The sequence below is a fragment of the Chelonia mydas genome, chromosome 9 (assembly GCF_015237465.2).
Source record: "Chelonia mydas isolate rCheMyd1 chromosome 9, rCheMyd1.pri.v2, whole genome shotgun sequence".
NCBI lineage: Eukaryota > Metazoa > Chordata > Testudines > Cheloniidae > Chelonia > Chelonia mydas.
In genome coordinates this window covers 10,664,300-10,808,478 of record NC_057855.1, presented here as the reverse complement: position 1 = coordinate 10,808,478, position 144,179 = coordinate 10,664,300, and the positions used below count along the sequence as shown (strand labels likewise).

At 42.2% G+C, this 144,179-nt stretch overlaps 2 protein-coding genes and 1 long non-coding RNA gene across 6 annotated transcripts in view; 2 read left to right on the top strand and 1 right to left on the bottom strand.

Moving 5' to 3' along the window:
- Nucleotides 1–66,572: 66,572 nt before the first annotated feature.
- LOC119567057 lies at nucleotides 66,573–69,660 on the top strand. The gene is made up of 2 exons (XR_005226767.2): nucleotides 66,573–67,019; nucleotides 69,299–69,660. It is a non-coding gene; the product is annotated as an uncharacterized LOC119567057 (long non-coding RNA).
- A 2,418-nt stretch (nucleotides 69,661–72,078) lies between these two features.
- On the top strand, nucleotides 72,079–133,345 carry FXR1 (FMR1 autosomal homolog 1). 2 transcript variants are annotated; one of them, XM_037909122.2, is made up of 17 exons: nucleotides 72,079–72,708; nucleotides 84,293–84,345; nucleotides 93,333–93,426; nucleotides 104,666–104,737; nucleotides 108,590–108,738; nucleotides 109,425–109,518; nucleotides 110,617–110,733; nucleotides 111,403–111,573; nucleotides 114,995–115,073; nucleotides 118,937–119,046; nucleotides 120,283–120,369; nucleotides 121,692–121,899; nucleotides 125,701–125,904; nucleotides 126,956–127,156; nucleotides 128,153–128,233; nucleotides 131,010–131,101; nucleotides 132,323–133,345. In XM_037909122.2, the coding sequence occupies exons 1-17, from the start codon at nucleotides 72,658–72,660 to the stop codon at nucleotides 132,494–132,496; spliced, it is 2,037 nt and encodes a 678-aa protein (XP_037765050.1). In that variant the 5' UTR covers nucleotides 72,079–72,657; the 3' UTR covers nucleotides 132,497–133,345. The 2 variants fall into 2 exon arrangements, with proteins under 2 accessions (XP_037765050.1, XP_037765049.1); XM_037909121.2 differs by lacking the exon at nucleotides 128,153–128,233 and having other exon boundaries at nucleotides 72,185–72,708.
- Nucleotides 133,346–137,162: 3,817 nt separating this feature from the next.
- DNAJC19 (DnaJ heat shock protein family (Hsp40) member C19) overlaps nucleotides 137,163–144,179 on the bottom strand; it is a 7,638-nt gene continuing 621 nt past the window's right edge. For 2 of the 3 annotated variants that reach the window (XM_037909124.2, XM_037909125.2), the window contains exons 2-6: nucleotides 143,170–143,221; nucleotides 142,785–142,858; nucleotides 142,230–142,306; nucleotides 140,072–140,142; nucleotides 137,163–137,963 (exon numbers count right to left, since the gene is read on the bottom strand). In XM_037909124.2, the coding sequence (XP_037765052.1) occupies nucleotides 137,893–137,963; nucleotides 140,072–140,142; nucleotides 142,230–142,306; nucleotides 142,785–142,858; nucleotides 143,170–143,221 (345 nt within the window). In that variant the 3' untranslated portion in view covers nucleotides 137,163–137,892. The remainder of the gene's footprint in view (nucleotides 137,964–140,071; nucleotides 140,143–142,229; nucleotides 142,307–142,784; nucleotides 142,859–143,169; nucleotides 143,222–144,179) is intronic. The other variant, XM_037909126.2, reaches the window with a different exon arrangement.

Here is a 144,179-nt window from a genome sequence, read left to right as displayed (position 1 = left end):
GAATGGCCTTGGGGATTCTTACCGCTAGATGTCATGAGCGCCACAAAGGGGGCGTAGCCCTTTAGACCCGATGGTCCCCCATTGAGCCCTATTGACTTGAAACCTCTGATCACAAAGTCAGAAAAATGTAACATTTTATGAAAAACTCCCCCTTTTGTAAAACCATCAAATCTTCTGATACGCCTTTAATTATTCACACTAGTGAGACAGTATTTTGTTCAGTAGTTTCTGGGAAACTAGCAGTCTGGCATCTTCATCAGTTGTTCTGATCATCATAAACTTTTCCAACATCTTTCTTCTTATGTAAATTTAACTCCAAACACACCACTTCATGCCTTATTATCCCACAACAGCAATTGCATTTGGACTTTTGATTCGTCTGTGGAGAATGAATTATGAAGCAAATCATAAATATCATAAAATGATAGGTTCATGGAGCTTCTAATTTCAGGAACATCACAAAACATTAATTCATAGTCTTCATAGTAGCTCAAAAATGCATAAGGGCAAATTCCTGCTCCCACACTTCATTTAGGAACATGCTATAGTTTAAAGAAACTCAAAAATGCTCATAAAAACTTACAGCCAACTGGCTTTCAGGATTGTTTCTCTAGACTTTTGAATAAAAAGTATGTAAGGAGAAGTAGAGTCCTTGAAGTATCCTAGTGTGAGAACTAGCAGTAAAAGAGCAGGTTACTGCTACTTGCTTTTTTACCTGCATTCTATATTTTGATGATCAGTTACTTCCTGGTTTATTTGGTTAATCTCACCTTAGCACACGGCTGAATCCTCCAGGTACTTTGGTGGCCACAGAGGGCCCAAACCACAGCAGAATCACCATGTTTTTTCTATATGTGGGGCCCAGAAGCAGAGAGATCATGGAGGAGGAATCCTCAGCCATCTACGTTGTGGGGTCAATTTACTAAATTTCAGCTCCCTTTGAAGCCTCTTTTGTTTCTTTTCGTCTGTTTATTTGGCCATGCCTTTAAAAAAAAGGAAGAAGAAAGAAGACAAAGGAAGGACTTTGTTCTTTTGTCAACACCCAGTGGGGGAGAGGGGACCCCACTGGACAAGGTTATGCTGGCTCTTTGGGCTTCAAGAAGTGCTGCACTTGCAGCAAGGCAATGCCAATTGCGGACAAGCACTCTCAGTGCATCTACTGTCTCAGCGAGGGCCCCATCCAGCAGAAGTGCTCCCTCTGCCAGCAACTCCAGCCAAGATCCTGCAAGGACAGAAAACTTTGCCAAAAAATCATCTTTATGGAACCGTCCGGTGGACGTGAGTCTTCCCCTCAGTCTTTGACTTGAAAGGACAGTGGATCAAAGAAACAGACTGGGGACTCCTCTCACAAGTTAAAAAAGAGCGGGAAGTCTCCTCAGCAAGCCCAGGGATAACCAAAAGCAATCACCATCTCACTTTGTATCACTGACACCAGGACACTTGGTACTGGCGGAATTCCATCAGACCGATGACATAGGCATGACGGAGGCACTCGACTCTTCACCCCTTGATACTGAGATCATGGCACCGAGCCATTGCTGGCAATGGGATATCTCCCTGCTATCATGCCATGCCCCTCCACTATCAAGTGAGGGGTCAGATAGTAAGCAGGAATGTACCAGCAGATGGCACCATCAACATCTTGGTACGACCACCCCTGGGGCACCTCCGCCAGGCCCTATGTCACCACAGTGGCCATACTGTGACCTTTGGGTGGTACACCAACAGCCTGCCTCCCGGGCTTCAAGCATTGTCCAACAACCCTCCAGGCATGATCCCTCGGCCACAGCATCGAGGGCCTCAGAGCCTTAAGAAATGGAGGAGCGAGGAGATAACACCTAAGGCCATATCCTCCTCATCCCCATACAAAGTGGTCATTCTGTCACCACTGTCGATGGCAGATGACTTCTGCCTGTTTCAGGAACTGGCAAAAAGAGTAGCAGACCACCCTCCACATACCACTGGAGGAGGTCAAAGACATGCACCACCAGCTCATCAACATTTTCCACTCCTCGTCTTCCTCAAAAATCGCCCTCCCAATCAATAAGTCTATCCTAAACCTGGCTAAGATGGTGTGGCAAACCCTGGCATTGGTAACCCCGACATGCGAGAGGGCAGACAAGAAATATTATGTCCCCACAAAGGAATCAGAGTTCCTTTTCACTCACTCACCACCTGACTCCATCGTAGTGGACTCTGTAAACTCTTGTGGCTGACAACACCATTCCAGGGCATCACCCTGTGACACAGACTGGAAGCACCTTGATCTCTTTAGTAGGAAGGCATATTCTTTGACCACCTTACAATTTTGTATTGCCAACTACCAGGTGCTCTTGGCAAAATATGATTACACAAATTATAATAAGTTAAATGACAAGCTACCAGAGAGTTCTTGAGATTCCTTCAAGGCCATCATTCAGGAGGGGCAACTAGTGGCAAAAACAACATAGCTGCCAGATCCACCTCTGTGGCTTTGGTGATGAGACTGGCATCATGGCTCCGCCTCTTGGGATTCCCGAAGGAGGTGCAGACCATAATGGAGGACCTCCCCTTCGAGGATGTGAAGCTCTTCGCTGAGAAGACTAATGCCTCTCTCCACTCCTTGAAGGATTTCAGGGCCGCTCTCAGGTCACTGGGAATCTACACACCAGGGCAATAGAAACATTTTAGTCCCCAGTCCCAGCACAAGCCTTATTTTGTCTAAGTTTCCATCACGTCACTATGAGCCCTAAAGGAAAAACAGAACATTCATTAAACGGAAACCTTCTGGTTCTCAATCTTTGACCCAACCCCCTGCCTCTAAGCACCAGTTTCGATGGGCAGGTCGAGAGGTTACATGACCACTCCCCACTACTATCTGAGCCCATGGACCCATATTGCCACCATCTGGCAGCGTTCCGCAGTACCTGGGAGTGCATAACCTCGGACAGATAGATTCTAGAGATTGTGACCTGGTTATTCCCTCCACTTCACCTTCCTACCCCCTCCACAACACCCTTCCCCATCTCTCTTCAAGGACCCTTCTCATGAGAGTCTACTACGTCAGGAGATAGATTGACTCCTGAAATTAGGAGCTATAGACCCAGGATCTCAGCATCTAGGAGGCAAGAGTTTCTACTCTTGTTACTTCCTAATGCCTAAAAGGAAGGGAGGTTAAAGACCCATTCTGGGTCTTAGAGCTCTCAACAAGTTAGTCAAAGCTCAGAAGTTCAAGATGGTCATTTTATTGATGATCATTCCATCATTGGAACAGGGAGACTGGTTTTTGGCTTTTGACTTACGGGACTCCTACTTTCATATTTCAATACTACAGGCTCACGGATGATTTCTCAGGTTTACTCTGGGACACGACCATTACCAATACAGAGTCCTCCCGTTCGGACTTTCATTGGCTCCAAGAGACAGGCACCAGACTCACCGGCAGCTGTTCCCGGTCACGCTCTTCTGTTCAAGCGGCACACATGCCCCCAGACAGGAGAGACAGACAGCTGCGTGGAAAGGACGGGAGCAGGGCTGGGGGCGGTACAAGCCACGCTGGAGGAGCTGCCAGCGCAGAGCTCTGGCTCCTGGGAGCAGCAGCCCCAAGTTCTGCTCCTTTTGCTGCTGCAATTCCCGGGAGAGCCCTGCAGATATCTGCATCTGTATCCATGAAGGGCTCCACTGATCAGGCCCCCCTTCAAGCCTATGGCTACCTGTTCACTAACATACCTATAGATTAAAATGGCTTTTCTGATAGCAGTTACCACAGCTAGAAGGATAGGGGAGAGAGTAGCTCTGATGGCACATCCCCCCTGTAGTGGGTTGGAGGGGTCCCTCCCTGTCTGCATCAGAGGGATGCTATTTCGCCTCGCTATGCCACCTAGCAGCTGAAAGCCAATCAACAGGGAATTAGCACAATAAGGCTTACCGCCCCCCCCCCCCCGCCCCCGGGCAGGGCAGAGCAAAAACATCTGTGGCCCAGCTCCCTGGGCAGGGCAGAGCCAAAAGTTAGTGGCCCAGCTCCCTGGTTGGGGCAGAGCAAAGTGGTCTATGGTCCAGCTCCCTGGCTGGAGCAGACTGCAAACAAACGCAGGCCATCCAGACTATGGGTGGGTAAACTGCCACCCCAGGGGTTGGCAGCTGGGGTGGGGGGACCCAGGCCCACCCTACTCGACCAGGTCCCAGCCTAAGGCCCTAACAGTGGCGGGGAATCCTGCCACTGAGTCAGTGGGAATCCTGCTGAAACACGCTGACCGTGGCTTCAGCAAACACAACTGGACTAATGTCTGGTTTCCCTGGGCTACTTGCTACCTCTAGCTGGTTGTAGGGCTTTGTTGCTTCCAGGTCCTTGGGGTCCTCAGCAGCTGGCAGGTCCAGCAGCTCTTCAGGGTATTTGCTCTGGGGCATCTCCTCTGGATATTTGCCAGTTGGCAACTCCTCCACATGTTCCTCCAGAGACAGGGTTGATATAGCTCAGTCCCTGGTTCAGGGGCCAGCAGCAAGGCAGCAGCGTCTGACTCCTTCCCTGGCTCTCCCTCAGCTGAGCTGGAGTCCCCGCCTCTTATATTTCCTGTTCTGCCCCTCTGCTTGCAGCACAAGGGGCAGGCCTGGCCTGGCTCCACCCACCAGGACACAGGGAGTGGTTCCTCTCTGTCTATGTCAGAGGGAGGCCACTCTGCCTAGCATTCTTCCCATTTAAGGTAACACTGCGGCCACACCCAAAGTTCATCCATAAAGTAACCTCCTCTTTTCAAATGAATCAGTCAGTGCACCTTCCCATCTTCTATCTCAGGCATCACTGAGACAATAAGGAGGTCATCCTATATACCTTAGATGCTAGGAGATCCCTAGCATTCTATCTTGATAGAACAATAGCCTTTAGGAAGTCCCCCTAGACTGTTCTTCTCTATGGCGGAAAGATCTAAGGGCTCAGCAATAAGAGCCTAAAGACTCTCTAAGTGGATCTCAAATTGCATCAAACAGCACTACCAAATTCGTAACATGACCTCTCCAGACTCAATCTGAACACATTCCACAAAATCGTTCTTCTCATCTGTCACCTTCTTTAAGGATGTCCCTATCTCAGAGATCTTCACAGTGGCAATGTGGGCATCAGTCCACACCTTCGCAGAACACCAACGCAGGTCACTGGGGACTCTGCCTCTGATACCATCTTTGGTTCCACAGTACGGTCATCTGTGACTGCCCCGATTCCGAAGTCCCAGCCCTCTAACAGGGGAACTGCTCAGGAGCCACTTACAGTGGAGTATCCACAGGGATACTACCTGAAGAAGAAAAAGAAGTTACTCACCTCGTGTGGTAACAATGGTTCTTTGAGATGTGTGTCCCTGTGGGTGCTCCAATACTGCCTTCCTCTCCTCTACTTCAGAGTTCTTGCTTATGACTCTCTGATAGAGAAGGAACTGAGGACAGTTAACCCACGCGCACTGGCTAGCCTCTTGGCACAGTGTGAGGAGTGACGGCGTATGTGCGGACCCAACGGACACTGCTACCAAAGTTCTCCAATCAGCAGCGCAGGGATGCAGACACACCCACAGTGGAGCACCCACAGGGACACACATCTCGAAGAACCATCGGTCGTACACAAGGTGAGTATCTTCTTTTTTCCCCTTCAATAGATATATTGATTGTGCTGTTTACAAAGATACTACCATTCTATGTTAATGTTTGGGAGTCCTGGTATCCTTTCAGCAGTAATTTAAGGTTGAACAGGATCTTGTTTCTGAGATGAAAAAGAGCCCTACACTAAATCCAACAGACCTGGTGTAAACAAGAACACCTCCCAATGAAATCAAATGAGTTGTGCTCGGTCAAGGCTCAAGTTGGCTCAATAGCCATAATTAATTTAATAGCATTCATTTCTCTTCTCCATCAGCATGCTGTTTTTGCTGGAACTGAGATTGATGTAGCTTCAGCTTGGTGTACAGTAAGGTTCTACAAGATACCCTATTCTCAGCTCACCAATTTGAGGACTGGCGATGGCAACATCACAAGCACCAATCTACTACAATTTGTGCTGTTTCCTTAAAAAAGTTTCCTCTAAAAGGGAAACCCGTGGGATTACCCACCTGGCTGGTATTTCATTTGCAGACTCGGTATCTTTTTGTCAAGGCCAGCTGTTTGGTAATGACAATTTACCAGCAATAGAAAGGCCATTATTTTCTAACATTTGGCTCAAATTACCTGAAAAGTCATTGGGGCCATATCCTCAACTTGTGCAAATTTGGCCTAGCTCTCTTGAAGTCTATGGATCTACATTGATTTTCATTAGGTGAGGCTATTCCTGTGGGAATTCTGTGCCAAAAAATTAAAAATTCTGCAACAAAAATTAAAAATTCTGTGCACAATATTTTCAAATTCTTCAGAATTCTACATATTTTCTTTGTCATTATAACAATATAATCACACCGGTTTCAATTATTTTGGTCATTTATTTCAAAATACTTGTCAACAAGTATGTCTACAACAATACAGATAACAAAAAAGATTCAGGAAATGTTTTTTTGACAAATAGATTCCTTACTAGGCATATTAATACAGAACTCTGAGTAATAATTCATTTAAACTACAATACAGAACCATATTTCCTGCACCCCTCAGAAGCACTTCAAAGGCTTGGGGGAGTCAGGAGTAATGGAGGAGCTGTGGGAGAGGGAAGTAATTGCTGAGAAGGAGCCTGAGTGTGAACTTGGAGGGTTGCTGGGTGTGGGTGGGAAAAGTATGGAACAGGTTTTTTGGCGGGGTGGTGAGAGATTGTTAGGGAGCTTCCCCTCTTCAGACCCTGGATGGCTCCTAGCCTCTCCCATTCAGTCAGGCACATCTGCCCCGTCCCCATGTGTCCCTCCACCCCCATGTGTCCCTCCACCCCCATTCAGACACCCACTCTCCCCATCCCCATGTGTCCGTGCACCTCCTCCCTCTGTTCCCATGTGACTCTGTGCCCCACTTAGCCACCCCCTGTCCTTATGTGGCCCTGCACCTCCCTCCGTCCTGTGGTCCTGCACCTCCACTCCCATTCAGTCCCTTCCCCAGTCTGTCCTCCCCCACTAGCCCTTATGAGCCCCTGTCTGACCCGCCCCCCCCAGCAGCCCCACGATGTCTTTCTCCTCATATTCCTGGTCTTCTGACCTGGCCAGAATGGCACTGTGAAGAAGTCAGGCTCTTTCTCCTCCCTAGCTGGCCGTGAGCTGCTGCTCTGTTCTATTGCCACAGTGTCTTCTGGTGGGAAAAAAGGCAGAACTGCAGCAACTTTCCAGCAGAAGCTTTTTTCTGTGCAAAAAAATTAAAAATATGTGTGGCTCATTAATTATGCACATGCAGTGGCACAGCATTCCCCCAGGAGTTGGTGAGGCTCTGGCTCATGATCTCTGAAGGCCATTTACATGAGCAGGACTGTTGTATTGGTCCAACTGCATTCTGGTGAAACATCCACATCTGGAGCTACCCATTAGCCTTTGAGAGGATGTGAGGGCTATTGTTAAATGATGTAATTGAATAAGGGATTCAAATATGCACTAGTATTGGTACTTTCTAAGCGGGAAAATACCAATTACATCCATTTTTTATCATCAGAAAAGTGTTGATGTGGGATTCCCACAGTGGGAAGGCAGCAACAAGAGTGGGGAGGATGTGGCACCCCGTATATAGGGCAGGTGGTCTGTTTTTTAACTTACGGATCTCACTTCCTCAGGATCACAGCCTTCATTTGTAAAATGTTGTAACAATGTTTTTGGTACTGAATATCAAGAATACAGTGTACGATTTTATTATCCGTAACTCCTAATTCTTATTTATGACTAGATGAATAATTTAGATAAGTCATTTTCAAAGATCTGTGCTGAAATTGACCTTGTATCTCTAAAGCCAAGAGAGTTTGTACATTGTATTAGTCTGGAGTTTCTAAAATCAGGTCAGTTTGCTACAGATTATTGTATATACAAATAGAAAAGAGGAAGTATGTTTATATCTAGACAGTATTTAAATTTGTAAACCAGCAACTAAACTCTAATTTCCTTAATTTAATAATACAATATCAAGAAGAAAACAAACACTTGCTCACCTTATGTTTTTATATTTTCTTTAATTTTGGATTTGCAAATAATGTTGCCACAGATGGCCATAATAGCCCATGATTGCTTATATTGGGTAAAGCACAAATATAAAATATACTTGAAGCTCAACTCTAAGTAGATTATAAACATTTAATATAGAATGTTATCATAATATTCAGAGCACCAAATTGCAGACTTCTGTCACCCACTTTCAGGCATGCTTCTGAAGATCATAGTTAATTCTGCTGATTTATGGTAATGCTTTAGCACTATCATATGCAGCATCAGAAACCACTAACAAGCTTAGTATAAGCTTGGACTGAAATGGTTTGAGGTTTAAATTTCTGTAACGATTATAAACTAGAGGGAGTAAAATCCCACTTCAGCAAAAAAAAAAAAAAAAAGTGTCTTGTTACAATTCAGTACTGCAACCGCTCTCTCTAACTTGTCCAAGGAGCCATATTTGAGAAAAGTCATTTTAAATTGTGACTGTCATTTTTAAATTTAAAAGTAATCCTTTTTGTATGGTAATGTGCTTCATAATTAGGAGATACAATGTTAGCATTTATTGAAAGGGGGAAAAAGCTAGCCTGAGAAGTATTAAAATCAACTGGATTTTTTTTCCATTTCTTTCAGAATGATAGCTATTTATAAAACAAATCTGATGAGTTTGCCAGCCCCTTCCATAAACATTTTAATTAGGTATGTCACATTTGACCATTTCGAGGATACTGCGTAATTGTGATTACCCTAAAATTTATTCCAAAACTTACTCTGAACTTTTAGGGTTAGTATGAGTGCCTATGCGCATGGTGAAGAGGTTATGGACCAGAGTTTAACATGGTGTAAATTGGCATAGTTCCATTGATTTTAATACTGAAGTTAATGGAGCTCTGCTGATTTACATCAGCTGAGTATCTTGCCTTGTGTGTTTTCTCCTTATGTTTTTATGAGAACTATGCAGGAGTAGCCATTTTTGGCAAATGGTGAAATTCTGTCCTGCGGCAACCAAATAATTTTACCAAGCTGGCCACTGACCCATGCAAGACGCTACTATTTTCAAAGAGCAGTTCCACAGCTTTCACTAGCTAGAACTGTCTTCTCTTTCATGAAAAAACAGAAGCTTGGCCTAAATTTTTCAAAAGCAACCAGTGATTTTTGGTGCTCAACTTGAGAAAGTCAAAGAAACCTGATTTTAAGGAAGTGCTGAGCACCTACTCTTTGAAAATCAGGCCCCTTTAAGGTGTCTCAAGTTGAACAGACAAAAAATTATGCACCCAAAATGAGCTGTAACTTTTGAAAAGGGATGACTAACAAAACTAACTGAGGCAAAACTAATGTTCCCATTTTCACAAAACTGATGATAAAGCGATTATTCTACATTGATGCAACTTGGTTGCTTTTGCAGAACACTGATCTTTATTCCCATTCTTTAGAAAACAAATGAGGGCTGTGTTTATTTAAACCTTATTGTACTGGGCGAAATCCAATTTGGTCTTTCATGCAAGTGCTCCAGTTGACATCAATGGGACTATAAGGCTGAGTAAGGCAAGAAGAATTTGACCCAGTGATCAACCCTTTGTAAATCATTTTAGCTCAGCCACAGCCTCTTTACAGTCAGGATAATGTGGTCAATATACCATTTTACCTCTGCATAGCCCTTTTCATCTCAAAATGCTTTACAAATTAGGGGTCATAACTCAAGCAAAACTCCTACTGATATCAGTGACAGTTTTTCCCAAGTCATGGTTTCAGGATTTGGCTTTATATGAGTTATGGGATGGGAAGGCAGCAGGCCATTGTGCAACAGCAGCTTGGATTATGGAGAATGTTAACCAAGGCAGTGGGCCAAATCCCTGCTGTTACAAAAAGTGCAATGGGATCTTCAGTGTCCCCACAGAACCTCAGGTTTGAATGCTTCAACCAAATGAAACCCCACAGAATGAATTGTATGGAATGCAATGTATCTCCCTTGGTAGGATGAGGGGGTAACTCAGCTGGGCTAGGATTTGAAACTGTATCTCCAAAGAGTTCAGGTATTTCACATCTGATGCTTTGGTCTGAGTCAAAGCCTTTTAGATCTAAAAATGGGTCTAACTAATTTGGCTTCTCCCCTCCTCCCCCCAGCAGAGCTGAGCTTTGGAAAGGAAACCACCAGGTTCTGTAAGATTTGGGAGGGCTCGTCATCTGGTGTTGAAACACGGACTCCACACGCTACAGCTTTTTTTTCAGGATGTCACTCTCCCGCCTCCACACTCACCACCAAACAAACATAGAAATCTACCACTGTTCTCCCTGCACACTCCATTTTCTTCCAATCTGAGAGCCATTTGTGTGTATAATTGAAAATTAGCAGTGCAGCTGTTTGAAGAGAGTAATTTATCACAGCACATTGTTCGCTCCTGACACTTTAGACCTGGCTCTAACAAGGCAGTGGTTGCTGGGGGTTGAGCTGCAGAAAGTGATTCGGCTATAATGCTGCGTTTCCCCTGCTTTGTTGCTAATTGTAGCCTCTTTTTCTCCATTGAATTGGGAGTTGAGTAAAAGAGCTTGTTTGCTCTGTGCGATGAGGCTGCCAGGGCCGCTTGGGCTATTATCACAAGATACTCTTGATCTTTTGAAAAGCAGGAAATAGAATTTTTCTCCAACAGGGAAAGTAATTTGCGATGCGTCCATTAGTTCTTCATTAAAGCAAGATTAAATTGCACGGCAAATCACATCTGTGTTTGGATGATTAAAGGGTGGCATTTTAGAGGCCAAAACTAATTACTAGCCAAAATGAATGGGAGTGAAAAAACAGTCATGTTTTTACATTAGATAGTGTGGCTTGTAATTAGATTCAAGCTAATTCCACTATTTCTTCTCATTTAATGAGATGAGCCTGTCCTCATCTTTTTCTAGGCCACGCTAACAGCCCCAAATGTATAATTTTGATAATACTGAGAGTTTACTTTATTGAAATTTCTTTGCTACCTGCCACAAGTGACTGTTCTGTCTAGTGGTGCTTCATTATGCAGCAACACAAGCTACTGTGACATGGTCCTAGTGAGCACAAAGACCAATCTCCTCTCTTTTTTTTTCTTTTTCTTTTCTTTTTTTTGTTAAATGAATAAATTTCACTGCTTTAGAGAAAAGTGCACAACTAAGGTGCATCTTTGTGTGTCTGGGAAAGGACAGGTCTCCACAATAAACTCCTTTCATTGAGCAAACTTAGAGGAAGTTGCTCTCCAGACATGAGCAGGAGGAAATTCATAGTCGCAGCTGAGAGGTGAATGCTTGAAAGGAGGTGGCTAAGTTATTTATTGGATTTTTAAAAAATAAGTTCCTACCCACAGTTGTTATAACAGCAACTGCTCCTAGAGGCATGCAACTGACATCTGGTTCCACAGTATCCAGGAATTTGTTAACCTAAGGCCAGATTGTGCTCCCAAGCATAGGTGTAGTTTGACTTGTTTATTTGGGGGGGGCAGCTCCAGTCAGGCCAATGGAGCCACGCATGGGGGCAAATTCCATGGCTGCCCAAGGCTTGCAGTTTTGGGGGCAACGCTCCCCCCCCCAAACTATGCCCATACTCCCAAGATCTGTGGCTCTCAGTCCTCCCGCTACCACCTTTGTGGTACCATCTCCCCGCATTCTTAGGATCCCATGGAGTCAGGATCCACGTGGGGAAGGAGATGGGGATTACACATGAAGTGAATAGCCCCATGATGGCCCTGGGGACACATGGCATCCCTCACTCTGATTCTGTGGCGATTCCCCAGACAAGATAATACTGATTAGTTGCCTGTTCCATGAGACCTCTTCAAAGAGATTCTCTGGGACAGACGCGGCCAGGGGGCCTCGAGTAGCACATCTCCAATGGAGCCATGATGCCAGGAAGTGAGGTGGAGGGGAGCAGTGTGGAGACAGAGAGCCTCCACACAGATTATTCTGATACCCCAGCATCCACACAGATCCCTAGAGTTTGGGAATGGGCCAGCAGCTCATTCTGCAAGGTTGGGATACTCCCTTTCCCCCAACTCCTATCCGCAATAGAACAGTTGGGGAGAAGCTGTGTGAAGGCATCTGACCCTTATTTATATACATAGCACTAAAAATATGCCAGGAAGGTTGCAGACAAGGAGACAGACAAGGTCTTTACCTAGAAGAACTTACAAAGCAAAGGGTCCAACCCTGCAAACACATACTACTAGTGGGCATAGAGCTTACTACCATAGCAGTCCCACTGGATTCCAAATACCCGGACCTTGGGTATGGGTAATTAAGAGAAAGCAGGCATGGTGTGCCTACTACTCCCCTCCCCACAAGCAGGTGTATGAGGAATGGGGTCTGCCTCCCAGCCCCAGTGCTCCTGAGCCGAAGCAGAGACGGGAGTAATCTGCTGCTGGCGTACGCCCATAGCACATTACTTCCTCCTGAAACATCATGTGCTGCTCCCAGCATGCCATCCCATACACAGGGCTTGTGGGAATGCTACAGAATAACCCAAAATGATTGTCAACATTTTTCATTTTGAAAAAGGGCATTTTCACGCTCAAAGAAATTGTCATTTGAAAAATTTCAGTCAGCTCCTGCTACATGCCAAATCCCCATCATCTTCAATAATTTACCTTGGGGTTTCTCATTTGCAGTGACTCACCTCAGGCTCCCTTGATTTCCAGAATTTTGTGTTCTCCTAGTAATAGGGGGACTTGTCTGCCAATAAATAAAAGAAGAAATGTATCCATTTGTCACTGCCTGTAGCTAAGAGATACGTCGCCCTCAGCTGGGAAGCTGAAGCTCCTGCAGTTACTTTGGCAATCTGAAGTGTCTCTTATGAACCAATAGAAAAGGTAAGTATTCATTTGGGGAAAGTAGAATTATAGTTTACCATAAATATAGTGTTTACATTTTCTAAAACCTCAAACTACCAATGTCAGAACTTTCTTTAATTGACTGCTGTATGTAAGCGGGGGAATAGCCCCGCTCTTGTGGGGAACTTTCCTGGCTTCTGCACTACCCCGGTGAAGTGGGCTAGCGAAAGGATCTGGTCCTCACTCCCACTTCCTTTACCCAGTGGCCTCCCTGCCCTTGAGGACTCCCCTTCCACTCTCCTGTCTGGCAGAGTCCTCATAATCCCAACAAGGATGGGCCCAGGATTCCTGGGGGGCTCGACCCCCAACCCTGCTGTGGTCATCTAGGACAGAGGCTAGGGTGTCCCCACTCCGGGGTACTCTCTCTGCACTGGGCACTTCTCTGACCCACTGACCATTACATACAAGTTAAAGCAAATGCAAGTTATTTAATCAACAATTAAATTTAAAAAGAATAAGGAAAAATGGGAAAGGTTAAAGGAAACACATCAACCCGCTCTGTGGGAGGGAACATCACAAACAGTGTCTCTGGAATGTCCAGGCAGTTCAAAGTCTGTTCCTTGTAAGTCCCAGGCCGCCTTCTCAGGCCCTGGCTGTGCTGTAGGGATGCTGTGAGTTGGACACTTGCTCTGGTGGTGGCCACACGCTCTCAGGCTCTAAGTGGTAGGACCCTTCTTCCCAGTCTGTCGGGGTTACAATCCAAGCCTGGTCTGCAAAGCCTCTTGGCTGAGGCGTCTCCCTGTGCTGGGCCTGCTGCCCAGGGTCCCCCTTGGTCTCTGCAACTGCTCACCGCTCCCAGCTCTGGACTGCTCCAGCCCCAGCTCCACCACTCTGTCTCAGCACGGCTGCTGCTGCTCTGCCTCCAGCTCCCTGGGCTGCTTCTTTGGCCCCTCTGGCTCTGGTTGCTACAGCTCTGCTCCCAGAACAGGTCTGCTCTGCAGGCTGCTTCTGTGACTCTGCTCCCAGCACTGACCAGTTTCCTGGGCTGATTTGCTGGCCCCTCTGGCTCTGGTTGCTGCAGCTCTGCTCCCAGGACAGGTCTGCTCTCTCTGGGCTGTGCCTCTGGCTTTGGGGCTGCAGCTCTGCTCCCAGGACAGGGTCTGGTCCCTCTGGATCTGGCACAGCTCTGCTCCCCAGCTTAGCTTGGGCCCCTGTTTTCTCCTTAGCTCGGCCCCACTCTGTCTGACCCAGGCAAATCCAGCTCACACGGAGGACGGGACCTCCCTGACCTCCTGACTCCCTGATTAGCCTGCCCGCCCTGTCATTCAGGCTGACCTGGAGCATTAGCCTCTCCCCACTGTTCCTGGGGGCTGTCAGTCTCGTGGTCCTGATTCCCCATCGACCCTTCCCCATTTTTTAGTACTGGGAGCTAGCAACTAAAACACCCCCACTGAATGTTAGTAAGGGGGCAACAGTCCCCTTACATATATAATCAGGGCCCCATATATGCCGAGGCACAACAGAACCAAATTCCTTAAATTCTGCTGCAACAATCACTAAATTCTGCTGCAAAACCTCCTAAATTTTGTTGTAATATTAATTTATGCCCCTTGAAATACCCTTCATTCCCATGCTCCACACCACCCTTCTCTACAAAATTACACACAACTATAGCTATTATAATCTGCAAATATATATTAAAGTGAAAGAGGAGAGTTTGGAGCATAATTCTGTGGAGAGGGGCAAATTCCATACAAATACTGTGGCTGCAGGATCACGGAATATATAGGGCCTTCTGTACAGTGATTTGAAACTTATATGACTGATATAATGGAACCAAAATCCTTTGTCTGAAGTAGCCTGAAATTGTTGACTGTCAAGATACATTGCAAAGACCATCATCTATCTGTGAGGGCCTCTAAGGGAAACCTGAAGGCAGCGTATATCTTGCTGCTTTAAATTACTGGTTCGTTACATTAACTTGATTTATTTTGGCTGTTGTGCTGCTGAATAGTTATTTTTCTATGGAGTGCAAATCTAACTAATTTTTGGGGCACCAAGGGGGTGGATTGACATCTTTTTCTATTTAATTCTCACTGAGCCATTTTTTAGAAGATGGGAGATGTCCAGGCAGGGATCTCAGATGTATAATAACTTTTTAAGTGATAAGTATCAAGCATTGCCATATTTGCCTGTCCCTCTGTAAGTGAAGTAACTATACCTTTTGGGCTCAATCATGCAACTTCCTGAACTGGAGTAATCTTTATTAGAGCTGGTTGACATTTTTCAGATGAAACTTTTTCAGTCATTGAACCATATTTACACAGCTCTAGTCCTTATTCATATGAGTTGTCCCATTGACTTCACTGGCAATGGTCCAAAACTCTGCAAATGCAGGGTCTAGGTCATGATTTTGTCCATAGTTATGTGACTGAGGGCTTGTGTACATGGTGTGTTAGTTTGTACTAATGGGGTGTAAATTCTAGTCCACACCAGTATATTGCACACTAACTGGCCTATGTGGACCTTGCTGGTGTGCAGTAATGGTTCCCCAGCGCACATTAACGTAGTCCCATTTCAAACAGTACTACGTTAACGTGCCCTGGGGACCTTTTAGTGCATGATATGCTAGTGTCGACTAGAATTTACACCCCACTGGTGCAGAGTAACACACCACGTAGGCAAGCCCTGACAGGTTACATTTATTTGTGAGACCTAACAGAAATGGAAACACACCATTATGGACCCGTACGACTGGATTCTTAGACTAAATATCTTAAGGACGGTCGTCCCAAATTCTATTGGTTTCTCTGATTATGTTTCAACAGAATGTAGCATAAAGATATTATTTATATATATTAACATTTGTACATGGGGCGATAGGTGTGTATGGTGTTTTATAGAGGGAATCAGGACATGGTCCCTGTCCTGAGGAGCTTACAGTTTAGGTTGGATACAACCTGATATGACACAAAAACAGATGACATCAGGCAAGGGGGAGGAAGGAGACCTTCCACAAATTAAGGCTATTCAGTTACTTGTTTTTGCAGGTATTCGCTCCTATTTCTGGCCATATTCTGATGCCTTTTCTGACATTAAGTGGTACAGTTCTTCAGGAGTAGTCTCATTGACTTCAATAGGACTACTCATAGTGCAAGGTACTGCTCAGGTATGGGTATCAGAAATATGGCTTTTAGTTTGTATTAGGCTAGCTTGAGAGTTTGGTCATTGTTAGAAAGACTGTGGAAAGAACTGGGTTTTGAGGAGTGATATGTAGGAGGAGAGGGAGATTGTATGTTACGCAGGATAAATGAAAGCTTTTTAGGCAGAGGGGACATAATGGAAGAAGGCACAAAAGGTGCTTGCAAGAAAAAGATAAAATGAGATATGAAGGGAAGCGGAATTAGCAGAACAGTAGGGTGGGGGGAGATATGAGAAGAGGTGTAAGCAGAAGTGTGTGCAGAACCTCTTAGATGAGGACAAGATGACATTCCAAGTTAGCCTTAGAGCAGCAGTTTTCAAATTTTTTACATAGTGTATAGAGATTCATAGAGAGATTGTCTCATGTACCCCTTCCCTCCCATTCATGAATACATAAGCCACCTTCTCTCTCCTCCATGACTAAGTAGACCACCTCACCTCTGATTCGCAGTCACATAACATCCCTGTGGTAACTACAGTAATGGCCTATTTGGAGAATCACCATTAGGAAATTATTTGATGTCTTTTTAGCTTCTATTAATGTGATTTAGCTATTAGAAACAAGGACGAGCAGCCAGCACCATGTGACCAGCCAGCTCCCTACAGACTGCCAGCAAGTACTCTTTAGACCAGCAGTAGTCTGTGGCCACAGTTTATGAACTGCTGCCTTGGATGATGTGAGCAATAACATATTAACAATAAAATTCCATCTGGGAAAGAAATGTTTACATGAGTCATGACCTCAAAATCAGACTGAGACAATATAATTAGAAAAAGTTGATGAGATCTTCCAGTAACAAATTATGGACTATGGCAAGTAAAATTCAGGTCACACTTCTCCTTTGAAGTTTTAATGGCCACGCCAATTTTCTGATAGTCACTCACTTATGTTTGAAGTAAGTGTGCAAAGCCTTAGCTGTCTCCATTTGTCTCTAACTACTTCAGAAGGCACTGAGCTCATAAAGCTGCAAGCTTCAAAGGGCTTATTCAGACATTCCATTCTGCCGCTGCCATTTATCACAGGGGCTCTTTTAAATATATTTCTTTATAATAAAAAGTATTTTAAAAAACACAAACCTAACAATGGGCCTGTTGGGCTGGATGCATGATTGTAACAAAACTGGTAATGGTTTCAGTGGGAGCAAAACTGGGCTCTATAGTTTAGTATTTTTATACATTTTGCAAACAGTGTCTTAAAATATTCATATTTACCCACTTTGCATTTTTGCATTTCCCTCTGTATTTTATGATCAGTCCTTTCTTGTCCTGCAGAAAGGGATTGTCTTTTTTTTTGGCAACAGGTTCTCAGTGCTCCTGCCGTTGGGTCAGAACAAATCTGCAGGGCAGGTGGAATTTTAAGTCTGCTGGATTGTTACTAACATATAGGTATAATCCACCTAGGCCTCCAATACAGGGAAAGAACACCTTTATTATTAAGGGACAGGACTGGGGTTCAATAATTAGAATTCTTTCTACTCCTGGCTCTTTCGTAGACTTACTAGGTGACCTTGGGTGAGTCACATGACCAGTCAGTCACACTGCCTCATTTCCTCCCTCTGCCTAAGGAGGATAATAATACTTACTTATCTCACAGGGTGTTGTGATGCTCTAGGGCCTGATCTAATTCTCATTGGTGCCAATGAGAGTCTTTCCATTGACTCTAATGTATGCTGGTTCAGCCCTTTAATTTACAATCCTTAATTTTGTACAGCAGAGTCATGCTTTCAGGTAGAAGGTGGTAGTGGAGGTATTAGAAATACGTATATTAATTAATAATGTTACATATGTATATTTATGTATTGTAGGGCTTTTTCCCTCCAACATTTCAGGTGGTGGTGTTGTTTTGTTTGCTCCTGTAGTAGTCATCATAACATCACAATCTGTTTCCATGGGAAATACTGTGATGTGCAAATTCAACTTTATGCCTTCAGAGTAAGATCAGACAGAAAACAGAGGTGGATTATAGGGAGAAGACCTTGTTTAAGGATAAAGTACCAACTTCAGTGCCAGATTCAGGCCTCAAACCTGGAGTAACTTCACTGACTTGAGTGGAGTCACTCACAAAACACAAACCTTTGCCATTGCAATCTACTATTGTGTGTTAGTTTTGCTAGTTAGATTGTAAACTGTTTGGGGGTGGAATTTTCCTTTATATCTGTTTGAACAGCACCTAACATAATGCCTGATTTAGTCCTCTGGATGTTACCATAATATAGTAAAAGTAAATAAAGGTTCTTAATTTGCTCCTTCACTGTGATATTGCAGACGCAGCAAATGGCCTTTGAATATCTTAGAACATCCATACTTTGGGGATTTTTGCTGGCACTGTATAATACTTTCTGTGTTTTGTGCTTTTTCTGTGCTCTGGTGGACCCAGCAACGTACTTGTCTTTAAGCAAGCTGTGCCCCAATCCTTCAATCTGAGATCCTGTGTCTTGGACATGTTCTGTTGATTCATGGCTTGTCTACACAGGGAAATTAACCAGCATACCTATTCCAGAAAAAGTGTTCTCCTATAGCTATTCTGGAATAATTCCCCATATGGACACTGTATTCCAAAATAAAAGTGACTATATTCTGGAATAATTACTCTGTTTTGGAAGTAGAGTACTTATTCCATCATAAAATAATTTTTATTCTGGATGTGTAGATAAATCAATTCCTTGGAGATTATCTAAATTGATATAAACCAGATTTAAGGCTTGGTCTATGCAAAAGTTGCATCAGTTTCACTAAGGGTATTTCTTCACTGCAAAGTTAACTAAAGTTATCTACACTTCAGTTAACTCCTCTTGAGTTAACCTAGCTCCAGTGATCACAGCCACACTTTTAACATTTGAGCTAAAGAGATTGTGTGTTAGCAGCTAATGAGTTTTCCTAACTGGAGCTGGAGCCTATACTCCCAGATGGGCCAGCCAGTTCAGTTTAAAAGCATCATCGTATTTGAGCTAGGGGGGTTTGTGTGTGGACAGGACTTGAGTTAAAGAGAACATTTGAGTTAGCTCTGCAATGAAAACAAGTTAAAAGTTTGCCTTTAAACCAACTTAGTTAAACCTATGGGACTTGGGTATATCTACACTAGACATTTTTTACCTCAAGTTAATTGACTGGCAATTAACTTAAGGTGCTTAACGGAGGAGGCTCATGGAGACATTCATGTCAGGTCTTCCACTCTATAAAGGTTTGTCCTTTTCCCTGACCTGATTCCTAGGGTAGAAAACAAAGATTTGTAGCCTTGATTAAATGTGTGGGGAGAGTCCACATTATCCTTTACAAACGCATTAAGTACCTCGAGTTGCCAAAAGTGGTAATGTTTAGTAAAGACAAGCCCTTAATCATGGAAATGTTTATTTCAGTTTAAACCTGATTTATATCAGTTATTTATAAAGAATCTGTAAATTGTAGGTGCAGGCTAAACTGCTATAAGTCAAGTTTAAATAAGTGTAAGGGTATGTCTATTGGTGTGCTCACTCTGTGGAAAAAGGTAAGGACACATTGTATGGGTTTTAACCAGGCTGCCACTTCATTAGCCATATTACATCCAAGGTTCCTACTGGGGAACAGCCCAGTGCAGTCTCTTGCACCATATGGAGAGCCAGTCATAATACCAGAAGGGTCTCTGCGTGCCTCTACTCACCCGCTAGCATCCCTCCCTCTTTCAGGGGTTGAAACAAGAGGAGACCTCGATCCCCAACCATCACCACTGTCAAGTGCATTGGGGGGTGATCTCCCTGGGGTAGTGCTCTGGTCCCTGGTTTGCATTTGCTCCCCAGGGGTTAGACAGGATGCCCCCATCTTGGAAGGAGATGCTCACTATGTTATCTTTTTGGATGTGGAGCCTAAGTCAGCAAGTGCCTGCATCAGGCACTTGCCACAAGGAGGCACCAGCATCAGCTTGGCTGCCTCCCCCCTTCTCCCCGCCACACACACTGCATGGGCTACCTAGAAGTTTGGCCAACCCAATACCAAGATCATTCAGGAACAAGTCAGCACCTATAGCAGAGAGGTGCACTCCATCCTCTTAATAAAACTCAGTCACACTCTGGCCTGATAACCGAGCCACCTCGGGACTTCAGCCGTGTCGATGCTTTCCACTGGGCTTGCTCCACCTTTTTCATGGGTGGACTGCAATTTGCCAAACCCTGCAGGCTCGCATCATGCTATCTCATGCCAGGAAACATGTTTACCAGCAGTCCGGTATCCCACTTAGCCTCCTAAAGTAGTTGGAGCCGAGAGCACATTCCCAGGTCATTATCCCCAACGTGAACAACAGTGATGTCTGGTTTCTCCTTGTGAGTCACCAGCCCATGCAAAAGATGCATGAGCTGGTCCAAGCACATGTCCCATCTGCCGTGTCAAGACAAAATTGCATCTGGCCCAAGAACCAGCTGTGAGCCTCAAGATGAATTACACATTCTCTTGTAAGCCCAGTGCACAGTGCTGTGCCCATAAATCCATATCCCCAGCCATAGGCATACTCCAATGCATTCTAGATGATAGACATGTGGAAGGAAGCAGGCATGGTTAAAACCTGTGTTGGCCTCCCCTCAGGCAGCTGCACGTAGAACTTAGAGGCCTTCGATCATTCATGCCCTATATCTTGGACCTCTGACACCCTCAGACTCAACTGGTTAGCTGCTGTTACAGCTGCTATGTGGAATGAGTGGGAGCCTTGCTCTGTTGGTGGCAAGCCCAAGAATGACAGTCCCTTCCTAAACATGCCCACAAACTGGAATTTGTTGCATACAGGAACAGGGGACCCTCACCGGGTGGCCATTGAGCCACATATGTCTGCAGTGCCCAGTACAGGACACAGGTCCCCCCTCACCAGAGAGATGCAGAGCAACAGCCATGCCAACCCCAGTTTGACTGGTTTTTGATATTGAGCTGGAGAGAATCACCTTCCCACTGCATGTCCTGTAGTTTGAAAGCCTGCCCCAAAGAGTCTTCCTTGGCTGAAGAGAACAACTCACTGACCCGCAAGACCCCAAAGAAATCCAACAGAAAGGCTGCCTTGAAGAATATCGCCCCACCCACCCAAATGGTAGACCCCCAGGAAGAACCTCAACTACTTGCCTAAGGACCTGTAAGGTCAGTGGCTTCCTGACACTGCTCCACATCCTGGCAGCCAGGCGGATGCATGTGGATCATGAATACCCAATAGAGATTGGGCTAACCCTGAGACTAGAAGTAAAAGGCCACTCCATATAACCAGATAGCTATAGCAAGACCAAGAACTGCCAAAGTTGGAGTTCTGTTATATGCCAGGCCCTGCATAGTCCTTCAGCCCCCCTGAAACTCCTCAAACAGTGTAGTGTAAGATAAAAAGGTGTGGGGTGCAAGTGCTCCCTTGGCCACAGATACTGCTTTTAGCAACCAAGATTCCATAGGGCTGCTGCCATCTCCTGGATGAGAAATCAGTGTGACCTGGCTGGAGGGCTGAGTTATGAAGCAGCTGTAGTGAGACTCAGAAGAGTGCTACAACAGTGGAATAGAAAAAAGGGTTGCTGAACTGGGTGGAGCTAATCCCCAGAATTGCCAGAAGGAGGTGCCATCCAGGAGTGAGTAGAGCATCCCATGACAGTTGTTTCTAGGGTTAGGCTGCAGGCATGGCTAGTGCCCCACAGGCAACTAAGGAGAGACCACAAGCATAGGGAAATGCTCCGATAGAAAGGGTCTCTGTACCAGGAATAAGAACCACTCTAGGGAGCATCAGACCTCATCCCAGATCATGGAGATCAACCGAGCCACTATATTGCCCTGCTGGAGTAGTGATGGGCCCAGGGTAAGGACCAACTAGATTACCACAGCAAGGCAGACTTACCAGGGAAATTCTGCCCTGCAGGCCGGGGGGCAGACTGGGTGCACTCCTGGAGGAGCATTTGGCTGGGGTGAAGCCAGCTAAGTGCACATCCAACAGCTACTACTGCTGCCAATTCAAGTCCCACAGGGCAACAAGCAATTCCTCATGGGCATGGCCCACATCCTGAGGCAGCCAGGATTCCCTACTAACGCTCTGCCTGGACCATGGGGCTCAGGCCTGGCCTCATTGGGGATTCCTAACCTCCACCACCATAGAACCCCAAGTCCTGCATGGCCGATGGGGGAGGAAGCAGCTCCTGTCTTAGGCCAAAACCTGGCCCCTGAGCAGCTCCACCTGGGGCACCATGGAAGTGAATTGCTCTGAAGTTAAGCCATCCTGGTATGGATTGCACAGCTGCTGGCCTGCTTGCAGCAGCAGCAGAAGGCAGAGCTTAGGAAGACTGCCCTGCTGTGGCACCACCTGGGCAGGTAGAAGAGGGAAGAGGTTGCCTGCTGGAAACCAGAAAGCAGGAAGTAGCCCTCAGAGCAAGCCTACCCTGTGGGGGCTGAAAAATCTCATGGGACCTAGCCTGTGCTGTCCTTTTGCCTTGTCCCATCAGGGGAGTCACCAAAACACATCCCTTGCTAAGCTCGGGGACCTCAACTGGAGCTAGAAGGAATAATTTCCAGCTTGTGCAGACATACCCATACTAACTCTGATCAAAAACAGAAGTGTTGGCGAAGAGGTGCCAATGGCATGAGCGGCTAGCTACCCTGACTATGATCCCGTCCAAGACTCTATGTATGCACTTGAGTGGCTAGCCTGTATCAATGCTTACGCCACCACAGCTACTCTTTGTATTACACTCTTTCAGTCAATTACACTTCTAGCTCCAGTGCAGACATACCCTAAGAGTGGCCATAGAGGGGTTTGCAGTTGTTTGAAAATATCATATTGCCTGTATATAAATCCATGGTACGCCCACATCTTGAATACTGCATGCAGATGTGGTCGCCACTGTGATGGGTTTGGGCCCTTTGGGGTATCACCTGATGTGCTCAGGGCTGCCCAAAGGGGGGGCAAGTGGGGCAATTTGCCCCAGGCCCTGGGCCCCGCAGAGACCCCCACAAGAGTTTTCAGGGGCCCACACGAGAGTTTTTGGCGGCACTTCGATAGCGGGGAGTCCTTCAGTGCCGCCGAATACACCTGGAGTGAAGGACCCGTTGCCGCTTCTTCCGCTCCTGGTCTTCAGTGGCAATTCGGCGGTGTGGGGTCCTTCTGCTCCATGTCTTCGGCGAAGTTCCCCGAAGAACCTGAGTGGAAGGACCCCGCCTCTGAAGACCACAGGCCCCCTGAATCCCCTGGATGTGCTGTGGTGCCACTGAGTCAGCCTATTCTTCCAGCCTGCGTCCTCTTTACCTGGCCTTGCTGGGTTAGGCTCACAAACCTCTTCCAGCCAAGCACACAGGCAGGGCCACACCCAGCTGTACAGAGACAGACATCCACTCTGGAAAGATTCAGCCTTAGGGGCTTGCCCCAACACTCTGGTGCCCATTCCCTTTAAGGGGTACAAACCCAAATTTTTATGAAATTCACCCCCTCCTTCAATGTGGAGGGAGATATGCACAACTTCTTGCCCCCCCCTTTAGAAATTACATAAATTGGGTTATATTGTAAATAAGCAATAAGTTTATTAACTACAAAAGGTGAGTTTAAGTGAATATAAGAGATAACAGGCAGAATAAAGCAGATTACTGACCAGATAAGGAAAAATACGCAAGCTAAGCTCAATATACTTAAGAAACAGGTTACAAAATGTAATTTCTTACCCTAAATGTTATTTTAGGCAGGTTGCAAAGTTTCTGTGATTCAGAGTTCCAGTTATATTTCTTTTCAGACTGCACCCATCTCAGCCTGGACTCACCCTCTGTCTTCCCTTCAGGTAGCTTTAGTAGTCTTTCTTCTTGGGCAGACTGGCCATGGACAGGAGAAGTCCCATTTGCCTTCCTCACCACCTTTAAATAGGATTTACATGAGGCAGGAATCCTTTGTTTCCCAAACTTGACCCCGCCCTTCCCTTCCAGTGGAAAGTTACAAGAAGTCCCAGGTAATGTTTAGTATTAGGTGACAAGACCACCTGACTCTGTAGTATCACAGTGTCCATGAGTCAGTGACAGTATGGAGCATCCTCAGGAAGGCCAAGCCTTTTCACAGTCCATTTTCCTCACTTTTGGGTCATCAGTCCTGTCTGGCTTTTCCATTGTTGTACCTGAAGTGTTAGCAGTGGGCGTCACCCAAAGTAGTCAATATTCCTAACGTCAGATACAGAAATGATACAGGCATAGACAAATGCAATGGAATAGGTGCAGTGGGTCAGATTTCAGTTGTGATATAGACAACCACAATTCTAAAGGACTTCAATCAGAGCTACACTTGCTTTTGCCAGCTCTGAATTTGGTCCAGTGTTTTTTGAACTGGAAATTACAAAAGAGGTTGGGTATTCATTGTGGGAGCAGTTGAAAACAGCACTTAGGTTACACAGGCAACTCTGACAGAGGAATTTATCATAGAAAGAATGTGGCTCTCTAGAGCTGTATACAAGGAGCCAAGGACTGCACTGTGAAAACATAAACACAAATTTGAGAAGCAGAATGAAGTGGGATGCTAACCAGGACAATGTGATAGTTCTAGCAGACGTATTTTGTGATCTGTGACACAGAGGGATGGGCTACACCTGGGAGATCCCTTCTGAGATAAGGCCATTCCAACTAAGAAGAGAAAAGTGCTGTCTGAAAAAATTGAGGATGACAAAGAAGGAATTAAAGTAAATTGTGGATATCAGTTTGGGGAAAATAAGGCTCTGTGACGAGGCTGGCAGACAGTTTCTAGATCCCTGCACTGATATATGGGACTCTGTAAAGTCATCCTAAGCTTAAGAGCAAGAACTTTGCATAAAGATAGAGTACTTACTGCTGACTCATGCTAGCAGGTGTAGCATGTTAGCTTCAGGATATAAAGGGGATTGAAATGCCTCTGTGGTGTAGAAGGGGCTGGGATAGAAGGGTCCTTGGGAAAGTCCCTGTGGTAGGAACAGCCAAATCTGGGTAGAAAGCTTAGGCTGAAATTTGTGTTTGCTGTTATTTTAAGTTACCAAAAAAGCCAAACTATAGGAAGAGGTGCAGTTGTGTCTTGAAAGCATCTACTATGTTAGAGCAGTGAGAGCCACTGAAGTTAGTGGGTGTGTCGGCCCCTGTCTTGTGAGAGGGGTGCAGCTTCTTGAAACCTTGACCCATGTCCTCTGACTGTGTTGCACCTCTGTTAACTGTGTCAGAAGTAAAGTAAACTGTGGGAAAATGGAGCACATGAAGTGACATGACTCCTTCAGGCTGGAAGGAAATCTACCAGAGAACTAGAGAAGGTGGTTGCAGCACTTCCATGTTTTCTTGGCAGAAAGTGATACTGTAGAAAAACCAGAAAGTGAAATCCTCCATACCTTGCTACCCATGCCAGATCCAGAGGCACTGGAAGATCTACAGTATATTTCAGTGCAAGCATAAAAAGGACTGCAAGATGCTATACAAGTCATTCACAATAATCCACATAAGAATGTCACTTAGGAAAGTCAGATTTTCTTTACAAGAAATTGACTGCCAGGTGAGACCCCTCACCATTATGTTACAGATCTACCTAATAAAGCTAAATCATGTGAACTTCAACAGTGAGGCTGAATTATCTATGGTATAACTGATAACCTTGCGTTGGCTTGGTTGTCAAAGAAAATGTAAATGACATTGGATATTTGCAGAACTAGTGAAAAACTGTTCTTCCCAAATGAAAGTGTTAGCAAGCAGTGAAAAACCTGAATCACTTCTAATTGAAAATCCATACTATGGCATAAAGGCTGAATAAAAAGTAAACAAATGGCAGAAGCCAGATTTGTTTTATATAAGTGTGGAGGCAAATGCAACATGATTCAAAATTATCCCCACACAAAGTGTATGTGTGTGGGATGTGGGGGGAAGGGGATGTATGCAATAAAAGCAAATATTTTGCAAAAGGTGAGACAATCTCAGGAAAAATTGCAAAGAAATACAAAAGCAAAACATTTATAAACATACAGCTTAAGGACAAAGCTCTGATGATACAAAAGCAGTGTTCTTTCGGAGCCTCTTGATAAATTTACAAGGCAAGATTTTACAATTGATTTATGATATTGGAAATAAACAGAAAGTGAATCTCAAAATTGATATTGGCACTGAGTGCAACTTAATTACTGTAAGTATATACAAAAAGATGAATGATCATCTAATGTTAAAAAGCAAAAACTATGCTTGTTTAATATAGCAGGCGCAAAATGAGCCACTCTGGCATGTCTGTCAAGAAGAGATACCGCTCAGTAGAGTGTGAAACAGTACAACAGGAACATGTGGTTTGGGTGAAGAGCAGTTTGAAAATGCAGATGATCAACTGGATCAACTGAGTATATAACTTGTCAACTGAACAAGATGCAAAAGATACTCTTCAGGAATTTAATGGAATGTTTAACAGAATAGTATGCTTTAAGGATAATGTATTAAATTAATATAGATCCTAGTGTGCTGACACAATACATGAACCATACAAAGTTCCATTAGCACCAGTAGAGAATTACAGTTGGACTTGCCTCAATGGTTAAATTAATTTTTATTGAGTGAGTTCTGACGTGTACTGAATTAACAGCAAGGTCACTGTAACAAAACCAAGTAAGATAAGGCTGCAAGTTATAGATCCAAAAAATAGTGGAAGAGATCATGTCTGAACTTGGAAATGCACAAGGATTTCCATTTTGCGTGCAAGCCAGGAGTTCTGGTAGGTCCAACTTGATAAAGGAAGTGAAAAACTCTGTACCATCCTCCTTTGCAGTTGGCAAGTACCCTTTAAAAGTTTTCTCTTCAGAACTGACTCAGTAACTAAGTTGCATGAAAGCATCAGGCTTCAATCTTTGAGGTTCTGGAAGAGGTATAAGTGATTGTTTCTGATTTGTAATGAAAATGATCGGTGATGCATTAAGAGATTGAATAATGTTTTGTAGCATGCAAAGAAACAGAACTTTAAACTTAACAGGAACCAAACACCAGATCAGGCCAAATGAGGCTAGTTATACAGGACAGGATATATATTCAGTGACAAAGAAGTTCAGTTCCACCCAAAAAGGTGAAGACAATTGTACAAAATGAAGAGACCCTGTAACAGGTAAGCCTTAGAGAAATACATGGGCATGTTAACATATTTAAGCAAATTCATCCCTAATTTGTCACACTTAAATGTTCCACTCAGAATACATCTTGATGACAGTATGGCATGACACTGGGAAGGCTGGCAAAATAGTAATTTTTAGAAATTGAAGAAAAAATTGAGACAGAAACATCTCCCCTGAAATATTTTGAGATTAATAAAGAACAAAATAATAGATGATGCAAGCTCATGTGGGATGCATACTGTTTTTGGCTACAGGTTTCAGAGTGGTAGCTGTGTTAGTCTGTAACAGCAAAAAGAACGAGGAGTACTTGTGGCACCTTGGAGACTAACACATTTATTTTTTGTACTCCTCATTCTTTTTGTTTTTGGCTAGATGATCACCCAGTGGCATGTGCTTCCAAAGCACTGACTAAAACACAACAGAACTATGCTGAGATTGAAACAGAAATGCTTCCTGTTGGTGTGTTTGTGATCAGTTTTATTGTGTTTATGGACAGGAATACATAAACCCATGGAACGCTTGGTACAGAAACAATTGTGCAAGGCACTACATCAAATTTAAAAAAATCATGAAACTTTAAAAGTACTCATTACTTGTGAAAAAACAGAACTGGTAAGGAACATTTTATAGCAGATATACCTTGTAGAGTACCTATACATTCTGAAAGGAAAGAGCTGGAGAAAGAAGGACATGAAGTAAATAGGATTCAAATACTATCCATTTCTGAGACAAAATTTGACAAATTCAGATACTAAATGACCCAACCTCTCCAGAAATGTCTTGAGAGAGTAATTCTTAATAGATGATCTGCTGAAAAAAAACCCAGGTATCTCAAATCATAAAACTTATGTTGACTCCAGGGATAAGATTGTTACATATGTTGGGATTCTGTGCAAACAACATTGTCAGAATAGAACACAGCAAGAGTCAGAGATACTAAGCGTAATACACAGCATACATATGAGTAATGAAAACTGTAAGAAGAGAGCCCCAGATGTTCTATTCTGGCCAGCCCTTACGTTGCCATTTGGAGAGGGGTGGGGCGGAAGGTATCTAAGTGTTAAATCATTAAAATCAGAAAACAATGTAAAAGAACCACTGAAACCAACTAAGATTCATGATTGAGCTAAGTCCCGGATTGATGCAAATATATTTAAATAACCTGACAGATTACTTACCTCTTGTCATTGGATTACTGATCGAACTTGTCTGGAAAACATAGATTTCTTTTTAGACAAAAATTCTATAAGAAAAATCTACTTTAGAAATTTTCCTGTTAGGAAATGTTCCTTTGGGAAATGTTAAGTGTGGGAATGTGGCTTTCTTCCTGTCTTTTCACAATTTGTTACTGTTTCGCAAACTGGAAAACATTGGGAAACAGTAAGAAAGAGTGTGTGTGTGTCTGAGAGAGAGAGAGAGAGAGATTAGAATTGGAAAAGGTACAGAGAAGGGCAACAAAAATGATTAGGGGTCTGGAACAGCTTGCATATGAAGAGAGACTAAAAAGACTGGGACTTTTCAGCTTGGGAAAGAGACAACTATGATATGATATAGAGGTCTGCAAAATCGTGAATGGCATGGAGACAGTGAATAAGGAAGTGTTATTTACTCTTTCTCATAGCACAAGAACAAGGGGTCACCCAATAAAATTGATAGGCAGCAGATTTAAAACAAACAAAAGGAAGTACTTCTTCACACAACACTCATCAACCTTTGGAATTTGTTGCCAGGGGATGTTGTGAAGGTCAAAACTATAATGGGATTCAAAAAAAGAATCAGATAAGTTAATGGAGGATAGGTCCATCAATGGATATTAGCCAAGATGCTCAGTGATGCAACCTCATTCTCTGGGTGGCCCTAGCCTCTTTCTTCCAAAGCTGGAAGTGGATGACAAGGGATGGATCACTTGATTATTGATTTCCTATTCTGTTCATTCCCTCTGAATCACCTGGCATTGGCCACTGTCAGAAGACAGGATACTGGGCTAGATGGACCATTAGTTTGACCCAGTATGCCTGTTCTTATGAGAGAGAGAGAGAGAGATTTCATTTATAAGTGGCAGTGTTGTTCTCACTCTGAGAACTAACACTCTACACTTTGTTCCTGTTTTCCAACTGTAAAGATCAGGGATAGTGGGTTTTTCCTCATGGTGTTCTAACCTTTAATAGTTGGAAAACAGGCTAAGCAGAGACAACATGCGCAATTTCAAAATGAAAAATGTGAATCAATTGAGCATTTTCCCCCTTAAATTTTGTTTTGAAAATATTATAGAAAACAAAATTTCACCAAAAATGATTTTTATGCAAAATCCTTCTTTTTCAATAACCCTTATTTTTGATGAAAAACATCTTTTTAATCACAAAAATTTTGTCCAGTGTTAATGAGTACTGTGTGTTTAAAACCTGAGCTGTTACACAATATATCGAATCACAGTTTGCCCATGGTGAGAGATTCCAGATCAGATTCCAATAATGGCTCACCAGTCACAACTGCCTCATTTTTTTAATTCTCTTTGAAATATCAATTCAAGCATGGCATAACAAGCCCTTAGTCTCATAGTCAAAAGGATTAGTTTAAAAAAAAAAAAAAGCTATTCTGTCTTCACCAAAGTCATTCAACGGTTGTACAGGAAGGACAGATGACACATAAATAAAACTTACAAAGATATCCAAGATGCTACTGACAGTACAAGGGAAGATGTTACAGTAAGTCTTCGAGTAAGTGGATACTAACCCCTTTCAAGTGAGTGGGGTACAACCTTTTTAGCCCTACCCATGTGTGACAGGGACTGGGATTTGAGCAACAGTCTGTTACTAAAATTTCTGTGTGTCAAACCTTTATTACCATGCTTGTTTATAGACTTCTAAATCAAACAGGAGTGGGTTTTCCCATATAGTCTCTTAGAACAAAATCATTGTCTTCCTTATACTAAATGCTGCCCACAATAGTCTTCCTACTGTGAAGTATTTGGAAACGATAGGAAGACGCATTTTATTGTCCAATTAATGTTATTCATCCAAGGCCATTGTGATAACAGCTATGTCTGAGTATGGAGAAGCTGGAGAGGAGTTTTGAAAATAACGTTACTTTGCAGATAGGTCAGTCTTATTTTATAGGAAGGTGGTGGGTAGGTACATCAGATTATGTGATACTAACAACAGAGACCTGTGGGTGGATTCTTGTTGATTTCCAGAAGCCAGTGATAGTCTCCTTGAGAACATCCTGTGGTCAAAATTCAGGTAAAGGGTTGGGTTTGTTTGTTTTTTGAATCAAACCTACCATTAGAGAAAGGAATCAAGAAGATCCTTGCATGAAATTCCTGAGATGTGAGGCATTGCAACAGAATTGTCAGGCAAGGGTATGGAATGTGCTAACCTTCACAGTGGACATGACAAGATGAGGAATCCCAGTAAAGCTGCAGAGGGTCACAAGAAAAGTGATTATTATAGTGATTAAGTCAGCAAAAGGCACTGGCTCCAAAGGAAGAAGGAACAATGCAGGTAGTAAACTGGTGACTGCTCTTTGCTATTTGAGGCCTTCTAGCTCAGTCATTCAAAGTTTCTTAGAAATCAAATACGCCAAAAGAACAAGGATAGCTAAAATTACTTCTCATGGTCACCCAGCTATCCTCAAGGCATCAAAGGGGAACTCCTTCACACTTTCAAATACAGCAGTAAGTCACATACATTAGTTGTTGAAGATTCTTTTAATTATCACTCTCATTTAATACTGATGTACTTCTTTTCTTGTTCTAATTGTATTCATTAATCTCTTTACAGTCCCTTAGGCATACATACAATTGTGTGTGCCATAAAAGCATTTTGCAAAGTCATGTTTTTCTATAAGTCTAGTCTTATTTTTTAAATAAAAAAGGCAAATTAAATATTTGACTTAACTGATTTGTTACATTCTTTTAAAGTCAAATTTTGCTCTTCTTACTCAGGTAAAACTGCTACTGAGGACAAAGAAACAGTGCCACGGGTAAAAACATTAGAAAGGTAAGCTATCACCCACAGTTAATACGAATAACCGTTAATTAAATATGTATAGTTGGATGAATACTGTACTACTTCTGTATCTCTAGGTGGCAGCAGTGGAACAAAATATTTAAAAAGTAATGAATATTATTATATGTGTTCACTCTTTAATACAAACAGGCATTAATTAAAAGTATTTGACAGTTTCTTGGTACTGTACTACTTTTATACTCTAGGTGGCAGCAGTGGAACAACATATAGAACAACTCCTGATGATATTTCTTCATCCATGCTCATGCTGTATTCACATTTCCAGCAAGTTTAAATTATAGAGAAGAATTGCAGAAATGTAAAGGCAGAGTTACTAAACAAACAATATTTGCTGGTTCTTATTTGCTGATACTGAGTGAACAGTGGAATTTGGTGCATCATAACATTCATTTGCTATAATGATGGAAATCCTAATGTCCATTAGCATTGGTATTGTTAGGAATTGGTCACTGTTTTTCCATTGTAAACTCTTCCTGCTTTCCCCCTCCCCAAAGATTTATAGCTCAGGATCTAGACCATCAGATGGATAAGAGTGAGATATTCATTTGGGGGCTGATCCAAAGCCCTTTGCTTTCAATGGCAAGACTCACATTGACATCAGTGGGCATTGGATCAGGCCCTCCTGGAAATGTAAAGGAAAAGGTGGTCTTGGCTGTTAGTTTATTTTTCACATACTTAATGCTGAAGATGCACAGAATTGGCTAGCTTGTCCTTTTAAGGCACAATCCCAAGAAGGGGAGCAAAGCTGCTTTGTCCTAGCTGAAGCTTGGGGAGGGGATTGTGCCCACCCCAGGCTTCCCCTGTACACAGCATGGTGCACTTGCCCCATCCCAGTGCATTCAACCTGATGTGTGGACTGCCGTGGTGGGGGAGAGACTCTGCCTCCTTCTCTTTCCTTTTGAGATGCCACATGCGTGGCACAGAAGGAGCAGTGCCTGTGTTCTTCTGAGTGAAGAGACTGCAGTTATGACTGGTTCTTGTATAAGATCAACAAAGAGGCTGGAAGCTCTTTGCTCCTACTCTCAAAAAACCCATGAAAGGACCAGTCCTAACCTTGTAAACAATGGATATTTACGGTAAACCTGAGGATTTTATGCATCAACTCACTTTTCAAAATCTTCAACTGCCAGTAAAACAGTAGGCAAAAGAGATTGAATTGTTAAATACCAATGTAAAATTAGAGGCAAGTCACTCCAGATAAATCTTAACGCTTACAGGGCTGCTCTTCATCAGAATATCTGAAAGCACTGGATGAAGATGATTAAGTATTATCCCTGTTTTATTGATAGGGAAACCGAGGCATGGCGAATATAAAGGCCCTACAGCTGGGAACAGGAGAGCTGTATCCTAGACACCCGTAATTGTGCCCTACCCATTATGGGCCATGCTGCTCCCTGTCTCAAAGATAAATTGAGATTGTACAAGTGACGGAAATAAGAGTAATTAGAGCATGTATTGATTTGTGAAAATAATGTATTTAAAAATTATTGCATGTTTCCCATCCAATAAGGGCTCTCGTGCTCTTTTCTTCTGGAATGAATAGTCCCGGGTCAATGAAGAGAAGATATTAGCTTTAGATTTAAAATAATTTTTAAAAAAAATCATGAATAAAAATCATTCCAGCTGCCACCTCAGTGACAAGGCTGCTGTGCTCTGAATTTGAGAGTTGGAGATAAAGGTCAAGTGATGTCAGCTCACGTGGTTTCCCTATAATGTTAGAGGATATGTACTGATTGGAGGACATAGGGTTGGCATTTTCAGAACACACCCTTCCAGTAAGTATAGACAGCACTTCCTGCCGGCTAAGGGCACAGTATCCCATATAGGGAATTTCACTGTCTGCACACAGTCCCAATCAACAGTGATTTAAGTGTATGCAAGCCGGCTGCGCATACCGTTGGTGATGTGTACTCAATATTTTTGCTTTATTGTTAGGCATCCAACAAGGATTTTCACATGAGGCAAAGCCAGATGTAGGCACTGAAGAGTTAGGCTTGTCCAGGGCATGCCCAGGTTCTCCTTGGTATGGGAAAAAAAAAAGATGGGGTTGACTATCAAGATGGAACACAGACATGAGGGGGATGGGATGTGCCCCCATTCTCTTCCTCAATTACTTGGCCTGTGGCCCTCAGCAGCTGAATACTTACATGTTTCACTACCTTGTGGAGATGAGTGGGGGCATTTGGCTGGTGCAGGACTGCTGGCAGTAAGAGCAATTCTTGTGAAATGACAGATCAGTGGGGCCTACTATATTGTTGATGTCCTGCCACCTCTGGTACGCATGGTGGACTCACAGGACTCTTGTAGGTGCCTTGTCACCATGGAAATTTGTGTGCTGACTGAGCAGCTGACTGACTGAGTCTATGTTCTTTGTGAAAATCAGTCTAAATAGGGGAGCTGTTCCAGATTTTAGACTCATAGACTGTAAGGTCAGAAGGGACCATCATGATTATCTAGTCTGATCTCCTGCATATCGCAGGCCACAGAACTTCACCACCCACTCCTGTAATAGACTCATAACCTCTGGCTGTGTTACTGAAGCCCTCAAATCATGATTTAAAGACTTCAAGTTATAGAGAATCCACCATTTACACTAGTTTAAACCTGTCAGTGACCTGTGCTGCAGAGGAAGGCGACCCCCCCCCACCCTAATACCCACCCAGGTTCCTGTGATGGGGTGTAAAAACCCCACACTGGGACAGAAGGAGTTAAAGAGCAGTTCTAGGATCAGATGACACTGCCCTACCACACCTGCAGAGCTGGTCCAGCTGGAGGAGAAGCTCAAAAGGGAGGCAGGCAGCTCAGAAGTGGAGCAGACAGGATAGCAAGACAGAGCTATTGTGGGAGCTCCTGAGTAACGGCACAGCAGAAGTCCTTACTGCAGAAGAGAAGTCTATAAGTGACAGCTATCAGCTATCCCAGCCCCTAGAGGAGGGATTAGGGAGGCGACCCAAGTGAGAGGTAATTGGGATCTTCCTCCCTTGGTCTGAGGACTGAGAGAAGCCTGAAGGCTGAGCGCTGCAATGGGAGCCTGGCTGGAGAGAGGGGCTTATCAAGGACTGCTGCCTGCCTAAAGTCCTGGGTGGAGGGAGTGTGTCCCAGGCAGTGGGAGTGAAATCCAGGAACTTGGGCCAGTTTGAAGATGGTTCTAGCCTGCAAGGAAAAGGGCTACCAGCTGGGCTGAAGATTCAGTTGTTTTGGACTATCTTCTGTTGGGCTTCAACATGAAGGACTTTAAGGCTGTGTGGGGAAGTGAATGGTAGGAAATCGCCCAGGAGGGCAGAGTTGAAGCACTCCAGGATGTTTGATATCACTACCTCTCACAGGGTCCTGGGCCAGAGCTCAGTGGAGAGGGAGGGCCCTGGTGCCCTTATCAACCTTCCTTGTTGCGGAGTGATGAAGGAACAAAATGAGGGCAGTGATGTCGCATCCTTCACCCAGATATCATATCCCTCCTCCTCCTCTGCCTTGAATACATCCCCTCCGGGGCTTGGCAGCTCTTGCCGCTAGAGATATTAGCTGGTGCCAGCCAATGCTACCTTGAGGGACTGCTGCTGGCTTGGTGGTCCTCTTGTTAAAGGTTTTATTCTCCCAAACCATCTAACTACTCCGATGAACAGTAGCTGTATGCTGCAAGAGTATCACTAACAGTGCTCATTATCTGACTGTCTCCCCTCACATTCCAGTGAATTTGGATTCTGGTGAGCTCATGTATAGCTCCATGGGGGCAGAACTCAAGACATGATCTGGAAAGAGGAAATACAGTGTGGGGAGGTGGGGTGCAGGAGGAAAAGCAGTGGGAAGAAGTTACGCAGTTTACATTTTGCCTGGGTTATAAATATGCGTTAAGGCACAAATGTTTCCTGCGCACACCCTTGAGGTCTGCAAGCTCGTGAGAGTAGTGTTCATCTTTCTAATGCAATGGATTGCCTTCCATAGGGTAGACTAGAGAACCACAATACTCATAATGCAACAGGACATGTGTCCCCTCTCCCAGCTCTGACCAAAACTCCTCTTTCCTGCCGCTGCCTAGTTGGTGCCACCCTCTTGACGTCTTTGCAGTGCCTTCTGCTTTTTTTTTTTTTTTTTTTTTAAGACTTTCAGATCTCTCCTGTAGCCTCCCACAGCATTGGGCACTCCTATTCATAGTCTGTCCTTCTGGCAACCCCCATACCAGATTGCCAGACTTGCCCCTGAAGAAGGCAGTTCACCAGCACCTTGAAGTCCTCCTCTGTGAAGTTGGTCATTGACTGGCCCCAAAACCATCACTACGAGCAAGTGAAGTCACTTTGACAGGAGCAGATACCCATGTAAAAGCATTAAGAAACTGATTACAGGTAATATCTCACCCTCAAAGATGTTCCAATAAGCTTCTTTCACAGACTAGACTCCTTCTTAGTCTGGGCCCAATCCTTTCCCCTGGTACAGTCCTTGTTAGTTCCAGGAGACATCTCAGGCGGTAAGCAGGGGTTTTCTCATGGCTGGCCACCCTTTTTATCCTGCTTCTCCCCCTTTTATAGCTTTGACACAAGGAGGGACGCTTTTGTCTCTCTGGGTCCCCACCCTTCCTTCTAAATGGAAAAGTACCAGATTTAAGATGGATTTTATTATCAGGAGACATGGTCATATGTCACTGTAAGACCCCTAGTCTCCATTCTTCCTGGGTTGGCCCACACATACACAGGAAGGCTTGCAGGTGTATAAACCATTTACAACCAATTGCCCTAGTCAATGGGAGTCATCAAGATTCTAAACCATCATTAATGGCCCATACTTTGCATAATTACAATAGGACCTCAGAGTTATACTTCATATTTCTAGCTTCAGATACAAGAATGGTACATGCATACTAATAGGAGGAATATATTCAGTAGGTTATAACCTTTGTTATGATACCTTACAAGAGACCTTTTGCATAAAGCATATTCCAGTTACATCGTATTCACACTCATAAGCATATTTCCATAAAACATCTGGAGTGCAACGTCACACTATGCTAGAGCAAAATTTCTGGTATAGCATCTATGCTCCATCAGAGTAAAGATTTGCTCTAGTGAAGGTTAATATCTCTGCCAGCTTGACATCTTAATCTGATGGCGCCTGTGATCATGTAATTTAAAAACTGAGTGTAATGCAGCCTCTCAAGGGAGCGAAGGTAAATGCCTTTTCCAGCTGCAGAGCTCCTATAGCATTCAGGGGCAGGCACCGAGGTAAGGGCTACTACCACCTTTACCTGGGGCATCATGTCTGCGACAGTGATCTTTCTGACCTAAGAAGGTGATCTTTCTGGAGTCCTTGTTTTACCCACAGGGCAGCTTATAGACTCAGCTATAATCAGTCTCATGGAATTTAGTGCACATCTTACTTAGCTTAATTTTAAGCTGAGTATTTTATTTACCTTTGGATACTCCCTAGACACTTGCTTCCCCCAAGATAAGTCTTGTGGCTTTAGTTTTTGTGAAGGAGAGAGCCCCTCTTCTGCAAGGCTCTGCACACTGCATCACTGATCCTATTTCCTACCGCTTCCCACATTGCCAATTACTCTTACCTCTCCCTTCATCTCCTTTCATTCTCATGCCTTCTTCCACCCTGCTTCCTATGACTGGAACATCCTCTCCATCCCAAATTCCTCTTCTTTCAAATTCTGTGAAACATACAAATGCTAAGCTGTGTCAGAAAAATGCTGTCACTTCTCCATTATCGCACACAAAACATAGCCCCTCTAAGAGTAACCCATCCAATGCTTTTCATGTCTGATTTGTGCTGTCTATTTAGATTGCAGGGACCACGGCCAATTTTTTCAGATTTCTGCTAATTTCAATCGGTACTGCAGGTGAAGGGCCCCTTCAAAAATTAGGTTGTTTATTTAGAAGGCTGCATTGAGCAATGTGAACTGAGCTGCCTAACTTTAGATGCCCAAGTTAGAAAAAGAAATAAATCAACGTTTTCTATGTCTTGTACTGAGGGCAACTTTTATCTTTGACTTGTTAATAGGCTGCATTCGTAACCCATCCTCAAACATTCAAAAAGCAACACAGTATAAACCTTAGCATAAGCTTCCTCCCCAGGCTTGGCTCTTTTAGGATTCTCCACAGTATCTCCTCTGTCCAAGCTCCCAAAACTGCATCTACCAGCATGATTCAGCAGTAATTACCTTGTACTATAACACAGGGTTTTAGCATCTGAGCCTAGTGTGACTCAGCAAAAGAACTGTACATTCCTACGCATGTTCTTAGGGTCAGCCACCCTGTTACAGAACGGATATTATCAGGTAGTTCTTTCCAAAATTGTTATTCATGGTAGTTTAATATTGTTATAAATCCAGTGGGGATGGGACTTTTCTAATAATTCTAAATGTGAATTATTTTTTTATCTACCAATTTGTTGCTTGTAAACTCAAACCAAACTAAAATAAAAACAACGAGGAGTCCTTGTGGCACCTTAGAGACTAACAGATTTATTTGGGCATAAGCTTTCGTGGGCTAAAACCCACTTCATCAGATGCATTCTGTATTTTTCACTCCATGCATCTGATGAAGTAGGTTTTAGCCCATGAAAGCTTATGCCCAAATAAATTTGTTAGTCCCTAAGGTGCCACAAGGACTCCTCATTGTTTTTGCTGTTACAGACTACCACTCTGAAACCAAACCAGAATAGACATTATTTTTGAAGCACCTTAAAACATTTATGCTTTGTTGTTGCAGCATCAGCTATTCAGCCATCAGAGGGGGCACAAGCTAGCTAATAAATCTTATTCATAGAGTTGGGTTGCCATCACTGATGGTGCTGATATATAAAAAAGAAAACGACGCTCATCCTCGGTGTCTTGTGTTCATAAGAAACCCTAGAGAAAATATCACAGTTAAACAAAATTGGCAAAAGAATTTTATTTTTAAGTTTCTAAAAGGTTATTTTTAAAACAATGCAGAATAATAAAATAATTCTTAGCATAGACCTTAAAATGCAGACTTGTTCTGAAAAGGGAAAAACAGCACCTTCTTCCTCAACAGCTCTGCGCTCCAGTGGTGCTGGAACAATTTTTATAGTGGGGGGTCCTGTAGGCAGAAACTACATATTTGGGTTGTTATTACTTCTTCAAGCCAGGGAGTGCTGAAGCACTCCCAGCACGCCTAGTTTGAGCACCTATGCTGCTCTCTGTGTGTTCAGAGTCTTACCTGCTGACTTTTATGACAAAAATATGTTTTTACTGCTTTTTCCACCAGTTAGCCTTGCAGGGGCCAATACAACTCAGAGGGAATGAGTTGGAGTCTATGCCTTTTTTTGCCTCATCATCAGAATTTTTCACTACTTTTTTTCAGTCAGTTACTCCTGCCCAAATGCACTGAGGGGAAAGGCCATTGCTTATGTAGTCCTGAAAGTGATATTTGAATAGGTGTTGCACAAATGGAACTGTGGGCCTAAAATGACATGCAGAATCTCTGTTGCTGGTGATGCTGCATCAGAAGGAAAGAACGCAGAAGGATATCTGAAGGAAAGAAGGAGTTGCAGATCTCAGGTTGAGTTTGCACAGCCATCAGTTAGAAAAAGAAATCTTTGTACCTGTCAACCAATCAGATTTTGTATAGAAAGCATTGAGACAATAAAAATGGAGCCATAGTGCCAGGTTTTACAGATCACTGTGCAGAGCAGAATCATTCTTCAATAGTTCATGTCAGGTGACTTTCAGTTTGTTAAAGAGAAGGCAAAGCTTTGATATCACTAGGCATCCTTGGAGGGACTTAGATGTAGAAATAATTTGTATATTGTTAATTATTTCTCCTCTGTTTTAGGTTTCATGAATTGGTTTATTTGTAAGTAGATGATAAAGAGATCAAACAGCTTCTAGGTTTCTTTTCTTACTGTACATTTATTTATTGTTTTGGAGGGGGGTTAATTACTAATAAAGGGTGAAATTCTTACCTATCAGAGGGACAGCGCAAGGGCCTACATATCTCTTAAGTGGTATTAGGCCTTGTGCTGGAACACTGCACAGCAGAGAACTTCACCAAAGTCCTTTTTTTTGTGCTAGTAGTAGTAGTAGTCTTGTGTCTTGGGACAGCCTGGGTAATGATCTAGGGTATAGCACTGTGTGTTACCAGACCAATTAAAAAGGGTATTGTTTCTGGCAAAATGGTATTTGGTTGTGTAAATTCTATTACCTGTGCTTGAAATTGGTAGCTGTTATCACCTCTATATACAAAAATGAGTGCTTTAGAAATCCACACACATGAGGGATGCCAAGTTTTGAAAATTCTTTCCTCTGCTATATATGTCTCTCCTCCGCACTCTTTCCTGAGAACCCCTTCCAGAATATGTTCCATTAAAGAACACATTGTTCTGACTAATTTGATGATGTTAACAATAAACTTAGTTCTTGTGCCCTTTACTCAGCACATCAGAATGAGTCTGTTTTCCCTCATCACTCAGAACAGGATGAGTTAGGAAGAACTGAAGCTCTACGGAAGTAAGCGGGGGTGGGAAAGACAGCATTATGTGAAGCTTAAAAACAGTAAAGCAAGAATGACAGGATTTTCGTACAACTAAAAGATTATCTTCTTTAAATTTCTGACTCTCATGTTTGCTCTTTATGGGTAGATTGTTAGAGCATATGTTCAGCTTTCTCAAGAGGCATTTAGGACTTCAAATGCAGTAATAAATTAATTTGCAAGATAGAGGCAATAATGAAGGATTCCATTTCAAATCACTGACGTGCAACTTTTGTGGAATTTTCAAACACTAAAAAATATAAGTGACAGCCTCATTTATTTATATAAATGAACCCACTGACGAGGGAAGGTACAAGATTGACAGCGTTAGAAAGGGAAGCTCTCTTTGTCTCTGTAGGAGAGATATAGCTTACATAGCAGTAGTACAAGCTTTCCTCCATGTCACTTTGCCACCACACTGTCCTAGCAGGCCCACCTCCGCAATGTGAAGGTAGTTCAGCCACCATGTGTATCCAATCCTTTGTTTCTCTTCTGAGATTACCAAAATTAGTTGCGGTGACATGGACACATGTCAGCGAAGAACTGAAACCACCCGTTTATTCACAGGGCCAACAATAGAGACAATTTTCTCTCAGTGTCCACTTAAGCTAGATCATAATTAATGAACTGCTCTGTATCCTGTCACATAGTGCCTGAGCTATCCAGTTTTCTGTGACATCAGTTTTATGCCAAGAGCACAGCAGTCCCACAACCACTAAAGAGCCATTTACTTGTAAAGACGTGTAAAAAACATCTCTCTGGGGCTAAAAGTGTTAAAGAAATGCTTAACAGTATATTGAGTTGGCAGATTCTTAGGCTCAGATTACAGAAAAACATTAGCCGTGAAAGTCCACAAGATTTATCCTAATTTATCAGATTACTTCCTCAGAAACTCTTCCTTTGAACTGCTCTTCAACTAAAGAACAAATGTACAGACTTCAATGCTTAATAAAGCTAAAAGCTTCTCCCTGGGGTAATTGAAATTTTTCCATCAAAGGGTGGATAGACCTGGTTGCAGCTGCAACAAAGAAGAAACATATAAAGCCAAGTGGAAAGCAGTTAGACAGCATTGGTGGTACAAGACCATTGAACATGGTCTTGCTAATTGGAATCTATAGCACAGGACATTCCACTACATGCTGGGCAAATGACCCTGAAAGTTTCAAGTCTATCTAGTATAAAAAAAAGTTCAGATGTAAAAATAATCATACGAATGATGGATTCTGTATCCTTGAATGAGCATAACCAACCAGAGATCTGGGTAACTGACAAATTTCTTTTTTAAATAAGGCCCTTTGAACCCCATATATGCATCTACTTTCACAAGCATTTCAAAACCTGTCTTCTAATAATTTCACACAGAGCTTTCAGAGAAGCAATGTTCAAAAGAATAAAAGTAATGAAACACAGCAAAGTTTTACATTTTTATTTCTGCACTTTGGGAAAATTCCTATTGAAGACACAAGGCAGTTCAAATTGGAATTTCTTTACTGCCAACAAAAATGAGTAACTCTTGATCTAACAAAAAAATTACAGAGATTGAAAAGCAGAGATGGACTTGGGAAATGTTTCATTTACAGCAGGATGCAGCCCTTATTGCACTTTTAATTCAAATTGTTATATCTGCAGAGACCTAAATTGCTTCTGTGTAGGGGTTTGGGGGGCTTTAGGACTTTTTGACCCCGAGGAATTCTTATAGGTAGCTAAAATTACAGACTTCATCATTGTGAAACTGGATACATTTTTTTCAGCAATGTCCTTATTTTAACTGGAAATAAAAGAACATTTAATGATAAAACTGCTTATTTCTTGTCTTTTGTCTTACTTAAGACTGTAAGGTTCTTGGGGCAGGGACCATCTTTTGTTCTATGTTTGTACAGTGCCTAACACAGTGCAGTCCTGGACCATGACTAGGGCTCCTAGGCACTACAGTAATACTACTACTAATAATTTTCAAAATATTTGGTATACAGTTTAAATGGTACCATCAAATGGGCATGTGCACATCCTTTTAAAGGCCCAGATACTTGCAATCTGATTCATGCAGGCACACCCTTATGTCCGGTGATGGGGTCTACAAACCATGCACTGGAAGGGAAGGGGTTAAAAAGATACTCTGGACCCAGGCATTCCCATCCCACTGCACCTGCAAAGCTTGCACAGGTTGGAGGAGGAGCTTAAAAAAGTAGCTCAGTGGCGGGCAGGCAGTGGAGATAAACTGACCTACTCTCAGAGCTCCGGAGAAGGAGCACCATAGGAGCTGCTGCTTGAGGCCTGGTGATAGGGACCTTACCAAGGCAACAAAGAAGGGGCCTGAGTTTCTTTGAAGGTTTGAGACTTTATCTTAGTGTTTAATTCTTTACTGTACCCACTACCGTTCCTAGGCTTCAGAGCCCATGCTTCAGCATGTGCCCCAACTTCTGAGCGCTGTGTACAAAGTATTTTCAGAGCACTAGTACTAGCCCCACTATCCAACTTTGTTGACCCAGGCTGGGAGGCTCACCCCTGTGGACTCCAATACGCTGTGTAGACATACCCTAAGTGTTTCCAGGAGCAGGCCCTACAATAGACAATGACAGAACAAAAATGTTGCTAGGTCATGGCCATCCACACAAATACCCATCTATTCCCAGAAGCTTCTCTCTTTGTCCCATTAGCAGTCTCTCACTTCCCCTTATCACCTCCATTTTCCCTGTCCTTTTTACTCTGGTCCCATCACTTGCTTTTCCTCCATTCACCATACATTACTTATCTGTGTCTTCTTTCCCTACCTGCCATCTATCTTTTTATCTTCCTGTCTTTCCCCCTTTCTCATTCTTTCCCACTCACATATTCCCTTCTTTCTTCATCAAAGTTTCCATTCCTTTCTCTGCTATTCTGTTTCCTCCCTTTCCACTTCTATTTTCATCTGCTGTTCCCCATCCTCTCTTTGTTCTCATCTTTGCCCCCTTTCATCTGCTATCTCCTCTCTGTCTTTCCATTTCTCTTCTCCCATGTTTCAGCTCTTCCCACTAATCCCTTCTAGTCTCACTTTTTGATAGTATCTTAATGTATTCGGTCTCTGACACTAGACTTTTCTCCCTCACTGTCTTAACTAACATTTCACATGCTGAGCACAGGAGCTCCTTTCAGAAGTACCCATTCAGCACAGCAGGGGAAATCCCAGTGCTAGAGGTATTATTCCGTTAAGATAGGCTAGAACCAGTAGGTATGGAAAATTATGGAGCATAGTGCAAATTTTAGTTTAGAGCATCAGCAATTTTTAGGGCTAAAATGATGAGTCTTGGAGCAATGAGGTGCTTGTGGAATCAGAAAATACAGTTTTTAACATGCCAGACAGATGACCTAGAGCAGTTGGTACCAGTACAAAAAAGTAGTAATAAAAGGAGTGGTTGTATTCTGAAGACATAAGGTTATTAGTACTTGTGTAATAATGTAAAAGGAAGCAAGAGACCAAGCAAAAAAATTAGGTCAATTTTGCAGTTTTCATCAGAATTGCCTTCTTATAACTGAAGTAGCTTGCTTCATTAATCCTCTTTTTAATCTTATCCAATAGATACACAGTGGAAAACACCATTCTGCTAATCTTACAATATGGTGAGGAAGACAGAGAAAAGACAAGAAAGTGGTCAAATTCTACCTCATCATCTTCAACTTGATTACAGTTAATCTGATACCTCTGCAATCCATGCACCCAAATGATTATTCAGAACAAGATTGTCTAAGCTAAGACAGCAAATACTAAAGCCACTGAAGCCATATTTTAACCTCTTGACTGCTAATTTCACTGAAGGATTATGTATACTATGCACTTTTGTATCTAGCAGTGGTACTGGGTGAGTTGCAGTGTATATCTGTGTCAAGGCAATTGCCCATAGTGTTTTTGAAACACCTTGAATATAAATGTGTTATCTGTAGCCTTTGACTATCAATGGTAACTCTTCTCCCCCAGATATCACTGAAAAAGTTCAGCAGGCAAAGTTAACATCAAATAGCGTCAATCCAACATCCATTAAAGTAATGAAAAGAGTCCTCCTGACTTTAATGGGAATTAAATAAGGCTAATATTGGCAGAACAACTGATACTGAAATTCTTCTTTGAATGATTGCATATGTCCATTACATTAGGACTATGTCTGTGTGTGTCTTGTGCACCAGTGCCAGAGAGGTTTCCATAGTAGTACTCATAGTGGTGACCACACCTGTGATCTGGTATCCCCCATGCTTTGAGCCAAGGGCATAAGGGCAGAGCCGCCCTGCCAAACCTTCAGTTTCTTCTTACCATTGGTGGTCAGTGTGTGCTGTTAGCTCATTCGTTCTGCAAACAAGCCATTATAGTTAATTCTTCTTGTTAGTTAGTGGCACTTATTTTGAGTCCTTGGACCTTCTTTCTTCCCCCACCCTCTCATTTAACATATTCTCCACTGTTAGTAGTTACTGGACTGTGGGCTCTGCCTGGTACCAGGAAAGCGTGTGCCAGGGTCCTCTGGCTTCAAGCCCTGCTCTCAGTGCCACAAATCAACACCCATGAGCAGCCCTCACTCTTGCTGTCTGAAGTGCTTGAATAAACGTTGTGTCAGGAGTAGGTGTGTGATTTACTGATGCTTCAAGACAAGAAGTAGGAAGCAGAGAGAACACCTCAGGTACATCCTTGTGAAAGCCACTCTTTGCCTGGCATCAGTACCACCTCGGTCAGCTAAAGGGAATTCCTTTCCATCCCTGAGGGCTCTCCTGGCCTTAGCGATGGATAGAGACAGGAGGAGATCCCCTTCACAGGAGCAGTCCTCAAAGAGGCACAAGCTCTTGGGGCACTCTTGGCCTCTGAAACCAAAGAAAAGGATGACTTCCACATAGTCAGAGTTCTCTGTGTGGGACTCCTCAACCATAGAGGCTGGTCACTCTTGTACCAAAGGTAGAGTGCACCCTTCGGCCCACCGCTCCCTGGTACCACATCCTGGTGGCTTCAACCAGGCCAGAGTTGTTGATTCTGGTTCCTGTGCTGGGACCATTGAGGCTGGTTGCTTCCTCAGCCCAGCCTCTACTCACAGAGGGGTAAAGGCCCTTTTGGTACTAACCACCCTGGAAACCTGTGCAGCTGCAAAGAATCTGCTGAGTTCTCAGGTCCGTCACACATAGTGCACACATTGGCTTCCATGCTGGGATCTGCTATGGTGTCTGTGACTTCAGGTCTGGTCCGCTTACAGCAATCTCGATGCCAGCTCTGAGACCACTGCCTCAGCACATGTACTGGCAGCCAGGAAGCCCCCAAAGTTGTTGCCGATACAAACCTGTCATAGATAATGATCACACTCTCCAGCAACAATGCCCGGTTCCTCTTCATCCCAGCCTCTGGAGTATTCACACTCCTCCTGAGAGCCTGAAGAGGGTTCCTATATCTCCCACTTGAGGGACTCCAGGACTTCCTCCAAGGATTGTCCCCATTCCCATAGGAGTCACCCTTACAAGAGCAGATTGAGAGAATGGAGTGCCTGATCTAGACAAAATTGGTCTTTGGTATCGTATCTGCCCATCACTGGACTGGGGGCTATAGGGAGTGTCTCCAGCATCTCGATCCTTATCTCCACTGCACTACAGAAACTGCTCCTGAAGAAGGGAAGTCCCGCTTCTTGGTACCAAAAGCCTGTCTGAAGTCAGTAGCGGGCAACCACTACATTAGGGAAACATATCCCTGATGGGAGGAAGTTTCTCTACATGGCACTGATCGACTTGCTCAATGTTAGTATCAAGCTTCTGCAGAGCACTGAGGATCAGCACCACTTGTTACGTGCTTCGGACAGGCCTCCTGCATCGATAGTGCAAGACAAGCCACATGGACTTATTTGCAGCTCATCAGAATAGGAAGTGTTCCCTTTTCTGTTCCAAGGCAAGTCACAGCTCTGCGTGCATCTCAGATGTGCTACTGATTCCCAAGATCATTTTGAAGCTGCAGCAAGAGCAAGGCAAAATGATACTTGCTGCACCAGCTGGGGCAAGGCAGCCATGTTTCTGGGATCTGCACAAGTTGTCCGTCAGGAAACCCTTACTCCTCCGTTTAGTCAAGGACTTGATATCCCGGATTCACGGGCAAGTGTTGCAGCCAGACTTTGAGTTGCTATGCCTCATGGCCTGGTTCCTCAGTGGCTTAAACCCAGAGTAGGACTTTTCAGAAGCAATCTTACTTAATAGTAGCAAACCATCTACAAGGGCTACTTACCTTAGTAAGTGGAAGCATTTCTGGGAGGCTAGCTATGGTGTATCTTCTACGCAATCTATGATTCAAAAAACTTTGGATTATTTGTTAAACTTAATAAAGTCAAGGTTGGTGGTCAGCTCCATCAAAGTGCACCTGGTGGCAATTTCAGCATTTCGCCCTGACACGGGGTGACCCTGGCCCTTTAAGAGTGAGCAGGGTCAATGCACCTGTGCCTTATCAGTACATTCCAAATTGGCCATTTAATTACACTTAAAACAGGGCACCTAGGCCTTAAGAGAAGAGAGACCTGGTAAGTCATGGCCTGGGTCATTCAGGAGCATGGCCAGACGTGAGAGCTGCCAAAGCAAGGAGACTGACTGTGGTTCCTGAGAGAAGGCTCAAGGCAGGAGAGGGGTTGCTGCCTGGCAACCACAAGGCAAAGAACCAGGATGAGAAAGGGCTAAAGGACAGGGTGCAGCAGAGGGAGTTGGAGCCAAGGGCTAGAGAGGGCTAAAGGCAGGGGAACAGTGGAGGAGCTTATCCACTGACATCTCCAGGGCCAGGGAGCTGGAGCCAGAGGAATTCTGAGAGCCATGGGGAGTGAGGGATGCTCCCTTGGCAAGGATGCTCCCAGAAGGGAGGCTGTGGGTGTTCCTGTTGGGAAGAGCAGGGTTTCACTCCAGTTGGAAGGGCTGGGGTGGCTGTCCAGCACGACAAAAGAGGACTGAGAGTCTGGGCATGGCCGAAGGCATCAGGATGTGGTATGTGGGGTCTTATGGGATGAGCTACACTACTTTAGGTGATCTTAATGGCTATTTACATGAGGGTGATGAATGGATGTTATGTTGAGACTTTTATTATGAACTATTTTGCATGAGATTGTAATAATAAATCAGCCCTAAGGAGAGAGATTATTGAGAGAGAAGTGCCTGAAGTGAAGTTAGTTGGTTATCTGATAGGGGAAACTGAGGCAGGGTGCATGTTGTACTGTAGCTTGCCCTAGGGAGCACCCCAAATAGGTCTTTTCTCTGACAAACCCCCATATTATGGGTAGGACTGTTCTTTAACCCTATGGCACTAGGTTTTTAATAGGCCTAGAAAGCTTGTTTCCCCCATCAGATACCCTATTCCACTGTGGGACTTGAACTTAGTGTTATCAACTCTCATGGGTCACCCTTTCAAACCGTTAGCCTACTGTTCATTGTTACATCTCTCAGTGAAAGTGGACTTTCTAATAGCCGTCACCTCAGCAAGGAGAGTAGGGGAGGTGTAGGCCCTGGTTACAGATCCTCCATACGCTGTTTTTTTAAAAGGAGAAGGTACAGCTTAAGCTACACCCTAATTTTCTCTCCAAAGTAATATCTGATTTCCTTCTCCACAATCAGTATATTTATCAGTCGTCTTTCCAAAGCCACATGCTCATAAAGATGAACAAAAACTCCACACTTTGATGTTTGCTGAGAAAACACTTAAAGACAAACAAGACCCACCAAGTTCAAGTTTAACATGAGTTAAGTGCTTTGCTTGAATCTAGGCCCTAGAGATGGAGAAGAGAGATGAGAGAGAAGAACGTATTCTGCTGAATTGGAGGCATAGTATTGAAAACATTCCTTTACCATAATAATTGTAGGAAAGATAGGTTATAAAACAAACCTTAGTTAAGCAACTGCTTAACTGATTACCCATACCATCTTTTTTGGGTTCTCTTAATTTTGATTGCTTACCTAAAGAAAAGGTTGATTTTAGTTTTAATAACTATCTTTAAAAAAGCAATTAATAGTATAGGATATAAGAAGGCAAAAACAGTATTGGGCTATGATTTGCTTAACAAACTAGAAAATTGGTCAATATAACTGTTCAAGTTTTCAGAATTAAATCACACAACTACAACAGAAAATAACACGTACTCAATCACAAGCTTGGGAAGTTGACTATTTAGATTGGTGATTAAGGGTCCCTCAGCACAGGGCTTCACTTGTGCCCGTTGGTTATCAATTCTGGTGTTGCTAATGCAAGAAAGGAAAACCAGTCCAACTTAGATCACAAGACAAGTTGGTCAATTACTTCTATGCCAGTTCACCAAGATCTCCTTCCCAATGGATCGAAAGTAGTCAACCATTTTTAAGCTAATTCTCCGCAAAATATATTAGCCCCAGGATCTGACACTATCTAAGAAACTCCTACATTTGACAGACTGTATATACCAGTGGTTCTCAAACTTTTGTATTGGTGACCCCTTTCACACAGCAAGCCTCTGAGCGCGACCCCCTCATAAATTAAAAACACATTTTTTAATATTGAATACTATTATAAATGCTGGAAGCGACGCAGGGCTTGGGGGTGGAGGCTGACAGTTCATGACCCCCCCATGTAATAACCTCATGACCCCCTGTTTGAGAACCTCAGTGCAGTTCAAGAGGCTTGTACAGTTGGTTTGGTTTAGTGCCGTATGATCCTAGAACTTGAACGGCACTATGAAGCCATTGGCACATGTGGTAGACACACATACAATGTTCTACAATCTTCGTTAACAACAGTAACTTGTTCAGTTTCAAAGCTACTTTACAACAATCTTGATTGGAGCTTGTTACAAAACAAGGACCCACACTGTAACCCTGTGTCAATCTTTAAAACACATATATAACCACGTACACGTTCTTACTCATTAGGTACTCAGTTTCAGGCATTGGTCAACTTCCTGATTTGGGTAGTCACCCAAGGGGAAGCCAGTGTGTTGCTTATCATCAGATTTTTGCTCAGCTATCAGTTACTATTCAAAGCAGGAGTTGACATTGCAAACACAGGTGGAGTGAAGCACTCACATGACTGTCACTTGACATGCTAGCAGGCAACCTGAATAGTTGGAAAATAGATACAGTTAAAGGTGCTTATCAGAGGTGGTCACGTGATATCACCAGGAGGACTCCCAGGTGGCTGGCCCAAGACCTCAGTCTTCTCTCTTCCAAGTGGTGTCAGCTTTTGGGAAGCAATGTGATGAAGGAGACACGGCCCAATTTCTGCTGGATGGTCCAACGTGGTTCCTCTTCTTGGAGGTGGTGACATGGACCAATCAGATTGTGACTGTTGTGACTATTGGGTCTACAAAATGTACCCCTATTGTAAGCTAAGATGTTAAAAGTATGTAAAAGTTCATAAAATGTTTCAATAACCAGGAGAAATAAGTCAAGTTGTTTACTACATTGAATGTTGTAAAAAGTGCAAACAAAAAAGCTAAATTAAACCCCAAAAGCTATGTTACTATAATCCAAGGACTATTAAAATTATGCTTAATAAAAACAAAAAATGTAGAACTAAAAGTTAATAGACTAAAATTAGTGTAACAGCCTAATTAGTAAATAAAAATAATGAGGAGAATATACTTTGCTGCCCACTTTTTCGCTCTCTTGGTTTCTTAAAAACAAAAAATTCAAACCTTTTTTCAAAAACACATTATTAGTTCAGCTCTCTGTCTCATCACCATCCCAGCACCTTCCATCCCAGCTTGTCTTACCACATCTTCATCTCCTCCATCCTAGCTCATTCCCTGACTGATTCATCTAAAGGGCTTTCTTTCTGAGAGGAAGACCAGCTGGCCTTGTTCTTGTTTTAGAAACTGTTTTCACTGGTGAGTGCTAAAAATTCTCACATTATCATGACATCCAGGCCTCAGCCCACAAGTGAAGATATTTAACTGCCAGCACTACAAAGGCGCATAAAATCCTATATTGTATATGGTATTCCCTTCTCATGTGTTATTTTCTGCCCCACAATTTCTTTCTTTCTTCCTATCCTATTCCTATCTCATTCTCTTGACGTTTCATCAGATCCTGAAATCAATCATATTGCATCCATCCAAACCTGCCTTGTCTTAAAAAAATCCAAAAAAAATAACTGCCCTAACCAAGTCACAACTACCCAAAGTCCAATCAGGAGGTTTTGTGGTTGACTTGCCAGCCAAAGCATCTACTCATAACTATCCAGTGTTCCAAAAACATCAACAAAAGCCGTATTTCATCCATCTTTTCTATCCTGTCTCTCCTCCACCTTGTGTCTGTTTGTTACAAACAGAATAAGTAAATGCATTTAACATCAAAACTAAAAGTAAAAGTAACTGTTTTTCATCAAAAAAGTTGCTCTAAAAATAAACACTAATATTTTAACTTAAAAAAATAAAATTGAACTGTTTGTTTTGCATAATCACTCAACCACAATTTCAGTATAAATGCTCATCTTAATTGTTCTTTCTTATGTTTAACCAATAAACTTTTAATTTAAATAAATGCTTTTAAGTATTCATCAAATAAAAGCAAAAGCTCTATTTAAAATTAACCTCAAACCTATCTATTTAATATTAAACAATTAAAAAATTATAAACACCCTTAACTCTTTATGTCTTTAAATCAATATCTGTACAACATGACCCATACTTCTATCAAAGATTTGAAATGTCCAACCAAAATTAGAGTTGTCCTCTTTCACCATCCAATCAAGGAACAAGACATCAGCTTTCCAGTTCTTGCAACTTGCACTGGAATTTTCCTGTCTCTTTACACAACACATTTTGTCACACCAGCCTGTGTAAGACAAATTAGGATGTAAATGTTGGTAGAGCCATCTTGGGGCATACTTTGAACACTGGCTGGTTTGCTCCAGTCAACAACTTACTTCTGCATCCGATGAAGTGAGCTGTAGCTCACAAAAGCTTATGCTCAAATAAATTTGTTAGTTTCTAAGATGCCACAAGTACTCCTTTTTGCGGAATACAGACTAACACGGCTGCTACTCTGAAATCTGTCATTACTTCTGCAAGTCACTTTCCACCCTTTTGTGGTGCATCCCATGGCTAACTTTGCAATTATGCTTGTTCAAGTTTCAGTTTCTCCATCAACCTTCGCCAGTTGCTGAAATGTCCAGTTTAAATTTCATACAATATCTCTATATTCTTTGATGGTCTTTAAACTTGTTTAATAGTCCATTATACAATGCAAAGACATTTCAAGCACTCTTGTTCTCCAGCAGATCAGAAAGCTGTATAAATCTTCCATTTCTGTTCTCTTTGTTTTAATAACATTGGTGGGACCTTGGTATGAATGGCTGAGTTGAATCTGTGAATTATTAACCAAACCGTTACATTTCTGATTCTTCCACTCTGAGACCAGGTGCCCTTATAAACACAATATTTGATTTCAGTTCTTTTTATTTACTGCTTCTTTCATCACAGGTACATTTCATTAACTTGATAGCATAAGCATGCTTGATTGCGAATATTAGCCTTACTTCTTCACTTTATTACTTAAACTAAATAAATCAATATGAACACAACCCCTTTCTTTCCCAAACAGGATTGCTTATGAGTTAAACCTTGTCATTAAAGTTTACAATATTTTGCCCTAAGCTGTATCACAAATAGTTGACACCCATTTTATACTTATAACTTTATTTAATTGCAATATTAGATTCCATCAAGTCCCCTGTTTTCACTACTGTATCTAGCACCTCATAGTATATCTTAATGTTTGATTTTTTAAATTCATTCATTCACAGACAGGGGAAAAAGGAGAAGTCTCTTTTAGCTGCACCAGCGGTACCTTCTTGCAAAAGACTGCAGCAACTGTGAATTTCTTCAGACTGTTGAAGAAATCTAGCCATTAGATCGTGGGTTTTTATTCTGTCAGCCCTCTGTTCTGTCTTTTCTAAAAGGCCTTGATGCCTGGGCAATTCTTAAATAATAAAAAGTTACAACTTTGGGGCCATACTTACTACACAATACACCAAGGGCCTGCTTTCTGCGGAAGATTTTCAACTGAAGATTGTGGCACAAAGAGGAAGTTAAAAAAAGAAGAATGGTGTGGTATACACTTGTTAGCAATTATTATTGCAGTATCCCTGAGGCTGGTTCTAATTAGATTTCAATGCTTGTATACTTTAGTTATTAATAATTATGATCTTTATTATTTTACTTTAAAATAACATAGTATTGGAAATGGAATCAGAGCTATTCCCGTTCACTGATACACATAGCTTCAAAAGGCTTAAGAATAGAACAATATATTGTAATAACATAAATGTTAAAATGTAATATACATGTTGCATGTTATAATAGATAGAAATTTCAAGAAAGCCAGCCTAAAGGATTAACAGAATAGTTGGAGCCTGCATCAGCATGCTCACTATGTTAGATTCGAAATTATGTTACATTGCTTTCTAAAGATCTTTTCGACAGAAGGGTGGGGAAAGCCTGTGGGGCACAAAAGGAATAAATTACATTTATCCCTAGCATAATTTAATATAATTATTGCTATCTTATTTTTAACCGTAAAAGGTTAAATTCCTGCCCCGCCAACACACACACACACACACACACACACACACTCTCTCTCTCTCTCTCTTAAGGTAAAGCCTTGTTAAGAGTGACAAACAAATTCAGAAAAACTAGAAAGTTCTCTGTTTAGTTAGCATCCACCTCTAAGCTATGCCTCAAGACATTACTGCTACCACTCCATCAAGGCCCTGCTCACAGGCTGGGAAATGACTTAAGGAACTGTGATTAAACTCTGTTTAAAGGTGATTCTAGCTAATCCAGTTCCTAACACATCTTGGGGATCACTATGGATAAGGACACACTGCAGTCATATTTAAAAAGACATGTCTAATCTACAGTATATTTTCAAGCGTAGTTCTAACATGATTTGTCCCATCACATTTACTGGCTAAACTTGTTAGAAACTGGTTTAGCCAGAATTGTGTTTAATCTGGGTTTAAATATGATTCCTAAACTCTGCTTAAAGCTCCATGTGGACAGAACCAAAAGTATACCAAGATTAAAGAGAGGCTTGCCCACATTCAAATTACAACATATGCACATCCCTGTGTATTTTTATTTATTCCTAATTCATTAAGGACTTTATCTTTAGTGGGGATGAGCACCCAGACCTCCCACTGGCAGTTCAACTAGGTGCTCCACACTGCTCAAGGAAACATATGTAAGGGAACATTAATGAGGATTATCTACATAAGAAAGGGCTGCAGGGTTTGCAACCTAAAAGTCTAGTGCAGACCTGATATTTTAATTTAAAAGTCAGTGATGTTCTATAGGTGTCATGTTTTCCATGCACAAAAAGCAAAACACTTTTTTTTTCAGTCTGTGTGTTTTTCTTTTAGGTTAAAGAAAGAAATAAACCAAGAAAGAACAAATATAAAGGGATAAATATAAAGGGAACAAATATAAAGGGATAAAATTTTAGGCAGTGCCTTATATTGGGGGATGCTGCAGAACTATGGGAAGCTGGGGGATTGAGCAAACTTCAGCGTTCCTTCGCTATCAGCCTACTCCTCAATATCCCAAGTCATCTTCATATGTTGGTACAAAGGGGGGCAGAGCTTTTGTAGTTATGATGAGTTAGATCCCTAGGGATGTACAGAGGTCCCAGCACTACCCTGGGAATGGAAATTTCCAAAACAACAAAGTTCCTTGCCAACTGTATGCAAGGCAGCTTCTGTGAATGGGTGAAATTCACTCCAGTGCACAGGGCCTACAAAAGGCTATCTATACCATTTAAAATAAAGCTGGATTTAAGTGGCAATGGAGGCATTTTACAGCCCCTCTATACTGGGTTAATTTCACCCAATAACAATAGCTTCTTGAAGCTTTCATAAATAGGATAAGGGTTTAAAGATAAGTGTTGTTTCCTGACTTTGTTATCTGGTATAGTATGAGTTTCTTGTACCAGGATTCTTGCCACCATAGCCAAGAGCAGCTTTTATATGATGGTTGCTTTTTGAATGACAGCTGCCAGTTCTGTTTTCACAGCATATGAGGTCCAGCTACACAGTGGCAAAGCTGAAGCTCACCCATGTGGCAAAAGCAGGCCAGAAGTTTGTTTCACTCATCATTAAAACTACTTTTCACACAACACCGAGTACTTTGTTGCCTGGAATAAGTCTCTTATTTTGGTGAGCACGCATGTCGCTGAGTGGCTCCTGAACAAATGGGTGAAAAGTTGAAACTCTTGAAATTCTTACACATCTGAGCTATTTCAGTGTAGATATGGAGCACAGTCAAGAAATATTTTCTTTTAATGTTGGTACTTCAGGCCTTCGTTATATGGTTGACGATGAATTGACTCAATCACTTTCTCTTTTTAGATTCCAGCAACAGCAGCCAGCATCTAATAATATGCCACCTATTGTATTTTGTGAGTTATTCATACCCTCTTCATTTTCTAAATAGAGTGAATTTGAACCCTATATCTGTGAAATATTTAATGGGGGTGAATTTATGTGTGTCCAGACACTAGGAAAATAAATGCCTTATTATATCTCTGACATTCTATACCTTGGGGGAGCATCCTGGAACCCCCATATTCCTCATTTTTATATAATTGTAATCTTATATATAAAGCATGCCTTGTAAGATATCACGGGAAAGGTTATGATTTGCTGAAAGTCATTTCTCTATCCATATACATATAGCATTATAGCATATGAAGTTATGAGAATTGTGTGGTATGGTTGTCACTAAACTATGCTGTAAGTTGGGGAATCAGCCAGAGGCAACACCAAGCAAAGTAACCAACAGCCAGGCGGGGTATCAATCCACCCATCAATAGCCATTGTCCAGCAAGGGAGCTACACTGCAGTGATTCACCTGCATGAGGCCACACCAGGAGAATTGTTCAACCTTGCTGGAAACTTAGCAATGCCCCCAGACATGCCTGGATTTGTGTTTTCCAAGTACATGGACTGAGGGTATAAAATAGACAGAGTGGACACATACTGGGCCCTTCTCCTGCCCCCACCTATGCTGCAAGAAACTAAGTCATTGAGGGTATGTCTACACTGGCAAGTTTCTGTGTCACAAGTTATAACACTTTTATTAAAACACTGGAATTAAACCTCTGTTGCGTGTCCACACTGTGCTCCTTGTGATACTGAAGCGCATCCACATGAGCAGCTCTTGCAACGGCAAAGACAGCAGTGCATTGTGGTAGCTATCCCATTGTGCAACTGGCCACAGGGTGCTTTAAGAAGGGTTTGCAATGCCTCATGGGGCAGGCACAGCGTCACATGATGCAAGTTTTCCAATCCCATTGTTCCATGGGCATCCTTATACATTGCCAGCTACTTTTCAACTGAAGTGAGGGTGGGGGAAGAGTGTGTGAAGGGAGTTTGTGTGCGTATGGATGGGGGGAGAGAGACAGTGTGTTTTGTGGAACAGAGAGTGTGTCAGCATGCTGTCTTGTAAGTTCAGACAGCAACAGGAAGCAACCAGTCCTGAGGCAGGGGGAGGGGGAAACCCCATCGGCCCCTCCCTCCCTGGGCTCTCTGCACAGCAATCTCTCTTTCTCTCTCTCTCACACACACAGATAGCTGCCTCTGTGTTCAGCAGCACGAGCATTCCACGTTAATGGTTTGCTTTGTGTCCCAGAGCAGATCAGCACAGCACACAACGGCTGTCAGAAATGGTGCTTTGAAAGGGGAGGGCCGCATGTCTCCAGGGCAGCCGAGTTCAAAATAATGAGGGGAGCCATCACTTGAGGCATTATGGGACAGCTCTGGAGGCCAATTCCAGTGCAGAAAGCAATCAAGTGTCTACACTGGCAATAGAGCGCTGGAGCCTCTGCGCAAATAGCCTTATGACTCTCGTCAAGATGGTTTTATTGCAGCGCTGCAACTGAGGAGTTTCTGCGCACCAAGAGGCTTGGCAGTGTGTACACATCTGCAGTTTGAGTGCAAAAGGCTGCTTGCCTGCACAGAAACTTGCCAGCGTAGACAAGTTTTGAGAAGAAGACAAGACTCTAACAGAGGAGATTAGCCCAGGTTTAAGAAACAAACCTGTATATTAAGGACTGCAATATCCAGTGGGGTGAGAAAAACTGCTTAATCCAGATGTTGTCCAGTCTAATAGGGTTGAGAGTTTAGACTGCATGCTTATATTTTATTTCTTTTGATAACTAACTCTGATTTTTTGCCTGTCACTTAATATCACTTAAAATCTATTTTTTATCGTCAATAAATTTGTTTAACTGTTTATCTTTACCAGTGAGTTTGTATGAAGTGTGTTGCAAATCTGCTCAGGTTTCACAAAGGGTAGTATACATCCACTTTCCATTGCTGAAGTGGTGAACCGATTAATAAATCTGCACTGCCCATCTTGAGCAGTGCAAGATGGTATATTCCTGAGGTACAGTGCTGGGAGCTGGGGGGATTTGGCTCTGGTGCCTTTCTCGGTGTGATTCATGAGTGGCTCTGGGAGCATTCATGCAATCTAGCTGGGAGTGGGGCTCCACATGCTGGTGTGCTGAGTGATGACAGCATCTGGAGGGGCTTGCTGCTGGTCACTAGCAAAGCATTGTGAGAGACAACCCAGGCTGGAGAGAGTTAAGGGGGGACAGTGGTCCCACAGTCCCAGGCTGCACCCCGGGGGGATCCCGTCACAATATCCCTATTAATACACACAAAAATAACTTAGCATTACAATCTCAATTTTTATATTGTCCATCCCAAGACAGATGCAAAGGATAATGGCTTGGCAATTATTATTACTTCCTTCACTTATTTCAGTAGCAGACAAGTACTTTTTCTTCAGTACATCAGTAAACAAAATGGTTTGAAACTGCATTCCATAAAAATTGTTTAGAAATACATCCATTAAATAGCTTAACAGCACCCTTTGTGAACTCTGATTTCAAAAGTGATCTTTGAAATTGCATATTTCAGAGTAGCAGCCATGTTAGTCTGTAGCCGCAAAAAGAAAAGGAGTACTTGTGGCACCTTAGAGACTAACCAATTTATTTGAACATAAGCTTTCGTGAGCTACAGCTCACTTGATCAGAGCTGTAGCTCACGAAAGCTTATGCTCAAATAAATTTGTTAGTCTCTAAGGTGCCACAAGTCCTCCTATTCTTTTTGAAATTGCATGTGGACCTTTTTGTGCACTGCAGGTGCATATTTGCATTGGCCACTTTTTCAAATATGGCCTCTGTCTGTAAAACTGTGCTCACAATATCTGCAATTGTATTTGAGGTTTGCTCACGCAAGATATGTCTGCACTGCAGCTGTAATTTCCAGCTTGGGTAGACATACTGGTGTTAGCTCTGATTGAGCTAGCATGGCAGAACAGGCTAGCCGCCCTGAGTATGAACTTAAAGTTTCAGATGTGATTGTACTTGCGGTGGCTAGCCCATCCCACAGCTCAAGCTGCCACATCTACCCTGCTGTGATTAATGCACTAGTCTGATCAGAGCTAGCACAGGTATGCCAGCCCGAGGAGAAAATTACATCTCCAGCTCCAGTGAATACAAATCTTTTGTTTATCCCATCTACAAACAGAAGCTTATTCACTTGCTAATGTAGAGTGCATTTGTGGATGGCTGCTCAAAATTTGGCTGTAAATATTTTCTTATTAGCTCATAATCAGGATAAATAGTGCAAAACCATAGGTGAGGATAAAATGGGAGCAAAACTCCACAAGGCTTTCCTCCTGGAGTTTTCTCCTAATTTTTTCTGTTAGGGAACAGGGCTTGCCCTCTGCAGGACAGGCCACAAGGCCTTCCCCCAAACTCTACAGATCCTGTAGGAATCAGTGTGAGGCCTGAACCATCCATATAGAGACTTTGTACTTCCACACTAGTTTTGTGCCTCAGTGATCATCCTGACAGCACAGTTCTAATGGAACTGCTTTGATGGGACTCCCACTGCTGACAGCTGCCTCCAGAACTCACCATGCAGGGGATGTATAAAGGTAATCATAGAAGATTAGGGTTGGAAGAGACGTCAGGAGGTCATGTAGTCCAACCCCATGCTCAAAGCAGGACCAACCCCAACTAAATCATCCCAGCCAGGGCTTTGTCAAGCCAGGTCTTAAAAACCTCTAAGGATGGCGATTCCACCACCTCCCTAGGTAAAGCATTCCAATGCTTCTCCACCCTCCTAGTGAAATAGTTTTCCCTAATATCTAACCTAGACCTCCCCCACTGCAACTTGAGACCATTGCTCCTTGTTCTGTCATCTGCCACCACTGAGAACAGCCTAGCTCCATCCTCTTTGGAACCTCCCTTCAGGTAGTTGAAGGCTGCTATCAAATCCCCCCTCACTCTTCTCTTCTGCAGACTAAATAAGCCCAGTTCCCTCAGCCTCTCCTCATAAGTCACGTGCCCCAGCCTCCTCATCATTTTCGTTGCCCTCCACTGGACTCTCTTCAATTTGTCCACATCCTTTCTGTAGTGGGGGGCCCAAAACTGGACACAGTACTCCAGATGTGGCCTCAACAGTGCCGAATAGAGGGGAATAATCACTTCCCTCAATCTGCTGGCAGTGCTCCTACTAATGCAGCCCAATATGCTGTTAGCCTTCTTGGCAAGAAGGGCACACTGTTGACTCATATCCAGCTTTTCATCCACTGTAATCCCCAGGTCCTTTTCTGCAGAACTGCCACTTAGCCAGTCCATCCCCAGCCTGTAGCAGTGCATGGGATTCTTCCGTCCTAAGTGCAGGACTCTGCACTTGTCCTTGTTGAACCTCATCAGATTTCTTTTGGCCCAATCCTCCAATTTGTTTAGGTCCCTCTGGACCCTATCCCTACCCTCCAGTATATCTACCTCTCCCCGCAGCTTAGTGTCATCCGCAAACTTGCTGAGGGTGCAATCAATCCCATCATCCAGATCATTAATGAAGATGTTGAACAAAACCGGCCCCAGGACTGACCCCTGGGTCACTCCGCTTGATACAGGCTGCCAGCTAGACATCGAGCTGTTGATCACTACCTGTTGAGCCTGACAATCTAGCCAGCTTTCTATCCACCTTATAGTCCATTCATCCAATCCATACTTTTTTAACTTGCTGGCAAGAATACTGTGGGAGAGCGTATCAAAAGCTTTGCTAAAGTCAAGATATATCACGTCCACCACTTTCCCCATATCCACAGAGCTAGTTATCTCATCATAGAAGGCAATCAGGTTGATCAGGCATGACTTGCCCTTGGTGAATCCATGTTGACTGTCCCTGATCACCTTCCTTTCCTCCAAGTGCTTCAAAATGGATTCCTTGAGGACCTGCTCCATGATTTTTCCAGGGACTGAGGTGAGGCTGGCCGGTCTGTAGTTCCTGGATTTTCCTTCTTCCCTTTTTTAAAGATGGGCACTATATTTGCCTTTTTCCAATTGTCTGGGACCTCCCCCGATTGCCACAAGTTTACCCTTCACATCCCTTGTTAGCTGCAACTCCAATTGTACTTTGGCCTTCCTGATTACACCCCTGCATGCTCAAGAAATATTTTTATACTTCTCCCTAGTCATCTGTCCAAGTTTCCACTTCTTGTAAGCTTCCTTTTTGTGTTTAAGCTTGTAGAAGATTTCTCTGTTAAGCCAAGCTGGTCGCCTGCCATATTTGCTATTCTTTCTGCACATCGGGATGGTTTGTTCCTGCACCCTCAATAAGGCTTCTTTAAAATACAGCCAGCTCTCCTGGACTCCTTTCCCCGTTATATTAGTCTCCTGGGGCATCCTGCCCATCAGTTCCCTGAGGGTGTCAAAGTCTGCTTTTCTGAAGTCCAGGGTCCATATTCTGCTGCTCTCCTTTCTTCCTTTTGTCAGGATCCTGAACTCGACCATCTCATGGTCACTGCTGCCCAGGTTGCCACCCACTTCTACTTCCCCTACCAATTCTTCCCTGTTTGTGAGCAGCAGGTCAAAAGGAGCATGGCCCCTAGTTGGTTCCTCTAGCACTTGCACCAGGAAGTTGTCCCCAACACACTCCAAAAACTTCCTGGATCGTCTGTGCATTGCTGTATTGCTCTCCCAGCAGATGTCAAGGTGATTGAAGTCCCCCATAAGAACCAGGGCTTGTGATCTGGAAACTTCTGTTAGTTGTCCAAAGAAAGCCTCATCTACCTCATCCTCCTGGTCTGGTGGTCTATAGCAGACACCCACCATGACATCACCCTTGTTGCTCTCACCTCTAAACTTAACCCAAAGACTTTCAACAGGCTTGTCTCCAGTTTCATACACCCAGGATTGTATTATCTTTCCATAGCAAACTCTGTGAGGCCATTGGTAGAACATAGTGAAGTAATGTACTATTGCCATCTACTAGCAGCTTAAGTGGCCTTTTCCTGAGAAATCCAAAACATCCTCAGCTGTTCACATTGATTAAACTGGGAGCTGAGTATGTTCAGCATGTTACAGAATCAGATTCTACTTGCTGCAGTTGTCCAAGCTCCTGCTGTGGATGGAAGGATCTGGAATTGAGAGTCTAGGGATATCAGCAGTCTGCCAAAGCAGCAGAGTAAGTAGGGTGACCAGGTGTCCAGTTTTTGACTGGAACAGCTGGTTGAAAAGGGATCCTGGCGGCTCCAGTCAGTGCTGTTGACTGGGCCATTGACTATCCAGTTGGCAGCGCCACACAGTAGGGCTGGCAGGCTCCCTGCTAGCCTCCACACCGCATGGCTTCCGGGAAGCAGCCGGCATGTCCCCCCTCTGGCTCCTATGCAAAGGGGCAGCCAGGGGTCTCTGCACACTGCCCCCGCCCCAAGCGCCGCCCCCGCAGCTCCCAGTGGCCGGGAATCCATGGAAGCTGTGGGGCGGTGCCTGCGGACAGGGCAGCGCAGAGAGCCACCTGGCTGTGCCTCTGCTTAGGAGTCGGAGTGGGGGGACATACCACTGCTTCCGGGAGCTGCTTGAGGTAACTGCCTCCCGGAGCCTGCGCCCCTGACTCTCCCCCCGCATCCCAACCCCTTGCCCTGGTATCCCTCCCACCCTCCAAGCCCCTCAATCCCCGTCTGGAGCACCCTCCTACACCCCAAACTCCTCATCCACAGCCCCACCCCAGAGTCTGCACCCCCAGCCAGAGCCCTCACCCCCTGACCCCAACCCCCTGCCCCAGTCCAGAGCCCCCTCCCGCACTCTGAACCCCTCAACCCTAGCCCAGAGCCCCCATCCCCACACCCAATCCCCTGCCCAACCCAGAGCCCCCTCCTGCACCCTGAACCCCTCATTTCTGGCCCCATCCCAGAACCCGCACCCCCACCCCAGAGCCTGTACCGCCTCCCACACCACAACCCCCTGCCTCAGCCCAGAGCCCCTCCCATACTCTGAACCCCTCAGCTCCAGCCCAGAGCCCCCTCCTGCACCCCAAACCCCTCATCTCTGGCCCCACCCCAGTGCCCGCAGCCCCAGCTGGAGTCCTCACCCCCTCCCACACCCGAGCCCCCTGAGCCAGCCCGGTGAAAATGAGTGAGTGAGTGAGGGCGGGAAGAGCGAGCGATGAGGGGCAGGGGATCGGAGAAGGGGCAGGGCATGGGCGGGGCCTCAGAGGAGGGGTGGGGGGCAGGGCAAGGGTGTTCAGTTTTGTGTGAGTAGCAAGTTGGCAACCCTAAGAACAAGCAAACAAGCCATAGACATTTAACCCACTTCAAATAGGAGTTAGCAGGGATGGTTTTCATTGCATCACAGAGGTTGCTAAGTGGTAGCTGTGGTGTATTGAAAACTGTGTTAAAATTACAAGCTATCGCTTTATGCTGCGTAGACTATAAGGGGAGAAGGGACGATTGTGATCATCTACTCTGACCTCCTGCACATCTGAGGCCACAGAACTTCACCCACTCACTCCCGTAATGGACCGATAACCTCTGGCTGAATTGCAAGCGGTTTCCTGGTCCTGCTTTCAGGCTAGGGGGCTTTGTACAGAAGTGTGTGAGATCTGTTTTTTTCAGCAGTCAGTTGGTGAGGAGCCAACCCAGAGCCAGGTGAGTTGAGTTGTTGTGCCTCTCTGCCTTATGGAGCAGCTTGCTTTGTCTCTCTCTGGTTTGGTGTTCTTGGGTGTTGGGGTTCTAGATTCTAAGAAATAAAGTAGTATTAAATTGCAACCTTCCAAAAAGAGTAATTTTTAAAATCTAATATCTTTGTGTGTGTACCATAAATGTAACAGTAGCCTTTTCATGTGCAAAAATGGAATGTAAAAACAAGATCATAACACTTCTGGTTAGTAAATGAAGAAACAAGTCTGAATTTGTCTGCACTCTCAATTTTGCCTAAATATTTCTGCAAAGAAAAATATGTTTAGACAGTTTGCTCTTGTTTTTAATAACAAATCTCTGGGACTATGCCCAGTAAGATGCAACAGCTCCCTTTCATTTTCCTGGAAAGGCTTGTAAGTCAATGAAGACACTAATATCTCTTGTAACAGAAAGAGTTGATTACCTTCTAATATATAACAATAATAAAAAGGTTATTTTTATTTACCTTCTTATTTCTGAGCCTTTAGGGTACATAAAAGTCAAATTTTCAAGTTTTTCTCTACAGCCATGAGGGTGGGGAGAATCTAGTGTGTCTTTAAAAAAAAAATCAGTTCAATCTTATTTGGGACCACAGACACTAAAATTCCTTAATCACACACATATGGTTATTGCATAAAGTCACTAGAGCAGAGTTAAGGTTATTTGGATGCCCTATCTGAGTATTTCTATACTTTTAATGTTTGGATTTCATTTAAGTTTAACTTAAATTCTGAATTTCCTGGGTTTATAAGGGTGATTTTTGAGGTAACCACAATATCCCTGTAATTATTTCAGCCATATAACTGGTATCTTAATTCAATTTTAACATAGTTTTTGTCTAAGTATATTTAAAAAACCCATTATGTAAATGACTAGTACTCCCAGGAGTAGTCTTATTGATTTATATGGACCTACTTTTGAGGAGTGAGATTACAGGATTACATGTAGTGTGAAAAAAATTCTTTGGGATCTCACATAATGAAAAATATTGTACAATAATTAGTATCTTACATTTAATCAGTTTTATGCCATTTCTAATTCCACAAATCAGAATCCTGACCCCTTTTCTGTAAGCACTTGCTCAAATGTGAAAAAGAAGTTACATGTTGGAGATCCAAAGCTGTGCTCCATGAAGGCGCCTATGTCCTAATACAGTGGGGGAGGTTTGTGGAATGAGGGAGGGAACGGGGCACGATGTGGTGAATCTATGACTGCACTAATCAACTACCACCCATTTGCCCAAATGTAGAGGGAGCACAATCATAGAACTGGAAAGGACCTCGAGAGGTCATCTAGTCCAGTCCCCTGCACTCAAGGCAGCACTAAGTATTATCTAGACCATCCCTGACAGGTGTTTGTCCAACCTGCTTTTAAAAATCCCCAATGATGGAGATTCCACAACCTCCCTAGGCAATTTATTCCAGTGCTTAACCACTCTGACAGTTAGGAAGTTTTTCCTAATGTCCAACCTAAACTGCCCTTGCTGCAATTTAACCACATTACTTCTTGTCCAATCCTCAGAGGTTAAGAAGAACATTTTTTCTCCCTCCTCCTTGTAACAACCTTTTATGTACTTGAAAACTGGTATCATGTCCCCTCTGTCTTGTCTTCTCCAGACTGAAAAAATTGGGTTTGTTTAATCTTCCCTCATAGGTCATGTTTTCTAGACCTTTAATCATTTTTGTTGCTCTTCGCTGGACTTTCTCCAATTTGTCCACATCTTTCCTGAAATGTGGCGCCCAGAACTGGACACAATACTCCAGCTGAGGCCTAATCAGCGTGGAGTAGAGCGGAAGAATTACTTCTCATGTCTTGCTTACAATACTCCTGCTAATACATCCTAGAATGATGTTTTCTTTTTTTGCAACAGCATTACACTGTTGACTCATATTTAGCTTGTGATCCACTATGACCCCCAGGTCCCTTTCTGCAGTGCTCCTTCCTAGGCAGTCATTTCCCATTTTGTATGTGTGCAACCTATTGGGCTTTGCATGGGGTTGCAAGATTTGGCTCACGGTGAACAACAGAACAGGAACTGATACTCTTGAGAATGCCGGGTTTCACAGTAGCAGCCGTGTTAGTCTGTATCCGCAAAAAGAAAAGGAGGACTTGTGGCACCTTAGAGACTAACCAATTTATTTGAGCATAAGCTTTCGTGAGTTACAGCTCACTTCATCGGGTGCATGCAGTGGAAAATACAGTGGGGAGATTTTATATACACAGAGAACATGAAACAGTGGGTGTTACCATACACACTGTAATGAGAGTGTTCGGGTAAGGTGAGCCATTACCAGCAGGAGAGAAAAAAAAACCTTTTGTAGTGATAATCAAGGTGGGCCATTTCCAGCAGTTGACAAGTACGTGTGACAAACAGTGCAGGGGGAATAAACATGGGCAAATAGTTTTACTTTGTGTAATGACACATCCACTCCCAGTCTTTATTCAAGCCTAAGTTAGTGGTGTCCAGTTTGCAAATTAATTCCAATTCAGCAGTCTCTCGTTGGAGTCTGTTTTTGAAGTTTTTTTGTTGAAGAATTGCCACTTTTAGGTCTGTAATCGAGTGACCAGAGAGTTTGAAGTGTTCTCCGACTGGTTTTTGAATGTTATAATTCTTGACGTCTGATTTGTGTCCATTTATTCTTTTATGTAGAGACTGTCCAGTTTGGCCAATGTACATGGCAGAGGGGCATTGCTGGCACATGATGGCATATATCACATTGGTAGATGTGCAGGTGAATGAGCCTCTGATAGTGTGGCTGATATGATTAGGCCCTATGATGGTGTCCCCTGAATAGATACGTGGACACAGTTGGCAACGGGCTTTGTTGCAAGGATAGATTCCTGGGTTAGTGTTTTTGTTGTGTGGTGTGAGGTTGCTGGTGAGTATTTGCTTCAGGTTGGCAGGCTGTCTGTAAGCAAGGACTGGCCTGTCTCCCAAGATCTGTGAGAGTGATGGGTTGTCCTTCAGGATAGGTTGTAGATCCTTGATGATGCGTTGGAGAGGTTTTAGTTCGGGGCTAAAAGTGATGGCTAGTGGCGTTCTGTTATTTTCTTTGTCGGGCCTGTCCTGTAGTAGGTAACTTCTGGCTCTGTCAATCTGTTTCTTCACTTCAGCAGGTGGGTATTGTAGTTGTAAGAATGCTTGATAGAGATCTTGTAGGTGTTTGTCTCTGTCTGAGGGGTTGGGGCAAATGTGGTTGTATCGTAGAGCTTGGCTGTAGACAATGGATCGTGTGGTGTGGTCTGGATGAAAGCTGGAGGCATGTAGGTAAGTATAGCGGTCAGTAGGTTTCCGGTATATGGTGGTGTTTATGTGACCATCGCTTATTAGCACTGTAGTGTCCAGGAAGTGGATCTCTTGTGTGGACTGGTCCAGGCTGAGGTTGATGGTGGGATGGAAATTGTTGAAATCATGGTGGAATTCCTCAAGGGTTTCTTTTCCATGGGTCCAGTTGATGAAGATGTCATCAATCTAGCGCAAGTAGAGTAGGGGCATTAGGAGATGAGAGCTGAGTAGCGTTGTTCTAAGTCAGCCATAAAAATGTTAGATGTTTATCTAGACCAGGGGTCTCAAACACGCGGTCTGTGGAGTTATTTCCTGCAGCCCACCATAGCTCTGCCACCCCCCCAAGCTCCCAGCTCCTCCCAGCTGTTTGGTGGTGCTTAGGACTTTCCAGGAGGGAAGGGGGAGGAGCAGGGATGCGGCATGCTAAGGGGAGGAGGTGGAGAAGAGGCGGGGCCAGGGCAGGGATTTGGGGAAGGGGTTGGAATAGGGGCAGGGAGGGGGTGGAGTTGGGGCGGGGACTTTGGGGAAGGGGTTGGAATAGGACGGGGAAGGGATGGGAAGAGGAGGGGCAGGGGCGGGGCCTCATAGAAGGGCTGGAGTGGGGGTGGGGGCAAAGGGGGGGCTTTTGTATCTTTGTATTGAAAGGTGTCAGTGATGTGGCCCTTGGCAGTGTACTAGTCCTCATGTGGCCCTTGTGGTGATTTGAGTTTGAGATCCCTGATCTAGACTTAACCAGTTAGTAAAAACTCTACATAAAACGCAGACTGCAGTTACTTAGGCCCTGATCAGGCAAAGCACTTCGAGATAGATTATTAAAGGTATTTAGACACATATAAGTGCTATTGAAATTAATGGGAATTAGGCATCTAGGCAATTTTGAAAATCCCACAAGGCACCTACTATCATTAGGCACTTAAATACCTTTACAAATCTGGCCTTTAAGTACTATTGTTGGATTAAATTATGCTACAGTACCTTAAAAGTTTAGCCCGTGATGGGCACTATTCATGCTAATCATTGCAAGCTGCGTGCTTGTTCTTAGCGAACACAAAAGAAGATTCACGAATGGTATTAAGTTTCTGTTCATATTTATACCAGTGCAAGTCTGGAGTAGCTAAATTGATTTCAGTAGTCACTCCTGATTTACAGTAATCTAAATAAAAGCGGAATTTGGTGCAGTCATCTTCCTCAGTCTGATTGCTTCCAAATGGCTGTCCAACCTCCTGAAAACAGCTGCCCTGTGCCCCATTTTTACCCAGCTGCAGCAACCTGCCGCACGAATAGTCTGTAAACAAGCTTGTCCTTTTAAACACCATCAAGTGCATATTTTCAGCAAAACTATTTTAATCAGTCAAAGTCACATGCAGATTACATTTGGTCAGACCAATTCTTGTTATCATTATTGACCAGAACTGTGCACAATAATCCAAATATGGTCATGGGGTGCTTCTTACAGTTCTAAAATAACTTCATTTGATACCTATTACGTACCTTTTTTAATACACAATGGAATTTTGTTTGCCATTTTTACTGCTGAGGATGATACCTAATATTTAAGGTTTCATTTTTAACCCATGACACAGTTTTTTCCAAATATTTAACATTGAAACAATGAATAGCTTCAGAAATATTTTTAGACTTACCACAGAAAGTCTTTAAGCAATTCAATTTTTTGTCATTGGCTTTTTGGTTGCATAACTGTTTGTTACATAATATTCCTTTTGAACCTCTCATAGCTTGATCCTCCAAGGTGCTGAGTGCCCTCAACTAATGGGAATGAAGGGCACTCAGCACCTTGCATAACTGGGCCCTTATTGCCTCTTTTTATGACACAAAATCATTTAACAACCAGCCGAGATTTGTCCTATAAAGATTTATCCAATATTTGTTGTAGTTAAAGGTTGAAATGAAATTAATGTAACTCAGTAAAGAGAAAATATTTATGCATGTGAGAGGACTAAGGAGATTGCAAATCAAACAGCCATTGTATCCCTAGTACTACCAGATCCCCAAACAAAAATGTGAAATATCTGAGTGGGAGAAAGAAAAGAAAACTTTTTTCCAACCTGCTGAAAAAAATGATGCTCACATGATAGCTAGATACATCAAGGGTAACAAGAAAACAATCTACAAATACATTAGAAGCACCAGGAAGACCAAGGACAAGGTAGACATATTACTCAATGAGGGCGGGGGGACAATAACAGAAAATGTGGAAATGGCAGAAGTGCTAACTGACTTTTTTTAGTTTTCACCAAAATGGTTAGTAGTGATTGGACGTCAAACATAGTGAATGCCAGTGAAAATTATGTAGGATCATAGGCTAAAATAGGGAAAGAAAAAGTGTAAAAGGTGTCTGCTGGTGGAATTTCTCAGAAAACAGGTGGGAGAGCTGCAGTGAGAGGTACCTAGGCTGAGGAGCATCCGTGCCCATGAGGAATTCATTGAGAGTATTCATATGGAGATATCCAAGGCTGAAGAAGCTATCTAGCTATCTAGCTAGAGAAGACTGTTGTCATGCCAGGGAAGAGGATATGGCTCTGTCACAGGGAGGACACTGGCTGCTGGCTACTTCTGGCAGCACCACAGTTGGCAGTGCTCCAGCCTTACTCCCAACCCATCCACCATAGTGCTGAAGAACTGTTATGTTGTGAATGCCAATGAAAATGACAAATAGGGAAGAACCGATTGAGAATTTGAAAATGGAAATCAGCTTGGGTGAAAGTGATCATGAAATGGTAGAGTTCATGACTCTAAGGAATGGTAGGTGGGAAAATAGCATAATAACAATAATGGATTTCAAGAAGACAGACTTTAGCAAACTTGGGGAGTTGGTAGGTAAGCAAGTCTAAGGGAAAAAACAGTTCAAGAGAGTTGGCAGTTTTTCAAAGAGACATTATTAAGGGCAAAAGAGCAAACTATCCCACAGTGTAGGAAAGATAGGAAGTATGGCAAAAGACCACGCTGGCTTAACCAGAAGATTTTCAATGATCTGACCCTAAAAAACAATCCTACAAAAAGTGAAAACTAGGTCAAATTATAAAGGATGAATATAAACAAATAACACAAGTATGTGGGGACAAAATTAGAAAGGCCAAGGCACAAAAGGAGATTAAACTAGGTAGAGACATAAAGGGTAGCAATAAAACTTTCTACAAATACATTACAAGCAAGAGGAAGACGTAGGACAGGGTAGGCCCATTACTTAATGGGGTGTGGGGGGGAACAATAACAGAAAATGTGGCAATGGCAGAAGTGCTAAATGATTTTTTGTTTCAGTTTTCACCAAAAAGGTTAGTAGCGATTGGACGTCTACCATAGTGAAATCCAGTGAAAATGAGGTAGGATAAGAGGCTAAAATAGGGAAAGAACAAGTTAAAAATTACTTAGACTAGTTAGATGTCTTCAAGTCACCAGGCCCTGATGAAATACATCCTAGAATACTCAAGGAGCTGACTGAGGAGATATCTGAGCCATTAAAGACATGGAAGACAGGAGAGATTCCAGAGGACTGGAAACGGGCAAATAGAGTGCCAATCTATAAAAAGGGAAATAAAGACAATCCAGGGAATTACAGACCAGTCAGTTTAACTTCAGTACTCAGAAAGATAATGGAGTAAATAATTAAGCAATCAATTTGCAAACACCTAGAAGATAATAAGGTGATAAGTAACAGCATGGATTTGTCAAGAACAAATCATGTCAAACCAACATAATAGCGTTCTTTAACAGAGTAACAAGCCTTGTGGATGGGGGAAGCTATAGATGTGGTATATCTTGACTTTAGTAAGGCTTTTGATACTGTCTTGCATGACCTCATAAATAAATTTTGGGAAATACCACCTAGATGGAGCTACTATTAGGTGGGTGCATAACTGGTTGGAAAACCGTTTGCAGAGAGGAGTTATCAGTAGTTCACAGTGAAGCTGGAAGGGATATCAAGTGGGATCCCAGAGGGATCAGTTCTGGGTCTGGTTCTGTTCAAAATCTTTATCGATGACTTCCATGGTGAAGGGTTAAAATCCATTGCTAATGTAATAACCTGGTATATGGATTTGTGTACAGGCCCAAAGTCCAGAGTTTGGTCAAGAGGTCAGAGGCCTAGCAATAGCTAAGAGAAAGCAGAATAACCAAAAATAATCTTGCTTTTGCTAAAAGATGCCTGGTCAGCAAAACGCCAGATGTTGGGGGCAATAATTGTGTCTTATTCAAAGTTGCAAATAGAACAAAGAAGCCCTGTTTCTGTTGTGTTAGTTTCTTCTGTAGTGAGATGTTCTTCCCACACATCCAACCTTGAGTTTATGAAAGGTTCAAGCATGTCAGTATAAGATATGGCCTCCTCCCACCTCCCTTGCCCAGGAAGCAATGCCTGTCTTAAAACATAAATAAGCAACTTGAAAGACAATCTTTACTGCCATATACTTTCACTGTTTCTTTTACCCCTAGATATGTATCTGTTGGACAATCAAAGGAGCTACTTCATTCCTATGGACCCCAAATTGAATCCAACATATATTCTATACTAGTACATTTATTAAAGTACTAATTAAATGCTAAATGTTAATTTGTTAACATTGAGACCATGGATGGAGACATTATGTAACCTTTTGACCATTGGCTACTGTGCTATCATGTCTTGCAGCTAGACTTATCCGGGGGTGTGGGACTGCCTACTCCGTCACTTTCCCCACCCATGGAAAATCCATATATTCCATTGTAATCAATTGATTGACAGTGTCTCTGAGCCTAATAAGTGAGGTGACACTCCGTCTGCGCTGTACGTAATAAACTCCTTTGCTTGACCTCTACACGGTGTGGATTTATGTCCTTCACACAGTCATCTTGGTCAACTCTGAACTGAATTTGAACCAACCATGGTAGATGCAGATATCTAATGTAGAAATGGAAAATAAAGAAGTCCCCAGTGTGCGAGTGTGGTTCCCCACGACAGACCATTGAACATATCACTACCTACTGCTCAATTTATAAATATGAAAGAGGCATTACTGCAATAAATTCTGCTACTCCTGATGTAGCCAATTGGCTCGATCAACTTCAGGTGAAATTGTAATTGCTGCTCTACACCAGCCAGATGAAAGAAGAAGAATAGAGAATACACTTATAAAGTTTGCAGATGATACCAAGCTGGGAGGGTTGCAAGTGCTTTGGAGGTTAGGTATAGAATTCAAAATGATCTGGACAACCTGGAGAAATGGTCTGAAGTAAATTGGATGAAATTCAACATGGACAAATGCAATGTACTCTACTTAGGAAGGAACAATCAGTTGTACACATACAATGTGGGAAATGAGTGCCTAGGAAGGAGTACTGCAGAAAGAGCTCTGTGGGTCAGAGTGGATCACAAGCTAAATAGGAGTCAACTATTTAACACTGGTGCAAAAAAAGCAAACATCATTCTGGGATGTATTAACAGCAGTGTTGTAAGCAAGACACAAGAAGTAATTCTTACGCTCTATTCCGTGCTGATTAGGCCTCAACTGGAGTGTTGTGTTCAGCTCTGGGCACCATATTTCAGGAAATGTGGACAAACTGGAGAAAGTCCAGAGAAGAGCAACAAAAATGATTAAAGGTCTAGAAAACATGACCAATGAGGGAAGATTGAAAAAATTGGGTTTGTTTAGTCTGGAGAAGAGAATACTGAGAGGGAAGATGATAACAGTTTTCAAGTACATAAAAGGTTGTTACAAGGAGGAGGGAGAAAAATTGTTCTCTTTAACCTCTGAATATAAGTCAAGAAGCAATGGGCTTAAATTGCAACAACGGCAGTTTAGGTTGGCCATTAGGAAAACCTTCCTGTCAGGATAGTTAAGCACTGGAATAAATTGCCTACAGAGATTGTGTATATTCCAATTAGTTTCCTAATATATGAATGAGAGAATATGATTAATATGAAGTGTTGTAACCATCAGTGGCTATGAAAAACTAATTTTTATATGTTTAACTAGGAGTTTAGATAGTTGTCAGATTAGCAGGCAGTTTCTAAAATTTTAACCTTTCATCTCACAGAATATGTTTACACATTTAAAAAAAGAAAGAATAACATCAAACCTTTCCCATTCATTTGACATTTTGTAATTGCAAGGAGTTTGTTTTGTTTTAGAGGTTCGGAGAAGTACTCATTTAGGCCCTGATTCCATATTGTGTAGTACACAGAGTCGTATGCATTATTTCCCAGACTAAGGATTTTCTGTGTGAATTTGGAGAGCCACCCCTTCAGCCCCTTATGTGACTATTTGGGAAAAGTCCGTGGCAGTTTGCGGAGGCCAGGGCCCCATTGTATGTATGGGAAAGTCCTGCCCCCTGTGTCTGTGTATATACAGGCAAGCCTTTTTTCTTGGGGAGTCAGGCCCTCCTGTGTGTTTAGAGATCCTCCCTCTCCTGCGGATTCTTGTTTATATTAGTGTCCACAACGTGCTAGGTACTTTCCGAACACCGAAGACACAGCCCTCACCCCAAAGTACATGTAATCCAAAAGGACAAAGACAGACAAATGGTTGAGAAAGAAGGGAATATAACATACACAGTGAATTGGCTGATAACAGGCGTAAGGCTTATCAAACTTTGAGTGATTTAAACATACTGAATTCCGCTCCGTACATCTTTCCTCCATCATTCACCACCCTCCTCTTTCCCTTCCAGCCACCCACAACTCTGCTTCCAGTATTATGCCTCCCCCTTCACAACATTTGATCCAACTCTTTGGCAGGGCACAAACAATCAGTGAGTAAACAATACAGGGTTGTGGGAGTGGTGGAAGAACTGTGTGTGGGATACAGTGACCAGATGTTCCGATTTTACAGGGACAGTCCTGATATTTGGGGCTTCTTCTTGTATAGAGGCTTATTACCTCCCACCCCCCTCCCGATTTTTCACACTTGCTGTCTGGTCACCCTAGTGTGGGAGGTGGTGAGGAAGGGATGAACAATGTAGCCTGCTGTCCTGTGCCTATGGAAGGCCCCCTCTCCAGGGTGGGGAAGGGAAACAGGTTTCCTGGGTCTGATCGTGAAGAGCCCCTCCTGGGGGTAAGGGGTAGTCACCAGACACTCAGTCCTGGGAGGTTTAGCGGCTGTAAATGGGGGAGGGGAGCGAGCCCCCATAGTGCCACAAGTCCTCCTTTTCTTTTTGCGGATACAGACGAACACGGCTGCTACTCTGAAACATCTCCTGGGGATGAGCCAGCTCCCGCCCAGGCTGTGTGAACGTGTGGGAAGGAAGAGACCCTTCTCCTGGGGACTAGCCACCCCGCTCCCGCGTCTGGCGCCCTGAGGGAGTTCGCCCCGGGAATGGGCTAGGCGGGGGGTTAGCGTTAGGCCTGGGTTGGCGGGGTAACGAGGCCGCTGCTGGGCACTAGCCAGCGCCGCGCTCTGTGGGGGGCGGCCCGCAGGGAGCGCTGGGGACAGGCGGCAGCCAGCCCTTTTGCGCGTTCGGAGTCAGCCCGCGCCCTGGGGGAGCCGGTTCTGCTCCGCCCCGGGGTGGGCGAGAGGGGCCCAGGGCGCGAGCGGGACGAGGGGGAGGCCGGAGGCGACCCGAGCAGGAAGAGGGAGCTCGAGGAGGGGACAGGCGCCCCGCCCGGCGTGAGAGGGAATTAGCCGCTGCAGTGTGTGGGGAGGGGCCGGGGAGCCGAGCGGGAACACCCCCGCTCCCCCGTGCGAGGGGAGAGGGAGCCGAGCCAGCGCCGCCCCGCGGCGTGTGAGGACTCGGAGAGGGAGCCCGGAGAGCGCCCCCTCCCCCCCCAGTGGTGACAGTTTCTAGAAGCCTGTCCCGGCGTCCTTTGCGGTCTCAACATGGAGGAGCTGACCGTGGAAGTGCGCGGCTCCAACGGGGCCTTCTACAAGGTATCGGTCCGCGGCGAGCAGCGGGAGCGGGGCGGGTAACGGTTTCCGTGTCCCGGGCTCAGCCTGTCCCTCTCACCCAAAGAAACCGTTAGGGTAGTTTCGGGCCCGGGGCGGGCAGGTGATAGCGAGGCGGGGCCTACGGGGCAAGGGTGTTCGCGGGCGCGGGGGGGAGGTTTGCCTGGGTGTAGTGGGGAAGGGTGGGCTGGAGGGAGTGCGAGTGCTTGGGGGCGCTGGGAGAAGGGGGTTGGGTTGTGGGGTGGGCTGGGGGAGGGGCTGCCTGGGGAAGGTGGCTGGGCTGGGAGGAGACATCTGTGTGCGTGGTAGGGTTTGAGCAGGAGTTTGGGGGCGCCTAGATGAGGTTTAGGCTCAAATGATGGGGCTAGTCCCATGTAAAGTGGAAGGGGGAGTCTGCTTTCATTGGCTCTGAGGCAGGTTGTCAGCTGACCAATGGAGAAAGATTTCTTCCTTTTTGGGGGTGAGGGTTTGGATTATTATTTGAAGACTAGAAGCGTTTTGTAGGAGCGTGGGGGGTGGATTAAATTGCTGAAAATAAAAGCCCATATAATATAATGCTTAGGGACTTGGAGTTTATTTATGTCATCAGAAAGCTTCCTTCACCACCACCCTCCCTGGTATGCCAGGATGTTACAGAATCAATACAAAATACTCTCAGCTGTTGCCTGTCAGTCTTTTTCCCTAAGCCAGGCCTGAGATGTTTGAGAATCCCAGCTCTTTTTATAGAGAGAGCCCTCTGTGTTCCTTCACAGGAGGGGTGATTGCAGCCATCATTGTGAGCACTCACTTTATGCTCTGCTCCCTGTGCACTTAATTTCAGGACTCCCTTAATCACTTACATCTAATCATAGATTTGTAATAGCCCACTATGTCAGACAGTGATTTATTTGCCCTTACCATGAGTTTCCTGTTGGTTCGGTCTGTGGATTTACATTGGATATCATATGGTAATTTTTATAGTATGTAAACCCAATTGGTGTTTTAAGGATCATAACCAGCTGATTTTACAAGTTTTTGTCTTTTAATAGGTAGCTGGTTGATAAACTATTAAAAACGACTCTGATGGAAAGAACTTACTAGGGAAAATTGTATTTCCACTCTTAATATGTAGTGTTGAATTTTTTATTCAGATCAAGAGTGATGTTTGACTTTGACAAAGAAATTTTAAAAGTCTTATTGAGATTTTGAAAGTCTCCTCAAAACACACATTAAAATCCTTCATCGTAAGAGAAAGATGCTTTTAAAAAAGAGAAGGGAGCCTTTTCTGCTGGTTAGAGTAGTCAGGAATTTTATCTAGATACTATTCCTGGCTCTGCCATTGCCTTGCTTTGTGACCTTGGACAGTTTACTTAACTATGCTACAGTTTTCTCATCTGTTGAAGAATACAAGGGTTTACAAGAGTGTTATGAAGTACTTTAGACTCTTTGGATGAAAGGATATGTGTACATTCAAAATTATCATCATAAAAAGCCTGCTTTATAATCTGGAATGATGAAGTGTCCCTCCAAGTAAGTGAGAATTGGAAGGGCTGGATCTGTACTATTGTGTATTTAGCACTATAAAGGGTGGTTAATGGAAGCCATGGGCCATAGGGAGATGACCCTAAGTGGGTTTTACTTAGAAATGACTAGTTTGGCGGTCAGCTCTATTAACTGAGGTCTGGAGTAAGGATGACATTTAATACTGAATGTAGTCCAGTTATTAAGGGTTAGGTTTATATTCCAATTTCTTTCTGGGGTTGAAATGTATTGAGTTAAGACTTTTGGTCACCTTGTGATCCATACCCACACACCCTTTCAGAAGATCCTGTTTTGTTTTGGTAGATAAATACGGTGAAATAACATCTGCTGATGGTCAGGTCTGGTTGACCTAAAAAGCTGTTGCATGTTAAGCAAATAAAGGTTGCATGTGTGTCTAGGATCTAAATTGCTTAATTTTTCTGTCTAGGGTTTAGAAGGGAGGGAGGGAGGAATCAGATTGATGCTTTCAGCATCCCCGGGTAGTGATAGAATAGCAAGACTTACAAGGGGATCGCTATCTCAGGTAAGATTTGTGTATTCTCAGGTTAGTGTATGGAAGGCATTACCTTGTTTTTCTGAAGGGGAAAAAAAACATATTAGCATGACAGGATGAAACCTGAGGGCTGCACTCAGTCCTGGATTCAGACTCACTATTGCAGTATACCTCAATCATGTCATGAGATGTGAAACTTACCCACCATGCCAACAGAGACAAAGCCAAGCTGCTAATTGTGTAAAATAATTCTTGTATAAATGACTTAACTGCAGCTAAGCTATAATCATGTGCTTACAAAAATCTTTAATATTAATTCAAGGTTGCCATATGTTTTACTGTATTTAGTTCTTTAGAGCTATGAACATGGCATCAATAATAGCTTCTCTTGTCCCTCACTAACTGCACTTCATTTGCTAGAGTTATAGAGTTTTTTATGTGTGTATTATAAATGACATAATTTAGTAAGGAAAATGGTTAATGTACTTTTCTAAAAATAGAAAAGATCAAAATCTATTTTTCCACAATATAAATCAATTTAATTAAAAGGGTAACTGGTTATGGTGTATGCTACAAGAGGGATTTCTTGATGGTTAGCTCTTGTAATATAATAATCTGATTTAACTCTAAACCAGTGGTTCTCAAACGAGGGCTGCTGCTAATTCAGGGAAAGCCCCTGGCGAGCCGGGCTGGTTTGTTTATGTGCCGCATCCGCAGGTCGGCCGATCGCTGCTCCCACTGGCTGCGGTTCGCTGCTCTAGGGCAATGGGGGCTGTGGGAAGCGGCGCAGGCCGAGGGATGTGCTGGCCGCCCTTTCTGCAGCCCCCATTGGACTGGAATGGCAAACCGCTGCCACTGGGAGCCGCGATCGCCCGAACCTGCGGACATGGCAGGTAAACAAACCGGCCAGGACCGCCAGGGGCTTTCCCTGAACAAGTGGCGGCCCTAGTTTGAGAACCACTGCTCTAAACCATTAACCTCCAAACCAATTTTAAATATTTTTTGAAATAAACATTATCTGACAAGGTTCTGTTAATCATTTTTACTTTATCCAATGGACAGAGAGTACTCTTCTCACCTTACTCCTCTTAGAAGGTTCACAAATTAAAGCCCTGGTCCCTCAAGTTGTTTCATGTGGGCTGAGATCTGCCTGCATGGAACAACTTGTAGGATTGGGGCCTAAGGTATGATGAGGCCAAGGCAGATAAGTTGAACACCAGGTAAATTAATCTTTGCAGGATCCTTCAGATGAGCATCTAAAAAAAACCCCAGGTTTTAATAGTGTGGTCAAAAATAAAGAAACTAAATGGTACAATACTGTTGCAATTGTATTTTGCTATATTGCTTGTGTGCATTTAATGGCATATACAGCAATGCAGAATACTACTTACGTACTAGGGCGCCACATTGTAGTTACTGCAGACACTATACCTTTGAATTTCCTGATTTATGTGCATTTGTATTCTCAGTTATTATTTAACCGTAAGGTCAAAGTACATTTTGTTGATAAAATAAAGTTAACATATTTTTGAAGGATTATTTTTTATCCAACACACATTTGTAATAACTAGATTTGCATGCTGAACAATAACACACAATAAACCAAAAATATCCCTAGCATAAGCAGGTGCAACTCCCTGTTTGTTACCAGTGGAAATAATATACACTTATGCCCAGGCTAAATTTGAGCCAGTATTGACTAATGCTTCAGGTAATCATAGGAAAGTTGTGTATGTACCAGATGTCATTCTGATTCCCCAGAAATTCTGTCTTCAGAAGTGACCATTAATAGTAAACTACCAAGTGGGGCCAGGGTAGGTTGATTTAAATACCAAGTAAAAGCCTTGATTTAAATATCCAGTTTTAATCAACTTTTCCATTTGTGCTTCAGTTATTTTCTAAAGAGAGATGTATTCGCATTGGTTGATATAACCATTAAAACATGCTGATTTTACAGTTAATTAGAATGTGTACGCTAGGTTTGGTACATCTTTTTTCTACATAGGAAGGTACACTATAACTATATACATTTGTTTAAGCAGTGATATAGCTTAATATTTTCAGATTCTTATTAATTGTACACTTTTAATATGTTAGAAAATGGTGAATGATTAACTTTTTGCTCATGATTTGTGTCAAGCTGCATTAGGATGGTAGCTGGAATTTAATTTGAGACATTACAGGACATAAAATATATTTTTATTAAACAAAACAAGGCCTTAAAACAGTACATGATCTATTGTGCCATATTTATAAAGCTTGACCTCAAAAGTTAGATTTTTCTCATTACTTTGTTTATATAGAAAAGCAGCTTTCAATTCAGAGTGTTTGATAGAGGCTCATAGATTCAGCATTATAATTTTTTTATTTAAATGTTTTAAGATATTATAATAAGGTTAGGCCTTAACATATTTTGTGTTAAGTTTGGATTTCAATTTAAACAGGTTTATTATTGAAGGGAAAAACTTAGAATTTAAATAACAATAAAAGTCTGATTTAAATAAAAAAATCTGATTTTTATATTAAAAAAAATCATCCATTTTTATCCACCTTGAGGAGGGTTTTTTTATTTATGTATTACATGAAATAATTCACATATGTGATCGTTATAAAAATACAGTGCTTAGGCATTAAAAGGCTTAAGGATTTGGTAATAGTATTCAGATCTTTTGACCTCAACATCAGAGCTTCAGACACAGCCCACAACTCTAGTTACCAAAACCTTTATGATGTGAGGTTCTTTCAATGAATAAGGTGCACGTAGTCAAGTTTGTAATGTGCCAGGTTTTCATGACACAGAAATTGCCACCGTTCCTTGTTAGCAATATCAGCAAACAGACAAATGACTGAATGAGACTGAACTCATTTCTAGAGTTTGTTCCTCCTACTTGTGGTTGAGATACATCTGGGAGGAAACTTGCACTACTGTCTGCTGTGCCTCTTTTGTGGATAAAGGCTCCCCTTCCTACCCTGGAATCATAGGAGGCTGGCACCTGTCCCCACCACTAAATTCACTTACATTTTTAAAAGCTGTAGAACTGCCATTCTGTATCAGAATACTGATGTCATTAATTACTCATGATTCGCTTCAGGTGGGCCTAATCCTAAACCCATAAGCAAAGCCTCAGGTAAGGGAACTTCTGTTTTTTGGTAACACTTAACATCAGTTTGGAAGTATCACCCATGGGGCCCCACACAACCGGGCTGAATCAAACCTGCTCTCGGATGTAGGGAAGATTGACAGATATACACTCCTTGCACTCCTCACTATGTGAGTTTGTGGCCACACCTGAGCTGTAGTAGAGCCTTTTCCTGCACCCCTTGATTTCCCCCAATACATCAGTAGCTCTTTTGTGGGGTTTGATACAGAGATCTCCATGGTGTGCGCAGAACCTTTATTTTGAAAAAAGAACAGGAGTACTCGTGGCACCTTAGAGACTAACAGATTTATTTGAGTATAAGCTTTCGTGGGCTTATGCTCAAATAAATTTGTTAGTCTCTAAGGTGCCACAAGTACTGCTGTTCTTTTTGCGGATACAGACTAATGTGGCTGCTACTCTGAAACCTTTATTTTGAGACTCTGGTTCCCAGTCTAGCACAGAAGAAACCTTGCTTGCGCACAAGCATCTCCTCTCTGTCCCTCCCTGTCCCCCCTCCCCCCCGATATGTTGTGAGTGCATAAGATACCTCTGGGTTTGCCCTATATTGGATAGTCCTCTTGCTGAAGTTACAGAATTATCACCATTCACTTATTTAAAGCTCACCTGTTCGCCTTTTTCACCATATTGTTTTATTTGCTCCATCCTACTGCTCCCTTTTTCTCTGACAGTTTCTTTTGTTTATTTCCAAAGTGGTGGTTTGGCATAATTATCTTCACAGTCACCAATGGTTAAATAAAAGTCATTGTGACAGAGTACTTTTCCCAGTTACTCTGAGAAAAAACATGTTAATTTTTTTCATTACCTATTAAGTTAGGGAAAACTCTCACTTTCTTTCAAAACATCCAAAGTGGCTACTGTAAATGCAAAGCGATGGCTCATAGTAACAAAACAAATCTATTCATATATTCCAAGGCCAGCAAGGATCACTGTGATCGTGTAGTCTGATCTCCTGTATAGCACAGACCATAGAACTTACCTGAAATAATTCCTGTTTGAACTAGAGCATAGCTTCTAGAAAACCATCCAGTTCTGATTTTAAAATTGCCAGTGCTGCAGACTCCATCACAACCCTTGGTAAGTTGTTCCAGTGTTGTTCTTTTACTTACTGTTAAAATTGTATACCTGATCTCCACTGTGAATTAGTCTGGCTTCAGTGTCCAACCATTGGACCTTGTTATAACTTTATCTGCTAGACTGAAGATCACATTGTCAAATATTTGTTTCCCATGTAGGTATTTATAGATTGTAATCAAGTTCACAAATTCTCCTTAAGGTGTGTTTTCCAGTCCTTTAATCGTTCTTATTTATTAAAGCATACATTACTACACTGGTGTAGAATTCCTCTGAAATCAAGGTTTAAGACCTGATTCTCCACTTCCTTGCGTTTTTAAAACTAAGGTTATAACGTTACAGGAATTAATATCTCACGTTTAACTAAACAAATATGATGTAGACTACTGTTCTCTATATTTGTTAGATTTATGAAATGTGTTAGTAATAATATTACCTCAGCACTTGGACAAATCTGTAAATTATATTTAAAAAATTACATATTGCCTCAGTGCCACCAAAAAACTTTCCATCTGCTCTAAAAATGTTACTTATTGAGGAACAGATGTGTCTTGCAGTGTTCTGTGAAGGTTATCAAATTAATGCTCTTGCAGACCAAGGAGCTCTTTAGGGCAGTGACTGACTTTTTGTTATGTTTGTGTCTAGTGCCTAGCACAATGGAACCTTGGTCTATGTCTGTGGCTCCTATATGTTACCACAATACAAATAATAAATGATAAAAGGGAGTTGTGGAGCTGAGGGCTCCTCAGTGAGAATGTCTTGCTGCTAACTTCATTTAAATCAGAAGACTGCTACTTTAGGTGCCTCAGACAATTGCATTTGCTGCAGATTCACACAAGGAAATAGGTGGTGTCAAAGATAGGTAAAGTACAAATTAGGACTTAATGGGTCAAAATGAGTCTTATATTTCATCTAAAAAAGAAAAGGAGTACATGTGGCACCTTAGAGACTAACCAATTTATTTGAGCATGAGCTTTCGTGAGCTACAGCTCACTTTAGATTTTGGAGCATAGCTGTATGAGAAGTTCCGCTTAACTTTGCAGCTTAACTATCTGCAGTTTCCCTGTGGTCTTAAGGCATAGATATATGTAGATTACAATGCAGTGTTCCAATTTAAGGTGACGCATCCATGGATAACTATGGCAGTATTGATATTCTAAAGAAAAGGCCCTCGCCTTTTTGCCAAGTTCAGAAGATACACAGTCTTTGCAAAGTGAGCATCTGAGACATCCGGATTTCAAGTCTGTGTAATGAATAGATTTAACCTGACAAATGGGCCCTCAGTGTAATCTCTGTTTCTTCTGGTTGCTCGCAGCCCGCTATAATCATCTGTCTTTATCAGTAATATAAAGATTGGTTGCTTTCAAGATGGTTTGAATCAGAGCACTTAGAAAACTCTCAGGACTGGTCAAAAACTGGTCTGAATTTCTTTGTCTTCAACTTTCAGCCATTGGATCATGTTATACCTTTCTTTGTTAGACTGAAGAGCCTATTATCAAATATTTGTTCCCCATGTAGATATTTATAAACTGTAATCAAATAATCCCTTAACCTTCTCTTTGTTAAGCTAAGTAGATTGAGCTCCTTGCATCTATCGCTATAAGGCAGGTTTTCTAATCATTTATTCATTCTCATGGCTCTTATCTGAACCCTTTACAATTTATCAATATCCTGTTTTAATTGTGGACACCAGCTCTGGATGTAGTATTCCAGCCGTGGTCACACAGTGCCGAATACAGAGGTAAAATATATCCTGTACTCTTACTCAGGATTCCCCTGTTTATGTATCTAGGGATCACATTAGCCCTTTTGGCCACAACGTCACACTCGGTGCTCTTGTGCAGTGATTAACCATGACCTCCAAATCTTTTTCAGAGTCACTGCTTCACAAAGGAGTCCCCCATCCTAAAAGTATGGCCTACTTTCTTTGTTACTAGATGTTCACATTTAGCTGTATTAAAACACATATTGTGTGCTTGCACCTAGCTTACCAGGTGATCCAGATAGCTCTATCAGCCTGTCCTGTTCATTGTCTACTACTCCCCTATTTTTTGTGTCATTTGCAAACTTTATCAGTGGTGATTTTATGTTCTCCTCTAAGTTATTGCTAAAAATGATCCTTGTGGAGCTCCACCTGCTCAGTGCTCACTTCCTGTTTATACTTACATTTTGAGACCCATTGGTTAGCCAGCTTTTAATCCATTTAATGTGTGCCATGTTAAGTTTATATTGTTGTTTTTTTTTTGTTTTTTTTTAAATTAAGATGTCATGTCATGTGGTACCAAGTCAAACACCTTACATAAATCAAAGTACATGCAATGGGGGTAGGGGAGAAACCTACATTCATACAGAGTTAAGGTTGCTTGGTGATGTGTTGTCTCCTTACAGAATGTTGAATTGAGCCAAGCTTATTCATACTTGTGAAAATCAGGAAATGCAGCAGTGCCTCAATAAACCCCATTAATATGCATACCTTTACTCTGCCAACCCCGGAGTTGCTGAAATGTACAAACCATTTCCCTCTGTTTACAGCCCATTCACTGTCACCCCCAGGCTTCCTTCTGACATGTTAAAACACAAAAAGGGCATGGGGGTGGGGGAGGTTGCCCAGAGCACTTTCCCTCTATTCTCTTTGACCAATACCCCAATATTGCACATACCATGATGGCCCTTGGCAGTATAAGATTCAAGTGGTTACAGAATGGCCCTGACCACTAAGCCGCTGTTTCTTGGGTACAGTGGCCTTGGGAGCAGGTGGTAGCTTGTCCTCAGCCATTGGGGTCTGCTCTTCGCCTCCTGTTGCCAGTACTGCATACTGGTTCTTTGACTTGAATGGGAGGGTGGAAACTCATCTCTGAAAAGCAGTGAGGTGTCAGAGCTTGTCGTGTTTCTATGCCTTACAGTACACATTTTTCGGTCAGTCGTGAACTCTGCAGTTTCCCAATTGATGTTTTTCGAATACTTATTAATAGTTTTTATATTGTCACTATAGCAATTCAGATGCTCTGCCAAAGCAGAGAAAACTGTAACAGCTCCTGGACACAAGTCTCTGATGACCAAATCTGGTCTCATAGATTGGATGAGGTGTACACCTGGAATAAGGCATAGGTCATTCTGACTGAGTGACTCACCACTAGAATTTTCACTAGATCACAACGTCTTAAATAACTGGTTAGACGTTGCAGAGTGTGCAAAATGTGATGCCATTGCAGGCCACTTCACTCCAGCCAAATCAGCCTGTAGTCAGCAATCCCCATGTCATGGTGTACTTGAGTGGTCAGCAACCTATGGCATGTGTGCCAAGGACGGCATGCTTGCCGATTTTTAATGGCACACTGCTGCCTGCCCGGTCCTAGCCGCCAGCCCCGCTCAGCTCGCTGCCGAACCCAGGCTGGCAGCAGCGTGCCATTAAAAATCCTGCCCGCCCCAGCCCACTCTTCTCTGCCTGCGGGGGCAGGGTGAAGAAGCTTGGTCCTGCTGGTGACTGCTGCAGGACAGGCAAGCTCCCCCCACCCCCGCCTCTTCCCCCAGCGTGCTGGGTTCCTGCCTCTCCTCTTCTCCATCCCTGCTGCCGATCAGCTGATGGCCCTTGTGCAGGAGGGGGAGAAGCGGAGCTGCAGCGCACTTGCTGCTCTGGGGAGGAGGTGGAGAAGCCGTGGGGACGGGGCCTTGGGGAAAGGGGGTGGAATCAGGGCATATCCCCTCCAGCTCCGTGCCATGAGCCGCTCTGGGCAGGGGGCTGGAAGCACCCCCATGACCCTAGCACACCCCCCCCAGCCCTCTGCCCTGTCCCCTGCATCCCCCCCACACCCTCTCGCCCACACCCCCACACCCTAGCCCACACCCTCAGCCTTGACCCCCACACCTCTCAGCCCCCTGCCGTGACCCCCGCACCCCCCCCCACACTCCCAGCCCTCTGCCCTGACCCCTGCACCCCCACATGACTCCAGCCCTGACTCCAGCACCCCCCACACATACCCAGCCCCCCCCACACCCCATGCCCTGACTCTTACACCCCCTTCACATGCCCCCAGCCCTCTGCCCTGACTCCTGCATACCGTTTACCAATTTTAAACATTGGCACAACTTTAGCTTTCTTCGTGTCTTCTGGAACGTCCCCTGTGTACCAAGACTTATTGAAAATCTACATTAACGATCCAGCAACCTCTTTTAAAACACTTAGAATCATAGAAATATAGGACTGGAAGGGACACTGAGAGATCATGAAGTCCAGCCCCCTGTACTATGGCAGGACTAAGTTAACCTAGACCATCCCTGACACGTGTTTGTCCATCCACTTCTTAAAAACCTCCAATAATGGGGATTCCACAAACTCTCTTGGAAGCCTATTCCAGAGCTTAACTATACTTATAGTTAGTTTTTCCTAGTATCTAACCTGAATCTATGTTACTGCAGATTAAGCCCTTTACTTCTTGTCCTACCTTCAGTGGATGTGGGAAAGGATTGATCACCATCCTTTTTGTAACAGCCCTTAACATATTTGAAGATTGTTGTCAGGTTCCCCCATAGTCTTCTTTTCTCGAGACTAAATATATATATAATTTTGTTTTTTTAAACCTGTCCTTGTAGGTCAGATTGTTGCTCTCCTCTGGACTCTTTTGAATTTGTTCACATCTTTCCTGAAGTGTGGTGCCCAGAACTGGACACAGTCCTCCAGCTGAGGCCTCCCCAGTGCTGAATACAGCAGGACAACTAGAGCCTATGTCTTACATACAATACTCCTGTTAATACACCGCAGAATGATATTAATCTTTTTTTGCAGCTACATCATATTGTTGACTCATATTCAGTTTGTGATCCACTGTAACTCCCAGAACCTTTTCAGCGGTACTACCACCTACACAGTTTTCTCCCATTTTATAGTTGTGCATTTGATTTTTCCTTCCTAAGTGAAGTACTTTTCACTTGTCTTTGTTGAATTTCATCTTGTTGAATTCAGACCAATTCTCCAGTTTGTTGGTGTTCTTTGAATTCTGATCCTCCCTTCCAAAGTGCTTGGTGTCGTCTGCAAATTTTATAAGCATACTCTCCAATCCATTATTTAAGTCATTAATGAAAATATTGAATTGTACCAGACCCAGGACAGACTCCTTTGGGATCCCACTAAATATGCCCTTCCAGTTTGACAGTGAACCATTAACTATTCTTTGAATGCGGTGGTTCAACCAGTTATGCACCCACCTTATAGTAGTTTCATCAGGAACACATTTCTCTAGTTTGCTTATGAGAATGTTGTGTAGAACTGTGTCAAAAGCCAAACTAAAATAAAGATATCACATCTACTGCTTTCTTCTTATTGCAGGGATTTATCAAAGATGTCCATGAGGATTCACTCACAGTTGTATTTGAAAACAAGTAAGTATTCTATAGGAAAACAACCCCATGGTTTAAAAAATTGTATTGATTTTATTCTTCCCTTCACCATTGAGATTGTGGGTAATTGGTTTATACTGGAAAGATCAATTTCTAGAATTTCCTGATATTTAAGGCTCCTTCCACAGTTACTAGCGAAGTCTCAGATTTTCCCCTTAGTTTAACTGCCTTCCCAACACTAGAAGATTTAGTATACCAAGTTCATTCTGATAATTAACTTTTACTTTCTTGGGACTCTTACCGGGGTTATCTTTAGGAAGGCTTCATTTTCCCTATATGACTTAGCTACTCCCTGACATTTTAGCAGTATTTTTGTCACCCAGAACCCATGTGTTCATCTTTCAGCTGGTTCAGCTACAGTTTCCGTGTACAGATTGGAGATTTTTGAATTGTATTAGTACCATATTGTACGTTCATATTGTAAATTTTGAAAGGATTTTATATATTACTGCTTCGAGTATTTGCCTGTGTGGATCCCTACTTCAGGTGCATCTGTGCCTCTTGCACGCAGGATTGGAATCTTTTTACAGCAGTGTCTGTTGGGACCATGCCTGTGCCTTGCATAGCCTTGTTCCTTCCTCATGCCACCTAAGGGCACAACCATCCCTCAATTTCGTCTTACCATCTGTGAAAGTAGGACAGAGCCAGTGATGGGATAAGAGGAAAGGTCATCTCATGGATCAGCAGCTGGTTAAAATACTTCTAACAAAGGGTAGGAATACACAGTCCGTTTTCCCAGTGAAGAGAGGTGAATAGCAGGGTCCCCAGGGATCTGTACTGGGACCGGTGCTGTTCAACTTATTTAAAATAGTCTGGAAAAAGTGTTAAATAGTGAGATGGCAAAATTTGCAGATGGTACAAAATTACTGAAGATAGTTAAAATCCAAAGGAGGCTGCAAAGAATTACAACGGGATCTCACAAAATTGGGTGGGCAACAAAATAGAATATGAAATTATGTTGATCAATGCAAAGTAATGCACATTGGAAAACATAATCCCAAGTACACATTCAAAATGATGGGGTGTGAATTCGCTGTTACCAGTCAAGAAGGAGATATTGGAGTCATTGTGGATAGTTTCCTGAAAACATCTGCTCAGTATGTAGCATCAGTCAAAAAAGCTAACAGAATGTTAGGCACCATTAGGAAAGGATTAGATAATAAGACAGAAAATATCATAATGCCATTATATAAAGCCATAGTATGCCCATACCTTGAATGTTGTGTGCAGTTCTGGTTGCCTCATCTCAAAAAAGATTTATTAGATTTGGAAAAGGTACAGAGAAGGGCAACAAAAATGATTAGGGGTATGTAACAGCTTCAATATGATGAGATATTAAAAATACAGGGACTGTTCAGCTTGGAAAAGAGATGATGAGGTGGGGGAAGGTATGATAGAAGTTTATAAAATCATGACTAGTGTGGAGAAAGTGAATAAGGAAATGTTGTTATCCTCTTTGCATTACACAAGGACCAGGGGTCACTAATAGTTTCATTGATGGACAACAGATTTAAAACCAACATAAGGAAGTAGTTCTTCAAACAATACACAGTCAATCTGTGGACCTTGTTGCCCGGGGATGTTGTGAAGGCTAAATGTACAACAGTGTTCAAAAAAGAAATAGATAAGTTCAGGGGGGATAGGTGCATCAATGGGTATTCGCTACGATGGTCAGGAATGCAGCCCCGTGCTCTGGGTGTCCATAAGCCTCTGACTGCCAGATACTGGGACTGGACAAAAGGATGGATCACTTGATAATTACCCTGTTCTTTTCATTCCCTCGGAAACATCTGATATTGATCATGTCAGAAGACAGGATACTAGGCTAGATGAACCATTTGTCTGACCCACTGTGGCCATTCTTATGTTCTTATGTCTCTCACTTTCTTGTAGAATTTCCTTAGTTTAGCTTAGGTCAGTCAGAATTGATTCCGTACTAAAATTTTCTCCTCTTCCTTCTTGTTTTATTTCCAAAAATCTGTTTCTTTATGAATTCTGTTTGGTGCCTCTTTCCACTGCTGCCTGTAATGACGGATTCAAAGCCATCAGGCTTTAAGCTCTGCCCATCTTATGACTGTCTGATTCCCCTCACAGATGGCCACAGCTGCTGTCTGTCCTGCCTTGTACTTGGTTGTTGCTCAGTCTGGTGATTGTTTTCCAAAAGGATAAGAAAATCTAGAGGTATCTGTCTGAAATCTTCTAGAGCTATCATTGAAGAGCACCTCAGATCCTGAAGATCAAAGTCGGAGCTCCAGGACAGGACTGTCCACAAAGACCCACCCAGTCTATCAGTGCTCCTTTCACCAGGGAAATGACATCCAAGATTGGTACCAGTAAGGGATTGGCAAGAGCCTCTGCTTCCAAAATCTACCTCTGCATCAACAGCATTCCTAGTTCTAACATCTTCCTAAAGATCAGCACCAATTGAGGAGATGTTTTCTTCCTCTTCCAAGCATACCATTTCTGCACCTTCCAGATGGAAACCTTCACCTCCTCTCTCCCCTGGATCTGAAGATGGTTCATCCCTCCAAGCCAGAGACACTAATTTCAGAGTGCTGACTTGCCCATTGTAAGCCTAATCAACTATGTACTACCTTGGTTGTGTTGGGCATACTAGGGCTTCTGTCTAGAATCTTTGGACCAGATGTCTCACATAAACACAGACTTTGTTTTTCTGCAACACTGACTTCAAGACCATTTATACAAGCCATACCTGCTGCCATCCTGGATGGAGATGAAGAACAAGAGGAAAAAATAGGTCTGGAACAACTGAACCAATGTTCTGCAGCCTCTCCCAAAGACCAGTCATCTATGTCCCCGATGAGAAGGTCTCCGTGCCAATTACAGCACCTGATGACCTTCAGGCCTTTCAGGAATTACTCTCAGCTAATATATAAGAAACTGAGGCATCAGTAATCAGAGAAGAGGCCTGTTAGATATTCAATATTTTGTACTCCTTTCTCTTGGCAGGATAGCATTGCCCATAAATGAGGGCCTCCTAGAGCCAGCTACAGTTCTATGGTAGGCCACTGCTACCATTTCCCTTACAGAAAATGGAGAAGCGAAAACAATACAAGGTGCCATAAAGAGGCTTCTAACAATTCTGTAGTCTTCGAATACCAGGGATACTAGTAGTCTCTGCAGCCTGAGAGAAAGCTTGGTAACTGAGCCCAGTGAGAGCGACTCTCAAGGATAAGGATTTCAAAAGGCTTGATTTCTTGGAGAGGAAAGCGTTTTCTCTTTTCTTCCTTCAGTTACATATAGTGAATTGCAGAGTGTCATTTGCAGAGTATGAATTCCTGACATGTTACAAGGTATCCTCCTTTCTTCGAGCGCTGTCCTTGTGGGTGCTCCACTTCAGGTGTCGATGCGTCCTGGAACCATCAATCGGCGATTTATGGTAGCAGTGGTTGCGCGTGTCGTGGTGTCTTGGTGTCGTGTGCGCAGGAGGTGTCTTGCGATGCCATTGGTGCCGCATCTAGTGCGCGCACGACCCGAGCGCTCCAGTTCCTTCTCAACCGTCCTCGGCTGAAGACGGAGCTCGGGGGCAGTGTTCGTTAGAAGATAGCAGTTTATATGGTTATTTAGTCTTTTGTAAGTTATAGTTAGTGTTAGTTAGTCTTAGTGATAGATTTAAGAGAAAAAAAAAGTTTACTTTCCCAACTTACCTCCCCGCACGGGGGTCGGTTAACCATCAGAGATGCCTGGCTCCCCAGGCTTTAAGTGATGCGGTCCTTGCCGCGTACCAGTGCCCATTTCAGATGGATACTCTTTGTGTGTCCAGTGTCTTGGGGAGATGCATGTCCTGCAAAAATTCGGCTGCTGCGGTAATCTGAAAGCGAGAGCTCGGCGTGACCGAGATGTCCCCTTAAAAATGATACTGATGGAGAAATCTCTCCAACCAGAGCCAGACCAACGGACCTCCTCTCTGGGCATCCTCCCTGCAGGGACAGGAGACGTGCCTTTCTCTAAAAGACGAAGGAAGAGGGCACAGACATCTCCGCCTATTTTTCTGCGTTGCTCTCTGTGGTCTCCTGCTAAGTCGGTAGCCCCAATGCCAACACATGCTTGGGTGACCTCCAGCACCGCCGAGTCCCCAGCGAAGGAGACTGGGTTGAGGGACAGACAGCAACATGCCTCCTCCATCGCACCAAATTCACCCGTAATGGACGTGGTGCCAAGTGTCTCCTCAGGCACCATGCCTCCACTCCTGGCTCTGACATTGCAGTCAACACTGGCTGAAAAAACCAAGTTGGCACTGACCGCACCAGCTAAATCAACACTACATCTGAGGGCACTGACGAGAGCGCCCCAATTGGCACTGATGGCACCAACATCAGAACTGCCACAGAATTTACTGCAACAAAGAGACTTGGCTATATCATCGGCACTGCAGTCCCCACTGCTCAGTACTGAGGGCTCTCCTGTAAGTAATGGAAGAGATCCCCATACTTCTCATGGCATGGTACACTCATCCAGTAATGACGATAACGTGCAGGAACCATGCACTTTCTTGCCGCACCACTCATCACCAAAAGACCCACGATCAGCCTGAAGCCAAATGGGTCCTAAATACCCTCATAACCAGCTTTTTTACGGGCCACCATGGATGTATCGACCCATGGCCTTCCCAAAGCAATGGGCACATTGGGAACCCTGGGCAACTTTCCAGGACCTCCAATCCAGGCCACCCACGGCTCAGAGAGGTGAGCTGAGGTCTAATCTCACGTCTCCCACCCTGCAACCAACGGAGGCTCAGAATGTTGGGGACAACACAGAAACAGCCACTGATCAGGAAGCGACATCTCCTGCTCACAGTTCTTTCTGCTCCCCAGATGAGGCAATCGTGCCACCACCACCTTCCTCAGTGGATGACTTCAAACAGTTCCAGGAACTGTTTAAGCGGGTTGCTCAAAGCCAGGACATCCCGTTGGAGGAAGTGCAGACAAACCAACACAAGCTGGTACAAATTTTACAACTTGCATCTACTTCCAGAATCGCTCTGCCCATCAATGATGTGATCTTAGAACGAGCAAAGACAGTCAGTCAGAGACCGGGCTCAATTCTGCTGATGAGCAAAAGGGCGGATAGAAAGTATTATGTCCCCGCCAAAGGGGTGGACTTCCTCTTCTTGCACCCGCCCTCTAACTCCTTGGTGGTTGATGCCACTAATCAGTGAACAACAACAGTTTAGATCAACCCCACAAGATAAAGAACACAAGAGGCTCGACCTCTTTGGATGAAAAATTTACTCCTCGGCAACATTACAATTCCGAGTCGCAAACTATTCAGCCTCGCTGGCTAAATATGATAATTATGGGAAACTCAGCTCGTTCACAGCAGAGCTCCCCGAGGAGAAACAATCACAATTCCAGGTCATTGTAAACAAGTCAGCTCACAGCTAAAGCAGCTCTCCAAGCGTCTTTGCACGTTGTGGACATGGCAACCAGAACCACGGCTATGGCCGTGGTTATGTGACAGGCATCCTGGTTACAATCCTGTGGCATACCTAGAGAGCTCCAAACCAAGTTCAAGGATCTACCTTTCGACCGAGAGAAGCTCTTTTAGAAGAAGAAAGCTGAAGTGCTCCACGCAATGAAGGTTTCTCAAGCCACCCTTCACACTTTGGGGAACTACACTCCATCTGCAAAGGAACAGGGATTTCTCTTCCAACTGAAAGCAATAACAGTGACAGTACGAGAACCAAAGACATCGCCAACGGTCACAGCGCACAGAGAGAGAGCACCTCAAGCTCAACCATTGACTTGTCAATCGGCTCTGCCCAAGCCACAATTTTGAAGTTTTTGTTGAGGGTCTGGATGACCTCCCTCACCAGGCAGCGCTTTCACCCGATCCGTCCTCATCCTTTGGGCATGGTCTTTGCCCATTCTACCGCATCTGGGTGCCAATAATAATGGACCAATTATTGTTAGAGATTGTACAATAGGGATGTACCCTCCCCTTTACCTCCCGACCACCTACCCTACCTCTATCCCTCTGCAGGGACCCTTCTCATTAGCATTTGTTATGACAAGAAGTCGATCATCTTCTACAACTAGGTGCCATGGAATGAGTATCTTTGCAATACACGGGGAAGGGTTCTACTTCTTGAGCCAGAAGAAGAATGGGGAATGGAGACCTATCTCGAATCTCCAGAAACTCAACAAATTTGTACACACTCAAAAGTTCAAAATGGTGACACTGGGCATGATACTTCCAGCGCTGCAAAAGGGGGACTGGTTTTCAGCCCTTGACCTCCAAGACGTTTATTTTCATGTTGTTATACATCCCGCTCACAGGAAATTCCTGCGTTTCACAGTAGGACACACACTTCCAGAACAGAGTACTAACTTTCGGCCTATCCACCACACCAAGAGTTTTCTCCAAAACCCTAGGTGTATTAGTGGCACATCTGCGCAAACAGGGAATAACGATTTTCTCGTATCTGGAAGATTGCCTTCTCGAAGGCCCAACTCAACAAGAAGCACTGGACTCAGTCCAGACGATGATCACACTATTCAGGGATCTTGGACTACAGATGAACGAACGAAAATCCATTCTAGTCTCTGTCCAACAACTGGACTTCATTGGGGCACATCTTGATACCATAGAAGCCAAAGCATCCCTGCCCCTGAACAGATTCACAAGTCTGACAAACCTTATCTCAGAGGTGAGATTCAGTCCCCAAATACTGGCTCGTACTGTCCTGCAACTGCTAGGACACATGGCAGTCACAACATTTGTGGTACGACATGCAAGATTACATATGCGCTGCATTCAGGGCTGGCTGAGCTCGGTATACATACTCAGCAAGCACAGCCTGCACAAACGACTTACAATACCACCCAGTGTCCTGGACTATCTACACTGGTGGACAAGACCAGAAAATGTATACATGGGCATCCCGTTCCAACAGGAGCCCCCTTCAGTAGTAATCATGACGCCTCGCTCATATGCACCTGCGCACAGTTCAAGGCAAATGGTCTCCTGTGGAGACTGTTACACATCAATCTACTAGAATTGCGCCTAGTCCACAGTGCCTGTATACTGCACAGTGCCTACTGCACATAAAGAATGAATCCATTTGCATCATGACTGACAACTTTGCCTGCGTGGTTTGCCGCAGGTCAATTGACAAGGGGCGCTCAACCTCACTTGCTGTGCACCGAAGTCATGAAACTGTGGAACTGGTACATACACCACAAAATAAACATTTCAGCCTCCTACCTTCCCAGCTGTCAGAATGCAACGGCAGACACGCTAAGCAGGTACTTTTCTCAAGACCATGAATGGGAAATGAATAGGAGAGTTTTGCTCTCCATTTTCCACCAGTGGGGCACTCCCCTCATTGACTTCTTCACATCCCCAATGAAGAGCAAATGCTCAATGTTCTGCTTGAGAGTGGGGATGGGACACTGGTCAAGGGGGGATGCCTTTCTCATCACATGATATGCACACCTCATGTATGCTTTCCCACCGATATCGCGCGTGATACGCAAGATATGAACAGACAAGGCCAAGGTTTTCCTCATAGTCCCAATATGGCCCAGACAAGCATGGTACAACCTTACCTGATGTGCATGGCGATATGCACCTCTCAAGCTCTCCATGGTTGTCTGGACATGCTGTCTCAGAACAACGGTCACACTCTTCACCCGAATCCGGAGAAACTCCACCTACAAGCGTGGCTCCTACATGGTTCCATCATGGCGAACTAGCCTGCTTGGAAGAAGTTAAACAGGTGTTACTAAACAGCAGGAAAGTGGCCACACACAACACTTACCTTCAAAAATGGAAGCTATTCTCCTCCTGGTATCAAGAAAAATACTCAACAGCCTCCACAGCAGTCCTACCATTCATGTTGGAATACCTACTGGAGCTGAAATGCTTAATCAAAGTCCATCTTGCGGCCATTACAGCATTCCATCATGAGATTGATGGGAATTTGATCTTCACGCTCCCAATTACTAAATGCTTCCTCACAGGACTCCAGAACGTTTACTCAGAAGTTCGCCAACCTACCCTGGCCTGGGACCCCAATCTGGTGTTAAAATGCTTCACCAGACTGCCATTTGAACCCTTAGCCACCTGTTCCCTGCTGCATTTATCCATGAAAGTGGCCTTTCTGGTCACCATTACTTCCGCCATACAGGTGAATGAGAGCGGGGCGCTCATGGCCGATCCTCCCTACACAGTATTCTTCAAAGATAAGGTCATGCTGTGCCCGCACCCAAAATTTCTACTGAAGGTAACATCATCCTTTCATATGAACCAGCCAATCCATCTTCTTGTGTTCTATCCCAAGCCTCATGAGACTCCAGCAGAGACCATCTTACACACATTGGACATCAGGCGTTTTACCTGGAAAGGACCGGTTCCTGGAACTGTTTGAGCAGCATCAGCTTTTGATGTAACAGCCTTTTAAATATAATATCCTGAATTTTAAAAAATCATAAGGCTTTTTCTGCTCCTCTGATGTTTGTATGAAGTTTTTCAGCAAGGGAAAAACTGACTTGACTACATGTGGGAAGAGTGATTATATGCAAAGTGATATAAAATGCACAAAAGTAAACAAAAAAAAATGAAGAAATATTTTTCTCTAATTCCTCCTGTGTTGTATTTACTATAGTTACATATAAAAGTTTCATACAGAACTATTCTTTTCCAAGTAGATTGTCAATTCAGATAGTAATTTTATTTCTAAAATTCTTAGAAATTAAACTTCCATGGATTGTTCCTGCTCCAAAGAGTTTATAATCTTTTGTTCTGTGTTTATACACTGCCTACCACAATGGAATCCTGGTTCATGGTGAGGGCTTGTAGGCACTGCCAATTAATAAGAAATACAGAACTGAATTTTAAACAGTGAACATATTTTAAGAATGAATTGTGTCAATGAATATTTTTAAGGCTTGCCAGACCAGAATTAGTTCTTGAAATAATCAATGAAATATCTATTCAACTTTCAGTTGGCAACCAGAGCGCCAGGTTCCTTTTAACGAAGTCAGATTACCACCTCCACCTGATATCAAGAAAGAAATAGGAGAAGGAGATGAAGTGGAGGTGAGTTGACTGTCATGTTTCCTTCCTAGCTTGCCCTCCTGTGGAAGTGACCGTTCAGACAGGATAATGTTAATACTGATTATAGTCACAAGAAAAAGTAGAGTTAAGCTTTAAAAGGGAACATCTAATATACGTAGTGTCTGTCACTAGTAATGGTTGTACTTTTTGAAAGCTAGAATGGTTGAATAGATGGAATACGGTTATTACGAACTAGAAGTTACAAGATAGAAGAAATTGGTTGAAAAATTATTTTCAGTTTAAAAAAATCATAGGAAATAAACCTTTTTCATTAAAAATTTTAATGGAGCTTTTCACATTTTCTCAAAAACTGCTGACAATCAAAAATGATGACCCCACCATCCCCATAAAAATTCAATAAAACAGAAATTTTCTACTGAAAATTTCCATTTAATTAAAAAGCCATTTTTGGTCAAAAAGAACCAGCTGTGTTAAGAACTTGATTTCTGATCCTTACTGTATCTCTGACTTACCCTTAGGTTTGAACCTGTGCCTATTCAGGTCGATAACAAAATTCCAATTGAATTCAGTGGTATAGGATCAGGTCCTTAACCCTCTGTTTCCTCACCTGTAAAATGTGCATACTGTTTACTGGTTCACTTAGGTAGTATTGAAGTTAGTGTGTGTGTTTTGAAAATCTGAAACTGTATATTAGTGCTTTATGTGACTATATTGTGCTTGGTTAGCTCGCATAGTTAAAAATTGAATTCCAGCTTCCATTCTAATTCTGCTTTTTCAGTTGGTTATGACCTCAAATAAATTATTTTGGAGCCGAATTTTTCCATGTTTTATCTCAGCCAAGGGGTGATTTTGTTTTTTGAAAGTTTGAACAACCCCAGCTCATCTGTGCTTGAGTTATGTAAATATGGGAGAAGAAAAAAGTTTCCCCATAAGTTTGAATCTGAAATTTTGCACTTGGATGACTGAACTCATTTATGGTAGATTCAAGGATAAAACCAAGTTTGAAGGAAGCTCGTGTTGAGTAAATTTAAAGTTAAGAACATTTGAAATTGGTTGATGACTTTTGTTTGTGTGTTTTGTAGTTTGATTTTTTTTTTAAAATGTTCATGGAGTCTGCGTGTTGTGAGGTGTGACAAAAAACCCACCACACACACACTCTCTCCCCCCTCTCCCCCCCCCCCCCCGGACTTTCACTCTGCTGTAGTAGTTTCCACACAGTGATCTAGTGCACAGCAAGCTTGTGTGCTGTAGATTCACACACTGTGTTGCTGCACAGTAATTCGCTGTGTAAACAAGCTTTGTGCATCCTAGAAAGTTGTGAAAATGTTTCAAATTCAAGTTAATTTTATAATGAATGTTTTATTTTGCTCTTTGAATAAATAATATGTAAAATATTTACGAGAGAAAATGTACTGTGAAACGTGATTTTGTTTGTCCAAGTTAGGGTTCCTTTTTTTAAAGTTGTCTTTGTATTAAACGTATTTGACTAAGGTTCTCTTCTTTGAGTAGATCCAGCCTTGTGTTCCTCTTAGGGAGGGGTGTGTGTGTATGTGCGCGCCCAGTGCACCGGAGCCAGAGTATTTTGCCTATCAGTACCCGTAGGAGGCAACACTTGTGCCTCCTGCTCATAGCCCCTACCCTGGCTAAATGAGGCAGCGCTGCCTTGACGACTCCCTCTCCTCCCCCTCCCCACACCCCAGTTCCTTCTTACTGCCAGTAGCTGGAGTTGGAGCTCTGTGTGGTTCTTAACCTCACAATCTCTATATTCCTTAGTGACTTTTCTAGTTGTATATAATTAATTAGTACTCTTAGTATAGTGTTAATTAGATTTAGTGTTAGTTAACTTTCATTTAAATATTCCCCTGGTGATATCCTCACCAGAGTTTAAACATTGCCCATTATGTGGGGGAACGATCCCCGGCAATTGATCCTCACACGTGGTGCTTTCTGTGCTTAGGCTAAGCCACACGAGTGGTGTTTGATTTGCAAATTGTTCACAAAATGGACTCGGGTGGATCTTTGTGTAAAGCAGCCTATTTGGACACGCCATGCGGCCTGCTTCAGCACCGAGGTTTAAATCGGATCGGAGGTTGCCCTCGGCTTCCAAGAGTGTTATCATTCCATGCTCTGGATTTAGCACCTCTCTGAAGAGACATAGGAGTCGCTCCCTGGTGAGTGCACTGACAAAAAGGTTATATAAGACTGATCGAGGCCTCTCTAGTTCGCGTGGGGACTCATCTGTCTCCTGCAGAAGGAGCGCAGACTACCACGGTGTGAATGCTGGTGCATGGGATGGAGTAGGTCCCATTAACCACTCTCCAGTACCACATAGGGAGGTCAGATATCTGTACTGTTGACTCCAGTTCCTCTCAGAGAGTTGCTCACCCTATTAATGATGTGCTCCTAGAGCCTGCTAGGGTTATCTGGAGCATGCCGGCTTCACAGCGTTAGGAGAAACGCTGTTTTGTCTCAGTGCAGGGATTTGAGGTTTTTATACCCACCTGGCCCCAAATTCCCTGGTTGTAAACACAGTGAATGATAGAGCCTGGCAAAGCAGATTTAAGTCCACTTCCAAGGTTAAGCATGTTAAACAGATGGACCTGATGGATAGGAATATTTACACCTCCTCTTCCTTGCATATGTGGATTGCTAACCAGTAGGCATTGCTGTTGAAATACGACTTTGTGAACTGGATGGCTATGTCTGAAGTTTGCAGACCAGCTGACCAAAGCGTCCAGGGAAGTATGCTGGGCATTTATCGCCAAAAGCTGCTGGGTGGCTAAGACTTAATTGCAGCCTGCACTGGACGTCATAGATAGTTGGGCCAGAGTGATGGCTTCGATAGTGACCATGAGAAGTGTGTCCTGGATGCAGAATATGGCCATTGGTCCTGATGTGCAGCGGACTATAGAGGATTTACACTTTGATGGCCGAGTGCTTTTTTTTGGACAAGATGTATGAACTCTTAACTCCTTCAAGGACCGTAGAACTATCTTAGGCTCTTGGGGGTGTACACATTGGCAGTGCAGAGACCACCACTGTGGTGGTCAACAGCAGTATCATAGGCAGTGCACATTTGGGCAGCTTTCCCTCCCCTGAGATAACAGGACTATCCCAGAAAGGAGCATAGTTTCCAGAGGAGGAGGCATTCAAGTCTGGGGTTGGCTAATAGACATGCTTTCCCCAGGTGCCCCCCAGCATCCATTTTGACTCCAGATCAGTGATCTAGTCATTGCACCTTTCCCCCCCGTCCCCTCTGTTTGGGGACAGGCTGGCTCACTTTCATAATGCTTGGGGCTCGATCATCACTGACGGCTGGGTCCTAAGCACCGTCAGATTGGGCTATGCCACACAGTTCATTTCAGTCCCTTTTCAGGGCCCCCTCTCACGAGATACTATTCCTTAAGCAGGTCCTCTTTCTCCTGGCTCTTTTGCTTGACTGTCTGGGTCTCATCCTAAGTACTGGGAAGTGAACTTTACTTCACACTCAGAAAATCAAGTTCATTGTGGCCCTAAAAGACTATGAGTTCAAGAGCATTTTTGCCCACCAACCGTTTTAAGGCAGTTCGCCACCTTTGCCTCAGTCTGCGGTCTCAGCTTCCAGGACAGTTCAGATGAACCTGGGGCTCTTGAACCATGTGTCTGTCTGCACGCAGGTGGTCCAGTTTGCAAGATTGTGTTTTTGCCCCCTTCAAATGTGGCTCAGGACAGTTTACTTCCTTAACTCTTCACCCCTTGTACAAATTGGTCCATCTCCCTCCACTGGTCCTGGACTCCTTGAGGATGACTTGTGGGATGATTGGTGGTGGACGTTTCTGGAGAATGTTTGTCATCCCTTCATTCAATCCTTAACAACCAGGTCTGTTGTCACTTATGCCTCCCTGATGGGCTGGGGAGCACATCTGGGGTTGCTGAAAGTTAAGTGTCTGTGGTCAGAGAAGGAAGCCTCACAGCGTATCAGAATGCTGGAGCTTCTTGCCATCTACAATGCCTGTCACTTTTCTGGACCATATCATGGGCTCAGTGATTCACATACTTACCAACAATACCACTGTGATTTATTATGTGAACAGGCAAGGGGGAGCACTCTCAAGGATACTCTGCCAAGAGACAATCGGGTTGTGGCAGTTTTGCATTCAGGAGAGTATCACTCTGATAGCCGACCACTTGCCCAGGGTCCAGAATCATCTTTCAGACCATCTCAGCAGGAAAGTTTTTCTGAGTCACAAGTGGTCCCTGAGGCTAGGTGTCCTCCGGGTCATCTTCGCAGCTTGGGGCATTTTGATGATTGATCTGTTTTCTATGAGAGACCATAGGAAATGTCTGTTCTGCTTTTGAGGGGACCTCATTCCGGGCTCCCTAACTGACACTTTTCACCTCAGCTGGCATTCGGCTCTCCTGTATGCTTTTCTTCTGATCTTAATCATCCCACAAGTCATCCTCAAGCTGAAGGCGGATTGGGCCAAGCTCGTTCTCATTGCCCCGGCATAGCTGAGGCAGTGCTGGTTCTCTGACCTTCTCACACTGTCAGTTCAGCCTCCCTTGCTCCTTCCTCTCATGGTATAGCTGTTTCATGGTTGAATGAGTGTTCAGCAGCTATTCAGAAGTTCCTACTCAACAGTAGAAAGCCTTCTACCAGAATGGCTTATTTGGTGAAATAGAAGCAGTTTTTGATGTGCCCATTGGCCCATGGAATTCAGCCTATGCAGGTTTCTATCCAGGACATCTTGGAGTACTTGCTGCACCTTCAGTCGTCGGACCTTGTGCTTAGCTTATTGAGAGTGCATCTGGCAGTTAATATCAGCATTTCATCCTCTCTCACTCAGGGACGATCAGTCTTCTCCAATGCCATGGGAACAAGATTCTTAAAAGGGCTTCTTTGTCTTCATCCTTCTCTGGTCTGGGAGCTGATTCCTCTGTGGGACCTTAACATGGTGCTAGTGGTTTGATGGGACCTCTGTTCAAGCCCCATGCATCTTGACCCTTTCTGCTTTTGTCAGGAGACTGGGTTCCTGATAACAATAACATCTGCAAGGAGAGTCTGAGTTGAAGGCTCTGATGGCAGAGGTCTCCTTATACACCATTCTCAAGGGACAAAGTGACTTTATAACCACACCCAAAAATTTTTTCGAAGGGGGTTTCTCAGTTTCATTTGAACCAGGTGGTATATTTACCTGTGTTCTTTTCAAAACCACATTCATCTACAGAGGAGTAGCGTCTCCATATATTAGATGTCAGGCCATGTCTAGCCTTGTACCTGGATAGTAGTAAACTGTTTCATGTTTTGCCTTGTCTGTTTGTGTCATATGTAAATCACATGAAGGGGCAAGCTATCTCTTTCCAGATGATCTCTAATTGGAAGACATCCCTTATCAGGACTGCATATGAAATAGCTTCAGCTACACCTCCTCAGTGGGTGAGAGCTTATTCTATGAGAGTGCAAGCAACATCAGTAGCTTTCCTCAGTGACGTCTTGATATGGGACATTGTCAAGGCTGCTACGTGGTCATTGATACATACATTCACAAACTATTATGCTATTACTACATCATCCAGAGCGGATGCAAGTTTTGGTAGGGCAGGACTGCAGTCTGCAAGCCCCATCTCCTGGGGTGGGTACTGCTCGTGAGTCATCTTAAGTGGACTACACAGCTGCATCTACTTGAAGAAGAAGAAGAAACAGTTACTGTAACTGTGGTTGTTCGGGGTGTGATGCAGATGTGTGTTCAACGACCTACCCTCCATCCCCTTTACAGCAGAGTCTGGTCTCTGGGCATTCAGTGCAAAGGAACTGACGGGGATCAAAGCTGTGCAGCCTCATATAGCCAGGGCAGGGGCTGTGAGTCTGAGGTGCAAGCGCCAGGTATTGCTAGGCAAAATTCTCCAGCTCTGGTGCCCTGGGTGTGCACACACGTAGGTGGAATACACGTCTGCATGACCTCTCAAAGAACCACAATTGCTGTAAGTAACCATTTCATTTTGCAATGAGATGTGGGTATTCAGAGACTTGTACCTGTATGGATCTTGGAGCTCCACATGGAGGAGAGGAGTCTATGTTAATGAAAAGTATTGTTCTTTGATAAGTGGTAACCTAGTAATATAGCATGGTATTATATGCTGTGTTTAAGAATAAGAAATTTTCATTTTTGTTATAAATTATAGTAACAGAGATATTTTAATGCCTATATATAAAATAATGTACAATAAGGGTTGAACTAGAGCATTCAAACTTTATGAAGTTTCATGATGTGCGAGTGCTTGATTTCTTAGGCTTTCCCTGCAGAAAGTCCAAGTGACTAATTTTTTTGTATGCATGGAATTGTGTAATTCAAAGATTTAAAGAAATGCATTTTTTATCAGTATTGCATGCAAGCACAGAGTGGCATTGGTCCTTTAAGAAGGAAGAGGCCCATGTACTTGTGATTCATCAGTGACCCTATCAGGGTCTTAAAAGAGGGTACCTGGGCTCTAAAGAGGGAGAGAGACCTGGTGAGTCAGCTGCCTAAGAGCTCTGCCTGAGCAAGTGAGGAAAGGGTAGGTGAGAGCAGAAAGCCGTAGATGGTTCCTGAGGGAAGGCTGAAGGGTGGAGAGCAGCAAGAGGGGTTTGGTATCTGACCTCCCCAAGCCAAAGAGTCGGGGCTGGAGAGGGCTGAAGGCAGGAGAACAGCATGCGGGGGCTTTCAATCTGGAGAGCCAAAGTCAAGAGCTGGAGCAAGCCGAAGGCAGGGAAGCAGCGGAGGGACTTACCCTCTGACTTCTCCACGGGCCAAGAGCTGGAGCCAGAGGGTTGAAAGACCCCCAGCAGAGAGGCTGGGGATGGGTTCCCACTGGGATGAGCATGGATGCACTCTAGCTGGAAGGGCTGGGGTGGTTGTCCTGGTAAAAGGACAGGAGAGGAGCGATGAAGTGCCTAGGTGGAAGACACTGGAGTATGCTATGGAAGGACTCTCAGCAGAGAGGAAGAATGGGGTTTTAAGCAGTGTATATGCTGGGTGTAAGAAGTTGGCTAGGTTTGGGACTTTTATTGGGGATTATTTGAACTATGTTTTGGTAATAACTGGCCCCAAGAAAGAGTATTATTTAAGCAAGATAACCTCTCATGGGGTTACTGGGGACTCTGAAAGGGAAACTGAGGCTGGTGCATCCGTTGTGCCACAGGATCACACCGAAGGCAGGAGTTGCCCTATAACATGCACTTCTTGTAGAGCAAACCTTTAATATGACTGTAGAATAGTTGGATAATCACATTTCTTTGTACACATGTAAAAACATATGGTAACAGCATAATAAACTCTACTATAGATAAAAAAATTAAAATATGACTTCCACTGTATCTGCTAATATTTTGGAATAGATTGTATAGTGCCAAGAGAGGACTTGGATTTAAGTTGCAATTACCTGGGGAACCACAGTTTTAAATTTTCTTAAACCATAATAAATTTATACTATTTGGGTTTTAATTTGCAGGAAAACCTGAGATGTTGACAGACCCCCTAATTATGTGGCTTACCTAGTGAGTTTTGCTGCAAATAAATAAAACTGTCTTTGTATATAGTAGGTAGGAAACTGAAGAGGTCATGTATAACAGTGTGGCATTCCATTTTGAGTTATGATATATCCTGTGTTCTCAGCACAGTACATTCAGACAGTTGTGACATTCTGTTTCTCTTTAATCTTTATTTTTTAAAAGAGCACTGCCAGTGTGTATTAAACCAAACCAAGATGAATGATTAAAAGGGCACGTAATAGTAAGATATGGAGTCGTTCATTTCTGACTTGCCAGTTCAAGTAAACCTTTTAAAACAAGAATGACTAAAAGCTGCAGTGGCCTATGGGAAATGAATTTGGCAAGATTCAGAGTTTATTTAATAATGAGTAAGAGTGACCATCAATAAAAATACCTGTTAAAACTAATTGGTGCCCTTAGCAACAGCCTCAGCTGAAGGCTAGTGGTTGACTGAACCATAAAAACTCACCTACCCTCATATTCCCAGTGATGGCAACTCCAGATCAGGGAGTAAGCATGTTGCTGGGATAGTGTAACTGCTGCTGCTTATTCTGCTTGTTCCATCTTTTCCAGAGCAATATATTCACACAAAAATTAAATTAATAGAAAAATGAAACACGTGCCACGTTTTTATCCTGATACACCAAAAGAGAGAGAAATCCCTCCCTCTCCTCCTGCACAGCTAATATAAAAGATTATGCTGGTGCATAAATGGAACTAAAAATTGCTTGCCATGTTGGCTGTAGTAGCAGTAAAAATAAAGCAAAACACCCACCGCAATCAGCCGTTCCGTGGTGTTCAGGAAACGGTGTGGGGGAGGAGCGGGGATGGAGGGTGCGAGTGGGAGGAACTGGGTGGGAAGAGGCAGGGCAGAATTGGGGGCAAGGCCTGGGGTGGGAAGAGGTGGGAGAGGCTTGGGGGAGGGGGTGGGTGGGGGCGGGGCCTGGGGCAGAGTTGGGTGTTGAACACTCACAGGGCTCAGAGGAAGCCAGTGCCTGTGCATAAGAACCCCCAGTTTGGGTCAGAAATGGGGTTTGGACATTTAGGTCCATATCAAGATCTGTACCACTTCAGCTAATGGGATAACTGATACTATTGATAACTACTTGTTGAGTATGGTGTTTCAACCAGTTATACACCTGCCTTATAGTAAATTAATCTAGTCCACATTTCCCTACTTGCTTATGAGAATGTCATGTGGGAAGCACAATAGCATAGCAGAGTTGCTACAGTAAATTGATCTAGACTCAATGCAATGGAAAATTCCATCCTGACTGAACACTGTTCGAAGAACATTCACAGGCTTAGACAGTGTGACCTGGAATTTGCTCTGCAAAGTTACACAGCAAGAATCTCTCAACATCTTTATCAGAAATGCACGGTATACCAATGAAGAAGCAAACTAAGTTTTATAAACTGGTAATGGTAAAGTAAGCATTAGTGTAACAATGTCACTATTAGAAAAGGCAAATGTATCTCTGAATAAGTTACGCACTTCTTTTAATGGGTGCTAAAATTAGGGGTAGGAAAGGTCTGTGCCCATGTATTATAAGATACAGCTTTGCAGAGAAGCAGTGTAGTCTAGTAGTTAGCACACTGGTCTGAGGAAAAGCAAATTCTGTATCCAGTTCAGCTTCTGACTCACTGTATTACCTTCACCAATTCCATTAGCTTAGTGCATCAGTTTATCCATCTTTAAAATGGAAATTCTTATCTACTTCCCAGCAACGTTAAGAGTACAGAATTGAGTTCCTTGCACGAAAGATGCTATTGGAGTATGAATTATTAGTTACAGTGGTATGTCTGATTATGGCAGTTATGGTTAGCCACATTCTAATAAAATTCTATGGGAATATGCAGTAAATCAAGAATGGAAAGCAAGATCAACCTGATGACCTATTGTCAGCAAAATGTGCTAGATCAGAGTTCTAGCCGAAAGCCTGGTTCCTTTCTCCGATGACTAACAAACATTGAGAAGGCTGTGCTGGAAATATTCTGATCCTTAGAGAAGAGAGATTGCTTTTCATTGCTCTGCTGTGACCCTTTCTGGATAGATATTTTGTGTGTCTGCTGAGCGCCCAAGTATCCATCATTATATTAAAAGATCTGTTAAGCTGCTGCTTTCCTTTTTGTTTATCAGAATAGAAATATTTGGCAATCTCTCTTCCCATGGTCTTTTCCTCCCTTGGGCCTGGTGTCATTTTACATTCCATTGAGCAAAGGAGGGCTAGCCCTCACTCCTAAATGTGAATGGAACAGTTATGGTTTGGTTTTGTTTTGTTTTTTTAAGAGGGATTTTTGCTAAGAATTAAACATGAAAAAGAGAATGTGTGCTAAACTCCAATGTTGTTTGGTCAGTGGTTTACTCTGTTCTCTGCACTTATTTCTATTTTTTTTTTTGGCTTGAATATTTTCATTCTCTATCACAACCCTGCTTTTCCATCTGTTTCATTCTGCAGTAAAATCACAATCTGTTTATAGCACTGGTTTTGCCATGGGAATGAATATGATGTCACAAGTTCAGCCTTCTGACCTCAGGGTAGGATCAGATAGGGAAAGATGGGCCAGGAAGGTGCAGATCTTTTTCTCCAGAGAGTGCTTGGTTGTAAATGGTAGTGTGAGGGGGAAAAAAAACTTGAAAAAGTATATTTGTGTTTTAGGGATAATATGTGTACCACTCCATCCAGTATGAAACTTCCTTTTTTCATCTTGATTGATCCTTTATTGTTGGTGGTGATTTAGTTCTCTATTTTTACTGGCTGACTCTTATATTTTCCATCAAGATTTTTTGAACATAAATGTTCTTGAGGTGACTGGACTAGACTTGCCTTATTGATTATGATACTCAGAGAAGGGTAGTGTATCTCTTCATGAAATTCCTACTATTAAAGGGTGCTACATATATGTACAGGACAAGTTTTGTGGGGTGGAGGGGAAGATGGTGGGTTTTTTTCAAGTTAAAACACCCAGTAAGGAAGGTAGTATTGACAGCAGCGTTGTGAGTGATGGATCTTAGACTTGTAGTCTTAAGAATTGCCATAGCATGTGCACATTTTTCCATTTGTAGTATCAAGGAAAAAAACCTATTTGGCATAGTCAGTGTGGCCAGTGCAGGGTATATTTTTGTCTGTTTTGCCCTGGCTACTTATAAATTTCTTTCTGATGGCTTTAGTGTACTACATTAATGTATACTAAACATGTGGAACAATTCAAAGTTGTGAATGTTCCCCAGTTCATCACTTGCCTGATGTTAGGTAGGTACTGGAGTACGTATAGTGGCACTATCATGAGCTGACCTGAGTCCAGGTCACTGGGTAAACTATAGACAAAATGGCATCCTTAACTGTGAATTTCTTGGTTCTTGTGCACTTTAGCCTCATAGAAAAGTGTTTGAATTTATTGTGGAATTGCAAGAATCCTGTGTCTTCACATGCTATTGAGTAAATTTTTACGCTCTAGTTTTAAACCCTCAAAAAGCTGCCTTGTGTATTATTAACAGAATCTGCACACCTAATCTGTGTAGTGCAATGTTATGAAAATTTATATGATGAGACGCACATATGACTGGCTAACTGGAATTTTATACAAAAATAGTTTTAAATTGCAGTATCTTATGCTACTGGTGGCTTTTATCTTGGTGATTAGCTGTGTTAGTTGAAAAAGATTAATTTCTGCTTCACTGCTGGTTTAACCCTTTAGGTTTTTTAATTGTATATATTTTAAATATGCTCCTCTTGTATTTTTTCCTTTCAGGTTTACTCAAGAGCAAATGACCAAGAACCTTGTGGCTGGTGGCTGGCAAAAGTTCGAATGATGAAAGGAGAGGTAAGTTACTTTAAAACTTAGGACTATCTGCTCCCATTTGAAGTGCAGCAAGTATGGAATGTAAATATTGCAAGACTCATTAAATCTGTGTGCAGTATCTTGTGATGGAGAAATGACACTGTGATATAAGGACATGAAAAACAGAGCAGGTGAGAGTGGGTTGTTGCTAATACAGAAACAAAGCACAGCTTGAAAAAAGAAGAAGGAACCCAAAGTTAAGTATTACCAACACAAAACCGTGATAGCAGGTTAGGTCATAAATTAAGGCTGCTCTTGGCGATGGTAACTTGTAGCTAGTAGCTAGCTGACTGTGCACAGGTGGGAATAACAATAAATATTTTTTCTTGTAAATTGCTCGGTAAATGGGGATGACTCCTGGATACTTGCCATTTTGTGAGTTCGACACACCTTGAGTCAGTATACCTTGGATCTGGTTGTTTAGGTTCTGTAAGAACTACAGTGCATGCCTAACTCTGAGTTATGTGTCCATATATTGGATGAACCATTTCTGGACTACGTGTGGTACCTTGTATATCTGTATGCTTAGTTTCTGATATAATTTGAAACAAATCAATCTATTTTGCAAACAGAATTGGGGAGGTTAAAAAAATATGTAAAGCAAAACATCCTGATAAGATTTTAAATTTGTTTCAGTTCTAATAATTAAGTTACTTCACATCATTTGTATGGACAATAGAACCTCAGAGTTATGAACACCAGACTTACAAACTGACCAGTCAGCCACACACCTCATTTGGAACCAGAAGTACGCAATCAGGCAGCCGCAGAGACCTCCCTCCAAAAAAGCAAATACAGTACAGTATTGTGTTAAATGTAAACTACTAAAAAAAAAGAGAGAGAGCAGCATTTTTCTTCTGTGTAGTAAAGTTTCAAAGCTATATTAAGTCAATGTTCAGTTGTAAACTTTTGAAAGAACAACCATAATGTTTTGTTCAGAGTTATGAATGTTTCAGGGTTACGAACCACCTCCATTCCTGAGGTGTTTGTAACTTTTGAGGTGCTACTGTATTTTTCTCTTTACATTTCACTCATCTTAGTGAAAGGAGACTAATCTGTTGTTTCTATTCAACACATTTTTCAATGCTCTTCTGTTTTCTCTTCCTATGCACTAGGAAAATGCAGCCATGTTTTGATTAAAATGCAGCAAGGACATGTTTTTGTTTTTTTTTTAAATATATATTTCCATGAATAGTTAAAAATACACTGAATTTTGGGCTTAAACTATAAATCCTAACATGATGACATTTCATTAATTTAATTACATATTTCAGTTAAAAGTTTGGGGGTTGTTTTTTTTCCGAGTGGGGATTGGGAGTGGAGTTGCATTTAAATATTGCCCTGCTGAATTGGAAACCCAAATACAACAGCATCATACATCAACCAAGAGATTTGGAAAGTGAAACTGTTCAATGTCTTCCTTCATTTTGAAACTGAATAAAATACAAACATCAAAAAAAGTGAAAGTTGGCTGTGGTGGTGAGTGCCCTAGAAATAACCAGAATAGCTAGAACAGCAAGTTAGATTTCTAAAGTTTTCAGTAAAGCAGTAATAATTGAAGGTGATAATCTTTAATATGGACAAAGATGCTTTTTGAAAGATGTTTATCTCAGCAGCGCTCCTGTAATAAATTGGAGCCTGATTCTACTAGTCTTCCATGTGTGTTATTCGTATAGATAGCCATTACAGTTGCAGGCACAAAAATGATTTGCACACTCAGACACTTAATTTAGGTTTAGTGAATCATGGCTACATATCTGACGTTGTCCCGTTAAAATATTATTGCTGTATTGTGAATTGATATGATGGGTACTAGTTGGAGTGACCCTTTCCAACTAAAAAGCTGTATTTTTTTGTCTTTAGTGAGTAGTACGTCTCCAGAAACTCAGTCAGGAAAGAAGGTTGGGAATAAGAAATTTGTTACGTATTTCATGAGCTTTGATCTTTGCTTAGCTTTTTGTTAGTACTTCTGCTGCTTCTGTTGAACTCCATTGGGTCAAGGAGTTATTTAAAGCACATCATTTGAAATAAACCATTGTCAAGGACAGTCACCTATCCAGGTGTCTTCTCTCTTATTGTGATCTGTGTGGATGAACAAGCTGGCAAGAAAAGACACATTAAACTTGTGACATTGAGAGATACTTATTAGAACATCTGTCAACTCCCCTGCAGTGGAGTTAAATACAAGCCCTAATATATTTCTCTTGTAAGTCACAGCAGCTTGGGATTTTACTACCAACCAGCTAACTAAAGTTTTTGGTTAGACGACTTGGTTTTAAATAGTGAGAAACAGTACAAATGTCCATAGGTGTGCGATCTATGGTTTTTTTTAATGTAACTCAACAAATATGTTTTTAATTATATAAACAAATGAGAAGTTACCTAGCCTTCTGACTCCCCAAACCTTTCGGAGTTATTGACAGTAGGAGTTGTTTTCGTGCTTTGATCTCCTGTATCCTTACTTGTCCTTGCAAAGTACTGATAGAATTACATCTGTTACAAATTATATAATCTTCGAGCTTTTATTCACTTCTGAGTTCATTATAGATGCTTTGGCTGGGTATTCTCAGATTTAAGTTTGCTAAACAAGGGACTAATCTGAAATTCACAAAAGATGTATCTGATGATGAACAACCATATGATTATTTTTGGTAATCTGTTTATATGGCATGTTGCTAAACTGAACTGCTTCTAAATGTGGTAAGAAATATTACTTCTCTAAGAGCATGTGGACTTTTTTTAACTTCAAAATGTGGTTGCAGGTATATGCATTTTAAACATTATTAAAGATAAACTGGAAGAGAACAAAAGTTTATGTAGACAATACATATGGCAAATAGTTGTATGTAATCATTTATTTGTGAATAAAGAAATCGTTCCGTGAACCAAATTTAATTTAAAATGTCGGTATAGTCAGAAAAGACCCTATAGAAATTATGGCACCGCCTTACCAAACATATCTGTTCCTTGTGTGTATTTCAGTCAAGTCTGCTTATGTTGACAAAAAACAAGTATCTGTTTTTGTGTAGGAGCAGGGGAAGATTCTGCCTACTCTTTCGCAGTTGCCCCATGGGATGGAAAAGAGGATTTGATTTGCGAAGGCTATGTAAAAAATGTGTATCCCGGCACAAAGCTGAGCTTTGTGGGCCTTCCTGTGTACTGAAGGATTGGGCAGTAGGGCCAGAATATTTGCAGCTTTTACATCTTCCAGACCTTTTGTCTCCTGAAACTGAAATAAATATATGTAAATACAGAGTAGCTCCATAGCCTGAGACGGAAGTATACCTCCTCCTCCTTTATATCCAATAGTTATCTGCTGGTCAGCCTATTTACACAGTGGATTTAACTTTTACTGCTGTTCCCTCAGAGCCAATACATCAGTGTAAAATTAGCTGGATTCTGTTCTCCCTCAAGCATTTTTGGAAAAATTGTCGGCTAATTTCTTGTTGCATTACCTTTAGTAGTATACGGAATGTACTAAGCAGAATGAAGACAGTTTAAATTTCAGGTTCTGGATTGAATCGGCAGAATTGGCAGTTAGAAAAAAACAGTATTTGATTTACAAACTGAGCAAACTTAGTTTCCAGTCGTACAATGCGATGTGCATCTGCATACCCTTCCACCCATATAGAGACCCATTGGCTTCAGTGGGACACTGGGGGAGGAGGTCTGCACAAGCATATAACGTTGCAGGAGCACAGCTTTGTCAAAACAGAACTATGTTTTAATGTGTAAACCCATATTTTATATTTCCTTGATGGTGGAGATAGTAGCTGTTATCTTTATGAAATGGTTACTTTTAATTAATGATTTTTTTTAAACTTCCCCCCTTAGTTTTATGTCATTGAATATGCTGCTTGTGATGCCACGTACAATGAAATAGTCACATTTGAACGACTTCGACCTGTGAATCAAAATAAAACTGTCAAAAAGAACACGTTCTTTAAGTGCACAGTGGATGTTCCTGAAGATCTGAGAGATGCGTGAGTAGCTCTACATACTGTAACTTCACTATTATTCATTTCAACATGGCATATTCCTTTCTTCATACATGTATCTTAAATTCTTGTCTTAGGTTATTTTTTGGAGAGAATACCCCTGTTGTAGTTTAAAGTTAAATGGCATTAACTGTGATACTTCTATCAAATATGAAAGTGATGCGGTTTCCAGTCAGCCTTGCTGGAACCACCGAGTGATGACCTCCCACCCCGAAATGTTCCTCATGTCATACTCTGGGTCAGTTGTACCTGCCCCCTCCTTCTTCCCTCCACCAGAAGGCTTGGTGATTTTTCTGGTGGTTGGACCACATACTCTTTTGTGGTTGAGCTGAATGCCATGGAAGAAGAAATCTTTGGTCAAACAGGCTGCTTCCTGAGCCTGCAACCCTGTACACCTGAGCTGCTACTGTAGCCAGCTGCAGTATAGAGTAACAAGTAGAAAAAGAAGACTTTCAAGGAGCTGCAGACAGCTTTTCCTCCTCCACATTTGCAGTGTGAAATCAGGTGGATCCCCGGCACATCTCCTTGGACTAGTCTAGCATTTTCCAGGCTGAGAAACATTCCTTATTATAGACTACTGCCACATTCTCATTTTTGAGTAATAGGGTTGCACAGTTCTTATTGATATGATTCTTCAGCTGAAGTAACCTTTGCAACATTCATTTCTCTAGGTGCGCTAATGAAAATGCACATAAGGATTTTAAGAAAGCTGTAGGAGCTTGTCGAATTTTCTACCATGCTGAAACTACACAGTTAATAATACTGGTAAGAAATCAGTTTATTTTTTGTGCAGACAGTGCATGAATATTCAGGATATTACGTACTACAGATTGTTGTGTGCTGCCTGCAGATCTCTGTGAACTGATTTATTTGTAAGGCTATGCACATTTCAAGCAGTTTAATATATGTGTGTCTTCATAATATCATTTTAAAATATGTATTTTGGAGTAGGCTCATTGGATTGGTGTCAGTACTGCATCAAAGGCAGCCTGAGTTCGGGAGTGATCTTTGGTCTCTCTGATTAATGTTTCCTGCGATGCAGCTTTCTGCAGAAGTAACGTGCTTAGTCTCTTTTGAGGGTAAAGGCACTCTTGCACAAATTCCCTTTACTGGATGTAGAAGGGAGATCATAATCATAACCATAGCCATTTAGGGAATTGGGAGCCTTAGGGAGATTTTGTAATATACAGAATGATAGGTTAAGGGTAGTTAGTCCTATCTTGTATCTATTTTTAACTGTCAGTCAAAGCCAGGGAAAAGCTAGTACTCCGTCACCAAGTATCATAGGAAAAATGTAAAGGCAAGTCTCACAAATTTGTTCAAATGCAATGAGACTGAAATTGGGTTTGGCCTGGGGAGTCCTGCGTCTGCTCCTGTTACGTACTATTTTCCTCAGCAGTAATTCGTCTTTGCAGTTCTGTTTCCTTGGGACAAAATTTTCCATATAAGTTTGCCTGTTCAGATTCAGTTTTCCCGTCTTACTTTTTTGGATTTTCCAGTGAATAAGTGGGTGACCTGCTCATATATGGTAAAAAGATAAAATAAAATAATCTAGCAATTTATAATAAATCCATAGTGGGATTATCTCAGTGCAACATTCACTGTATAGGTCCAATAGAAAAACTGTGGCTGTAAACACACTGAGCCAATGGTAATGGGTTTGTGGGGTTTTGTTTTGGAAGCTGAATTTTTCTTGGTATGTCTTGTTTTGAGACCTTGAGGAAGGCTAGTATCAATAAGTGACTTTATAAATTGGGTTTATATTTACAATTCAGTTTAATTTAAACAATAATTTGCCCTCTGAGTGTGGATTTTCTTTATCAAAAGGGGATATTGTTTATTTTACCACTTCTCTTTTTGTAGTCTGCCAGTGAATCAACAGTGAAGAGAGTAAATATATTGAGTGACATGCATTTGCGCAGCATTCGTACCAAGCTAATGCTCATGTCAAGAAATGAAGAAGCTACAAAACACTTAGAAGTAAGCTGTCTTAGAATGGAATTGTTTAAAGCTAGGGTGGGCAAACTTTTAGGCCCGAGGGCCACATCGGAGTGCGAAACTGTATGGAGGGCTGGGTAGGGAGAGCTGTACCTCCCCAAACAGCCTGGCCCCCGCCCCCTATCTGCCCCCTCCCACTTCCAGCGCCCTGACTGTCCCCGTCAGAACCCCCGACCCATCCAACCCCCCCTCCCCCACCCCGCTCCTTGTCCCCTGACTGCCCCCTCCCGCGGGACCGCCCCTTTTCCCCCCCGGGACCCCACCCCTTATCCAACCCCCCCCGTCCCCTGACCACCCCAACTCCTATCCACACCCCTGCCCCCTGACAGGCCCCCCAGGACTCCCACACCTAGCCAACCGCCCCCTCTTCCCCTGCCAGAACCTCCACCCCATCCAACCGCTCCCTGTCCCCTGACTGCCCCCCGGAACCTCCTGCCCCTTATCCAACCTCCCTGCTCCCCGCCCCCTTACCGTGCAGCTCCGAGCAGCAGGAGCTTGCAGCCTGGCCGGCCACGCGGTAGCATGGCTGCAGGGGAGGGCAGGATGGTCCCGCAGGTGTAGTTTGCCCACCTCTGGTTTAAAGTAATCATTTAACTGTGTTCAGTTGTGAGTTCCTTCTTATGGTGGACAAATTCTTTCACCTCTCCCTAGTGCACAAAACAACTTGCAGCAGCATTTCATGAGGAATTTGTTGTAAGAGAAGATTTAATGGGACTTGCAATAGGTACACATGGTAGTAACATACAGCAAGCGAGGAAAGTTCCAGGAGTAACTGCAATTGAGCTTGAGGAAGATACTGGTACTTTCAGGATCTATGGAGAGGTAAGGGGAAAAGATTTTTTTGTTTGTTATATTTAATAGTTGGTTTACTCTGGTGTTTATTACTACTGCACAGAGATGAGATCTGAGCACAGGAACAAGAGTCAGAGACTGCTGAGTTCTAATTCCAACTCTGACACAGTTTGTGGGGCCAGTCACCTTAACATCTGTGTTTCCTCAGATGTGAAGTGGGAATAAAAATACACACTTCACAGGGGGAGTGTTGTAGGTGGTATATTTAACTGTCTCATATTTGTAAAGCATTTTGAAGATGAAAATTACTATAGTATCATGTAATAAATGTTTGTCACTTTAGCTGTTACTTTTTTTGTTTTGAGTATATGTAGTTTTTTACCAGTAGAGCCCCTGCTCCCCACACACTTTTTTCTTGTTTTCCTTTTTCTTTTTGGGCACTGCCTATTCCATCATTCTGGAACTCCAGTCTTCTGTGTTTCTCTCCCTAGCATCTTGAATGACAACCCAGTTAGAGATTTATAATTCTGTTTAGATTTCTTCATTCTGGCCATGGAGTTTTTGTAATGTGATTGAAAGCTCCAGAAGTAAAGCTGATATTTAAGAGGATATAATATGCACAGTATGTTCTCCTTTAATAGACTGGAGCACAGTTCACATATCATAATGTTATTTACAGATCACTACTCATTCATTGCTAACTAATCAATCAGGTAGGACAAGAAGCAGTCATCTTCATCTGCATCACTGGAGATTAGGTTAGCTATTAGGAAAAACTTTCTAACTATAAGAATAGTTAAGTATTGGAATAGGCTTCCAAGAAAGGTTGTGGAATCCCTGTCATTGGAGATTTTTAAGAAGAGGCTAGACAGACACTTGTCAGGGATGGTCTAAGTTTATGTAGTCCTGCCTCAGTGCAGGGTGCTGTACTAGATGACCTCTTGAGGTTCCTACCAGCCCTGTGTTTCTGTGGTAACCCCTACCACATGGCCCCACTGTGCCCACCCACCCGGGAAGGTATGAGCCCACCCAGTGCCAGGTGGGAGAGAGCCAGACTAGGCTTACTCCGACCACTCCTCGGACCCAGTTTGTAGTGACTGTGTCCAATCATTTCCTCCTTTGGGAGTCGTCTTTATTCTTACTGCCAGTTTATGGAGATAGTTCTGTAGCTCAAGTGGTGTCCATCTTACACTGAACGTTCAGGGTTCAAACCCTGCCGACAAATGCATAATGGGGGGTTGTTACAGTTGCACAGAACAGAATTCGTTTTTACTCTTTAAACAAAAAAACTCCTAGGAAATTACATACAAAAAACTGTGTTAGTTATTTAGGTTGCAAAGTCAAGTACTGAAAAGTTAGGAAATTACAGATTTTTCATTCCCCATGCATGGTCATGACACCCTTCTCATCTCTTGAAGACCTGGACTTTGCAGATGATCTCGCTCTCCTATCACATACCCAACACCATATACAAGGAAAAAAAAACTCGACTAAACTCATTCAGCCAGCAAATTGGACTGAATATCAACCGCAATAAGACAGATATCATGACCTTTAATATTGCCTCACCATCACCAGTACAGGTAGAGGATTTATGTTCTCAGCAGTGTAGAAAAATTCACATACTTGGGCAACACCATCAGCTAGGACAGTGGAACAAACTAGGACATCCGGAACAAGATCCAAAAAGCCAGGAACACCTTCAGGAACTTAAATACAGTCTGGAAATCATTAAAACACAAGACCAAAACAAAACTCAAAATTTATCAGAGCTGCATACTTTCAACATTACTTTATAGTACAGAATACTGGGGAATGAGACAGTATGACGTGTCCGAACTGTCTTAATACCATGCAACCTGCTTCAGAAAAATCCTCCTGTGTTTGGTCATATTGTATCCACATGTGCAAGATCCCATCCCTCCTTAAGGCCTAGGTCCTAGTAGAATTGATGAGCCCACCTTTTGAACCCCTTGCAGCTTGCTCTCTGGTGCACCTCTCTATGAAGGTAGCATTTCTAGTGGCCACTTTCTTGGCCACAGGGGTGGCCCCTAGCATCCTTTTCCCTAAACTGTTTTCCCTAGGGATAAGGTTCATCTTCGCCCTCACCCAAAATTTCTCACTAAGGTAGTCTTTGATTTTTGTGTCATCCAGGCAGTCTCTTTGCCAGCTTTCTTTCCAAAATTTCACGCTCATAGAGATGAGGAGAGACTGCACTTGTTGGATGCCAGAAGGGCTCTAGTTTTCTATCTGGAGCATACTAAGTCCTTTAGGTCTTCTATTCAGTTATTTGTTGTGGTTACAAACCGAACTAATGGTAGTCCAGTGACTATTCAGATGATTTCATCCTGGATCTCTTCATGGTTTCATTTATGCTACAAGTTGGCTAATCTAACCCCACCAGTTAGGAAACTGGTGCATTCTGCTGCAGCACAGGCACAGCACACAGCTTTCTTGGTGAAAGTACCTATAATGGACATTTGTAAAGCGGTGACGTTTTGTCATCAGCCTACGCTTTTGCTTTGTGTTATGCCATTTCCCATCAGTCCAGAGACCATGCCAGTTTCAGACTGGATGTCTTACAGTTACCTCCATGATTGTCTCCTTGTGAGTCATCTACAATGGAATGGATATGTGCAAGCACTGAAGAACAAAAAACAGTACCTACCATTCCGTACCTGTTGTTTTTTGAGTTGTGTTGCATATGTCCATTCCATGACCCCCGCCTGCCCCTCCCTCGTTATCGGAGTCTGTTCAGTACGATGGAACTGAGGGGAGTTGGGAATGGCTCTGCCCTCCTCTACCTGCACATAGTGGCGCGAAGTGGCAGAAGGTGCTCGAACCACGCCAACGGGTATCACTGAGGGGAAAAAGAAAAGGAGTACTTGTGGCACCTTAGAGACTAACAACTGTATTTGAGCATAAGCTTTCCTGAACTATAGTTGTGCACAAGATGAAATGAACATATGCAACACACCTCAAAGAACAACAATTACAGAAGGGTAGGTAACTGTTTTTTCTTTGTGATGTGATGTTAGTTATATAGATATTTCTGTACAAGCATATCGGTTCAGAAATTGTGTGCGCCATTTTGGGGAAAAAAGAATATATAGGCTTCCCAGTTGATGGTCTCTCTAAAAGTCAGTGAGCTGTTGCAAGATAACATAAAGGGGATATTTTTGAGAGTTGGTTTTAATTGTGATAAATTGCAGAATATAAAAACTTTGTTTTAAGTAGTGTGAAAACATTGTTTTTCACTATTTATGCCACTGTCTTGCCCCTGTTTTGTTCCTGAGCTTTTTAAACTCCGTTATTTCCCTAACATTTAGTTCAAAACTAGATGAATTTAATCTCGTTCCTGCTGTTGTCTGGAGGATTTCCAGCTGTTGTAACAGGGCTTTATTTTTACCATATTGCATTCAAAATAAACTTCTGTTGTGTTTATTTCTAGAGTGCTGATGCAGTAAAAAAGGCTAGAAGTTACTTGGAATTTGTGGAAGATTTTATTCAGGTGCCCAGAAATCTCGTTGGTATGTAATACTGCTAAAGGTTTAAAACACTTGAAAATTTGGGGAAAGAAAGCCTGTTCAGTATGACTGTGCATAGAAGGCTTAGATGCCAGTATTTGACAGTTTCTCCCTTCACTCAGAAACTAAAACCTTTTAAATAACAATAGGTACAACAGGAGTGTTGAAAACATCTGTGTTGCACATGTGGACATCTTGTTGTCAATTCTATCTTGTAATTAATTTAAAAAATATTAAATAGAACGCTTAGATATTATGGTTTCGCTTTGAGATTCATAACAGATTATGTGCAGTCATATGCTTTTAAATTTCCTGCTTGTGTAAAGTTTAAATTGATAAATGGGGGTGAGAGGAATGGAGCCTAAAAAATCCTCTGTAAAAAATTAATTTTGAAAATGATCTTTCAAAATTAAGTTTAAAAGAAAATAATTTCCTTTGAACCCTAAGAATGGCATGGTGATTCAACTAAGATACCATTGTCCAATGCTTGGTCCTATTTGACTGGTTATGCCTTTTGAATAGTGTGCTGCAGTATACACAAGCAACAGTATGATAGTCACATCCTTTCATGTATGCTAATCATTCTTGAGGTATCATGTGTCCTTTTAGTTGAGTTTTTTAATCTGGGGGCAGAAATACTTCTTTTATGGATGAAATTCCTAAAACAATTAAAATGTATGCTTCAGCTGGTTCTTTAAATACCCTATGCAATCTCTGAGCTGCTCACAATTATCTTTGAGGACAGGAAAGGTCTCAGAAGACTGGAGAAGGGCAAACATAGCACTACCTATCTTTAAAAAGGGGAACAAGGAGGACCTGGGGAATTATAGACCAGTCAGCCTAACTTCAATACTTGGAAAGATACAGGAGCAGATTATTAAACCATCAGTTTGTAAGCACCTGGATGATGATAAAGTTATAAATAGGGCTGGGCCGGAAATTGCCATTTTTTTCGGGACTCCCCGATCAGAGAATGGGCAAGGCACACAGGGTCATGCACCCCCAGATTTCTACCTGAAGACACATGACTCATCCCCAGGGCAGAGGCTGGAGCAGAGATGACAAGTGGGTGGAGCGAAGGTTCACGGCCCTCCCCAGATTTCTGCCCTGGAAGGGTGACAGGGCCAGGCCATGGCTCCCCGCCCTAGGGAGGGGGAGAGGCTTGCAGGGAGGCACTGACTGATGGACTGGCGCTGCGTCCTAGGCCTGCACCAGCCACCCTGCCACCATGACAGGGATCGCGACACTGCCCCCAACTTCAAATGTGAGGCCGCAGGTATTCCCTTCAGCACCCCCTCCCCCAAACATTCCCTCCAGCATCCCCCCCAAATATTTCCTCCAGTAAACCTCCCCCCTGATACCTCCTCCTTGTACAGGCACACCCCTTGAGCAACCCCTACTTTCAATAAACAGACTGGGCTAATTTTTAAGTGACTTTGGGCTATTAGTGCAATAGAAATCTGGCAACCCACCTGACTCATTCCCAGGGTGCGGGGCAGAGGCTAGGGACTGGTTGCTGTTGAGACTCACTGCCAACTTCTCCCTGTCTCACACAGGCTTGTGCTCAGCAAAACCGCTGTGGAGCTTCCCCTGGGCAGGCAGGGCTCCATCACTATGCTGCAGAACAGACGATGCTTGCACCTGCTCTCAGCAGTGTCCACAGCACCTCTCCCCCATTCACCTCCCCTGAAAATAGCTGGCTCCTTCCCACTCCCCTCAGCACACAGCTGGCACTAGCCCTCAGTATTACAATACAATACAATATTTTTTGCATTAATGTAATGCATATTCTGAATTTCCAAAATATATAGCTTTGAAAATCTGAAATTACTCTGTTTTCATTGCTGGAAAATGCTGGCCCTAGTTATAAGGAATAGCCAGCATGGATTTGTCAAGAACAAATCATTCCCAAACAACTTAATTTCCTTCTTTGATAGGATTGCTCACCTAGTAGATGGGGGAAAGCAATAGACATGATATGCCGGGATTTTAGTAAGGCTTTTGACACAGTTCTACGTGATTCTTATAAGCATACTAGGGAAATGTGATTGAAATTACAATAAGATGGATGCATAACTACGTGAAAGACCATACTCCAAGAGTAGTGATCAGTGGTTTGCTGTCAAATTGGGAGGGCGTATCTAGTGGGGTCCCACAGGGGTCAGTCCTGGGTCCAGAACCATTCAGTATTTTCATTAATGACTTGGATAATGGAGTAGAGAGTATGCTTAAAAATTTTTCAGATGACACCAAGCTGGAAGGACTTGAAGGCATTTTGGAGGACAGGTTTAAAATTCAAAATGACCTTGACAAATTGGAGAATTAGTTTGAATTCAGCAAGATGAAATTAAATAAAGACAAGTGCAAAGTACTTCACTTAGGAAGGAAAAATCAAATGCACAACTGCAAAATGGGGAATACCTGTCTAGGTGGTAAAGGGATCCGGGTGTTGACTGAATATGAGTCAACAATATAATGCAGCTGCAAAAAAGGCTAATATTCTGGGTGTTTTAACAGGATGTCGTATGTAAGACACAGGAGGTAGTTGTCCTGCTCTACTCAGCACTTGTGAGGCCCCCGCTGGAGCACTGTGTCCGATTCTGAGCACCACAGTTAGGAAAGATGTGGACAAATGGGAAAGATTCCAGAGGAGAGCAACAAAAATGATAAAAAGTTTTGAAAACATGACCTTTAAAAAAACTGGTCATGTTTAGTCTTGAGAAAAGAAGACTTAGGGAGACCTGATAACAGTCTTCAACTATGTTAAGGGCTGTTATAAAGAGGATCAATTGTTCTGCATGTGCACTGAAGATAGGACAAGAAGTAATGGTCTTAATCTGCAGCAAGGGAGATTTAGGTTAGATATTAGGAAAAGCTTTTTAACTGTAAGGGTAGTTAAGCCTTGAAATAGGCTTCCAAGGGTGGTCATGGAGTGCCCATCTTTGGAAGCTTTTAAAAACAAGTTGGACAAACACTTGTTAGGGATGGTCTAAGTTTACTTGGTTCTTCCTCAGTGCAGGGGACTGGGCTTCATGACTTCTCGAGGTCCCATCCAGCCCTAAATTTCTATGATTAGGATAATTCCTGTCTCTTAAGCTGTTGAAAAATAAAGGTTGGTTCCCACTTCCCCTTCAAGATAAAACACACATTTTCCTAAGGCTCCTTGTCCCAGTGTACTCCTGGACTTCAGTTTTATATATCCTCTGATAGAAGGCATCTCATTAAGCAGAGTGCTTCTAACATCATACTTTGTCATGGGTTTGGTGCTAGGAGAGGAGTGCTATCTACTGAATCATCCAGCTACTGAAACACCCCTGAGTTTGGAAGTCAATTATAAAGGAATGACTACTGTATGTCTCAGCACTGTTTATCTCATGAGATTTGACAAGATCACTGTGCAAGGTGGTATGACTGTAGGTCTGAAAGATCTCTGTTTCAGAAGGACTTTTTAAAATTCTGGGTTAGCTCCATTATATAGGAATCTAATATTTCCTGGTTCTGGTTCAGATACATTGAAATAAAGCAAGAAGAGCTTGTAAAATTATAGTGCCATTGAATCTTAGCCCTGATTCAGCCTCACACTTGAACCTAATCTGGATCCAGCCACCACCATCCATGGCACATATCTGATTTGTTCACTGCATTGATTCTCCCACTTGTACCTTGTGTTGTCATTTGTACCTATGTAGAATAGATGAAAAATGTGACATAAAGTCCAAGGTAATGGATAATTGGGCTCATAAAGCATGACTTTTATTTTATTACTATTACTGTTTTAGTACATGTAACTTGGAAATGACAAGGAAACTATGTTAAAGAAAACTTTTAAGCATTGATTCAAAAATAGCTATTTTCCTCCCCACAAGGAAAAGTTATTGGAAAAAATGGAAAAGTGATTCAGGAGATTGTAGACAAGTCTGGAGTCGTCCGGGTCAGGATTGAAGGGGACAATGAAAACAAACTGCCCAGAGAAGATGTAAGTTATTTAATCTTTCCTTCAACTATTAAACTTGTATTTTTGAAAATTACGTTAATGCAATTTGTTAACAAATGGTTTTGGAAGGAGCAAAGGCAATACTGTTTACTCTCTGTGTAATATTAACAAAGTATTTGTAGAAAGTTGACAAGTCTGGGAAGGGGTGGGGTACTGGATCACTCAGTGGGTTAGTTTGGGATCTCAATTTCATATATAGCCGAGGTTGTTAGTATCTAATGGCTGTTTGGTTGCCTATGAGACATTATTTTGGTCTCAATTCAGTTGCTGGTCGGCTGGTATCCATATCGCAAAAACTACTAGAATTGACACTAGATGGGAGGGACTCTTCTTGGCATTCCCAGGAGAAAGGTCAAAGAACTGGCTCTGGAGACTGAATTACCCTTTCACCCTAAAGGATGATCCTTGTAGGTTTTGGTTGAGGCACATTTGTGGGTCAGAGTAGAGGAAGATAACACCACAGCTGCCAGTGCTGTACCTATTGCGTGGATGTACAGAGGACTTCACTCATCAGGGCTGTCAAACCAGCACCTTTCACCAACAATAAATTTACATTTAAGCTTCAGCAACTCAGGAAAGTTGATTAAATAAACATATATTTCTCAATAACAGATTCTTTGATTTGAAGTATCATTTCTCTCACCTGATCCCCTGCACAACTGTCATGTAGTTGCTACACTCTTTATTCATGACAATATGTATTTGCTTTTTATTTAGAAAACATAGAGCTAGAACTTTGATCCCTTTAAGGTTCATCTGTGCTGAAAAGATGGTTTAACTTGCTAGTGAAGGATTCTCCCTTTTTGGGGGAATTTGGGAATGGCATAAAACCACCACAGCTACTCCTGTGCTGGCAACTAGTGAAGTGGGCATGGCTGGAAAGTGGTATGAACTGAACGTCCCCATGCCCCAGCAGTCTGCAGCTGCTGAAATGGTCTGTTGGGGCCATAGGCAGCCAAGCATAAATTATAACAATCGTGAAGCTTCTCTAACTTACAGGAGCCTGAGGTTCAGAGAAGTGCAGAAATGTCTGTCACCGTTGCCTCCTTCCCCGATTGTATCTAGTGTATACAGCCCACGGTCCAGGCTACATTGTTATGCGTGGTGTTTGTAATTTATTTCCAATACTTAGGCAGATAATTTGTTGTTGGTTTTTTCGGGGGATTTTGATAATATGTTGCTCTTTTTGAGAATGATTATAGAGTTTTGTTTCTACAGGGAATGGTCCCATTCGTATTTGTTGGCACTAAAGAAAACATTGGAAATGTCCAAGTTCTTTTAGAATACCATATTGCCTACCTGAAGGTATGTTTTTATCTTTGTATTTTGGAAATGCTTATTAGAGGAAATTATCAATTTATACTTACATTCTTGAGCAACACCTTTACGTCAATGGGAGTAGTAGAAGTTCAGTTCCTCTCAAGATTAGCCCTAAGGTTGTATGTATGGCTTCAACTTTGTTCCCTTACACATATGCATTATGTTGGCCTTAAATTATGTGATCACAGATTATCTAAAATACAAATAAGGTTAATAAAATAAGGCTGCAGGAGAACATTTTTGATAAATATATATATATTTGATAAAAAGTGTGTGATCTCAAAATTCACCATATTGTCTTGCAGACATGCAAGGGAGCAGAGATAATGTGTTTTAACCTGCATTTTTTGCATGTCTAACTTAACAGTTCAATCTTAATATTTTAACATAGGTTCTCCTTTGAGTGATTCTGCATGAATATATATCCATATTATATGTGTGCATTCCCAGTGCCCTCAAATTGGAGACTGCAAGCTAGCATTACTCATCAGAGCAGCACATGTACCCTGTCCTTGTGCTGTGGACAAAGGATATAAAAGGGCAGAGTCATCCTCACCCCTTCTTGGTTCCTTCTTAATGCATGTGGCTACTAATTGGAGCTCCCCATGGTGCCTGGCTCATAGGCTCTGGAGCCCTTTCTTACTTGTTTGCAAAGACAGTGTTCTTAGTAGTGATAACATCAGTTAGGTGGCTTCTGCACAGATGATCTCCAACTGGACAGTAACTGTTTTTCTTCAAGATGTGTTGTGCACGTATATATTCCACAACCCGCATTCCTTTCCTGCTACATCAGAGTCTGAAGACATCAGGATTCCTGTCAGAAAGAACTGAGTAGGGGTCAAAGTGGCTCCACCCTTTATACTTTTAGTCCATGGCTTGAGCGAGTGCAACACACGTGCGAGTCTGACAGATAATTCTAGCTAACATTCTCTAACTCTAGGTGTGTGCGTGCCCAGTGTACTGATGGGGAATATATATACGCACAACATGTCTTGAAGAACAACAACAGTTATGGGTCAGGCAACTGTTTTTGCATGTGATGTGCTGACTCCAGCTTAACTAAGCACAAAGTATAAAGAAGGAATTAAGCATTAATGAAGCATAAGCAAAGTAAATACACTGCTACGCAAGGCTTTCTGTGGCCTTCAGACAGCTATCAAATAGATGATGTTTTATTGATTGGTAATGGGAGAGCTGAAAACCTGCTAAACAAACTCTGCTAAAATGACACCTAGGGTTGAATTAACTTTCTAACAACATATCATAATGCTATAAAACTGGTTATGATTTTATCTCTGTGAAAATAGGAAGTAGAACAGCTAAGGATGGAGAGGCTCCAGATTGATGAACAACTGCGTCAGATTGGTATGGGTTTCAGACCTTCTTCCACCAGAGGTCCTGAAAAGGAAAAGGGCTACACTACTGATGAGAGTACACTCTCCTCAGTACAAGGGTCCAGGTCATACAGTGGAAGAGGGAGAGGTCGCAGAGGCCCCAATTATACATCTGGTTATGGTGAGTATTTTTAAATTACAGAACAGGTATGGAAACTTCTGCCTAGGAAAATGATGCTGCGGTTTATTTATAAATATATATTCCATTTTTAGATAAGTTACTTACAGCTAATGCTATGAGTCTGTCACAGAGGTCACGGAAGTCATGAATACCATGACTTTCCGAGACTTCTGCAGTGGCCAGTGTGACTAGGCCAGGGGCTGCCTGAGCAGCTCGGGCAGCCCCCAGGCCAGCTGCACTGGCCGCTGCTGGGGCAGTCTCGGGCCATTGCGCCCGTGCCCCTCAGCAGCAGGAGTTTGGGTGTGGGAGAGGGCTCAGGGCTGAGGCAGGGGGTTGGGATGCAGGAGGGGGTGAGGACTCTGGGTGGCACTTACCTGGAGGGGGAGCTCCTCGGAAGTGACTGGCATGTTCAGCTCCTAGGCGGAGGCGCAGCCAGGCGGCTCTGCGTGCTGCCTCCGCCTGCAGGCACCATCCCTGCAGCACTCTTCCTCTCTGCCTCCCACCCCACACACATGCAGTGCCCCTGGCCCCCCCCCGCCAAGTTTTAGTCAAGGGTATATAGTACAGGTCATGGGGCGTAAATTTTTGTTTACTGTGCATGACTTGTCCATTTTTACTAAAAATACCCGTGACTAAAACGTAGCCTTACTTATAGCGTGGAACACGCTTGAGTGACTGCAAAGCTTGGCTAACATAGGAGGTAGAACACCTTAATTATTAACATAGCATCTCAAATGACCATGAGGCCTTATGAAGATCCTTTTTGTTTGCATTCCTATTGAAAAGATGTTTTAAATTGAAGAAAAATGAAATGAAATGAAAATCCAGTCACTGAACTTGGTGAGAACATGCCCTTTGACAATAGTATAGTTATATAATATTAAGGTGTGTCAGGGAAATGGTCTGTGCAACTGTACAGAAACACAGAACAAGACGCAAGTTAAGCAAAGAAAACCATCTATTGAGTGTCAGATTTACATACATGTTTTCGGTTGCAACCAAAACAAATGAGGAGTCTCTGGCCGCGTTTCTTTTATATCACTGCATTGATTTTAAAGACTAAAAACAATTATAAACAGGTAGCACTCTCTTCAGAGTTTCCTGACTAAAACTAGTCAGAAAATTCCTGTGTTCTTTTTTAAGATTCTGAGACTGAGTTACTCTACGCCCGATTTACCTCTTAAGGTTTCTCCCCAGTTTCCCTCAACTCAGGGCGGCATTCTTAAGAACTCTGAAAATCTAGTGCAGAACCACCGCTTGGCTTTTAACTCCCTGTAAGTCTCCTCGCCTCCTTTTGGCTCAGCAGGGCTCTTTAAGATTTCCCATGTAGTTTTAATTAGAGATCTTACTGAATTCCCCTCATTTACTTAAAAAGAAAAATCACACAGAATCTATTGTGAAGTGCTGCTGCCTGAGACTTACTGCCTTTTCCAACCAAGAAGTGGCGGCATTTCAGTGCTGGATAGTCATGCCTTATATACATGGTTTTATGGAGCACTTTGATCCTTCAGAACAAAAGACGCTACAAAACCATAAACATACGTCACATTTGTTTCTGTAGTAATTTGTGGAGTAATTCTAGGTGATATGGAAAAAAATAACATTCAGGAAAGAGAGTGCCTGTAATTATTAAAAAATTATTTTATGATTGGGCTCAGATATGCCTCTTTTCTGTTTCTAAACTGGGAAAGAGTTTGTAATGAAGCCTTGTGGATGGGGGGGAAGTGGCAGATGTGGTATATCTTTACTTTAGTGAGACTTTTGATACTATCTCACATGACCTTCTCATAAACAAACTAGGGAAATACAACCTAGATGGAGCTACTATAAGGTGGGTGCAAAACTAGTTGGAAAACCGTTCCCAGAGAGTAATCATCAGTGGTTCAGTCAAGTTGGAAGGGCATATCAAATGGGGGCCCTCAGGGATCAATTCTGGGTCCCATTCTGTTCAATATCTTCATCAATTATTTAGATAAAGGCATAGAGAGTGCATTTATAAAGTTTGCGGACGATACCAAACTGGGAGGGGTTGCAAGTACTTTGGAGGATAGGATTAGAATTCAAAATGATCTGGACAAACTGGAGAAATGGTCTGAAGTAAATAGGATGAAATTCAATAAGGAGAAATTCAAAGTACTCCACTTAGGAAGGAACAATCAGTTGCGCACATACAAAATTGGAAATGACTGCCTAGGAAGGAGTGCTGTGGAAAGGGGTCTGGGGATCTTAGTGGATTGCAAGCTAAATATAAGTGAACAGTGTAACACTGTTGCAAAAAAGCAACCATCATTCTGGGATGTATTAGCAGGAGCATTGTACGCAAGACACGAGAAGTAATTCGTCTGTTCTACTCTGTGCTGATTAGGCCTCAGCTGGAGTATTGTGTCCAGTTCTGGATGCCACATTTTGGGAAAGATGTGGACGAATTGGAGAGATTCCATAGAAGACCAACAAAAATGATTAAAGGTCTACAAAACATGACCTATGAGGGAAGAATGAAAAAATTGGGTTTGTTTAGTCTGGAGAAGGAAGACTGACGGGGGACATAATAACAGTTTTCAAGTACATAGAAGGTTGTTACAAGGAGGAGGGAGAAAAATTGTTATCTTAACCTCTGAGGATAGGCCAAGAAGCAATGGGCTTAAATTGCAGCAAGGGAGATTTAGGTTGGACATTAGGAAAAACTTCCTCTCAGGGTAGTTAAGCACTGGAACAAATTGCTTAGGGAGGTTGTGGAATCTCTGTCATTGGAGATATTTAAAATCAGGTTAGACAAACACCTGCCAGGAATGCTCTAGATAATACTTAGTCCTGCCTTGAGTGCAAGAGACTGGATTAGAAAACCTTCCAGTCCTACAATTCTATGATTTTAATCTTATGATTAAGGTTGTCATTTTAGAATTTTTCAACTACTTTTTGGAATATTGGACCAGCAATTAGCATGATCTTTGTTTAATCCTGATGCCAGTAAGTCCAGAGTTCCCTGTGCTAAGCATTGATGATTTGTACTTACTGTCCGCACCAAAAAATATTGCTTCCATGTGCCAGAGGTTAAACTATTTTGTACTCTTGGTGAATTGTGTATTAAACTGGAATGGGTGCTGGTCAGTTGGCAGTATCTTGATGTAGTACATAACAAACTCTTTTATCTCGGGGAGTTCAATTTTCAAGGTGTTGTACCTTCATGAGATAATCACAAGTGGCCAAAATATTTTCATCCCTGATTACTTCAGTGTCTGAGTGCTTAAAAAGGCAGGAGCTGTATTTTTAATCCAGTAGAAAATTATGGAGAGTTTGTTACCCAGAGGTATCGGATTGAGATTTATGGATATAACTTAACATAGTTGTTAAGTTGTTCAAACCAGCATTACAGTAGTTGCATGATTGAGTAGTTGCTTAGCAACTCTATAAGGTGGTAACTCTGAGAATTTTCAGAGAAGTTGCCTAGAAACTGGATTCTGTAGCCCACATGTGTATATATAGATGGGATTAATCCCTCAGTGCTTGTGTCCATGTACGGAAAGACAAAATAATGTATGTTATGCATGAATTGCACTTGTAAATCACTAAAATTGCATAATAAATCGCTGACCGCACGTTTCTCTTGTTATTCCAAAACAAAACAAAACTAAGAGTTTTTTAGAGAGTAGCTAAATATCAGTTAAAACCTAAGAACCATATTTTTATATCAGATACACGTGGATCCATGTGGTCAGTGGGATTCCTATGTGCATCTGAAGCCAGAATGTGACCACAAATTTCATGTCTATCTCTTTGTTTTTCTTTTTTATACTGTTAAAGGTACAAACTCTGAGCTGTCAAATCCCTCTGAAACTGAATCTGAGAGAAAAGATGAACTGAGCGATTGGTCACTGGCAGGAGAAGATGACCGGGAGAGCCGACATCAACGGGACAGCAGAAGACGTCCTGGAGGAAGAGGGCGTAGTGTTTCTGGGGGTCGTGGACGTGGTGGACCACGTGGTGGGAAGTCATCCATTAGCTCTGGTAGTGTGTTGAAATATATTTTGGGTTTAATTTTTATTGCAGACAACTGGCTGTATTTTCTCTTCTTAAATTAAGTAAATCACTATTTTAAAGTATGTATATATTTTTTTTTGAAATATTGCAACTTTTTTAAAAAAAAATAGGCTGTATATTGCAAGCTAACTATCAAAACTTACATATTTACAGTTGGATCATGTAAGTCATGTACAGTCATGTCAGGATTTGCTTGTTTTATGCACCATGTTGTGGAAAGTTTAAGGGCTTTGCTTTTCATCCCGTCTCTCCCTAAACCTTTACTCCTAGTCCTCACCCCTTCACCAACCCACACGGATAATTAGACATGGAAGAATTTGACTGTTACTGATTTTTATATTTAACTATGTGTTTATTTTTTACAGTTGCTAAAATTAAGGAGGGTAGGTATAGGGGTAGGGTAAGGTCAGTGCTGACAGCGTGGCTGCAGGGGGCTCCCAGCACTGACACCAGACCTGCAGGGGGCTTCCTGCATGGCCAAAGGGCCCAAGACACCAGGGCACAATGTGTAGGGGAGGTTGCAGTCCTGGCCCGGTAGAGCAGAGACCCCCTGCCAGGATTGCAAATAGGAGGACAAGCCCCCGACTGCAGGGCACTGCTGAACAGTTCCTGCCCTTGGTGGCTCCCACTCTCCTGTCTGGTGAGCGAGTGAGCAGGGCTGTGACATTGGAAGCCCCACATGTATGTATCGGCTAACTAGGTGTAGAGGGCCATTCAGCAAATAAATGGATTAAAAACTAATGTTCTAAAAGTTTCTTTTAAATATTACATTCAGGGTCTCTTGATAAGATGCTGACATGTTCTACTGTGCTGTGGTGCCCTAGAATACACCCTGTTGGATTATCAGAACTAGTGAAAAAGCCCAAAATAACTAGCATAAAACCGTAACTGTTTTGTATGGCAATGTACTGCATGATTTTATACATTTTTGTATTTTAAAATGTATAATGACATCAGCATGACCCACTATTTGTAACTGAAGTTTGTCTTAGATGGACCTTTTCTGTATGATATTTAGTGCTTAAAGATCCGGACAGCAACCCTTACAGCTTACTTGATAACACAGAGTCAGACCAGACTGTGGACACTGATGCCAGTGAATCTCATCACAGTACTAACCGTCGTAGGCGGTCACGCAGGCGAAGGACTGATGAAGATGCTGTTCTGATGGATGGAATGACAGAATCTGACACTGCTTCTGTTAATGAGAATGGCTTAGGTATGTTATCAATTGGGAAACAGAACCACAGAGTGAGTTAACTCACAAAAGATTGTTCTGAACAGTGGAAAATCTATTTTTGGTTAAAAAATAATTATAAATGTATTATCTAACTTTTTCTCTTTCGGTGAAAAGTCTTCCACATCCATGAAAGTTCCATGAGGTTTCCTTCTCTTACTGGTCTCTACTGCTATCCTATACCATGTCCGTAATACTTCTGGCTAACAGAACCTTCGTGGGTCTGCTTTGGTTCCTGTCAGTACTGCTGTTTTAATTAGTGCCTTCTGAGGCTGATTAGAGAAACAAGGCACTTTTGGTTCTCTTTGGGACCAGAATTCTACTTCCTTAACCCTTGGCAACTTGAACCTCAATTTAAGAAACCACTTAAACACCTGTTTGTCTGACCCCATTCGGCCTATGCTTAAGTGCTTTCCCTGAATATGCCCCATTCACTTCAGTATTTGCATAAGTGCTTTCCTGAATGGGGTGCTTTCCTGGATCTGGGTCTTGAGGAACAAGGGGCTAGTATCCAGAATATAATTGTCTCCCACATATCAAAAGTATAAAGTTACCCACTGAAGAATCATCTGTTTTGTGGTGACATTGAGGTCAGACAAATCTTACTGCAAACGTAAGGAAAACTTAACTTTCCAGTGATGTGGGGCCGATGATCAGCTTGTTAGTAGTCTAGTAGCAAGTTTATATTTGATTTATTATATGTTCAGAAACCACATGCAGGCATTGATTCAGCAAAGTAAACTTAAGTGTGTGCTTAAAGTGAAGCATGTGCTTGAGTGTTTTACTGAATCTGGACCAAACTGTGAAAGATCAAGTTTCTAATCAATTTTGAATGTTTCCAATTCAAAATTCCATTTTCTTTCAGTGTATCTTATTTTGTCTTCCATGTTAATAAAAGCAATCTGTGCCCATCCTTAAACTGCTGAAGAAAAACAGTTTTATCGTCAGAATAGTTCATGGTAAACTTTGCAATTGCAGATGATAGTGACAAAAAACCCCAGCGACGCAATCGTAGCCGCAGGCGTCGCTTCAGGGGTCAGGCAGAAGATAGACAGCCAGGTAACTCAAGTGGAGCTGTGGGTAACCTCAGATCACAAGCATGAAGGAATGTCGTGTCTGCTGTTTATGTATATCTATAAATATATATATATATATATAGCTGCACTACTGTAAATAAAAATTACTTAATAACTAATAAGACTACTGTGTACAAGACAAAAAACAATTCTCACAACAGAACATATTTAATTCATAACCTGTCTAATGAAACTAACTTTTTTTATCCTTTAAAATTTAATTTTTCATTTGTAAATACAGTTTATGCTTCTGATGCTGTGCTCCCATTGAAGTCAATGGCTAAACTCCCGTTGATTTCAGTGGTTCAGAATCAATCTCTGTAAGAATACCAGGACGCGTTCTGCACTTACACCTGTGCAACCCCCTGAAAGTGACATGACCAAATATTTTTAAAATTTTCACTATTGGCTTTTTTCATGTGAGAGGAAGATGGCTTGGAAAAGCAGTGGTGGCATAGCTTAGTACTGAGGTGCATTGACAGAACAATGTGAGGGAATTTACATGACATTTGCCTGCCCTATGTGTCTATCAAGCCAATTCTATCAGTCCCTCACTTATATGGATGTAGTAAATCATCCATAAATTGAAAAAAGACATTTTAAATGAAATTGCATGTTTCTGGTTTTTTGGTACTGTGGTTTGAGGCATTTCTTTTGTGTACTAACACTTCAAATCTTAAAGGTGAATTCTCTGATTTTAAGTGTTACCTGTTCTAGAAAATGTGTGACTAAATTCATAAGACATTTTGGTACATTTAAAGAGATGTTTTCCAGCCAGCTATGCTCGAAATTTGACTGGTTTACTTGCATCTGTTTGCTGAGGGTCATGTAATCGTTCATATGTGTAGGTTTTTCCTGAAACACATGCTTCAGTGCTCTTTTTAAAAAAAATTAATGCAAACAGTCCGGTACCTATGAGCATTCTTCAGTCCTATAATAAATAGATGTGTACTTACAAAGAAGGAAATAGATTGGTAAGAAAATCAATTTCAGCTTCAGCCTTACAAGGGGTTATTGTAAATGAGAAATATAAGATATTAGTCAGCATTTGAAATGCCATGACAGCATTTCCTTTCAACTGAAATATGCTTTATTAAAAACTCAGACCCCCCCCCCACCCCCCGCAAAAAAAACCCAGACTATCCCTCAATTTTGCTTTCAATAAATTTAGTTTCTCCCCATATTTCAGAAGTTGAATGAAGGCTGTGCTTTTCTGTTGCCACTGTTGTTCAGCATAAACTTTGATTATATTAGTAAATATTCGTAAATAAAAAGAGCTATAGCATGTTAGGTTGTGAGAGTAATAGAGAAAGATATGTAGTTTTATAATGTCCTCATGGATAATGCTCTCCTGCTAAATATATATAATAAATATATATAATATAAATATATAATAGGAATAAATGGAAGGAGATTATAATGATACTGTTATGGCAGAGATGGTACTGAGTCTTTTTTTCCTTTTGTAATGTGATTTTTTAAAATTCCATTAGTTTAAATATGAGAACATGAGAAAAGCTCACTGAATAATCAAATGTTTAAAAATCAATATACAAAATTAGTTTTCATTTGAGACATTTAGTTGTAATGTTTCTTACTGTTGCACAGTTTGGATGAATATCTGTGCATACAAGACTTAAGTACATGCCTAACTATTCATGTGAGTAGTTCTGTTGCATGTATGTAAGTCATTACAGAATCTGGGTGTAAAGTAGTATTTTAAATGAGCACCTTCCCTGATAGTGAGAACTGAATTGTTCTCAAAACTAGATAACTCTTGAGCAGTTGCACCCATTTATGAAGTGTCTAATAGTAATGGAAAAGAAACCAAATTAATATATTTTGCTTTGGACCCTGATATAGGTCTTATCATTTTATCACCATTAAACCCAGAAAAATAGCTAGCTGGAGTTTGTCAAATGCTAAATATAATTATCAATCGTTATACAATAGATTATTTGACAAACTATGTAACTTCTTTCGGTTCATCACCTCTTTGTTTATCCCTTCAAAATGTATATCACAGGTGTGTGTTCTAGAAGTACAGAGTTGCCTTTTGAATTGCAGGAGTGGACAGGAAATAGCAGGAGGGTGTGCTTAGTTCACGAAGAACTTTGCAACAAATAAATATTTTAATACTACTTACTTAAAAAATTTGTTTTCCCCTAATTCCAGCTATTCCTCCCACGTTTCTAATCTCCCTTCAATCTATTTATGGGATACCTTAGAGTGAAATTTCCTTACTTTTTATATGGTACCATAGCTGTCCACTTCACTTTCCAGTCAATAAAATGTACCAGTATAAATAAATTCCCTTTCTCAAAGTGCTTACAATCTAAAGTGTTTTATGTCATGATGAGAGCTCAGTGATGGTCCTTTCTTTCAGATTGCTTAGCCTACACCTACCTCAAACTAGAATTATTTTTTACCCTAATTTACAACCAAATTCTGCCTGCAGAAGCAGATGTGTGCTGCTTTCAGTGGAAGCCCTGCATGTTTATCCAAGGACAGAATTTGATCTTTACTATGAATTTATTATAAATTAAATGTTGAGTTACTTATTTTTAATCACCCAAAGAGTTGCTAGGTGATTCACAAATAAGATTTATTTATCGGCTATAAAATCTATATTTTATGCATGAAGTGCAGAAAATCCTAAACAATGGCACAATAGCAAATTAGCTCACTGTTAAACATGAAATAATCTGAAAAATATTTTGTAACGGTTCAGCATCTTTAATTTTTCTTCCCTCACACAGTCACAGTAGCTGATTACATATCACGAGCTGAATCTCAGAGTAGACAAAGAAACCTCCCAAGGGAAACATTGGCCAAAAACAAGAACGAAATGGTAAGAAAAAAGGAAGAAAACTCTAAATTTTTAAAAAATGTATGCTGCTTTGTTTTTCTCTCTTCTTTAGTGATGGAATGCTCATAGTCTTTCACAGTTTGGGAATGAAAAACCCTATTGATGATATAGTTGATGCTAACTAGCAAGGCAGATATACTTTTACCCTGTGAATGTATATTTGAAATGGGTCTCAAAAGTACTTTGTTTCCATCTTCAAGCCAAATTATGAAATCGTTAATTTTGCAGAATATTTATGAAATCAGGTGGCCTTTCTGAAGATTCTGGTGTTTTAAAACCACTTTATCTTTTGTAAAGAGGCAACTGATTGAGATGACTGTAACATCACAAGAGAAAGTGACTGAGTACACAGCAGTTGATGTTCATCTCTTGTTGAATTATAATGCAGACTTTCTCAGTTGAATTTACTGCATCTAACATAGTACTCTAAAATTAGAAGTCCTTACACCAATTCCTTAGATACTTGCCACCTATAAAGCTTTTAATCTTCAAAGCACTTTATAAATATTAATCCTCATGACTCCTGTGTGATGGGTATTATTTTTTATATTTTACAAATAGGGGAAACTAAGGCAGAGATAGTCAGTGACTTGCATAAGGCTACAGAGGCTAGAATGAATGATATGGGGGTGGTAAACTGGGAACCTATTCACCCATCTCATAATATCAGAACAAGGGAGCATTCAGTAACATTAAAGGGGGCAAAAACGTTTCCACCCACACACAGAATATTGCCATTTATTGAGATGACAAGCTTAGCAGGATTTGAAAAGGTATTATTCATTTATTGGATAACAAGAATAGCCAATTATACTAGTAAATACTAAAAAGGAGTAGGGGAGATTTGAAAAGAATAAAACCTAATCCGATTTAAATCAGACTCTCACTACTGGGGGGTTAGGAGGAAACTTTCTTGGGGGATAGACTATTCCTTAACTGCCTACTGCAGGGTTTCTTGCACCTTTCTCTGAAGCACTGGTGTTGCTGCTGTTGGTGACAGGATACTGGAATAGATGGACCACTGGTCTGATCCCACTATGGCAGTTCCTGTGAGGGAGTTAGTGTCAGAGCCAAGATTAGAACTCAAGTGACCTTGGCTCCCCTTCTGATGTTTAAAACAACTGGACTATGCCCCCCTCTCTCGTGATTGGGTTTTTCCATGGTGTATCAAGTAGGTTTTTTTAAATCTTTTTTCTTTTAAAGGCAAAAGATGTGATTGAAGAACATGGCCCTTCAGAAAAAGCAATAAATGGCCCTGCTAATGCTTCTGGGGATGAACCTTCTAAGCCACAGCATAGTCCTGAAGAAGAGAAGTCAAGTACTATACAAGAAGAAGAAAATAATCAGGAAGAAGCAGTGCTGAATGGTGTTTCATAAACTGAAGTTCCTAGTTTACAGTTCTTTTACATTACATTTTACAATAGTGCTTGTATAAGCTTGCCAAAGATAGAATATGGATCGCCAGTCTTGACACCGCACTTTCAGTTCCTCCATTTTGGAATTCAGAAAGGGGAGGGATCCTGAAGAAATCATATGTTAAACATACTTTGACACCTACTGTGTTATAAATATATCATCAGATGTGCCTTGAGATAGTATATGTAACATTTAAATAAACAAAAACTTGCTGGCTATAGGAAATGTTATTTTGTTTTCAAAATATGGCAAAGATGTGGGGGGAATCCCTAATGTAATATTCTTTATGAAAGCATTAGCTGCTTTTGTTACATTTTTAATAATATGCAACCACTTCTTCACCTGAGGAAAACTAGAAAGAAATGCAGTCTAAAATATTTTGCACTGAATTGTAATTTCTCCATTAGTTTAGTCTGGAAACTGGTCTGTTTTAATACATGTTTTTTAAATGCTGTATGTAGAGGAAAAAAACTGCAGACCACTGGAATACATTTATTAAATTCTCATAATCTGCAGGGATATTGGGTGGCATTGGCAGTGACTGTTCTACTTTGAGGCTTTGTTTGGTTTATTTATTAAACTGTACAGTATTTAAAAATCAAACATAGCTTTAGTTAAAACACTAAGCTGAATTAGTCATGTCCATTAAGACATAACCTGAACTACTGAAAAGATCAATTTCCAGAAAGTTTATTCTGTATAAACTACATATGTTAGTCCTTAGTAGAGTATTTTTATTTTGGTTGTTTGATGTGCAATATGTTTTTGTATGCTGGTAGAAAAAAATAAACTTTGATCTTCCATTGGTTACTTAGTTTCCTTTAATCAGAAAGATGACTTAAAGTAACTCAAGATATTTCAGACTATTGACATTGTAATTTAGTACTAACCTCTTTACTTATTAACTGGTTGAGATAAACCCTAGCTTCTCTCCTAGGGAAGACCTACAGAACACATTAAGCTTAACCTCTCTACACAGGAGTTTGTAAACATTAGTTAAGACACTTTAAAAATATTTTTTATCCTCTAATCTAGAAGAGATTTAGAGGAGGTGATTATTTATTTATATATAGATGGGAGTACTGATAGTGGCACATTCACAATGTTGACATTTGCAGGCTTTTAAAGAGGGACGGACTTAGAGGATGAAAGCCTGGCACAGTAAGAATAGGAGAGGCCATTCCAGGCATGGAAGTAATATTGATATGGACTAGAAAATGCAAAGCAACAAGGTCACTTATTTTGTGACATGGACCAGAGGGATGCAGAAAGATACCACAGCAGGTGTGGGTGGGGTTGTGCAGAGCCTTGAAAGAGAAGACAATCTTAAACCTGATTCCGTGAATGCAAGCCAGTCGAAAGATTTGAGAAATGACATGCTCTGAGCAGTGGGTGACATTTTAACTGCTGCATTTTATATAGCCAGAGGAGCTGAGATGCGAAACAAGGAGAGGCTGCAGTAGTCAAGGCAAGAGATAACCAAGACATAGGTATGCATTTCAGCTGAAGGGATGGATTGTTTTCAGTATGTTTTAGGGGAAAAAAGTGTCGATTTGGTGACAGTACAGTTGTCCGGGGAAGAAAGTATGCAGTCAAAATAATTCTAAAGTAAACAACTGGAGTAATTGTGAAGGTAGTGGTGGTCACGATGGCACTGTTGAAAAAAAAATGAGCTCATCTGATGTGTGTTTAAGAATGTAGTACACCAGACCCTCGCTAGAACGTGTGTCTGTATAATGCAAATTCAGATATAACGTGGTCATGGCCATGGATCCCAAATTTAAGTACTGTACAGTACAATTTGAGTATAGATGCGATAAATCAACCGCTGAGCGCTCTCCTGTCAACTCTAGTACTCCACCAGAACGAGGAGCGCAAGCGCAGTCGAGCATCAGCTATTCACGTAGCTGAAGCTGCATATCTTAGATCGACCCCGCATGGTAGTGTAGACAAGCCCTAAGACTATTGCTGTAGGCCTAGAATGCCATACAAATGTAATAAAAATGGACAGGTATTTATCTTTAGAAAGATGTCAAAAATGGGCAAAAAGAAGGCTTACTCAGTGCAGGAGAAGTTGGACGCTATCGAATGACTTAGAAATGGCGAAACCCAGGCAAAGATTAGCCACGATATGGGCGTTAACGAGTCCACCTTTCTTGGATGGCTAAAGAATGCTGACAAGCTCGGAACTTACATTCATAAACTGGATGAAGAGCATGGCCTTCAAAGAAAACGAGCCCGTTTAGTGAATGATGCCGATCTTGATTCTGCAGTGTACACGTGGTTTGTGCAAGAACAGCAGAAAGACATTCCAATCTCTGGTCTGCTTATAGCCATGCAAGGGGAAAAATTCAACCGGGAACTTAATGGCGAATTCAGCGATTTTAAGGTGAGTTCGGGTTGACTATGGCGATTTCAGAAAAGACACAATCTCTCAGATTGCAGTTTTGGGAGAAAAACGCTCTGCTGACATGCCGCTGCGCAATCGTACCCTGCGAATCGGAGGGAAATTTTACAGGCAGAGGGTTACTCGGAGGAACAGGTTTACAATGCAGATGAAACAGGAATTTATTATAAAATGTTGCCTGATAAAACCCTGGCTGTCAAAACAGATGAACGTAAGAAAAAAGGATATAAACAGGCAAAAGATCGCCTTACTTTATTGTTTTGTGTGAATGCAACAGGCAAGCATAAATTAAAACCATTGTGCATTGGAAAGTCTCGCATGCCTCGGTGCTTTCATCACGTAAATGTGAATTGCCTGCCATTTTCGTACAAGAACTCCAAAAATTCCTGGATGGCAAGAGAGATTTTTGAACAGTGGTTCTTCACCGAATTTGTCCCTTCTGCGTGAAAGGATTTGCGGGAAAAACGCTTACAAGAAAAGGCCGTTCTTTTGCTAGACAACTGTCCAATGCATCCTCCGGCCGAAAGACTCGGAACCCATCATGGTAAAATACGGGTTGAACACTTACCTAAAATCACGACTTCCAAAATCCAGCCGCTTGATCAAGGTGTTATGCCATTTTTAAGCAGCAGTAATCGACGGAACATGGTACGACAAATGATAGAAAGCAAGTTGTCTGTCACCGATTTTCTGAAGAAGTTGGCTATAGAAGACTTTTTACATTGGCAGCGATTCCTGGAATTTATTACACGCTGAAACAATAAACTGCTGTTGAATGATGGGACTGAGAGAATCGTTTGGCCACCTGCTCCTGGAAGAAAATGAAGAAAGCAGATCACAGTCTGAGGAGGAATTTAAGGGATTTACAGAGGAGGTTGAAAGAACAGACATGGAGTGGATGCAGGAGCTGTGCCAGCAACTGTCCGGGCTCGGGGTTCTGGATAAGAGGCGACAATGAAGCAGAAGAATTTTGTCCCGTTGCTGAAAGTCTAACGGATGACCAAATTCTTCAGGCAGTATGACCAAACATTCCAGAAGCTGAACAATTGGCCTTCGCCGTGGAAGAAGAAGTGGATGTCGTTCCAACGTCAACTGCGACCATAGCCAGCTTAGAGACTGCTTTGAGATGGTTTGAGACGCAAGATGTTGAGCCTATAAAAATTATGCAGCTACACAGTCTTTTGCAGTTTGCTAAGCAGAAGCGGCACAGCAGCAAGAAGCAAAACCAACTCACCAACTTTACAATAAACTAGTCTAGTTTTTCTTTAAAATGTACTTTAAATCTCTAATAAAGCAACACTTTTTTTTCTCGTTTGTTTCCTTCAAGTAGGAGTTTATTTTCTAAGGTTTTCTATACTTTATGGATGTGACACTTACTGTATACAGTAATTTCATTTTAACACGGTCCCCGTTATAACGCAGTAGTTGGCATGGATCCCAGATCCCGCGTTCTAGTGAGGGTCCAGTGTACGACACCTGGAAAAATGTGATCCTGGACATAGGGGAGAAGAATTAAGTGTAGAGGTAGATTTGAGAGCCATTAACAAAGTTTTTTTTATTTTAATACCCTGAGATATATCACAGCTGGACCTACAGATCTGTGTGTTTTAGTTTGGGAAATACCTGGACAATCAGAAAGAATCACTATATAGATCTTCATGCTTCTCCTTTTCTATATTTTTTGTTAAACTCCTTTAAAAACAATTTAGTAGTTCTGGTTTTCCATCTTTGATTTAGTCTTGCTCATTTCTTAATGCACAGAATTTCAGCGGTGATTCGCTCATACATAGTGAAACACAGACATACATTTTTGCATACTGGGATCAGAGCGACCCAGGGAGAGGTTGCAGAGACCTCAGTATGGTCACAATACAAGCATATTAGATTTAGAAAAGCTAAAAGTTGAGTGAATTCTGGTCCATGTATAAATAATATAACTTCTGTGCTGTAAAGCAATGTTTTCTCTATCAAGGGAGAATGGATAGTTTGGGGGGAAAACTCCTTTACAATTTCTCATTCAAAACAGATAAAGAAAAAAGTCCTCCTTGTAACTTTGAATCTAAGCCTCTATCTTAAAGGCTCATGCAAGTAAAATTTCCACTTTCCATCTCTTACTAGAAACTTCAGTGTTATCCTAAGAGTACTTACACCTTATTCTTTTAAGATAATCATCATATACTGTAAGGCTTTAGTATATTATGAAATTTTAGTACTTATTAATACAAGTATAAGTTTGTCATTTTATTTAAATGCTGTGGAATCAGTAAAAATAATGAAAATCAGTGTAGAAATAAGTAAAAAATACATGGAGACAAATCAATAGCACTGACTATGGCCAACTTGTTTTTGAAAGTTAATACACGTTATCTTACAAGAGAATTCAGTACATTCCACTTTCTCCATTTTCCACGTTGCATTAATGTAACTAAATTTCTAAATGCTTTATTCCTATTGTGCAAATAAATCCATGATTTTCCTTAGGCTGTTTCAACCCAGCCTTTTCTCTTATTAGTATCATCTTGCTAACTTTGGCATATTAAGCCACAGCAGCATGAATTTCAAACAGATGTACCTAGTTAAACAGAAATTCAGCATTTTCAGAGTGCTCAAGACTCAGGCTGTTTGTGTGAATATACATTAGCCAGACCAAATCACAATATTTTCCATGTCATCCTAGGAAAAATACTTTGAATTAGAGGTAAACTGTACCACTACTAGAGATAGTACTTCAAAAATTATTCTAAGCCACTATTTATAAGCCCCCACCCTCCCCAAAACAAGATACACATGATCCAACCAAAATGGGGGGGAGGGTTCCCTGCATTAGTTTAATCATTGATCAAGTCAAAAAGATTGGTGTCAGGAAAGGATAACTTTCCTTGGGTCAGTTATCAAAACTGATATTAATATACATAAACTAAACCATTAATTTACAACTAAATATCCACATTCACTTCTTAGCTTGGCCTTCCAGTAAATCTTTAGCTTCATTGATTTTGGCTGCCACATAGGGAGAACCACCTAGAAGAAAAAAAGTCGTCACAAAAAAAGACAATCTTTTCTACTTCATTACATTATTGCCCAATTCTGGCTTAATGGTACCAGTAGGGAGAAAAATGTGAGCACATCTGTTCAAAGAAATACACGAGTGCCTCTATTTCATAAGTTAATAGACAAATGACATCTGACAAGTTGCAGAATATTTAGGATTTGTCTAAACATGGAGTTCAGGAATAGCTTTTAGTCCAACAAAGTGGATTAAGTTTGACAGGAAGAAAACTGATTCTGGAATATGTCTCCACTCAGATTTCAGGAATAGTGATTCCAGAACAGCTACTTTGGAATAATTTCATGTGCAGACAAACCCTAAACTCTATTAGGTCTCTAGTCTAGTCCTGTGTCACTTGGTGAATTTCATGATAGGGTCACCAAAGATTTAGAGGGGTATGGAGACCTATTTTCCAAGTGTTTTGGATGTTCCCTGCATATTTTATATAAAGCTAATGAGTCCACAGATTAACCAGTGTCTCTAATTCAGCAGGGCCTGACCCAAGCTTCTGTACTGGTGGAATAATTTGAGAGTGAAATGTAAAATACAGGTGATTAGTAGATTAAATGTTAGTAATCCCTCCAGTCTGATATACTGTAAATGCACCAAAATTAGATTTGATCACCTACCAAAAGATGCACAGACCCTTTTAGAGTACAAAGGACAGTGTCTCCTAACATCAGTATTCTTTGCTTTAGTTCCTGGTAAAAACTGGCAATATTATGAGACTCCCATGTTAGTAGACTCTGTATATGCCTAAGAATTCACTTGATGTTGTGTCTGCTGGAAGATTTCTGAAGAAGGCAGGTCCTGATGACCATGTATTTGAGGAGGAGGAGGAAAGAGGCAAAGAAGTAGATAGGAAGTTTCGCGGTCACTTCAAGGAGGCCATTTTACCTTTTAAATCAAGATTAAAGGTCCCAATTTGCCAAGTACCAAAAGACAAAAGTTTAAAACAAACAAAAGGAAGTATTTATTCACACAATGCAGACAACCTGTGGAACTCCTTGCCAGAGGATGTTGTGAAGGCCAAGTCTAACAGTTCAAAAAAGAACTATATAAGTTCATGGAGGATAGGTCCACCAATGGCTATTAACCAGGATGGAGACGAATGGTGCCCCTTGCCTCTGTTTGCCAGAAGCTGGGAATGGGCGACGGATCACTTGGTGATTACCTGTTCTATGCATTCCCTCTGGGGCACCTGGCATTGGCCACTGTTGGAAGACAGGATACTGGGCGAGATGGACCTTTGGTCTGACCCAGTATGGCCGTTTTTAATGACATGATTTAGATTCATTGAAGTCAATGGGGTTTAAGTGCTATGATGAATAGAGATGGGAGTACTCATATGGTTAAAGTTAGGCATGTGCTGAAGTACTTAACTGAATCTCAGCATTAGCATCACATAAGCAGCAATACTACATATTAAGTTTGTTGCTGTTTCTGAAGACTAACGGCCCAATTCTAACCAAACAGGAGTTCCACACGTTGGAGCAGCTGTACGATCACACTGTAGGCTTTCACCGAAAAGGAACTTTTTTTGTCTTTATATGATAAGTCAATGCAGAGATGATATATCGGGTACTGAGAGAGGAGTTAATTTGTTGAATCTATTAGTTTTAATAAAAAAGGAGTACTTGTGGCATCTTCGAGACTAACGGATTTATTTGAGCATAAGCTTTTGCGAGCTACAGCTCATTTCATTGGATGCATCTCATCGGATGCTGTAGCTCACGAAAGCTTATGCTCAAATAAATCTGTTAGTCTCTAAGGTGCCACAAGTACTCCTTTTCTTTTTGCGGATACAGACTAACACGGCTGCTACTCCTGAAACCGTAGTTTTAATATTGTTCAAATGTCTGGGCAGGGGACCTCTGAATATACAAGGATTCAAGCATCTTAAGATGTATTTCCTCCTAGGCAGGTTTTTTATTTTCTTTTGTTAATGTATGAATGATGTACCTATATGCCCTATACATCTCATGATCTTGGTTCCATTAATTTGGGCCAAAAATATACTGGGTTGACAGTAATAATTGATTTATTTCAAATGGGTCTTATCCCTACTGATTTTACATACCTTTATCTGGGTGATTCAAAAGCATGATCCGTCTGTGAGCTTCCCTAATTTTACCTTTATTGGCTGTAGGACTAGTTTAAAAAGAAGAGAGAGTTAGGTAACCTGACTTAAAGGAATTAAAAATATTATACAATTAGAAAACCTGAAAAATTAGAAAAAAAATTAGCAATTACTAAGAATAATTTGTCTCATGCTCAAATTGTTCACAACAAGTTAAGAAATTTGAAAAGACATTTTCCCCCCTAAATATTTTTTCTGTTGCTGCTTTGTTCAACATCTTCAGTCCATTATGCCAAAGTTTATAGTGTGTATTTTACAGCTTCATTGACAGATGTTGACCAGTTTCTCCTGCAGAACTGTCAAAAGGAGCTTGACATTACTTTTCATGGTCTTTTATTTCTTGAAAATTCAGTCATATTTGAAAGAGAAAACACATACCCTCCCTAGGACTGTAAAAAGTCCTGTAAACATTTGTGGGTGTATGTGTACAGTCCTTGAGAGCAAGCCATTTAAGACGTAACTATTTAATTATTTGAATCCCTAAACTGTTAGTTATGGCTGCCTACTTGTGTGATTTTCCTTTACTAAAACTTTTATTCTTAGTATTTTTACTTAGACTTAAGCAATTTGGGGGAGAGAAGGTCTTTTCAAATGGAGCCCCACTGCCTGATGGGGCCTCTAGATACTACCACAATACAAATAATAGGTATTCTAATGTCACAGACTTATGCTATTGGGAAGCTCAATGAGATGCAAATCTGGAGCAGTGAAAGAATGAATAAGGGCCACGGGCAAAATTTTCAAAAGCACCTTATGTCCAGATTCTCAAAGGTATGTAGGAGCCCAACTCCCATTAACTTGGGCACCTAAATCTCACAAAGTCAATGGGATTTGTGCTTTTACGAGCCCAAGTTATTTTTGAAAATGGGACATAGGCACTTTCGAAAATCTTACCTCAAATTTATCTCATGCAAGTAGTTCTGATCACCACACTGAGGCACTTCTTAAAGCAGTGGCTCCCAAACTTTTTAAGTCATGTCGCCCCGCCCTAATGTAATTTGCCCACTCCCCTTTCCCCAGAGGCACGGCCCAGAGCCAAAACTGAGGCTGGAAGTAGAGCCGGGCCATGGCTAGGAGCCAGGGGTCAAGGCCGGGAGCGGAGTCATGGTCAAGGCCGGGAGCGGAGCTGGGGGCAGAGCAGGGCTGAGTGGGTCTCCCTCCCTGCCCCCATGGGGGGTGGCCCAGCCCCATCATCCCCCCCCCGGAACATTCCTCCACACCCCCTAGGGGGGCACACCCCACAATTTGGGGGTCACTGTTTTAAAATGTCTATGTGATGATTGCAGTTATCAGCCTCTCCATGGTCAGTCAGTTACAGAATAAAGTCAGCTTCAGAGAGGGCCACCAAGTACATTAGCTAATAATGCAGCCAGAGTCCGCCAATTGAAGTCATCACAGTAGCCATTTCCCGAATATAGGAATGAGGATAGCTACAACTTAAGGCTTTGCAGAAGTCTGGGCAAGGGTTCCTAAAATCCAAATAGACTTCAAATGAAAGAATTTTCTGAATAAGGCTGTGCCTTCATAGTTGCTAAGAAAGCTTGTGGAACTTTTGCAGCCAAAACCAAAGTCAGTCTTCCCAAAATTTGGTGAAGGCAACCACCAGTCATTAACTTTATTAGTATGTGTGATTGAAAACAAAAATTCTTTTTGTACTGAAATACTAAATAGACCATAGTCCATGCTTTGATATAAAGGCACAGTGACATTTTTTTATTGCCAGAAAAGTTAGGTTGGGTGTTAAAGCAAGTTAAAAATGTAATACAAAAAAAAAAAAAAAAGTGGTTGAATACTGAATCCCCAATTGGAAATGGCTTTTAAAAAGTAATGTTTCTTTGTACAACATACTGTAATCAACAATCTAATATATGCAACCTTAGAAAGACCTGGTAGCCAGTCTTGCAAACTGAGCTGAGTAAAAGCAGTTTCTGCATTATGATAATCCCTTTTAATTTAACTTGGCACTGAATTTCAGATGCTGAAGTCAATGAGAGCTTTGAGGATTCAGTACCTCTGAAAAAATCAGACCCCGATCTTAAACTCATTAGTGCTGTATTCTCTCCTGCATCCTACATTTTTAATTAAAATGATTTTTTACCTCACTCCTAATATTAAAGCTGCTTCTCGTTTGGTCATTTTGGGATCAAATCCACCTCTGTAATAACCACTGAAGGCCTGAAATGGAAGATGAATTAGTAAGAAAACTGACAGGCAAAATAATATGAATTAAACAATACTGGAGGTGAAGAAGAGACCACCATTTCTTCTTTAGTAGCTGCAGAGCATTCCTATCTATAAGAGTACAAAGATGCGTCTTATGAACCGTTATCATGAAATTCAATCAAAGCCGAATTTCATTATTTACTCAACTGTTTGGTGGAGTTGCCAAATCAACCACTATAATTTGGAACTGACCTACAGCAGAATTGTTGAGATGAGTGAAAGTGTTTTATACACTCAATCTGGAGATCTTCTGTCCGAATTTAATAGCACCAATCAGTAATACACTACTGCTGTGATGACAGTTTGGTCTGTCTCTATTTATATTCGAGCATCTTTAACCTCTCGCCTGGGACTGAGTGAAGGTATTTATGTACAGAAAAAAATATTTAACATCAATTGAAAAAAGTACTATGGATAAAACAAAACTTACAGATTTTGGCAGACTCTGAAGGGCTTGTTTTACTTGTGGTTCCACTTGCTTCATAGCTTGTAACGCATAACGACCTTAAAGAAAATGACTAACATTAACAGAACTAAAGGCATAATTTCATGAAGATTTAGAAATTCAGTACAATAATTTTCTTTCATATTAGTATGCAGGAAAAAAATCTTTTTGACCTGACTAAGAAGAGAGAAAAATTTAGATATTTTCTTTGGCTGCAATCAGACCAGCCAGTCCACTCCTCTGTATGTGTCCCTTAAAAGATAATGTACTGCGTTGTGCTGAACTGATAGTATATTTTACACTGCACCATTATTAAAGCAGGTAATGAAAAGTAGAATCCAGTGTTAGATTCCTCACACCAGATACAAACCTGCAAATCCAGCAGCAGCTATTGTCAGACCAACCGCTATCAGAGTACTAGCCTGGGTGTGGGGGAGAAAGAGTAACCGATTAATTAACAAAAATGAAAATAATCTTTAGCCAAGTTAATTACATATATACATTAAAACTAAAATGGCTTCAAATATGACAAGAAAACAGTAAAGTGCAATATAACTGATAGATACAGTTAACTTGCACACATTGGCTGGCAGCTTTTAAAGCCTTACTTACTGCATTTCAAAACTACAGGTGGAACTGTTGACAGTTACTCTTGGGAATAGAAAAGCTTCACTAGTCCTATATGGATATATTTACTGAAACTTGTGTTCCACTAATCACAAGTGCATTTTTTGGCTTAATTGGTATTTATAAAATGCTTTGAGTTCCACAGATAAAAAATGCTTCAGCAATATCAAATATTACAGTTTAGTTTCAATTATCCAAACATCATTCAGGACATCCAATACGTCTGAATGCTCAAAATTATAATTACGTTGTTCAATTATTGAATATCAACAGATATGTGGACGCTACTTTGGATAAGTGATTATTGTGTAACAGTTGGCAAACTGTATTATCTGCACAGCCATGTACATAAGGTATACCAGTATATTACGCTGGCAAAGTGCTCCTAGCTGTGCTTTTACTGGAATAGCTTATTCCACACACACACCCAGGAGCCAAACAAGCTACACCAGTAAAAGCATGGTTTTGTTGGTATAACTGCATCTACAGTACAGGCTTTTGCCAGCACAGCTAGGTCTGTCCTAAACCAAGCCTACATGACACACATGTACTGGAAGAAGTTTGTAGCATACCGTTGCTTTGCTCCCCTGCTTAATTTTAAACTGATAAGTAAGGCCCCTGAGGGCAAGGGGGTAATTAAAGATCAAGAACGCCTGCACATCTTTCAGCCGGGCCCGCAGGCAGATTTGGCACGGCTATCCCTGTGCTGCTGGGGGCGGGGTGACTTTTCACCGGCCTAGCTACCCTCTTCCA

Coding starts and splice junctions, on each gene's coding strand:
- FXR1 (XM_037909122.2), top strand. CDS start 72,658: ATGGAGGAGCTGACCGTGGAAGTGCGCGGCTCCAACGGGGCCTTCTAC. Junction 111,574..114,994: donor CTTTCAGGATCTATGGAGAG/GTAAGGGGAAAA, acceptor GTTTATTTCTAG/AGTGCTGATGCAGTAAAAAA. Junction 121,900..125,700: donor CAATTATACATCTGGTTATG/GTGAGTATTTTT, acceptor ATACTGTTAAAG/GTACAAACTCTGAGCTGTCA.